Source organism: Zosterops lateralis (assembly GCF_965231275.1).
Source record: "Zosterops lateralis genome assembly, chromosome: 13".
Taxonomy (NCBI): domain Eukaryota; kingdom Metazoa; phylum Chordata; class Aves; order Passeriformes; family Zosteropidae; genus Zosterops; species Zosterops lateralis.
In genome coordinates, this window is record NC_139773.1 from 2,090,141 (window position 1) to 2,219,888 (window position 129,748).

Sequence of the window (129,748 nt, forward strand, 5' to 3'; positions counted from 1 at the left end):
GGGAAGGGTCAGGAATGGGATGAGGACTTTGGGATCAGGAGTAGGGGGAGATGAGAGCAACCTTTTCCCCCAGATCCCATGAATTCCGTGGGATTTTTTTGGAATTTGAGGGAAAACTTCCTTGGGATGGAGGAAGAAGGGTCGGGAACGGGATGGGAATTTGGGATGGGGAGAAGGGGTAGCTGAGCACGACCCTCCTTCCCAAATCCCAAAATCCCACAGAGTTTTATGGGGTTTCCTGAGAATTTGGGGGGAAAGCTTCCCTGGGATGGAGGGGGAAGGGTCGGGAATGGGGACTTTGGGATCAGGAGTAGGGGGCGATAAGAGTGATCCTTCCCCCAAATCCCATTGTTTTAGTGGGATTTTTTTTTTTGGAATTTGTGGAAAAACCTCCTTGGGATGCAGGAGAAGGTCAGGAATGGGATGGGAAATTTGGAATGGGAGTAGGGGGAGCTAAACACGATCTTTTCTCCCAAATTCCAAAATCCCACAAAGCTTTTTGGAGTTTCCTGAGAATTTGGGAAAAAACTTTCCTGGGATGGAGGGGAAAGGGTTGGGAATGGGATGGGGAATTTTGGGATGAGGAACAGGGAGAGCTAAGAGTGATCCTTTCCCCAAATCCCGTGGGTTTAGTGGGATTTCTTGGGAATTTGGGGGAAAACTTTCCTGAGATGGAGAGAGAAGGGTCGGGAGTGGGATAGGAAAATCGGGATGGGGAGTAGGGGGAGCTAAACGTGATCCTTTCTCCCAAATCCCAAAATCCCACAAAGCTTTTTGAGGCTTCCTGAGAATTTGGGAGAAAAGCTTCCCTGGGATGGAGGGGGAAGTGCAGGGGAAACTGAGCCCGATCCTTTCCCCAGATCCCCCATATTTATTGGTTTGGGTTTTTTTATTCTTGGGAATTTGGGGCCAAACGACCCTGGGATGGACAGGGAACGCAGGGATTGGGATGGGAACTGCCCTCATTCCCACCGGGATCAAATCCAGGGAAAGCTGAGCCCAATGCTTCCCCCAAATCCCGAGGTTTTATTGTTTTTTTTGGGAATTTGGGGCCAAACCTCCTTGGGATGGGGTGGGAAGAGCAGGGATGGGGATGTGGGTCCCTCATTCCTGCTGGGAGGAGATCCAGGGAATGCTGAGCTCCATCCTTGCCCCAAATCCTGCAGCTCTTTTGGGATTTTGCCTCTCCTGGCAAACCTGGGAAGGGAATTTGGGGAAAAACATCCCCTGGAAGGAGTGGGAAGAGCAGGGATTGGGATGATCCCACAGGGATTGGAGTGATCCCACAAGGATTGGGATGATCCTGAAAGGATCAGGATGATCCCACAGGGATTGGAGTGGTCCCACAAAGAATCAGGATGATCCCGCAGGGATTGGGATAATCCCATAAGGATTGGGATGCACAGAGCTGAGCCAAATCCTTTCCCTCAATCCCCAAATCCCGTGATTTTAATGGGATTTTTCAGGAATTTGGGGACACCCAAGCCCGGGATCATCCCCAGGGATCCCCCAGAGAAGGCGGGGAAGGGCCGGGGAAGATTTTGGGATGCAAGGGGGGCGGGATGAGCTCCGACCCCAGAAATCCGGGAACACCTTGGGAATGTGAGAAATCCCCACGTGAGCACAAATCCCGGCACGACTCACCCGGGCAGAAAATTCCAATTAATGTTCAGCCCGGCCCTCGTGACCTGGGGAATTGGGTGGGATTTGGTTTTCCTGCTCATCTCGGGGTTGTTTTTCCAAGCAAAATCCCTGGAGGATCCCAAAGGAGGTTTCTGGGAAATGGTTGGAATTCGGAGTCCTGGGGTGGGGGGGGGCGTTTCTTTAATCCTAAACAAAAATATTTCCTGGGAAATCCGTCCTAATTCCCACTGGGATCATTCCAGGAGTGTCAAAGTCCCCCAGTGCTCCAACAGCCTGGGAAAGGTGGAATTCCAGGAGTTTGGGCTTTTTCCTGGATTTGGAGCTGCCGGGACACAGAGGGTGGCCCTGGAAAAGCGGGAATGGGAGGAGAGGGAAAAGTGGGAAAAGCATCCTGGATTATCCAGGGACACTTCCAGGGATGGGGAATTCCTGGTTTTCCCCATTTTATCCCGTTCTGCTGGATGAGGCGCTGGGGCTGGATCCAGGGGATTCCAGCATCAGCCACCTCAGCCTCATCCCAAATTCTGTGGGATCCTCATCCCGAATTCCACCTCATCCTGACCCCAATTCCCACCTCATCCCAATTTCCATGGCATCCACATCCCAGTTTCTGCCTCATCCCAAATTCCATGGAATCCTCATCCTGATTTCTGTGGGATCCTCATCCCAAAGGACCAGAACACCCAAGGAAGCTTCCAGGGGGGTGTGGGACTTATCTGGGAATTCCATCCAAGGGGTTTTGCGGTTGGACTTTTGGGTCATGAATTTTGGGGTTGGAATTCCAGGTCTGGGATTTTGGGGCTGGAATTGTAGGACTGGAATTTTAGGGTTGGGATTTTGGGGTCAGGAATTTGGGATAGGGATTTTGGGGGCTGGAATTTCAGGGTTGGGATTTTGGAGCTGGGATTTTGAGGTTGAGATTTTAGGGAAGGATTTTGGGGCTGGGATTTGGAGGCTGGAATTTTGGGCTCAGGAATTTTGGGGCTGAGATTCTGGCTCCGTACCTTGCAGGTGCCTGGGAATCCCCCCAAAAAATCCCAAATCTTCCCCTCCCCAGGGCCTCCAGCACTGTTTGATCCCAGCCCTTTCCCCCCGGGATAATCCTGTTGTTTCAGGCCTGGAATGTGGGATTTTTATGGAATGTGAAGCTGTCTGGGACAGGAGCCACCTGCGGGCCCAGCTCATGTTTCATCCCGAAAAAAAATGTGGGAAAAAATCTGGGAAGGGGCCCTGGAGGAGGCTCCGGCATTCCCAGAATTCTCCAGAATTCCCTGGAGGCTCCACAATTCCTGGGAATGAGATGGGATTGATGGGATGGAATGGATCAGGGAGGGATCCTGAAGCCAGAAGTTGGGAATCTCTCCCTGAATTCCCAGGATTTGGAGGATCCGTAATTTGGGAATGTCTTTATAAATGCAGGCGTGGCTGATCCAGAATTTCTGGGGTCTTTCCCAGGATTTGGCTGATCCAGAAATTGGGAATCTCTCCCTGAATCCAGGCAGGGCTTGGGGGGATCCAGAATTTGGGAATTCTCGGTTCCAGCCTGGAGGAATTTTGGCCGATCCGAGGCCCTGGAGCTCCAATATCCCGGGAATTCTTCACTGCAGGTGTCACATCCATCAGTCCAACATTCCCGGCGGGAATTCTGCTCCGGCTGATGGATGGGAAAGGTCTCAGCACTGGGATAGTGATTTTTGTCCCTCATTTCTCGGGAACCTTTGGATAATGAATTCCCAGACACGGAGTGGCTGCTCCATGGATCCTGAATTATCCCATGGATTAAGGATTGTTCCCAGAGCCAGGGAGGGGAAAAGAGGGAAAAATGAAGGGGAAAAGAAGGAAAAAGAGGGAAATATGAAGGAAAAAAAAAAAAAGAGAAGAAAAGGGGGAGAAAAAAGAGGGGGAAAGGAGGGGGAAAGGAGGGGGGGGAAAGAGGGAATAAAGAGGGAAAATGAAGGGGGAAAGAGGAGGAAAAAGAGAGGGGGAAAGAAAGAAAAAAGGTGAGGAAAAAGGAGGAGAAAAAGAAGAAAAAAGAGGGGAAAAAGAAGGAAAAAGTGAGGGAAAAGGAAAAAGGAGGGGAAAAGAGTGAGAAAAGGAAGGGGGAAGGAGGGGGAAATGAGGTAAAAAGAAGGGGAAAAGACGGAAAACAGGAGGAAAATAGGGAAAAATGAAAGAAAAAAGAGGAGGGAAAAGGAGAGGAAAAGGAGGAGAAAAGGAAGAAAAAAGTAAAAAAAGGAAAAAAGGAGGAGAAAGGAGGGAAAAAAGAGGAAGAAAATGGAAAAAGGAGGGAAAAGGGAAAAAAGAAGGGAAAAGGAGGGGTAAAAGAGGGAGGAAAGAAAGGAAACGGTGAGAAAAAGGAGGGGAGAAGAGGGGAAAAAAGGCAGGAAAAGAGTAAAAAGGAGAGAAAGAAGAAGGAAAAAGGAGAAAAAAAAGACAGGAAAAAAGAGGGAAAACAGGGAAAAAGGAGAGATTCGTGGAGCTCCCACAGGTTTGAAAAACGGGATCAAAACCACACCTGGATTTTATTCCGTTGGATTCTCCATGGGAATATTCCAACCCCTGGAATTCCACAGGGTTGGAAAATAGAATCAAACCTGATCCCGATCCTTTGGATTCTCCATGGAAATATTCCAACACCTGGAATTCCATGGGTTTGGGAAATGGGATCAAACCTCTCCTGGCTCTGCTTTTCCTCTGGCTTATCCCTTTTGGACTTTCCATGGGAATGTTTTGGAGCTTCCTCACTTCTGGAAAATGGGATTTTCCCAGAACAAAAATTCCCAGGGATGATGGGGGAAAAAAAGTTCCTGTGAGCAAAAATTCCTGGGATATTTAATTGGGATAGAGAAAGGAAAACTGGGACTCCTCGGGAATTTGGGAAGGGAAGAAATTGCTGGGGGATTCAGGCTGGAATTTCCCTTGGAGGGGTCAAAATCCCAAATTTCTGGGAATTCGGGGTGAGGGATTGTGGGGCTTTTTTGTGGGATAATTCCCATTTAGAGGGTTTTGGGATCAGGGGTTTTAGGGGGAGGTTGGGTTATTTTGGGATTTTTCCAGGATAATTCCTTAGAGTTTGATTTTTTTTTTTTTTTTTTGGGGGGGGGGGGTTATTTGGGGGTGGTTTGGGGGGATTTTTTTGGGATAACTCCTGGTTTGTGTTATTGATGGTGTTTTGGGCTGGGTTGTTTGGGATTTTTGGTGTTCTGGGCCATTTTTTGGGGGGTAACTCCTGTTTTGGGGGCTTTGGGCTGGGTTTTTTGGGATAACTCCTGGTTTGGGGGTTTTAGAAGGTTTTGGGGTTATTTTGGGGGGATAATTGCTGGTCTGGGGCTGGTTTTGGGGTGGTTTGGGGGGTTTTTTTGGGGTAATTCCTGATTTGTGTTCTTGATGGGGTGTTTGGGGGGATAACTCTGGGCTTTGGGCGGATTTCTGGGATAACTCCCATTTTAGGGGGGATGGGGGTGTTTTTTGGGGTTTGGAGGTTTGGTCTGGGTTTTTTGGGATAACTCCCATTTTAGGGGGTTTGGGGCACCTTTTTGGGGTTTTGTTTTTTGGGGCTGTGTTTTGGGGTAACTGCCATTTTGGGGTGGTTTATTTTTGGCTTTTGGAAACTTTTGGGATTTTTTTTGGGCTAACTTGGGGATTTTGGGGTTCCCAGGTGTGGGAGCTTTCCCTCCCTGGGCAAGTTCCTGGGATTCCAGGAATTTCCTCCAGGATAAGAATTCCCTGGAGTCCATTCCCATCTTTCCCATGATCCAGCACCTCTCCCATGGAAACTGGGATTTGGGGAATTGGGATTTGGGGAATTGTGATTTTGGGAATTTCTCTCATCCCAGCCAAGCTGAATCCCAAATTTTGGGATCTGTGACCTCATTCCCAGAAGAATTTGTAGGATTTTGAGGAGCTGATGGGATCATCCCACCAGGAATTCCTGGAGCATCCCAGGAAATGAGGGAATCCCGGGGGCAGGAATTTGGGGTGGTTTGATTCCAGGATTTTTTTGGGGGGAAAGGCTCATTCCCAATGGGAATTCCCAGGGAAAATTCAGCACAAAATTTGGATCCATCCCAAATTCCCAGGTGTGGATCTGGGATGGGAATGAGCCGACACAGAACAGGAATCCACATTTATTTTTCTCTAAAATGGAGGGAAAAAAGGTTCTTGGATGGAAAGGATGGAAACAATGGAAAAAATAGGAAAAAAAAGGAAAAAATGGAAAAGATGAAGAAGATGGAAAAGATGAAAAAGATAGAAAAAATGGGGAAAAAAAGTAAAAAATTGAAAAAAATTGAAAAAAATTGAAAATTTTGAAAAGATAGAAAAGCTGGAAAATCTCTGGAGGTTTTCCATTGGCTGGCCTGGAAAAGCTCAAATTCCCACTTGGAATTGCCACAATTTCCGGCCATGGCAGCCCTTGAAGAGTCACGAAAATTGGGACAGGAGGGGGAGGGAATGGGAGAATCACAGAAAGAGGAGAATTCCAGGTGGGAATGGTGACACATTATGTTCCATTATGGAACAGGTGGATTGGGAATCAGCCAGAAAATGAATTTGGGGCTTTGGAATGCTGAGGAGATTCCTGGATGGATCTCTGGGGAAATTTAGGAAAGAGGAAAAATGCTGGGATCGTTAACGAGCTCTGCTCCAAGGGGAAAATTCCCACAAAATCATCATGATAAAGAAAAGAAGTGGAATTTATCCAGCTCAGCCTGGATCCAAGGAAAACTCCACCAATAAACTGATGCTGGCTTGGCTTTGGTTTTCCCGGGAATTTCCGAGGGGTTTTTCCTTGGAAGGGAAGTTTGGAGCTGCTGCTCCCGACTGGAAATTCCTGACTGGAATAAATCCGGGATTGGCTGGAATTTTCCAGCCCTGTGGATGTTTGTGTTAGGAGCATTCCCGAGGATGGGAATGAGAACACAGTTTTTGGGAAGATCAAGGCTGGTCCTGATGTTTTCCAAGGATTTTGGGGGTTTTCCAGCAGACTCAGAACATTCCAGTGTTCTCTCCCCATCCCGCACCCAGCAGCTCCGAGGAATCCAGGATGGAAAACCTTGGAAAAGCCTCCATGGCAAAAGGATGGATCCGGTTGAATTTTCCCATTTTCCACAATCCAGGCAGATCTGGGAGCTGCATTTTCCGATCCGGACACTTTTCCCAATTTTCTGTCTGCAGGGCCGGGCCAGGGCCTGTTCCTGGAATTAACGAGATTTCATTTAATGAATTAACTGGCTGCATCCCATTAGCGGGGCCGGGATCGGGAATGGGAACAGAGCCACGGGATGGGATGGGATGGGATGGGGCTGATCCATGGGGATGGTGCTATCACAGGATTTCTGGGATACCCCAAGGGATCCATGGGAATTCAGCATCCCAGGCTCTGACCATTCTTTGGGATCCCTTGGCCATGATTTGGAATTCCTGGACCTTATCCAGGATGGTCTGGCCATGCTCTGGGATATCCTGGAGCAGCCCTGGGATATCCTGACCGTTCTTTGGGATTTCTGGCCATGCTTTGGGATTCCTGCACCATGTTTTGGGATTCCTGGACCATATTCAGGATGCCCTGGCAATACTCCAGGACATTGTGGACAAATCCTGGGAAATCCTGACAGTTCTTTGGGATGTCCTGGCCATGTTTAGGGTGTTCTGGCTGTGATTTGGGACTCCTTGATCCATTCAGGATGCCCTGGCCATAGTCCAGGATGTCCTGGATAAATCCTGGAGTATCCTGACCATTTTTTGGGATGTTCTGGCCACACTTTGGGATTCCTGCACTCTGTTTAGGGTATCCTGGCTGTGTTTTGGGATGTCCTGGACAAATCCTGGGATATCCTGACTGTTCTGTGGGATGCCCTGGCCATACTCCGGGATATCCTGGCCACACTTTGGGATTCCTGGATTGTGTTTAGGGTGTCCTGGCCACACTTTGGGATTCCTGGACCATGTTCAGAATGTCCTGGCCATATCCCAGGATATCCTGACCGTTCTTTGGGATGCCCTGGCCTTGCTCTGGGATGTCGTGGCCCAACCCCTGGATGCCCCAGCCCCTCCCCTGCCCCTCCCGCCTGTTTAATTCTGTTATTCCCGGAATTCCCGCTCTGCTCCGGGCGTTTAGCGCCGTGTGAGGTTGAACGGGGCCTGGGGAGCCATCAGGCAGGAAAAGCATTCCCAGCCTCTCCATCTGCCTCGATTATTTTATGGAGTCTCGGGAGTGGGATAAAACTGCCACAGCCCCAACAGCCGCTCGTAAATCACCGCGGGCGGGAGCGGGGCTGATCCTGGATGGGCCTGGAGATATCCTGGGGAGATCCTGGAATCGTCCTGGAATCATCCTGGAATCATCCTGGAGATATCCTGGGGAGATCCTGGAATCGTCCTGGAATCATCCTGGAATCATCCTGGAGATATCCTGGGGAGATCCTGGAACCGTCCTGGAATCATCCTGGAATCATCCTGGAGATATCCTGGGGATATCCTGGAATCGTCCTGGAATTATCCTGGAATCATTCTGGGGATATCCTAGAGATATCCTGGAGTTTTTATCCTGGATTGCTCCTGGAGATATCCTGGATTTGTCCTGAATTGCTCCTGGATTTATCCCGAATCATTACTAGATTTACCTTGGATTTGTCCCAAATCATTCCTGGATTTATTCCAGATTGCTCCTGGGTTTCTCCCAAACCACTCTTGGATTTATCCCAAATCATTCCCGGATTTATCCCGGATTGTTCCTGGATCACTCCTGGATTTATCTCAAATTGCTCCCATATTCATCCCGAATCACACCTGGATTTATCCCAAATCGTTCCTGGGTTCATCCCAGATCCCTCCTGGATTTATCCCAGACTGCTCCTGGATCCGTCCTGAATCGCTCCCAGATTTTTACCCCAAATTGTTCCTGGATTTATGCTGGTTTGCTCCTGGATTTATCCTGGATCATTCCTGGATTTATCCTGAATCATTCCTGGCTTTGTCCTGAATCACTCCCAGATTTGTCCAGTGCTCCAAAGGCTCCTGGGGTGGGACAGGGCCCAGCAGCTTCTCCCAGAGCTCCTGGAGCTCCATCCCAGCTGGAATCGGAGCCAAGGGGGGAAATCTGAACCCAAAACCTCCAGGAGAACCCCGAAAGCAACGGGAAAACAGCCAGGAGTGGGCAGGGAGCAGGGGAGCCACTCCTGGATATCCCAGAGCCATTCCTAGATATCCCAGGGCCATTCCCGGATATCCCAGGGCCATTCCCAGATATCCCAGGGCCATTCCCGGATATCCCAGAGATGTAGGGCTGTCATTCCCAGATATCCCAGGAATTTCATTCTGCTATTCCCAAATGTTCCAAGGAATTCTGGGCTGCCATTCCCAGATATCTCAGGGATTTGGGATTGCCATTCTTGGATATTCAAGGAATTCTGGGCTGCCATTTCCAGCTATCCCAGGAATTCTGGGCTGCCATTCCTGGCTATCCCAGAGCCATTCCCAGTTATCCCAGGGCCATTCCCAGATACCCCAGGGATTTGGAGCTGCCCTCCCTGGATATCCCAGGGACATTCCCAGTTATCCTAGAGATTTGGGGCTGCCATTGCTGGATATCCCAGGGATCTGGGGCTGTCATTCCTGAACATCCCAGTAATTCCAGGCTGCCATTCCCGATCCAGTGGCAGCAGCTCCAGCTGGCAGCGATTCCACCCCGGAGCTCCGCTGGGGACCGGGAAGTGTTGATGGAAAAACAAATTATTCCGGCTCGAGGCGCCGTTAATCAACCCGCGCCGTGAATAATTAATGATCCTCGTTAATGAGGGCAGCCCGGAATGGGGACGGGAGGCTCTGGCAATGCTCCAAAGGATTCAGGGATGCTCCAAATGTCCCAAATCTGGGGACACTGGAAATGTCTTCTGTCCCCACCCTCGGCGGGAACAAGTGGCAAATTCCTGCTTTGGGAGTTTTCCTCCCCGGAAAACAAAGCCCGGGCTCTGCCCGCGGCCTGCCTCCCTTCCAGGAGGGAATTCCAGCTCTCCCCTTGGGTTTGGGGGGTTTTGGGGTGGTTTTTATTTTGGGGTCGTTGGTACCTGCTGGTTTTGGGGTTGTGTTCTGCTGGCGAATTTCCCCGGATGATCCCAAAAGGAAAACTGGCGCTTTTTGGGGAATACAGAAAGAATTGTGGACGGGGTGGGGCTGAGAGCTGGAAAACCCAGGAATGTGCAAGAAAACGGGGAATGAACCACAATAAAAAGCCCTAAAATTGGAGCTGGAGCCGGGAATGAGGGCTGGGGGACTTCTCCGGCTCCGAGGTGTGGGAACAATTAAAGCTGGGCTGGAATTCCCGGCTGGAATTCCTCCAGCTCGGAGCATTTGGAGCTCAGCTGAGGCTCGGAGCAGGCCGGGATAACGGGAATTGTCCCTGGGATGGGATCGTGGCTGCCTTCCCTCCCCACCCCAGTAATTCTGGGATGTTTGGGATGGCAATTCTGGGATATTTGGGATGGGAGCGCTCCCCGAAATTCCAGGGCGGGAGGTGAATGGGGCTCCAAGGGGAGCATCCCTGGCCTGATTCCCGCCTGGAATTCCGGCTCCCGAAAAGCCCCTGGGGATGGATTAGGATCATTTCCGCTCCCTCGGTGTCACTTTGTGTCACCGCGCCTGTCCCCAGCCCCGGCAGCGAGGAATAAACCGGGAAAATCGCTGATTCCCACATTCCCAGGCCGGCGCTGGGCGGATTCCCGGATTTCCAGCCCGGGGGGATGGAGGCGCTGGGATCGCTGCTCCAAAGGGTGGAGGGACACGGGAGACACCCCTGAGGTGCCGGGGGGACACGGGGACACGGGACAGTCAGGACAAGGCCACCCCTGAGAGAGACAAGGAAGGGACACGAGAGTGACACAAGAGCAGGATCAGGACAAGGCCACCCCTGCTGCGCCGGGAGGGACACAATGGTGACATGAACCTGGGTTCAGGACAAAGCCACCCCTGGGACTGACACGGGAGCGACACGGGAACATGGTAGTGGGGTCAGGACAAAGCCACCCCTGCGGTGCCGGGAGTGACACGGGCCGGGTTCAGGACAAGAGCACACCTGTGAGTGACACGGGAGCGACAGGCAGTGACAGGCAGTGACAGGCAGTGACAGTCCGGGGTGAGCGCGGGGCCAGCCGTCCCGAGTGTCGGGCGGGATCTGCGGGCGCGGCGTGAGGAGCCCGCGGGGCCGGGGCGCTGGAGCTGCGGGTTTAACCCCTGAGCTCCGGCCTTAAACCCTGATTGCCGCCATCCTAACCCCTGATATCCGGCCTTTGAGCCCCGAATTCCGCTTTTTAATCCCCGAATTCCAGTTTTTTAACCCTCGGTTTCCATCTTTTAACCCCTGATTTCACGTTTTTTAACCCCCCGGTTCCAGTTTTTTTAACCCCTGATTTTCAGATGTTTAAGACCTGAATTCCAGATTTTAAACCCCTGAAATCCACCTTTAAACCCCGGAATTCCAGCTTTTCAACCGCCAAGTCCATCTTTTTAATCCTCCAATTCCCTCTTTTTGAGCCCCAAATTCCTGCTTTTAAACCGCTGAATTCCACCTTTTTAACCCCCAGTTCCAGCTTTTTAACCCTTGATTTCCTGCTTTTTAACCCCTGAATTCCCGCTTTTTCAGCCCGGAATTCTCACTTTTTAACTCCCAAATTCCCACTTTTTAACCCCCGAATTCCAGCTTTTCAAGCCCTGGTTTCCCGCTTTTTTACCCCCCGAATTCCCGCTTTCCGAGCCCCGAATTCCCGGATTTTGATCCCGAATTCCCGATTCCCGGGCCGTGGCTGGCGCGGGGCCGAGCCCAGACGCGCCGTCTCGCACCCGGCCGGGGTGTGAGGGAGCAGCTGGAGGCGCCTCGGCGCGGCGTTAATTAACGGCAATTAATGAGCCGGGCGTTAATTAACGGGAAGCGACGGGCGGGGCCGGCTCCCCATCGCTGTCCCCGCGGGTGGCGGCCAGGGGACAGGAGGTGGCCCAGGGGCGGTGGCGGCTCCGAGGGACGCGGGATGTCCTGCCAGGGAGGTGGCACCGCGGTGACACTGTCACATCCCGCGGGGTCACAGGGGACGGGGGACGGGGACGCCCTGGGGACACTGTCCCAGCTCTTGGGAGCCTTGGGGGGCATGGAGGCGTCCCGGAGACGCTGTCCCCACCCTGTCCCCTCCCTGCAGGTTGTCACCATTAACCAGGGGACAAGGTTGGGACATGGGGGTGCATTGGGGACACTGTTCCCAAATTTCTCCCTCCAGGCCCTCACCATTAACCAGGGGACAAATCTGGGACGTGGGAATGTGTTGGGAACATTGGGGACAGCATCCCCAGTCTGTCCCATCTCTCCAGGCTGTCACCATTAACCAGGGGACATGTTTGGGACACGGGGATGTTCTGGGGACACTGTACCAGCTCTTGGGGACCTCGGGGGCCATGGAGGTGTCCCACAGACATCATCCTCACCCCGTCCCCTCCCTGCAGGCTGCCACTATTAGCCAGGGACAAGGCTGGGATGTGGGAAAGTGTTGAGGACATTGTCCCCAGTTTGTCCCACTCCCACTCCAGGGCGACAAGATTGGGATGTGTTGGGGACACTTTCCCTGACCTGTCCCATCCCTGCAGGCTGTCATTATTAACCAGGGGACAAATTTGGGATGTGGGAAAGTGTTGGGGACACTGGGAACACCACCCGTGATCTCTCTCCTCTGGGCTGTCACCATTAGCCAGGGGACAAGTTTGGGATTTGGGGCACAGGGATGTTCTGGGTCACTTTCCCTGGTTTGGTCCCCAAGCCACACTCTTGGGGACCTTGGGGGCCATGGAGGTGTCCCTGAGACATCATCTCCAGTCTGTTCCCTCCCTCCAGGCCATCACCATTAACCAGGGGACAAGTTTGGGACGTGGGATGTGTTTGGGACATTGGGGACAGCATCCCCCAATCTGTCCCCACCCCTGCTGGCTGTCACCATTAACCAGGGGACATGTTTGGGACACGGGGATGTTCTGGGGATACTGTTCCAGCTCTTGGGGACCTCGGGGGCCATGGAGGTGTCCTACAGACATTGTCCCCACCTGTCCCCTCCCTGCAGGCTGTCCCCATTAACAGGGATGTGCTGGGGACACTTTCCCTGGCTTAGTCCCCAAGCCATGCTCTTGGGGACCTCTTGGGGGCCATGGACAAATGTGGACAAGGGAAAGTGTTGGGAACACTGGGGTCATCATCCCCCAATTATGTCCCCACCCCTCCAGGCCCTCACCATTAACCAGGGGGCAAATTTGTCATGTGGGGAAGTGTTGGGGACGTTGTCCCAAATTTGTCCCACTCCTTGCAGGCTGTCGCCATTAACCAGGAGACAAATTTGGAACACAGGGATGTGCTGGGGACAGCATCCCCAATCTGTCCCCTCCCTCCAGTTCTTTGCCATTAACCAAGGGACAAGTTTGGGACATGAGGAAGTGTTGGGGACACCATCCCTGGTTTGTCCCACTCCCACCCCAGGGGGACAAGTTTGGGATGTGCTGGGGACAGTGTCCCCAATCTGTCCCCTCCCTGCAGGCCCTCACCATTAACCAGGGGACAAATTTGGGATGAGGGGAAGTGCTGGGGACATTGTCCCCCATTTGTCCCCTCCCTCTGTGAAAGAGAGAATGAGAGGAGCAGGGAGCCAGGCCCTGGGGCCAGGAATTCGGGGAAGGAATTTAGGAATTCCCAATACTGGAGGTGTCGGAAACAGGGAATTCCCAATATTGGAAGGATCAGAATTTGGGAATTCCCAATATTGGAGGTGTCAGAATCAGGGAATTCCCAATACTGGAAGTGCCAGAATTTGGGAATTCCCAACATTGGAAGGGTCAAACGGCACCCAAGGGTCCGCAGAGCTGTGAGGACCAAGAGAAATAAAAGGGGCTGTGAAATAAAAGGGACTGTGAAATAAAAGGGTTGATAAATTAAATAAAAGGGGTTCATAAGTAAAAGGGGTTAATAAAATAAATAAAAGGAGTTGTTAAATAAAAAGGGTTGATAAATTTTTAAAAAGGGAGTTATTAAATAAAAGAGGTTTTGATAAATTCAATAAAAGGGGCTGATAAACTCAATAAAAGGGGTTCGTAAATAAAAAGGGTTGATAAATTCAATGAAAGGGGTTGATAAATTAAATAAAAAGGTCGATAAATAAAAGTGGTTGATAAATAAATGAGGGCTTGATAAATGAAAGAGGAGTTGATAAATAAAAGGGCTGATATAAATTAAATAAAAGAGAGGCTGAAAACCAAAAAGGGGTCGATAAATAAAATAAAAGAGGGGCTGAAAAATAAAAGAGGAGATAAATAAAATAAAATAAAATAAAATAAAATAAAATAAAATAAAATAAAATAAAATAAAATAAAATAAAATAAAATAAAATAAATAAACCAGAACAAAACGAACTGGGGGCTGATAAATAAGGCAGAAGTTCCTGCTCGTGCATTATGCAGGAGCCGGGGGACGCAATTAGCGCCGCCGCCTTTGGTCTGCGAGTGCTCGGCCGGCCCGGCCCGGGGCTCCTGCTCCACGGAAAACCGGGGGGAGACAATTCCTGCTCCACGGAAAACCGGGGGGAGACAATTCCTGCTCCACGGAAAACCGGGGGGGAGGCAGCTCCTTGCCACGGAGAACTGAGGGAAAGCAGCTCCTTTTCCATGGATAAGCGGAGCACAAGCAGCTCTTGGGGGATTCTTCTCCCTGGAAAAACAGGGGGAAGAGGTTGTTGGGGGCTCCTTTTCCACAGAAAAGTGAAGTCAGGGTCTTCTTTTCCCTGAAAAACTGGGGGGAAAGCAGCTCCTGCTCCATGGAAAATCAGGGGAGGAAGCAGCTTCTTTTCCTTGGAAAACTGGGGGGAAAGCAGCTGTTGGAAGCTCCTTGTCCCTGGAAAAGCAGAGGCAAAGCAGCTCCTTTTCCATGGAAAACCATGGGGGAGGCAGCTCCAGCTCCATGGAAAATTGGGGGGAAGCAGCTGTTGGAAGCTCCTTTTCCATGGAAAACGGGGGGAAAGCGGCTCTTGGGGGCTTCTCCCTGGAAAAAACAGGGGGGAAGTGGTTGTTGGGGGCTGCTTTTCCATGAAAAAGCAAAGTCAAGGCCTTTTCCCTGGAAAACCAGAGGAAAGCAGCTCCTTTTCCCTGGAAAGCGGCTATTGAGGTTCCTTTCCCAGGAAAAGCAGGAGAAAGCAGCTCCAGGGCATCACAGGTTTGCTTTTCCAGGGCATCTCCCCAGCCAGGATTTTCCTTTTTCCAGGGAACAGGAGCCCTGGGAGCTCCTTTCCCCCGGCTTGTCCAGGGAAAACGTTCCTGAGAGGTTCCAGCCACGCCAGGAACAGGGATGGATGGAGGGATGGATGGATGGATGGATGGAGGGATGGATGGATGGATGGATGGATGGATGGATGGATGGATGGATGGATGGATGGATGGATGGATGGAGGGATGGAGGGAGGGATGGATGGATGGAGGGATGGATGGATGGATGGATGGATGGATGGATGGATGGATGGATGGATGGATGGAGGGATGGATGGAGGGATGGATGGAGGGATGGATGGATGGGTGGAGGGAGGGAGGGATGGAGGGATGGATGGAGGGATGGATGGATGGAGGGATGGATGGATGGATGGATGGATGGATGGATGGATGGATGGATGGATGGAGGGATGGATGGAGGGATGGATGGAGGGATATATGGAGGGATATATGGAGGGATATATGGAGGGAGGGATGGAATCCATGGATGGCTGCAGTTATGTGGGATTCCCAGTAGGAATGTGGATTTTGGCCAGGATCCATGACTCCCTCCCCTCGTGCCAGGCCCTCTCCATCCCTGGAACATCTCCATTCCCATAACCCAATTAGTGCCGGCCATCTCCGGAGATTCCCACATCAATATCCCAGCTCTGGCACCAGCACCACTCCATCACTCGTTGCCGTGGCAACCGCGGCTCTTTCGGGCTGCAGGACACGAGAGGGGCCTGTCAGTAACCATAGTGAGGGACGGGCCGAGAGCTCGGGAGCGCCTGCCAGGGAAAAACGGGATTTTATGGAAGTGGGCAGCCTCGGTTCCCCCCCCAAAACGTTTTGATCCCAAAAGGATCCTGTCCCAGAGCTCCAATCCCAGGGAATTCCAGGGATTCGGGGAGGGAGAAGCAGTGGGAGATTCCTGACAGGATGGGACATGGATGGGGATCTTCCTTTTGGGATACTCTAGGAAGCACCTCAGACCCTCTGCTTACCCCTGGGTATCCCAAAAATCCCCTATTCCCCCTTCCAGGGATTCCTGGACATTCCCAACCCCCCCATTCCCATTCCCAGGGTGTTTCCGGACATCTCCAAATCCCCCATTCCCATTTCCAGGTGTTCTGGATACCGCCCAAACCCCTATTCCAATTTCCAGTTCTTCTGGACATCCCCAAAACCCCCATTCCCGCTTCCAGCAATTCTTGGACATTTCCAAATCTCCCATTCCCAGTTCTAGGGGGTTCCTGGACATTCCCAGGTCCCCCATTCGCGTTCCCAGGTGTCCCCGGACATTCCCAGCCCCCGTTCCCGTTCCCGGGGTCTGATCCTGTCCCTCCCCTCTCCCGAGGCCGGCGGGATCCGCGCTGACCTTGGCGCGGAGCGGGGCGGGGGCCGAGGCCGCAATTAAGGCAATTACCGCAATCAGCGGCCCCGCCCCGCTCCTTTCAGCGCCAGAGGCCTCAAGGCCGCTGCTGCTCCCGCGGGGGGCTGTGCTGTCCCCTGTCCCCAGAGCCGCTGTGTCACCTTGTCCCCATGGCTGTGGTGTCCCCTGTCCCCCTGTCCCCCTGTCCCCACGGCTGTGGTGTCCCCTGGCCCCCTGTCTCCTTGTCCCCATGGCTGCCGTGTCCCCCTGTCCCCATGCCTGCGGGGTCCCCTGCCCCCCTGTCCCCCTGTCCCCATGGCTGTGGTGTCCCCTGCCCCCCTGTCCCCCTGTCCCCATGGCTGCGGTGTCCCCTGTCCCTTTGTCCCCCTGTCCCCATGGCTGCAGTGTCCCCTGTCCTCGTGTCCCCTTGGCTGTGCTGTCCCCTTCTCCCCTGTCCCCAGAGCTGCCATGTCCCTCTGTCCCCATGGCGGTGGTGTCTGCCTGTCCCCTTGTCCCCACGGCTGCAGTGTCCCCTGTCCCCCTGTCCCCATGGCTGCCCTGTCCTCTGTCTCCATGTCCCCACAGCTGCCCTGTTCCCCTGCCCCCATGGCTACGCTGTCCCATTGTCCCCAGAGCTGTGGGGGAAGAAAATAAATAAAATAAATAATTTAAAATAATAATTATATATAAATAAAATAAAATAAAATAAAATAAAATAAAATAAAATAAAACCAGGGCTCCCTGATCCCCCCAAGCCGTGCCCTGCCCCCTCGGCATCCCGGCGGGATGAGGATGGAGCAGCCCGGGGCTGGGATTTCGGGAGCAGCAGGAAAAGCGGGATGAGGGCCCCAGGAAATGGATCTCCCTGCAGGGATAATAACTCGGGATGGGAATAAATCCGGAGCTTTCATCTCTTACTATTTCTTATCAGCTTTTATCGGCTCTTACCAGCTCTTATCTCTGTCTCTTATCACAGCGGCCACTCAGCACGGTGGGAATGGGATGGACAATCCATCCTGGGAGAATGGGATGGGGAATCCATCCTGGAGCATCCCAAGGGAAATGGGATGGGGAATCCATCTTGGAGAATCCCAGGGAATAAACCCAGAACATTCCCATTTCCCTGGACCCTAAATCCAGAACATTGCCATTGCCTTGGGCCCTAAATCCAGAGCGTTCCCATTTCCCTGGACCCTAAATCCAGAGTGTTCCCATTTCCCTGGACCCTAAATCCAGAACATTGCCATTTGCTTGGACCTGAAATCCACAACTTTCCCATTTTCTTGGACTCCAAATCCAGGATGTTCCCATTGCCAGGCCTGTGTCCCCATAGGTGTCACCCCCCCTTGGTGACAGGACTTGAGGCCACCCCCAGCGCCTTTGGGGTTCCCGGGATGACCCTAAGAGGACAATGGAGACCCCATTAAACTGTGGGGGGGCTCTTTAATTAGCCGAGCTAATGATTGGGGGATTAATCGATGCAGGTGGCCGGGACAGCAGATAAAGGGTCCCCAAACACCCCATAACTAACGAGCCCCGAGCACCCCATAATTATGGCCCGGCCCTAATGAGGCCCTCGTTAACATTCCAACCCCTCTCCCTCTTCCCGGCGGCCTTTTCCTGGCCCCTCATCAATTCCGGGATAATTAACCCCCAGAGCCTGGAATGGGATAAAGGGGATGAAATAAATCCCCATCCCGGGAATAGATCTGGATTCCCCTGGAGCAGAGGTAGAGCCGGGCTGCTCTTCCCAGCGCTCCATTCCTCCTTTTTCCCCCAAAAAAACAGTGGAAGGGGTGGGGAGGGGCCGTGGGTGTCCCCAGTTGGAATTTGGGACAGGTGACAGCGGTGGGGACAGGGATGGCCGGGACGGGGATGTGGGATCCGCCTCCTGTGGGGATTATTTGGGATTTTGCTGTGCCCAGGCAGAGGGGCCATTCCGGGATGGAGCCACGATCCCACAACATCCCATGGGAATGTAGCTGGATTTAGGATCCAAGGAAAGAGTAATGTTCTGGATTTAGGGTCCGAGAAATGGGAGTGTTCGAGATTTAGGGTCCAATGAATGGGAATATTCTGGATTAAGGTCTAAGGGGTGGGAGCACTCTGGATTTGGGGTCCAAGGAAATGGAAATATTCTGGATTTATGGCCCAAGGAAATGGGAACGCTATGGATTTGGGATTCAAGGAATAGGAACACTCTGGATTTAGGGTCCAAGGAATGGGAACACTGTAGATTTGGGATTCAAGGAAATGGGATTGTTTTGGATTTATGGTCCAGTGAATGGGAACACTCTGGATTTAGGGAGCGTCCCATCCCAGGGCTTTTCCTGGAACTGGGACAAACCCCGTGGAATTGGGGCCAGGATTTGGTTACAAAAGCGGCTCCTTACAAAACCAACCTTTCCCTCGGCCCCAATCCCTGATCCCAAGAAAAATGCGGCGATTTGGGGGATTTTCTGCTCGGTGAGAGCCGCGGGCGGGGCCGGGGCCGCCTCCAGCTGTTGCAGATGTTCTCCCGGCGCAGCTGCCGCTCCCAGGTGCGCCTCGCGCCTCCCCTATGCCTGAAACCCCATTGCCACCCTGCTCATCCCCGGAAAATCCCATCACCCGCTCCTCTCACCGCCCCCGGGACAAATCTGGTTTTATTTTTTGTTTTTAATTTTATTTTCCCAGAGCGGAGGGACATTTCCATATAACTGGGGCACTTCCCGGGGCACGCCAGCCTGGTTCCCGGTTATTTTTCTTTTCCCGGCCCGGCCAGGCAGGAGTTAAGGGCCGGGCTGGGGGAAGGGAGCGCCAGCGCTGCCGGCAGCATAAAGAGAGGGCGTTTTTCCCTTCCATCAGCGCCTTTGATTTGGTGTTTTTTTCCCCTTTCCCGTCTCCGTGAAAAGCTCCCACTCCCGCCTGTCACATAAATTGCGGCTCGGCGTTAATTGCAGGGGGGTGGCAGCAGCGGCGGGGGCGGTGTCACCGCGCCGGGGACAGGGGACAGCCGGGCCGGGCTGGGCTGGGCTGGATCGCGGGGATAAACGGGAATTTTGGGGTTATCCCGGCCAGGGGCTCCGGGATGTGCTGCCCCGGGGCCTTGGGGTGAGCGCGGCTTTGAGGGCGGAGAGGGGAGGGAGAGCTGGAACTGGATCCATCCCCCATTCCCTGCCCCAAATCCCGCATCCATCCCCATTCCCTGCCCCAAATCCCGCATCCATCCCCATTCCCTGCCCCAAATCCCGCATCCATCCCCCATTCCCTGCCCCAAATCCCGGCTCCATCCCCATTCCCTGCCCCAAATCCCGCATCTATCCCCATTCCCTGCCCCAAATCCCGCATCCATCCCCATTCCCTGACCCTTCCCAATCCCCCATTCCCTGCCCCAAATCCCTCCCTGCCCCTCGGCGGTGACAAAGGCGCGGCGGTGACCTTGGGGACACTCCCGCTGCCATCCCGCCCCGCCGGCTCCGGGCGCTCCCGGTTCCCGGTTTAATCTGATTTTTCCCAGCTGTGGCCGGGGCTGCCGGGGCCTTGTGTAACGCCCTGAGCCCGGCGGGAATTGGGGCACGGCTCGGGGAAGGAGCCCAAAAGAGGTCTGGGGACAAGGGTGGCCTTGTGCTGGGATCGCTCCCGCCGGGATTTCGGGAAAAGGGCCGGGCAGGGCTGTTCCCCCTCCGCAGCCCGCGACGGGGCTCATTAAGCCGTGGGTGTTAATTAACCCCGGGGAGAGGCAGCTCCCTGGGCTCGTCCTTTTGGGATTTCTCCATCCCGAGGAGCTCCGTGCTCCTTGGATCCCAAATCCAGAACGTTCCCATTTCCTTGGGCCCTAAATCCAGAGGGGGATGCTGAGACCTGGGAAACTCACTCTGCTCCCCCAAATTCACCTGGCAGGAACGGGATCCCCCAAACTCACCGGGCAGGAACAGGGTCTCCCCAAAATCCCCCTGGCAGGAATGGGATTCCCCAAAATCATCCCACCCCACCACTGTGGGGCTGCGTGTGACCCCATTGTGGGCCCGGCTGTGACCCCACAGGGTCCGGCTGTGACCCCAAAGTGGAGCCAGGTGTGACCCCACACTGGTGTGACCCCAAAGGGGCTCGGTGTGACCCCACAGGGCCCGGGTGTGACCCCACAGGGCCCGATGTGACCCCACAGGGCCCGGGTGTGACCCCACAGGGCCCGATGTGACCCCACAGGGCCTGGGTGTGACCCCACAGGGCCCGATGTGACCCCACAGGGCCCGGGTGTGACCCCACAGGGCCCGATGTGACCCCACAGGGCCTGGGTGTGACCCCACAGGGCCCGATGTGACCCCACAGGGCCCGGGTGTGACCCCACAGGGCCCGGGTGTGACCCCAAAGCGGAGCCGGGTGTGACCCCACAAGTGGAGCCGATCCCTGGGGATTTCGGGATCCCCCATCCCACCGGGTCCCGCCCTGCAGAGGGAACATTTTGGGGGCGCTGAGCATCGCCCCCATCCCAAATCCCGCAGTTTGAGCCTTTCTCCCGCTTTGTCCTCCTCCCGCGGCTCGGGAGCTGCCCCGGGAAGAGACAGAGGGAGGGAGGGAGGGAATGAAGGAGGAGGGATGGAGGGAGGGAGGCAGCGACCTTCTCCCCCCGCGCCTCGAGTGCCGCCGCGGCCCCTTCAAACTGCCCGTTGCCGCGGCAACCGGAGCCGGGGGCGCCGCTTTTGTTCCCCAAAGCGGGAGGCGGGAGCGGGGCCCGGATGGGCCCGGGAAGCCCCGCCCGGAGCCCCCCCCTCCCCCGGGAGCGCGGCCGGGCGGGGGCGGAGGTGGCCCCGGAGCGCGGCCCGGCTGGTGCGGCACAGGTGGCTCCGTGCGCGGCATCGCCATGCGCCCCGAGCAGGATTCCCTGGACCGGCACGTCCCCGGGAGGCCAGCGATTAAACCTCACGGAAAAGAGGCCGGCAGAATTCCAGGTGGGCCGTGAGGCGCTGGACTGTCACCAAAAACCAGCGCGGTTTTCCAGGAATTCTGGATTTATCCCGGGAGGGACTCCCCCAGCTTGGGCCCGGCGTGGATTTGGGATTTGAGACTCGGGGGCAGGAAATCCCTGCCCGCTCCCCAATCCCGGCCGTTTCCCGGGGACATTTCCCTGCTTTGAAAGCCCCCCAGGCGGTTCCTGTGGGATTTCGGGGGGATGAACGCAAGCACAGCCGCCGGGAACTTGTGGGATTGGCGGATCCCGCACGGCTGGCGCTGCCGGAGCCCGGGCCGCGATTAATCCCGGCCATCTGGCCTGGCCGCCTCCTCCTCCTGTGCCTCCTCCTCATCCACATCCCCGAGGGCTCTCCGCTCACGCCCTGCCTCAGTTTCCCCACCTGTGGGCCGAGCTTTGTTCCCGGGGGGTGAATTCCTCCTGCCTGCGGGGGAAAGGCCGGGAACAGGAGGAGGAGGAGGGGGAGGAGGGAGCGCGGCTGGCAGAGGTTAATGGCTTTTCCTGGGATAATAGGATTCCAGGATCCCGCCCGTCCTCTCGCCTGTCGCTTCCCATCAGACCCGCGCTTGGCTTCACCTCCAGCAGGACATTCCCTCTCCCCGGGTTTGTTTGTCTGGTTTTCTGGGATCACGGAGGGGTTTAACCCTTCCCGGGCACCGCGGAGACCTGGAATTCCTGGCCAGGACTTGGAGACTCCGCAGGGATCCACCTGTGGGAGCGCTGGGTGTTCCCACGGTGCTAAACCCCCACTTTTCCACCAAAAATGATGGGTTTGGACACGAACCAAACCCCCGTGGCTGCAGAAAAGCCGTGTCCCACCCAGCTCCAAGCCCCGGGAATTTGGTCCTTTCTGGGATAAATTCATTTTGGATCTTTTTTCCTTGGAAAAGGAAAAGCCAAAGCCGCTCATCCCTTGGGATTCCCCGGGCTTGGCCCTGCCCGTGCCAAGGACGGATCCTGAGGGGATGAAGGCGGGTCCTCCCCCCTCCTCCTCCTCCTCCTCCTCCTGGCGGTGCCTTTGTTGCGGCGGTGCCCAAACGTCCTGTCGGATCAGCGCCCCGCCGGTGACATCGCCCACCGAGCCGCCATCTGTCCCCGGCCCGGCCCCTCCAAACCCAGGGCTAAGCGGGAATGTCACCGCTGTGACAGTGACAGGAGCCACGTGGGCAGTGATTGGGGTTAAATCCCCGAATGTGGCTTTTCCCTCCCCTGCTGGGGCCGGAGCTGGGCCATCTCCAGGGCCTGGGCCGGCTGGGTGATGCCGGGAAAAGCAACCAGAGCCAGAATTCCCTGGATTCGGGGAGCTTTTCCCACCCAAACTGGATTTCCCGAGGGCTGGAAAAGGGCAGGAGAGGGCAGGAGCGGCCAGAAGGTGCTGAGCGTTTTCGCAAGGATTCCCAACATCCAAACCTGGCCCTATCCCTGCCTAAAATCCCTCTGGCACATTCCTGGTGCTGAGCTGGCACTGCCCATCCTGAGGGTTTTCCCGGCTCTGGAGCATCCCAACCCCTCATTCCCAAGGCACAGCCATGGCTTCGTGGTCCCATCCCCATCCCAAAGCCGGGGCAGAGGGGGATCCCTGATCCCATCCCCATCCCAAAGCCAGGGGCAGAGGGGGATCACTGATCCCATCCCCATCCCAAAGCCAGGGGCGGAGGGGGATCACTGATCCCATCCCCATCCCAAAGCCGGGGCAGAGGGGGATCCCTGATCCCATCCCCATCCCAAAGCCAGGGGCGGAGGGGGATCACTGATCCCATCCCCATCCCAAAGCCGGGATCAGAGGGGGATCACTGATCCCATCCCCATCCCAAAGCCGGGATCAGAGGGGGATCACTGATCCCATCCCCATCCCAAAGCCAGGGGCAGAGGGGGATCCCTGGCCGCTTTTCCAGCCTCCCCAGGAAGCGGGAATGTGCTGCTGCAGAAAGGCTGGCCGGGATCTCATTCCCGGAGGAGCAGTGTCAGGAAGGAGCGGCTGTCGATAAATTCCCGGTGTTGGGATGGCAGTGGCAGGACTGACCTTTGGAGGCCACCACCGGGGACAGGCCGATGGCATTCCCGGTGATGGATCGGGGTCTGGGATGGACACACTCCCCACTGTTCTGTGTGACCTGGAATTCCAGCTTGGGGAGGGGTTTGAGGGTGATGGAGGAAAAGGAGTGCATTCCCAAGATCTGTGTCCCCCAAAATCCTAAAATTCCCTCTTTTCTCCTGAGAAATTAATGGAAGGAGGGATGGATGGAGGGATGGATGGATGGATGGATGGATGGATGGATGGATGGATGGATGGATGGAGGGATGGATCCATGGATGGATGGGGGTTTCTGGGATGCAGACCCCACGTCCAGGCCTGGATGAAGAGCCTGGCACAGAATTCCCAAACAATACCCCAGGACAGTGAGATCTCTGTTCCAAGCCCAGCCCTGCCCCTCTGGATGACACTGGGACAACTCTAAATCCTCCGACCCTTCCATGGAAATCCCAGTCCCGGCCTTCCCCTGCCTCCCCCGGGCACGAAGGTCTGAACCAGGACCATCCCGAGCACGGGGCTCCAGCTGCAATCCCGGGAATGCTGAATCCCGCAGCTGGGAGCGCCGGAGACAGGGACAGGGACAAGGACAAGGACGGGCCCTTTGGAGCTGGCAGCCCCTCCCCAGCCCTCTCGGCAGGGCTGGATCCCACTTCTATCCTTTGAGGAAGTCATCCCAAGGCGCTGCTCTTTTCAGCACCGCACAGCCGTGGCTTTCCCGGGAATTTCAGCACTGCCGGTATTCCCAGGAAACCGCGGCAGGAGGCCGGGGGGATTGGGATGGCGGGAGGGAAAGGCCAGGCTGCTTAACCCCGGTGACAAATGTCCACAAATGTCCATCTGTCCCCCCCCGGGACGGCCCCGCGGCCGCTCCTCAGGGAAGGGCAGCGCCGATCGATCTCATTTCCACAGCCCCAAATCCCCTCCGCCGCCTGAACCGGGGAGCGGAGCGGCTCTGGAATGAGGAGGGGAAAGGGGGACTCGCCTGATGAATTATTCAGGGCTCCGGGATTAATCCCGGCCGCTTCCAGCTGGCGCTAAATTATCGCTCAGGGTCATGCGGGAAAACGCCTTTGGAATTCATTTCCCTGATTATCGTGAGGATCTGAGACCTGCCGGGGGCTTTTGGGGGGGTCTTTTTCTTCTCCCTCCTCTTCCTCGAGCTCTCCCATTCCCCCTCCGGCTCCCTGTAATGAATGGAAGGGCTGGGAGCGGGGACGGAAAACAGGGCAGCAGATCCGGATAATTCACCCGGAGTGAGGGAAATGAGGGACACAATTCCTGCCGAGCCGGGGCCGCGGCCCTGCCCGCAGCTCGGGGCTTTCCCAGGGAGGGCACGGATTTCCAAGCCATAATCTTCCAAGGAAAGCCAGGATTTTCCAAGGAAGGCCAGGATTTCCCAAGGAAGGTCAGAATTTTCCGTGGATCTGATGAATCCCGCAATCCCTGTCCATCCCTGGATCTGAGGATGCCACAATCCCTGGGCCTGGGGAATCCCACAATCCCAGAACTGAGGAATCCCACCAACCCTGCAAATCCCTGGATCTGAGGATCCCGCCATCCCTGTGGGGTCTGTGAAAATCCCCGATCCCCCACACCGGGACGAGCAAATCCCGGGAACGTTATCCCGTTGGAAAAGGTACTGACACCCCAAAATTTTCCCTTTTCCATCCTTTTCCCCCCTTTTCCCTCATCCCACCCGCTCTCCCTCTGGAGAACAAAAGCCTTTGATCATCTGCGGGAGACAAAGAAATCAAAGACTTCAGCAAAACGCTGCTGTTTGAGCGAATTAACGTCGGGGAAACTCCGCCTGGCCCAGGCTTTTTTTTCCAGGTTTTTTTTCCCAGGAGAAACCCGCAGTGAATTCCTCCTCCCTCTCCCGGCTCCTCTTTCCTCTTTATCTTTCTTTTTTCACCCCGAATCCTGCGTTTTCTCCCCAAAAAAGCTGAGTTGGGGCGGTGATAAATCCCGGGGGATGAATCCCGGGAATGCCGAGCCTGGAAAACTCAAATCCCCGGGGATTCGTTTCCATTCCTGATTTAATCACCGGCCGCGTTTTAGGCTCGGTTTTAACCCAGCCCGACCTCGCTCAGCGCCTTTAATTTGGCACCTGCGACCTTTGCGGTGTCACCAGCCCGGCTGTGTCACCCGGACGGGCTCTGGGGACATCCAGGGCCTGGAAGAGCTGGAAAAATCAGGGAAAAGCTGCTGATGGTGCTTAAACAGCTTTAATTGATGGGATGGAGCCGAGGCTGGCGTCGGCTGTCGCTGATTGTCACCGCGCCAGGCTGGGGCTGTCACCGAGCCAGCCCGGCCATCAAACCCCCCGGGCTGGCCGGGAAAATCGGGATTGAATTTGGGATGGCAGCGGGACCGCGGCTCCCGGGGCCCGGCCTGGGCTGAGCGCCAAAACTGGGGGGGTTATCCCCAAATCACGGGGAGAGATGTTTGCTTTGGGCAATCCCAGAACTGGGGTTTTATCCCCAAGAAGGGTCTGCTTTGGGCAATCCCAGAACTGGGGTTTTATCCCCAAGAAGGGTTTGCTTTGGGCAATCCCAGAACTGGGGTTTTATCCCCAAGAAGGGTCTGCTTTGGGCAATCCCAGAACTGGGGGTTTATCCCCAAGAAGGGTCTGCTTTGGGCAATCCCAGAACTGGGGTTTTATCCCCAAGAAGGGTCTGCTTTGGGCAATCCCACAGTCCCAGCCCGGGTTGGGCGGGCAGGACCCCAAGCCCCCTGGCCGGCGCCACCTCCCGTGTCCCCGGTGTCCGTGCCGGGACATTCCCGGGATCCGGGAGCGGCCCCGTCTCCTCCAGGGCTCCCACCCCGTCCCCTCCCCACATTTTCCCCGCCCAGGCCCTGACTGACAGCTGCCAATCACCCCCTGCCCCCCGCCCTTCCCTGGCGGCATTCCCGGCCCGGGAATGTCTTTGTCAGGGAGCGGCTCCCGCGGGAGCGCTCAGGGCAGCGCTAATTCAATTAACGCCGCGGGCCCGCCCGCCGCGGCCGCAGCTGCTGCGGCACCGCCAGTGCGGCCGGCCCGGCCCGGGGGAGCGGGGGAGCGGGGAACGGGGAACGGGGAACGGGGAACGGGGGAGCGGGGAGCGGGGGCGGCCCCTGATGGGCGGGCACGGAGCGGAACGGCCGGAGCCATTCCCCATCACTCCCCATCATTCCCCATCACTCCCTATTGATGGGGGTAATGAGGCGGGCGGGGTACAGGAGCCACCGGAGCGGCTCCCGGAGCCATTCCCGGCCATTCCTGGGGCAGCTACCGGAGCCATTCCCGGCCATTCCCGGTCATTCCCGGAGCCATTCCCGGCCATTCCCGGTCGTTCCCGGAGCCATTCCCGGCCATTCCTGGGGCAGCTACCGGAGCTATTCCCGGCCATTCCCGGTCGTTCCCGGAGCCATCCCTGAGGCTGCTCTCGGAGCCATTCCCGGCCATTCCCGGTCATTCCCGGGGCATCTCCCCGAGCGGCTCCTGGCGCGATTCCCAGCCTCTCTGGGAAGGATTCCGTCATTCCCGAAGCCATTCCCGGCCATTCCTAGAGCCATTCCCAGAGTCATTCCCAACTCTTCCCAGAGCCATTCCCGACCATTCCCGGGGCCATTCCCGGAGCCATTCCTGCCACTATAACAAGGCTAAGCCAGGCCTAGCCCCGGCTCCAGGCCCGCCCAGGGCCCTGATTGCTGAGCTGGGATCGGGATTTCTCGGGATGCTGCTCCATGAATCCCAGAGCCGAGACAGTCAGGATTGGGATCTCTGGGATCTCTCTCCATGGACCCCGGTGCCGAGGTGCCCAGGAGGGATTGGGATCTCTCATGGATCCCGGTGCCGAGGCAGCCAGGATTGGGATCTCTGGGATCTCTCTCCATGGATCCCGGTGCCGAGGCAGCCAGGATTGGGATTTCTGGGATCTCTCTCCATGGATCCCGGTGCCGAGGTGCCCAGGGGAGATCAGGATCTCTGGGATCTCTCTCCATGGATCCCGGTGCCGAGGTGTCCAGGGGGGATCAGGATCTCTGGGATCTCTCTCCATGGATCCCGGTGCGGAGCTGGCCGGGCTGGGCCGGCCCTGGGGCAGGAGCTCTCCATCCGTCCCTGGTTTATCCCATTAGGATGGCACTTCCCGGCCTAACTGGATTAGGGCGAGTCCATCAAAGCCGGGCCGGAGAGGGAAATGAGGGCCGGGAAATCGAGTTAGGGCTGCGGCAGCGTCTGGCACGGCCCGGGGGGGCTGGGGCACCCTGCAGGGCACTCCTGGGGCCGGGAGCTCCTCCTCCTCACCTTGGAGCCCCAAAACCCCCAACCCCAAATCCCCCAAACCCCAAAATCCCCAATCCCCAAACCCCGAGCTTCTCCCTGTCACTCCCAGCAGCATTTTGGGGACCCGGATTTTGGGGGAAAGGAGACACCAAGTTCAGCTCCATCCTCACCTCGGACCCCCAAAACCCCCAAACCCCAAAAACCCCCAAACCTCCAGTTTCTCCCTGTTACTCCAGTAGTGTTTTGGAGACCTGGGTTTTAGGGTGAGGGGGACATCAATTCCAGCCCCATTCTCACCTCAGACCCCCAAACCCCCCAAACCCACAGCTCCTCCCTGTCACTCCAGCACTGTTTTGGGGACCTGGATTTTGAGGGAAGGGGACATCATCTCCACCTTCAGCTCAGCCCCATCCTCACCTTGAACCCCCAAAAACCCCAAGACCTCAAATCCCCCAAACCCACAGCTCCTCCCCATTACTCCCAGCAGCATTTTGGGGACCTGGACTTTTGGGTCCGTCACCCTGGACCCCCCAAATCTTCCTGCTGCTGACCCACAGCTCCTCCCTGTCATTCCAGCTGCATTTTGGGGACCCGGATTTTGGGGGGCACGGGACATCAAGCTCAGGCCCATCCTCACCCTGTACTCCCAACCCCCCCAAACCGAACACCCCCAGACCCACAGCTCCTCCCTGTCACTCCAGCAGTGTTTTGGAGACCTGGATTTTGGGGATTTGGGGGGAAGGGGACATCAGCTCCACCTTCAGCTCAGCCCCATACTCATCTCAAACCTCCAAATCCCCCCAAACCCCCAAATCCTCAAAGAACTCCTCTCTGTCACTCCCGCAGTGTTTTGGGGACCTGGATTTTGGGGAGAAGGGCACATCAAGCTCAGTCCCATCCTCACCTCAAACCCCCCAAACCCTAAAACTCCCAAAACCCCAAACCCACAGCTCCTCCCCATCACTCCAACACTGTTTTGGGAACCTGGATTTTGGCATCTCTCACCCTGGACCCCCCAAAACCTTCCTGATGCCCACCCCCACCTCCTCCCTGTCATTCCAGTGGGGCATTTGAGGGACCCGGATTTTGGGGGGAGCCTGACTCTTGCCAGAGCCTGACAGAATTCCTGACTCCAGCACCTTCACAAAAATCTCTGTCCTCATCCTGCTGAAAAAGCACCAAAAATCGCCATTTTTAGCCCATTTTTCATGGCAGGGAGCTCAGATTGTACCCACAGCGTGGCTGTGCCCACCCCTGGCACCCCTGGGGGCTTGCACAGTGGGGACAAAAAAAACCCCTAAAAAAACCCTAAAAATAATAATAAAAAATAAAATTAAAAAAAAATAGACATTAAAAAATAATTAAAAAAATAGAAATAATAGAAATAGAAGCCAACAGGCAGCTTTTCTCCTCCTCCTCCTCCTCCTCCACCCCAGCCCTTTGTGCAGATAAATGGAGCCTGGGCTTGGAGCCCTGGAATCTTTAAAATCTTTAAAACCTCTAAAACCTTTAAAAGAACAGCTCGTTACTGGACAATTCTGGTTATTAAACACTCCCCCAGCCCCGCCTTCCACCCGCGGCTTGGGGAAAATAAACCAAACAAATAAATTTTATTTCTTTTAAATGAAATGAAAGACAGAGCAGCTGGGCTGGGAGGAGGAGGAGGAGGAGGAGGAGGAAGGGCCGAGGTGCAGCAGCTGGTTTTCCTCCAGCTGTTTCCACTCCCAGATCCACGGAGCTTTTCCGTCGCTTCCCTTGGGTTTAGGCCCGGCCTAAGGGAGCGGTTTAAATGTCAGGTGAGCTCCTGTGGATGGATCAGATCATTCCTGAGCAGCTGGAGCAGCCCCAGAACCTTCCACAGATGGGATCCAGCTCTGGGATCCATCCCCAGATCCATCCCTGGATCAGTCCCTGGGATCCATCCCTGGATCAATCCCTGGATCTACCCATGGATTCATCCTTAGGATCAATCCCTGGATCCACCCCTGGGATCCGTCCCTGATCCATCCCTGGATCAATCCCTGGATCTACCCATGGATTCATCCTTAGGATCCATCCCTGGATCCATCCCTGATCCATCTCCAGATCCATCCCCGGATCCGTCCTTGGCTCCATCCCTGGGATCCATCTCTGGATCCACCCCTGGGCTCCATCCCTGCCTCTATGCCTGGGATTTTCCATGGATATTCCCCCTTTTCCAAGCCAAATGTGCCAACAGGATCCAACAAGATCCCAGGAATATTTCGCCTGGATATCTTCCCTTTCCCCACCCAAATGTGCCAAAAGGACCCAGGAATATTTCCCCTGGACCTTTCCCCTTTTCCAGCCCAAATGGAATCCCAGGAATATTTCCCTGGGATTCCATTTGGGCTGGGATCAACAGGATCCAAGAATATTTTCCCTTTTCCAGCCCAAAGGTGCCAACAGAATCCAACAGGATCCCAGGAATATTTTCCATGGATGTTTCCCTTTTTCCAGCCCAAATGTGCCAGCAGGATCCAGGAATATTTTCCATGACTGTTCCCCTTTTCCAGCCCACAGCTCTGACCGTTTCCCTCCCCTCTGTCCCCTCCACCGGCGCGTTTTCCCGGTGTTTTCCCGGTGTTTTCCCCGGTGTTTTCCTGGTGTTTTCCCGGTGTTTTCCCGTTTTTCCCTGCAGCAGGAATTATTCTCACTGGGCCGCTGCCGCCTGGCAGAGCCGTCTCCTGCCCGCGCGGGGATAATGGGCGGTGACACCCCGCTAATGGGGACAGGCCACCCCGGGGGGGACAGCTCGGGGACAGCTCGGGGATCACAGCGCTGTCACTTCTCCCCTCGCGGCTGCTCCTGATCAAACCCCGCTCCCGGCGCGGGCCCGCCACGGCTCCGTTAGAGACGGGGAGAAACCGGGGGAAAAATAAAAATAAAAATAATAGTAAATAAATAAAGAATAGAATAGAATTTAAAATAAAAACCCCAATAAAATAAAATACAAAAAAATATAGTATAGTATAGTATAGTATAGTATAGTATAGTATAGTATAGATTGAATTAAATTAAAAATAAATAAAATATTAAATAGAATAGAATAAAATAAACCAAATTAGAAATGGAAATGGCGGCTCTGTTGCACTCCTAAAAGGATTTTTCCCAAATCCATTGGGGACCCCCCCCGCTTCCAAGTTTTCCCTTTTTCTCTTTTCTCGCCATTCCTGGCCTCTCCAGGAATAAATCCCTGCGGCTCCTGCTCGGGATCTGCTCCTTAATGGCTCCATTAAAAAACAAAACCAAAAATTATATATATATAAAATAAAAAATAATGAAAAAACAATAAAATAAATGAGACACCGTGGCTCTGTCACTGTCGCGGAGCCCGTTTTTGGGGTTTATTTTTGCCCCGATCCTTTGTGCCTCCCGCGTTTCCCCCTTTTCCCTGCCCGTGTTTTCGCGGCCTCTCCAGGAATAGCTCCGCGGCTCTCGATGAATAATTTACAGCAGCACTTAACGATTAAGGGGGCGGATTTTTTCCCCCGCAGCCTCTTTTTCCCCCGCAGCCTCTTCAAACATTTGCTTCTCCTCCTCCTCCTCCTGCTGCTGCTCGCGGCCTTTCCTTCCCCCGCTCCCATCGGCGTCTCCCCCCGGCCCCGGGCTCTGCTCCCGCTGCCACCGGGAAAAAACCCAGCTTTTTATTATTTCATTTATTTATTTTGCCTTCCCTGTCGCTGGTTGAGGCTGCCAGGTGAAAAACCCGGAATTTTCATTTATTTATTTATTTATTCTTTTATTCTTTTATTATTTCCCCGCCCCCTGTTGCTGGCTGAGGCTGCCAAAAAGCCAAATTTTTAATAATTATTTTAAATTTATTTATTATTCCCCCCACCTCCCCTTCCCCCCCGTCAGTGGCTGAGGCTGCCAGGTGTAAAAGCCGACTTTTTAAAAATTTTAAGATTTTACTCATTTATTTATTTATTTCCCCCTGTTGCTGGCTGAGGCTGCCAGGAGTAAAAGCCGAATTCTTTTAAAAATGAATTATTTATTTATCTTTCCCTCCCTTTTCTCTGGCTGAGGCTGCCAGGTTGTAAAAGCCGAATATTTTCAAATAATTATTATTTTGAATTTATTTATTAGTTTTTCCCCCTGCTGCTGGCTGAGGCTGCCAAGAGTAAAAGCCGATTTAAAAAAAATTATTATGTTTAATTTATTTATTATTTTTTTCCCCTGTCGCTGGCTGAGGCTGCTAGGAGTAAAAGCAGGATTTAAAAAAAAAAAAAAAATTATTTACTATGTTTTTTTTCGCCCCTGTCTCTGGCGGTTTGTTCCAGGCATTGCACCCTCGGCAGCTCCATCAGAGAAAATAAAAATGAGAGGTCAGATGTCCAAAATACACAAAATTAACCCCAAAAACAGCCAGGGGAGGGTCTGGGGGGAAATCTGTGAGAGGGGAAGGGAGAGGGGAGAGGGAAAGGAGGAATGAGGGGAGAGGGGACAGTGAGGGGAGAGGGGACTGAGGGGAGAGGGGACAGTGAGGGGAGAGGGGACAGTGAGGGGAGAGGGGACAGTGGGGGGAGAGGGGACAGTGAGGGGAGAGGGGACAGTGAGGGGAGAGGGGAGAGGGAAAGGAGGAATGAGGGGAGAGGGGACAGTGGGGGGAGAGGGGACTGAGGGGAGAGGGGACAGTGGGGGGAGAGGGGACTGAGGGGAGAGGGGACTGAGGGGGGAGAGGGGACTGAGGGGAGAGGGGACAGTGAGGGGAGAGGGGACTGAGGGGAGAGGGGACAGTGAGGGGAGAGGGGACAGTGAGGGGAGAGGGGACTGAGGGGAGAGGGGACAGTGAGGGGAGAGGGGACAGTGAGGGGAGAGGGGACTGAGGGGAGAGGGGACAGTGAGGGGAGAGGGGACAGTGAGGGGAGAGGGGACAGTGAGGGGAGAAGGGACAGTGAGGGGAGAGGGGACAGTGAGGGGAGAGGGGACAGTGGGGGGAGAGGGGACAGTGGGGGGAGAGGGGACTGAGGGGAGAGGGGACAGTGAGGGGAGAGGGGACAGTGGGGGGAGAGGGGACTGAGGGGGGAGAGGGGACAGTGGGGGGAGAGGGGACTGAGGGGAGAGGGGACAGTGAGGGGAGAGGGGACAGTGAGGGGAGAGGGGACAGTGAGGGGAGAGGGGACTGAGGGGAGAGGGGACAGTGAGGGGAGAGGGGACAGTGAGGGGAGAAGGGACAGTGAGGGGAGAGGGGACAGTGAGGGGAGAGGGGACAGTGAGGGGAGAAGGGACAGTGAGGGGAGAGGGGACAGTGAGGGGAGAGGGGACAGTGAGGGGAGAAGGGACAGTGAGGGGAGAGGGGACAGTGAGGGGAGAGGGGACTGAGGGGAGAGGGGACTGAGGGGAGAGGCGACAGTGAGGGGAGAGGGGACAGTGAGGGGAGAAGGGACAGTGAGGGGAGAGGGGACTGAGGGGAGAGGGGACAGTGGGGGGAGAGGGGACAGTGAGGGGAGAGGATCCTGTGAGGGGAGAGGGATGTGAAGGGTGAGGAGGAAAAAGGATGGAGCAGGGGGAGAAGGTGCTGGGAGGGGAGAGGGATCTGCGAGGGGAGAGGGGAGAGAGGGAGGGGACAAATGGGGAGACTGTGAGGGGAAAGGGTGGGGCAGGAGGAGAATGAGCGGAGAGAGGGACGCGAGGATGAGGAGGAGTAAGGAGGGGGCGCGGGGAGAGGGGTCAGGGAGGGGACAGGGGAAGGCTGAGGATGAGGAGGTGGCCAGGGAAAAGGAGGGACCGCAGGGAGAGGGAGCAGTGACGGGAGAGAGGATGAGGATGAGGTGGATGAAGAGGATGAAGATGATGAAGAAGATGATGAAAATGATGATGAGGAGGATGAAGATGAGAATGAGGATGAGGAGGATGAGGATGAGGAGGATAGGAATGAGGAGGATGAGGAGGATGAGGAGGATGAGAATGAGGAGGTTGAGGAGGTTGAGGAGGATGAGGAGGATGAGGAGGATGAGGAGGATGATGAAGATGAGAATGAGGATGAGGAGGATGAGGATGGAGCAGAGCAGGACCCGAATCAGCCGCAGCCGCGGGGCTGTGTCGGGCCTCCAGCCCCATCTAGCGACCGGGAACGCCCCATCCCCACATGGCCGGCCCGGGATGGCTTTGGGGTCGGGGCGGGACATCCCGCATTGCCCCGGGGCCGGGAAACACAGCGGGGAATTCAGGAACAAGGCGGGGACAGAGGGACGCCGCTCTGCAGGGGGTGGGAACAATCCAGGGGCCGCGGCTTCATCCCAGGAGCAATTTTGGGATGATCCAGGAGCCTCAGCTTCATTCCAGCTGGAATTTTGAGGTGATCCAGGAGAGGCAATTTCATCCCGAGTGGAATTTTGGGATCACCTGGGCGACACAGTTTCATCCCAAGAGGAATTTTGAATTTTGGGATGATCCAAGAGCTGCAGTTTCATCCTAAAAGGAATCTCGAGTTTTGGGAGCCTCAATTTCATCCCAAGAGGAATTCTGGGATAACCCAGGAACTGCAGCTTCATTCCAAGTAGATTTTGGGGATAATCCAGGAGCCAGGAGGAATTTTGGGATGACCCAGGAGCTGCGGATTCATCCCAGCTGGAATTTTGGGGTGATCCGGGACTTGTGGAATTTCGGGATGCTCCAGGGCTCGGTGACCTCTCCTTCTGGTGGCCTCTCCCTCTGGGGACAGGGGTGTCCCTGTGGGGAGCCCAGCACAGGGAAAAGGTGAAACTGGCCCCAAATTCCCATTTTCCCCCCTCTGGAATGTGTGTCCAGCCCACAGGGGCTCCTGCAGCCCTCTCATGGGAATTCTCAGGTTTTTCTGATCCCAAAGAAATCTGGGGAGAGGATTCAATTGGGGTCCCAGGTGTGGATTTTGGGGGATTTTGGGATCGTCCTCTCCTGACGGGGCTGCTCCATCTCCCACCAGCACTGCGGGGGCTGGGGGAGATTTTGGGGGGGATATTTTTCCTTTTTTCCCCCTCCTTTCCTTTTTTTCTTCTTTTATTTTATTTATTTTTTTAATTTATTACTTTGTTGGGTTTTTTTCTTTCCTCTTTCTTCTTTCCTTTTTTCTGCCTTCTTTTTTTCCCCTTTTTCCTTTTTTCTTTTATCTTCTTTCCTTTTCCACTTCCTTCCTCTTTTTTCTTTCCTTTTTTTCTTCTTTCTTCTTTTTGTTCCTTTTTTCTTCTTTCCTTCATCCTTCTTCTTTCCTTTTATTTTTTCTTCTTTCCTCTTTTTTCTCTCCTTTTCTCCTTCTTTTTTCTCCTTTCCCTTTTTCTTTCCTTCTCATTTCCTTTTTTCTTATTTCCTTTATTTTTCTTTCCTACTTTCCCCTTTTTTTTTTCTCTTTTTTTTTCTTATTTCTTCCCCCCTTTTTTTTTTTTTTTTTTTTTTTTTTTTCTCTCTCTCATTCCCTTTCATTTTTTTTTCCTCCTTCCCTTTCATTTCCCGCCTCTCTTTGAGGAAAAGGCCGCAGCAGCGATGGCAGAGGCTGGGCCGCTCCCCGAGCCTTATCTGGGCGGCGCAGGCGGGACGGGGGAGCTTTTCCCGGCCAATTCCAGAGGCTTTGAGACCCCAGGAACGCGCGCTATCAGCAGCCGCCAGCCCCCGCCCCATCCCCCGGCTCGCAATTAAACCCTGATCCAATTAACTCCCGCCCGCCGCGGGGATGAGCCGGTTCAGCCCGGGCTCCATCAGATAAAACCGGGGCCGTGAGGAGAGAAACCGCCAGGAAAATTCTTTATTTCCCCCCGGGGAGTTGGGGTTCCCAGGGAAAACGCCGGGATTTCGGGGGTAGAGGGGGAAAACAGAGTTTTCCCCGTGGTTTTTCATGTTTTCCCCCTGTTTTCCAGGATTTTCCCACATTTTCCGCCCGTTTCTCCCTCAGTTCCTCCCATTTCTTCCCATTTCTCCCCGATTTCTCTGCATTTCACTCTATTTCCCCTCATTTTTCCCCTTTTCCTCCCATTCCCCCCTTTCTCACCCGTTTCCCCTCAGTTTCCCCCCCATTTCCCCATTTCTCCCCCATTTCAGCCCATTTCCCCCTCATTCCTCCCCCATTTTTTCCTCATTTCTCCACTCATTTTTCTATTTCCCCCATTTCCTCCTTTCCCCCATTTTTCTCTCCATTTCCCCCATTTTCCCCCATTTTCCTCACATTTATCCGCCCTTTCCCCTCTTTTCCCCCCATTTTCCTGCCTTTTCCCCATTTCCCCTCATTTCCCCACTCATTTCTCTCCCATTTCCCCCTCATTCCCCCATTTTCTCCCCTTTCCTCCCATTTCTCCCTCATCTCCCCTATTTCCTTCCATTTTCCCCTATTTTCCCCCATTTCCCCCCATTTCTCCCCCTTTTCCCCATTTCCCCACTCGTTTCTCGCCCCATTTTCTCCACATTTCCCCTCATTCCTCCCCCATGTTCTCCCCATCCCCTCCCATTCCCCTCCCTCATTTTCCCCATTTCTCCCACATTTCCCCCTATTCCTTCCCCATTTTCTCCGTATTTTCCCACATTTCCCCTCCATTTTCTCCCATTTTGCCATTTCCCATTTCGCCCCATTTGTTCTCCATTTCCCCCTCATTCCTCCCACATTTCCCCCATTTCTCCCCCATTTTCGACCAATTTCCCCCATATTTCCCCCCATTTCCCTTTCCATTTTTTCTGCATTTTCCCCTGATTTCCCCCCATCCCCCCCCCCCATTTTCCCTGATTTCCTCCCATTTCCCCACATTTTTCCACATTTCCTCCTATTTCTCCCCCATTTCCCCTCTCCTTTCTCTCCCATTTTTGCTCCCTCCTTTTCCCCACATTTTTTTTGCATTTCCCCCATTTTTCCTGGATTTCCCCCACATTTTTTCCCGGATTTCCCCCCTATTTTTCTCAGATTCCCCCTTTATTTTTCCCCTATAGATTTCCCCCTATCTTTTTCTCAGATATCCTTCCCTGTTTTTCCCAGATTTTCCTCCCATTTTCCTCCTATTTTCCCCACATTTCTCCCCCATTTCCCCCCAGTTTTCTCGGATTTTTCTCCTATTCTTCCCAGATTTCCCTTCCCCATTTTTTCCATTTCCCCCCACATTTCCCCTCAGTTTTTCCCAAATTTCCCCCGCATTCCCCCCCATCCCTGGCTGGGATGTGCCAGCTCATTGCAGGGCTTCCATCCCCTGGCGGCATCCCGGAATTCCCTCCCGCCCCACAAACAACCCCGGGATTTCATGGACGAGCCGGATAAACCCCGGGATGAGTGTCGAGCCTAATTCCTTAATTGTTGGGGAGATGGGATAAGCGGGGATTTACATCTCTGAGGAGAAAAGGGGGAGAAACGCGGATTAAAGGAGATCAGAGGGGGGAAATTCCATTTCTCCCTTTTTTTCTCTCTCCTACAAAAGCTGGCGAGGCCCTGGGGAATTGGGGATGTCTTCATTTGCCCGCGGAGCTGAGACATTCCCATGGGATCAGGGCTGGGAGCGGGAAAAGAGTGGGGGGAAAGGGGAGAAATGTGGGGAAATAGAGGGAAAATCCTGGAAAAACGGGGAGGAAATGTGGGGAAATTGGGGGAAATGGGGGAGGGGGGGAATGTGGGGAAAATGGGGGAAAAATGTGGGAGAAATGGGAATAAATCCGGGGAAAATGGGGGGAAATCTGGGAAAAATGGCGGGGGGGGGGGGCGGGGGAAGGGAATGCAGGAAAAATCACGGACAAATAAGGAGGAAATGCAGGAAAATGTGGGGAAGATGGGGGGAAATGTGAAAAAATAATATGGGGGGAATATGTGGGAAAAATGTGAGGAAAATGAGAAGAAATATGGGAAAAATGGGGGGAAATCTTGGGAAGGGGAGTGGGAGGGAGTGTGGGGAAAATCCTGGAAAATAGGCAGGAAATGTGGGAAAATGGGGGGGAAATGGGAAGAAATCGGTGAAAAATGGGGGGGAAATCTGGGAAACATAGGGGGAGATGTGGAAAATGTGGAGAAAATGGGGGAATAAATGTGGGGGGGAAACTGGCAAAAATGGAAAAAGTGGGGAAAATTCGGGGGAAATGGGGGAAAATGAGGGAAATCGTGTGGAAAACGTTGCTTTCCCCCTCTACCCCTAAAATATTCCCAAATCCTCCCGTTTTGGGGGCATTCGGGGGCCTCCCGGTGCAGCTTTGAGGTGGATTCCCCATCCCGCCTGGAGAAGGATGGATTCCAGCTGCCGGAATCCACCAAAACCCCACGGAGCCATTGGTTAAACAAATACTGGGGAAAAAACCCTTTGGAATGAGTCAATACGGGAAGGAAGGAGCGGATGAAAGGATCCGAAGGCAGGGGGAGCTTCAGAGGCTCGGCAAAGATCAGGGGAAAAGAGAAATAAATATTAAAAAACGGGATTTCAAAGCCCCGCGCGCCGACTCGCGGCCTTTCATCCCGGGCTCCCGCGGGGAGCGGCGGCACCGGCAGCCCCGCCCGCATTCCGGGGAGAGATGGGGCGGGAAACGCCCCCAAATGCCCCAAAACCACGGGAAAACCGAGCCCCGAGCCGGGCTGGGCTGGGGAGGGACTGAGGAGACGCTGGGATTTATCCATGAGGGCTTTGGGATCCCCTGGGTACCCCAGGGATTTATCTGTGTGCATTTTGGGATCACCTGGAATTCACCCATGTGGATTTCGGGGTCCCTGGAATTCCTTCGTGTGGATTTTGGGATTACCTGGTGTCCCCTGAGTTCCCCTATGAGGACTTTGGGGTCCCCAGGAATCCCCCCGTGTGGATTTTGGGATCGCCTGGAATTCCCCCATGTGGATTTTGGGATCCCCTGGGTGCCCCTGGAATTTGTGGATTTTGGGATCCCCAGGAATTCCCTCTTGTGGATTTTGGGATCCCCCGGGTGCCCCTGGAATTCCTTTGTGTGGATGGATTTCAGGGACCCCAGGAATTCCCTTGTGTGGATTTTGGGGACCCCGGGGATTTGTGCAGATTTTGGGTTCCGCTGTGGTTTGGCCGATTTGGGATTGGAATGGGACACGGCAGGAATGGGGACGGGACACCCTGACCCTGCCGGTCCCCAGTGTCCCCTGCCAGCTGTGAGTGACACGGGGGGACAGCGATGTCCCCAGGGCCGCTCTGGGAGGGGACAGCCCCGGGCTTGGCTGGAGTTTATGGGGGGAATGAGGCAATTCCCGGATTTCTCCAGATGTGCAGGAGGATGGGAGCCTCTGGCTGCTCCTGCCCCCCTTTCCCTGTCCCCAAGGTCCCCTGGGCTGTCACCCGAGGCCACTCCCGAGGCCACTCCCGAGGCCATTCCCGAGGCCGGGAGCGGGGCCAGCAGAGCTGCAGGCACTGGCTGCCTCCAGCCAAGGTCTTCCCCACAGGAGAGGAGATAATAATCCCTCCCCCCAGGGATCCAGGACAATTCCTCAGGAATTCTTTCCCCCCTCCCGCCATCTCCAGCCGCACACCGGCCAAAAAAATCCAGGATGATCCATTGGAAACGTTCATCCCTCTGTGGATCTCCAGCCCGTTCCTGTTTTAAGGAGCTGGAAAGGCCCAAAAGCTCCGAGTTTGGGGGCGACTCCCAGGCCCAACCCCACTTCCCCGGGAGATTCCCACACAGGGATGTAGGAAACACTAAAAAGGATTTTTAGGAGCTGAAAAAGCAGGGCTCGAAGAGAAAAAGCAGAGAACTCAGAGTCTGCTGTGACTGGAAACATCTGAAACTAGGGAAGATACAGCAGTACAGCAAACAAGGACACGGAAACAAAGGCTGAGTTATGGGCCTGGCTTGAATAAATCTTAACACCACAGAAAACAAATGCCTGACAGGAGAGCAGGAGGCCTTCAGCTCAACAAGGGTGTTGTGTGTTGTTAATTACAAACCATACAAATGAACATTGCTCAAAGCAGAGTACGTGTGCTGTAATTGATTGGTCAGAACTGTCTGTAAGCTTTGACACCTGGCTACTGGCTGAAACAGTTTTAGGATGCTTTGTGAGGGAGAAATTTGGGCTGCTGTGGCCAGAGCTGACCTGCTGCCATCCTTTAGCTGAGCAAAATCCTGTACAGAGACTGATGGGTCACTAAAGACTGAGGAGAGGGACCCCGGCAGCCCGGCCCGCTCCTGCCTGCACCGACACGGGGAGAGCTGGGAAAGGGAAAACTGGGACATGGGGAAGGAGAGGAGAAGGTTTGGAAGGACAGAGGGAATGGATGGGTGGATGGAGGGAGGGATGGAGGGAGGGATGGAGGGATGCAGTGCCAGCCCCGCTCGGGGCTCGGGGCGTTGGCAGCTCCCGCCCGGCGCTCCCGAGGCTGCCGGGCCCCGCTGTCCCCGCACCGCCGGCCTGGGGGCGAGAACGGCCCCGCCGGGGACCCGCGACAGCGACACCGGACACAGGACACCGGGCACCGGGCACCGCGGTGAGCCCGGCCGGGCTGCGGGACAGGCTGGGGGCGTGCCGGGCACGGCGGGCTGTGCAGCAGCGGGAGGGGACACCGAGGAGGGGACACGGGGCTGGCCCGGGGGACAGAGCCCGACAGCGGCTCCGGGGGGCGGCGGTGGGAAGGGGGTGACCCCAACCCGCTGATCCCGGGCCCGGGGGGTGTCCCGGGGGGGTCCCGGGGGTGTCCCGGGGGGGATCCCGGGGTGTCCCGGGGGCCTGGGCCTGGCCCCGGCCTAGGTGAGCCCGGGGGGACACGGGGTGACCCCCGGTGTCCCCATATCCACCCCCGGTGTCCCCACAGCCGGCTCAGAGCGGGGGGTGGGTTCAGCCCCCCAATAATCCCCCCCGGAGCTCTGGGGCCCCCGGGCCGGGCCCGCACAGAGGAGACGCCCCGGGCGGGCCCCGAGCGGCTTTTCCCGGACCCATCGGCCACGGGCGGGACATCCCGGGGGGGGACAGGCCGGGGGGACCCCGGGGACCGCCAGGGTGACACGGGGACCGCCAGGGTGACAGAGAGACCCTCCTTATCCCCATCTCCCCTGGTCTCCCCCGCGGCGGGAGCGCAGCCTCGAGTGCCCCCGCTGTCCCCAGTCGCCCCCCGGGCTGTCCCCAAACCCCACCCGGGCTGTCCCCAGGCCCCACCCGGGCTGTCCCCAAACCCCACCCGAGCTGTCCCCAGGCCCCACCCGAGCTGTCCCCAGGCCCCACCCGGGCTGTCCCCAAACCCCACCTGAGCTGTCCCCAGTCGCCACCCGGGCTGTCCCCAGTCGCCACCCGGGCTGTCCCCAGGCCCCACCCGGGCTGTCCCCGGCCCCACCCGGGCTGTCCCCAGTCGCCCCCCGGGCTGTCCCCAGTCGCCACCCGGGCTGTCCCCGGCCCCACCCGGGCTGTCCCCGGCCCCGGGGGCTCCTCAGGGCCCCGCGCCCTCCAGGGGCCGCAGGGTCAGCTCGATGGGCCGGTCCGGGACCAGGATCAGCTCGAACTTGGTCCCGATCTCCACCGATCGCATCGTCTCGATCTTGAAGTTCTCCAGGATCTGCGGGGACAGGACGGGCCGGGGTCACCCCGGGGCCGAACCGGGCCGGGATTGCTGGGCCAGACCCCTGAGGGGACCCGCGGGACGGGACGGGACGGGACGGGAGACGACACGACACGAGAGAACAGCCCAGCTCATCCCATCCCATCCCATCCCATCCCATCCCATCCCCATCCCCATCCCATCCCATCCCATCCCATCCCATCCCATCCCATCCCATCCCATCCCATCCCATCCCCATCCCATCCCATCCCCATCCCATCCCATCCCCATCCCATCCCATCCCATCCCATCCCGTCCCATCCCATCCCGGCCCATCCCATCCCATCCCATCCCATCCCATCCCATCCCATCCCATCCCATCCCATCCCATCCCATCCCATCCCATCCCATCCCATCCCAGCCCAGCCCGGCCCATCCCATCCCATCCCATCCCGGCCCATCCCATCCCATCCCATCCCATCCCATCCCATCCCATCCCATTCCATCCCGGCCCATCCCGGCCCATCCCATCCCATCCCATCCCATCCCATCCCATCCCATCCCATCCCATCCCATCCCATCCCATCCCATCCCATCCCATCCCATCCCGGGACACTGACGTGCATGAGGAAGAGCTGCATCTCCAGCTCGGCGATGCGGCGGCCCAGGCACTGGCGCGGCCCGAAGCCGAAGGCGAGCCCCTGGAAGGGCTTGGGGCCCGCGCCGAGCCAGCGCTGCGGCCGGAACTGCTCGGCCTGCGGGAACACGGCGGGGTCGCGGCCCATGGAGAACAGCCCCACCTGCACCAGCGTCTGCGGGAACGGAGAGACGTGGGCGGGCGGGGACGGGACGGGACACGCCGCGGCTGCCCCGGGCCCGGCTGCTGTGCCAATGTCCCCTGGCCTGGTGTCCTGCTGTCCCCGGGCCCCGGCTGGTGTGCCCTGTCTGTGTGTCCCCTGGCCTGGTGTCCCCTGGCCTGGTGTGCCGCTGTCCCCGTGTCTCCACATCCTCATGTCCCCGCATTGTCACATCCCCACATCCCCGTGTCTTCACACCCCTGTGTCCCCATGTCCCCACATCCCCATGTCCTCATGTCCCTGAGACCCCACATCCTCCCGTCCCCACACTGCCATGTCCCCACATCCCTGTGTCCCCACATCTCCGCATCCCTGTGTCTCCTTGTCCCTGTGTCCCATGTCCCCATTTCCCCTGTCCCCCCGTCCCCTGTCCCCATATTCCCTGTCCTCATATCCCCTGTCCCCCCGTCCCCTGTCCTCCCGTCCCCTCTCCCCTGTCCCCTGTCCCCATATCCCCTGTCCTCATATCCCCTGTCCCCTGTCCTCATATCCCCTGTCCCCCCGTCCCCTGTCCCCATATCCCCTGTCCTCATATCCCTTGTCCCCCCGTCCCCTGTCCCCCCGTCCCCTGTCCCCCTGTCCCCATATCCCCTGTCCTCATATCCCCTGTCCCCCCGTCCCCTGTCCCCTGTCCCCCCGTCCCCTGTCCTCATATCCCCTGTCCCCATACCCCCCGTCCCCCAGTCCCCCGTCTCCTCTCCCCTGTCCCCATATCCTCTGTCCCCCCGTCCCCTGTCCCCTGTCCCCATATCCCCTGTCCCCATATCCCCTGTCCCCATATCCCCTGTCCCCCCGTCCCCCGTCCCCTGTCCCCCCGTCCCCTGTCTCCTCTCTCCTGTCCCCATATCCCCTGTCCCCATATCCCCTGTCCCCATACCCCCCGTCCCCCCGTCCCCTGTCCCCTGTCCCCCATCCCCTGTCCGTGTCCCTCACCCTGGGGGGGATCCTGTAGTCCTGCAGGACGATCTCGTGTGCGGTGAATCTCTGCAGGGTCACGGCCACCGGGTGCAGCCTGCGGGACACGGGACCCGCGGGGGGCTTGGGGACACTCTGGGGAGGGCGGCTGCATCCCTGTCACCGGAGCGCCGCCTCCCCTTCTTCACTTGAGCGCCCCTTCCTCTTCCTCACCCGAGTGTCCCCTCCCCTTCTTCACCCGAGCGCCTCCTCCTCCTCCTCTTCCTCACCTGAGCCCCTCCTCCTCCTCTTCCTCACCCGAGCGCCTCCTTCTCCTCATCCTGCTCCTCACCTGAGTCTCTCCTCCACCTCCTGACTCGAGCGCCCCCTTCTCTTCGTCACCCGAGCACCTCCTCCTCCTCACCTGAGCCCCTCATCCTCCTCTTCTTCACCTGAGCGCCCCCTCCTCCTCATCCTCCTCTTCCTCTTCTTCACCTGAGTCTCTCTTCCTCACCCGAGCACCTCCAACTCTTCCTCTTCCTCCTCACATGAGTCCCTCATCCTCCTCTTCCTCACCCGAGCGCCTCCTCCTCCTCTTCCTCACCCAAAGACCTCTTCCTCCTCTTCCTCCTCCTCCTCACCTGGGCCACTACTCCTCCTCTTCTTCACCTGAGCGCCTCACCTGAGTCCCTCCCCCTCCCCCCTCACCTGAGTCCCTCCCCCTCCCCCTCCCCCCTCACCTGAGGGTCTCCTTGATGGCGGCCCGCAGCAGGGGGGTGTTTCTCACCATCCTCTCGCGGTCCCCGCCCGCCTCCCGTTTGGCCTCCAGGACCTCGGCCCGGAGCTGCTCCTGCACGCCCGGGGCCCGCGCCAGCTCCAGCATGGCCCACTGCAGGGTCATGGACGTCTGGGGACAGGACACAGCTGCCAGGACCTGCCAGGACCTGCTCCCAGCTCCAGCATGGCCCACTGCAGGGTCATGGACGTCTGGGGACAGGACACAGCTGCCAGGACCTGATGGGGCTGCCAGGACCTGCTCAGGGCCTGCTCAGAGCTGCCAGGAGCTGTTCTGGGCTGTCAGAACCTGCCAGGACCTTCTATGGGCTGCCAAAACCTGCTCAGTGCAGCCAGAACCTGCTCTTTTTCTGGCTCAGCGCTGCCAATACTGGCTGGTCAATGCTGCCAGGACCTGCCCCATGCCCGGCTCAGCTGCCAGGACTTGCCCAGTGCTGCCAGGACCTGCCACTGCCGGCCCCACCCAGCACCACCCCGGGCCTTGTCCCTCCCTGTCCCTCCCTGTTCCCACCAGGAGCTGTCCTTCCGTGTCCCTCCGTGTCCCCACCGTGTGGCACCAGGAACTGTCCCCGCCTGTCCCTCCCTGTCCCCCCGTGTCCCCCCGTGTCCCCCGTGTCCCCCGTGTCCCCGTGTCCCCGTGCCCGCACCGTGTCCACGCCCCCGGCCATCATCTCGGTGACACTGGCCCTGATGTCGTCCAGGCCCATCTTGTCGCGCACGATGAGGTTGCCGAGGATGCCCAGGGGCTCCTGCGCGCTCCGGCGCCGCAGCCGCAGGTCCCGGTACACGCTCTGGATGCACCTGTCGGCTGGGGGGACACGGGGACACGGGGACATCAGGGGACATCAGGGGACACGGGGGACATCAGGGGACACAGGGGACATGGGGGACACGGGGGACATCAGGGGACACGGGGGACATGGGGGACATCAGGACACGCTCTGGATTCACCTGTCGGCTGGGGGGACACGGGGACACGGGGACATCAGGGGACACAGGGGACATCAGGGGACACGGGGACATGGGGGACATCAGGGGACATCAGGGGACACAGGGGACACAGGGGACATCAGGGGACACAGGGGACATCAGGGGACACGGGGACACGGGGGACATCAGGGGACATCAGGGGACACAGGGGACATCAGGGGACATCAGGACACGCTCTGGAGGCACCTGTCGGCTGGGGGGACATGGGGACATCAGGGGACATCAGGGGACACAGGGGACATGGGGGGCATCAGGGGACATCAGGACACGCTCTGGATGCACCTGTCGGCTGGGGGGACACGGGGACACGGGGGACATCAGGGGACACAGGGGACATCGCCCTGGGGAGCGGGGGCCTGTCCCTGCAGGGGCCCTGTCCTTGTCCCTGGGGGTGACACTCTCCCAGGGAGAGGCCCCCGGTGGCAGGGGGAGGTGGCAGGGTGGCACTGACCCTGGGAGAAGATGGCACTGTCCCCCCCTGGCAGGGTCACAGGGTCCCAGGATGACAGGGTGGCAGGTAACAGGTGACAGTGACACTGACCCTGCCCGAAGATGGCACTGTCCCTGGCAGTGTGGCAGGGTCACAGGGTCACAGGGTCCCAGGGTGACAGGTGACAATGACAGTGACTGACCCTGGCCGAAGATGACGTCCCAGGCCCGCACGTGCTCCCGCCAGGTGCGCCCGGGGCAGTGTCGCAGCAGCGCGGGCGGCAGGTGCAGCAGCGGCGCCGTGGTGTGGAACATGCGCGACACGGCCTCGATGAACCGCTGCAGCTCGGGCTGCACGAAATCCTGCAACAGCCCCAGGCGCTGCCCGTACAGCACGTGGCACACGGCTGGGGACAGGGACAGGGACAGTGAGGGCCGTGTCCCCATGGGCACAGGGACCAGCCCGTACAGCACGTGGCACACGGCTGGGGACAGGGACAGTGAGGGCCGTGTCCCCATGGGCACAGGGACCAGCCCGTACAGCACGTGGCACACGGCTGGGGACGGGGACAGGGACAGTGAGGGACGTGTCCCCATGGGCACAGGGACCAGCCCCAGGCACTGCCCCTACAGCACGTGGCACACGGCTGGGGACAGGGACAGGGACAGTGAGGGCCGTGTCCCCATGGGCACAGGGACCAGCCCGTACAGCACATGGCACACGGCTGGGGACAGGACAGGGACAGTGAGGGACGTGTCACTGTCCCCACGGCCACAGGGACCAGCCCCAGGTGCTCCCAGTGACTGTGAGGGACATGTCCCTGTCCCTGTGGCCACAGAGACCTCCCTATACAGTAGGTGGCACACACCTGGGGATGGTGACACTAGGGGACCTGTCCCTGTCCCCGTGGCCCCTCCAGCCTGGCCATGGCCGTGGGGACCCGGCTGGCCCTGTTTGCCCCTGAGGAGTTGTTGGGGTTGTCACCGGCTGGTGGCCATAAGTGACAAGAGGGGACTGTCAACAATGTCGGGGTGTGCTGGGCTCGTCTGGGGAGGGGACATCCCGCCATAAAGGGGACATCCTGCCATAGAGGGGACATCCCGCCATAGAGGGGACATCCTGCCATAGAGGGGACATCCCACCCAGAGAGGGGACATCCTGCCATAGAGGGGACATCCTGCCAGGGGAGGGGACATCCCGCCATAGAGGGGACATCCTGCCATAGAGGGGACATCCCACCATAGAGGGGACATCCTGCCATAGAGGGGACATCCCACCCAGAGAGGGGACATCCCGCCATAGAGGGGACATCCTGCCATAGAGGGGACATCCCACCCAGAGAGGGGACATCCTGCCATGGGAGTGGACATCCTGCCAGGGGAGGGGACACCCCACCATAGAGGTGACACCTTCTGTGCTCCCCTTTGGGCTTTGGGATGGAGCTCTGGCCGATCCCCGAGCTCGGGCCCGGGGATTTAGGGCGGTTTTGGGATGGTTTTACAGCAGGTTTTGCGGGGATTTAGGGCAATTTCTGGGCAGTTTCTGGGGCAGTTCCTGGGCCCGTTCCAGGCAGTCCCTGGGCAGTTCCTGGGCCCATTCCAGGCAGCCCCTGGGCAGTTCCTGGGCCCGTTCCAGGCAGCCCCTGGGCAGTTCCTGGGCCCGTTCCAGGCAGCCCCTGGGCAGTTCCTGGGCCCGTTCCAGGCAGCCCCTGGGCAGTTCCTGGGCCCATTCCAGGCAGTCCCTGGGCAGTTCCTGGGCCCATTCCAGGCAGCCCCTGGGCAGTTCCTGGGCCCATTCCAGGCAGCCCCTGGGCAGTTCCTGGGCCCGTTCCAGGCAGCCCCTGCCCACTCCCCAGCCCGCACTCACACTCGAGCGCGAAGCGGAACAGCTCCTGGCTGAAGTCGCCCGTCCAGCAGCCGCGGCCGCTGTGCCGCGCCTGGGCCCGCGCCCGCCGCACGAAGTCCTGGCCCACGGCGCTGAGCAGGGGCACGAAGCCGGGCACCAGCCCCGGGGCCAGCGCCTCCTTGTTGAGCTGCAGCCGCTCCCAGCGCCACGCCTCGCCCGTCCTGGGGACACGGGGACACGGCCGTGGCCAGGGGGACACACGGGGCCACCCCGGGATGGGGCTGGGGCTGGGATGGGACTGTCGGGACGGGAGAGGGTTTGGGGTGAGGGGAGAGGGTTTGGGGTGACGGGAGAGGGTTTGGGGTGACGGGAGAGGGTTTGGGGTGATGGGAAAGGGATTGGGGTGATGGGAGAGCGGGTTTGGGGTCCCCACTCACTCGAGCAGCCCGGATTTGGAGTCCCCCCCCCGCCCTATTTGGGGTCCCGCAGCCCGGCCCGGGTCCCCAGCCCAGCCCAGGGTGTCACTCAGTCCAGTTCAGGGTCCCTAGCCCAGGCCGGGTCTCCCAGCCCTGTTCAGGGCCCCCATCCCAGTTCGGAGTCCCCATCCCAGCTCGGGGTCCCCAGCCCATCCCGGTCCCCCATCCCGGTCCCCCATCCCAGCCCGGTGTCCCCCCCCATCCCGGTCGCCCCCCATCCCAGTCCCCCCCATCCCGGTCCCCCCATCCCAGCCCGGTGTCCCCCCCGAGCCCGGTCCCCATCCCGGTCCCCCCCCATCCCGGTCCCCCATCCCAGCCCGGGTCCCGTCCCCCCCATCCCATCCCGGTCCCCCCATCCCAGCCCGGTCCCCCCATCCCAGCCCGGGTCCCGTCCCCCCATCCCAGCCCCCCCATCCCAGCCCGGGTCCCGCCCCCCATCCCAGCCCCCCGGCCCTCACTTGAGCAGCACGCCGTAGGGCCGGTGCCGCAGGTCACGATAGGCCACCCACGGGGGGACACTGAAGCGCTCGGGCAGCGCCCCCTCGGCCCGGAACAGCGCGGCCGCGTCCCCGGGGCTCAGGATGTTCACGCTCTCGTACACGCCCAGCTTCTCCCTGGGGACCCAAACCCGCCCCGTCACCTCGGGGGGCCCGGGATCGGGGGGGCCTGAACCCCCCTGGGGACAGTGGGGACAGGGACTGAACCCCCCTGGGGACAGTGGGGACAATGGGGACACCGGGGACAGGGACTGAACCCCCCTGGGGACACCGGGGACAGTGGGGACAGGGACTGAACCCCCCTGGGGACAGTGGGGACAGCGGGGACAGGGACTGAACCCCCCTGGGGACACCGGGGACAGTGGGGACACAGGGACTGAACCCCCCTGGGGACACCGGGGACAGTGGGGACACAGGGACTGAACCCCCCTGGGGACACCGGGGACAGTGGGGACAGTGGGGACAGGGAGCCAACCCCACTCCCTTCCTGCCCTGGGGATATCGGGGACAGTGGGGACAGTGGGGACAGTGGGGACAGCAGGGACAGTGGGGACACCGGGGACAGTGGGGACAGTGGGGTCAGCAGGGACAGGGACTGAACCCCGCTCCCTTCCTGCCCTGAGGACACTGAGGATATCGGGGACATTGGGGATCCTGGGCAGCGCTGGGACCCCAAAATCTGGCATCCCCCCACGGGCCTTGTCCCCGCCCGGGGCACGGGCCCTGTCCCCTCCTGACCCACAGTGCCCTGTCCCCTCCTGACCCACTGTTCCCTGTCCCCTCCCTGGGCACAGTCCCCTGTCCCCTCCTGGCCCCGGTCACTGTCCCCTCCCCTCGTGTTCCTCACGGTGTCCCCAAGCCGGGCCAGCCCCCACCCCCTGTCCCCTCCCCAGCCCGGACCGGGACACGGGACACGGGAGGGGACACGGACAGGGGACACAGGGAGGGGACACAGGGAGGGGACACGGACAGGGGACAGGGCAGGGGACACAGGGGACACAGACAGGGGACATGGGAGGTGACACTGACAAGGAGATACAGGAGGGGACACAGACAGGTGACATGGGAGGGGACACAGAAAGGGAATATGGAAAGAAGACACGGACAGGTGACAGGGGAGGGGACACAGATGACACGGGGGGACACGGCGGCCCCTCACCTGTAGATGGGCCCGAAGCGGCGGAACTTGCCCGCCATGATCAGGTGCAGGTTGCTGAGTCCCCCCTCCCGCCAGAAGCGGAGCAGGTTGAGCCAGCCCGTTCTCCACTCGCCCGGGACCTGCTCGAAGGGCCGGGGGGCCGAGGGGACAGCGGGGACAGCGGGGGGGACAGCGGGGACAGCCGGGGGGACGGCGGGGACAGCCCCGCCCAGGGGGCGACACCCCCGGGGGGCTCCGGGACACCCCCGGGACGCCCCGCGCTGGGCCAGCCGGGCGAGCATGGCGAGGGCGGCCCGGGGAACGGGCGGGGCGGGCGCGCTCTTATCCCCAGCCCCGGGAGCGGCTCCGCCCGGCCCCGGCCCCGGCCCCGGCCCCGGCCCCGGCACGGCCCCTCCGGGACAGGGACACGGCGGCCTCGGGACGGGCCGGGAGCGGCCCCAAAAACGACAACAACGCGGGCCCGGGTCACCCCGGGCGGGGACAGCGCCAGGGTCACCCCACAGCCTTGGGGACCCTCAGCCAGGGCCACCCCACCCGGGACAGCCTTGGGGACCCTCCCGGGCGGGGACAGCCTTGGGGACCCTCAGCCAGGGCCACCCCACCCGGGACAGCCTTGGGGACCTTCCCGGGCGGGGACAGCCTTGGGACCCTCAGCCAGGGCCACCCCACAGCCTTGGGGACCCTCCCGGGCGGGGACAGCCTTGGGGACCCTCAGCCAGGGCCACCCCACCCGGGACAGCCTTGGGGACTCGGGGCCCCGCCGGGGGGGCTCAGCCGGGGCGGCTCCATCCCAAATCCCAAATCCCAAATCCCGGAGCCCCCGGCAGGGAAAGGCTCTGGGGGGTCCTGAGGGGGTGGCACAGGGGGTCCCGTGTCCCCGGGCAGCGCTGGGGAACACGGGAGGGGACACGGGAGGGGACACGGGGGGGGGACACGGGGGGGGACACGGGAGGGGACACGGGGGAGGACACGGGGGGGGGACACGGGGGGGACACGGGAGGGGACACGGGGGAGGACACGGGGGGGGGACACGGGGGGGGACACGGGGGGGGACACGGGGGGGGGACACGGGGGAGGACACGGGGGGGGGACACGGGGGGGACACGGGGGGGGGACACGGGGGGGGACACGGGGGGGGGACACGGGGGAGGACACGGGGGAGGACACGGGGGGGGGACACGGGGGGGGACACGGGGGGGGACACGGGGGAGGACACGGGGGGGGGACACGGGGGGGGACACGGGGGGGGACACGGGGGAGGACACGGGGGGGGGACACGGGGGGGGACACGGGGGGGGACACGGGGGGGACACGGGGGGGGGGACACGGGGGGGGACACGGGAGGGGACACGGGGGTCCCCGGGGTCTCTCTCGGGCCCGGGACGAGCAGCGGGGCCGAGCCGGGAGCGCCGGGCGGGGACAGCGGCGGGTGCGACATCGGCCACGGGCACCGGGGGGCGCGACAGGGCCACCGCACGGGGACAGCGGAGACCTGTCCCCTCCCTCCGCGGGGCTGGAGCCTGTGCCCTCCTGTCCCCTCCTGTGCCTGTCCCCTCCTGTCCCCTCCTGTCCCCTGCTGTCCACTCCTGTCCCCTCCCTCCTGGGGCGTGGAGCCTGTCTCCTACTGCCCCCTGCCAGGGCCCAGGACCTGTCCCCTGCTGTCCCTGTCCCCTGCTGTGCCTGTCCCCTCCTGTCCCTGTCCCCTGCTGTCCCTGTCCCCTCCTGTCCCTGTCCCCGTTGCTGTCCCAGCAGCCCGGAGCAGTCTCCCGCCTTGGGGACATTGGTGACAGTGCCACCCCCCGCTTGTCCCCTGTGCTGTCACCACCCTGGGTGTGACCCGCTGCCTCCCCTCCGGCCAGGGGCACGGGGCCAGGGGACACGGAGGGGACATGGGGGGACACTGGATGGATGGATGGAGGGATGGATGGATGGAGGGATGGATGGATGGATGGATGGATGGATGGATGGATGGATGGAGGGATGGAGGGATGGGGAGGGGTCCCACAAAAGGAGGAATTCACTCCAAATCTGATTCCATCTGGAAAATCCATCCAGGTGGGCCCTGGGCTCTGTCCCCGGGCAGTGCAGGTCCCGGTGCACTCCCAGGATTTTCTCCTCCCTCTAGGAATGCTCAAAACCCTCCTTCCCGCCGGGAATGCCGACGCGGTGCCGATTTCCGAATTCCAGCCGGGATTTGGGAATTCCCCGGCCTGGCTGTCCCGAGAAATCCCGATGCCAAAATTCCCGGGTTTTCCCAGGATTGGCGCTTCCAGCGCGGGCTGCGGGCGCCCCCTGGCGGCGGTGACACCGCGGGGACAGCGGCGACAACCAGGAATGGGGCAGAGCTGGGGCGTGGGGTGGGGGGCTTGGGGTTTGGGGTGTGGGGTTTGGGGTGTGGGGTTTGAGGTCTGGGGTTGGGGATCTGGGGCCTGCGATTTGAGACTGGGGATCTGAGGTCTGGGACCCGGGATTTGGGACTTGAGATTTGGGGTTTGGGTTCCAGGACTTGGGATCAAGGATTTGTGGTTTGAGATCTGTGGTTTGGGATCTGGGATTTGAGATTTGGGATGTGGGGATTTGGGACCTGGGATTTGAGATTTGGGGTCTGGGATCAGGGTCTGGGATTTGGGATCTGGGATTTAAGATTTGGGGTTTGGAGGTTGGGATCCGGGGTCTGGGATTTGAGATTTGGGGATTGGGGGATTCGACATTAAGGATGGGACCCACCTGTCGCCCCATTCCGGGTGACAGGGGTGGCACTTTGTCCCCTCATCTCAATCTCGGTGACATCACCTGGGCCGGGAATGGGATCTGGAAATCCCCAGAATTCCCAACCCCACTGAGACCCCCTTGGTCCCTTCCCAACCTTTCCCTGGATCTCTTCCCTCCCTTAGTCCCAAAACTCCCCAAATTCCCATCCCTGCCCTCCATGGGATCCGGAGGGGACATCCCAGTGCCACCCCCTGTCCCTGTCCCTTCTCTGGCCACGGGATTTGGGAATTGGGAATTATCCCGGATTTCCATCCCACCCGGCTACACCAAGTCCAGCATTCCCAGAGGGGGAAACCCGGGAATTCCTGGGGGATCCAGAGAGTTTTGGAGTCCCACAGGATTTGGGATTTGGGGATTCCCTCCTCAGATCCCACTTTTTATTCAATACTCCCAAAAAATAAAGGAGTTTCCAGCCAAATTCTCAATTAATTTCAGGAGTCTCTCGCCATAATTCGGGATTTATTATCCAGGGGGAAAATCCCAAATGGACCCAAAGAGGCAAAATCTGGGAGAAAAATCCCATTTTTAGGCACAGTTTTCCTTTGGGAAGCTCTGGAGAGGGAACGAAGGGCCTCATCCCGGGAAAATCGGGGAATTCGGGGAAAAGGGGATCCTTCAAGGGTTAAAAAAGCGGGGAAAAGAGAAATTCCACTCTTTTTAAAATTTATTTAATCCCGACTGGATGCAATTCGCGCCTTCCCCCGGAGGCAGGACCCGCTCTGGAAGCGCTTCCCGAGACCCAATCCCGAGGAATTCCACCCAAACTTCACTCCGGGAGTCATCCCAGGGTTAAAAAACCAAAAAAAAAAAAATCGGGAAAAGTGACAATTCCAAGGTTTTGTGGGTTTTCTTTTTCACCCTGGATTCGCTTCCGGCCTTGTCCCGGAGTTCGGGATCCGCTCTGGGAGAGAATCCTTGGAGCGAATCCCGCGGAATTCCCGCCGAACTTCGGCTCCTGGGGAGGAGGGAGAGGGAGGGTTGGGAAAGGAGGAGAAGGGAAAAGAGGAGGAGGAGGAGGGAGAGGAGGAAGGCTTGGAAAAGGATCAGGAGGAGGAGGAAACAGAGGAGAAGGAGGAGGAGGAGCCGGGGTCGGAGGAGGAGGGAGAAAAGTTTGGGAAAAGGGGAAGAGGGAGGAAGGAGAGAGGACAGGAGGAGGGACAGGGGAGGAGGAGAGAGAGGAGGAGGAGGAGGAGGAAGGCTTGGAAAAGGAGGAGAAGGGAGAAGAGGAGGAAGAGGAGGAGGAGGGAGAAGAGGAGGAGGGAGAAGGAGGGAAAGAGGAGCAGGAGAAGGCAGCAGAGGAGGCGAAGGGAGGAGGAGGAGGAGGAGGAAGGCGAACGAGGCGGAGGCGCCGCCGGCCCCGCGCTCCGGGCGGGACGGGCCTTGCCCCGCTCGCTGCCGGCGGGGGAGGTGACACGGGCGGTGACACGGGCGGTGACACGGGCGCTGACAGCCACCCCGGGGCCGGGCCAGCGGCGATGCCGGCGGGGCTGTGGCGGCGCGGGGCGCTCTGGGCCGCGCTGGTGCTGCTGGCGGCGGCGCAGGAGCCCTGGCGGCAGCTCATCCAGTGGGAGAACAACGGGCGCCTCTACAGCCTCCTCAACAGCGGCGCCGAGTTCGTGCCCGCCGGGCAGGAGCGGCCCGCGGGGAGCCGCCTCTGGCTGGGGGGGACCGCGGGGACGGCGGGGACGGGCAGCGTCCGCCGCCAGGCCCCCGCCTCGGGCACCGTGCGGGGACAGGCGCGACACCCCTTCGGCTTCGGCCAGGTGCCGCCCAACTGGCGGGACGGCCCCGCGGGCCACGGCGCGGGGGGACAGCGGCGACAGGCGGCGCGCGGGCGGCAGGGGACGGCCCCGGGGGTGGCAGTGTCCTCCTTCGCCTACGCCTCCGCCTCGGCCGGACAGCCGCCCTTCGCCGCCGCGGGGGTGGCCGGACAGCCGCCCTTTGTCGCCGCGGGGGTGGCACCGCACGGGGAGGGGCTCCCCGCGTCCCGGGGCGCGGTGGGGACAGCCGTGGGGACAGCCATGGGGACAGGGATGGGGACAGCAATGGGAACAGGGATGGGGACAGGGATGGAGGCTGGATTAGGGAGAGGGGTGGGGATGGAGACTGGAATAGGGACAGGGTTCGGGACAGGGTTCGGGACAGGGACAGAGGTGGGCGCAGGGACAGCGATGGGGACAAGGACAGGGCCGGGGATGGCGTTCCCGCTGCAGCCCCGCGCGCTGCCCGAGGATCCCGGGGAGGAGCCCAGTCCCTATGGAGCGGCGGGGTTCCCGCTGGACCGCCGCTATTCCCACAGCCTGTACCACGACTCCGAGCCCCAGCCGCACCCCGGGACGGGCTCCATGGAAAACCTGGCGTTTGGGCCGCAATTCCCGCCCCACGAGCGGCAGCCGCCCTTCCGGGGCCCCGAGTCTTTTGGGGTGGCCCATCCCGAGCCCTTCATCCCCGGCCGGAGCCCCGAAATCCCGCAGGCGGTGCCCGACAGCCAAGCCCGGCTCAGCGTGGGCAGCGTCTACAGGCCCAGCCTGGGGGCCCGCGGTGAGTCCGGGCTCTCCTCGGGACGGGCGGAATTCCCGGGATTCGCCCGGGGCTGGGGGGAGCCACAGGGGTCCTGGAGACCCCGCGGGGTTTGGGGATGAGGGGGACGGGGAGGGGACGAGCAGGGTCCGGATGGGGCTGGGACTGGGATGGAGCTGGGCCGGATCCGAGGCCATCCCATAATTTTGGGATGCGGCTGTGCCATGTCCAAGGTAATCCCAAACTTGTGGGATGAGGCTGTGCTGTGTCCCAGGGTATCCCAGATTTTTGGGACGGAACTGTATCATATCCAAGGTAATTCCTGGGATCTGTCCCAGGTAGTTCTATAATTTTGGGATGGGGCTGTGCTGGGTCCCAGCTCATCCCATATCCATGGGGTATTTTTGTGCCCTGGATTGGGATCACACCGGGATAGGACAGAGCTGATCCCAGTTATCCATGGGATGTTTGGGATGGGGCTGGATCCCTGTTATCCGTGGAATGTTTAGGACGGGATTGGATCCTGGTTATCCATGGAACATTTGGGATGGGACAGGGCTGGATCCCTGATCCTGTTTCTCCATGGAATGTTTGGGATGAGATTGGATCCCCGTTATCTATGGAATGTTTGGGATAGGACAGGGCTGATCCCGGTTATCCCGGCCAGCACACTCTCCATTCCTGGCTGGATGGACAGACAGATCCTGCTCCCCCCATTCCGGCCACTCCAGGGTCACTCCGGGGTCTCTCTGGGGTCACTCTGGGGTCACTCCGGGGTCACTCCGGGGTCACTCTGGGGTCACTCCGGGGTCACTCCGGGGTCACTCCGGGGTCACTCTGGAGTCACTCCATCCCCATCCCAATGAAGTCCCAAGATCTGAGCTGAGCTTTCCAAGAGTTTTCTCTCCGAAGGGCGTGAGGAGCCCTCGGGAGCCGTTCCCAGCCCATCCCTCGGGAATCCCATCCCAGCCCGACCCTGTGGCCTGTCCAGCCCCATCCCAGATTTCTGGGAAAGGCCCATCCTGGGGGATTTGGGGCCGTGGGAAGGGCCCAGCCCAGCCCAGCCCAGCCCTGCACGGACAGGGAGGGAACACTCCGGGAAAAACTCGAGATTTTTTGGGATCTCAGGAGCAGCCTGAGAAACTCAAGTTTCTTTGGGATCTCAGGAAAAGCCTGAGAAACTTCAGATTTTTTGGGATCTCAGGAGAAGCTGAGGGTGAAGGCAATGAGGGATTCAGGGAATTCCAGAATTCCCGAGGCTCTGGAGGGACACTCGAGGACAGCTGCCCCTCCGATGACCCAGCAAAGATTCCGGCCAAATTCCTCGGGAAAAATTCCAGCCAAATTCCCCATTGGCAGCGTCCGTGTCCTTCCAGGATCCCTGGAGCCGGTGGCTCCGCCAGGGAATTCGGGACACGCAGCTCCCGGAGCTTCTTCCCGCTTTTCCAGGAGAAATTCCACGGGAATTAAAACTCACCCTGTGAAATTCCGGCCTCTCTCCCTCCCCGGGGTCACCGGCGGTGTTTTGGGAATGTTGTCACCTCCCTGTCACCTCCCGGGGATCCTAATTGGAGCCAGCGGTTCCCGGCGCCGGGTTTGGTGTTAATTGTTGGTTGTTAATTATTAGTGATGAGTTGGGCGGCCAAAGCTCCTCAGGAGCCTCCTAATCCCGGCCGGATCCGGCAGGAATGTTCGGCATTCCCGGGCCCCGCTGGGGGTTAATGAGGGAATCTGATCGGGGAAAAACAGGGGAAAATGGGGGAAAATGGAGGGAAACAGGGGAAAACCAGGGAAGATGAGGGAAATCAGGGAAAAAATGGGGGGGGAAATGGGGAAAACCGGGGAAAAACAGGGGAGAATGGGGAAAAGCAGGGAAAAATGGGGAAAGAAACAGGGAAAACCAGGGAAAAATGGAGGAAAGCAGGGAAAAAGGGGGGAACCCAGGGAAAAATAGGGAAAAACAGGGGAAAATGGGGAAAAAACAGGGAAAAATGGGGGAAACCAGAGAAAAGCGGGAAAAATGGGGAAAACCAGGAAAAACCAGGGGGAAATGGGGAAATAAATAGGGCTGGGGGTTAATGAAGGAATTCTCATGGTTTCTGTGGGAATGGGGCCGTGGGGGGTCTGCACTGGGTGGGGAAATCTGGGAAAAGGGGATGGAAAAATTCCAGGCCTGATCCAGAGGGGGGAGGGAGAGGAGCAGCTGCTGGGGGTGGGGAAGGGAAGGGAAAGGGGGTCCAGACCCCAAAAGTTTTCCCTACCCAGATCCCACCCCCGCTCCTGTTTCCAGCAATTTTCTTCATCTTGGTCCTGGCCCAGATCCCATCTCCAAGTGTTCCTTATCCCAATCCCAACCCTGACCCCAAAAACTTCCTGACCCCAATTCCAACCCCAATCCCAACACCAGGGATTCCTCACCCCAATCCCAACCCCAATCCCATCTCCAAAGGTTTCCCAGTCCCAATCCCAACCCTGATCCCGTCTTCATGAGGATTTTTCCCCCTGGCCCCATGGACTGGGTCCCCTAGGGTTGGTTTTGGAAGGAAAGTGGGATTTGGGAATTCCATGGGGCACTGGCAATTAAGGTCCCACCAAGCGGGAAAAGTGGTGTCACCCCTGGATGAGCTGTTAGAGGTCAGAATTCCCAGGAAAATCTCCCTTTGCTGGGGTTGGATTTGGGATTGGGGTGATTCCAGGGACTGGGAATCCTGGGATTCCATGGGGATGGAGGAGGGATTCCAATGGGATTGGGATGGGATTGGGTGAGATTGGGATTGGATTGGGATGAGATTGATGGGATGGGATTGGGACTGGGGTTGTTAATGGAATTGGAATTGGAATTGGGATTTGGAATGGGAATGGGATGGATAGGATGGAATGGGATTGGGATTGAGAATGCAATTGAGATTGGGAATGGGATAGGATAAGATGGGAAGGAACTGGGTTTGTGAATGGAATTGAGATTGGGAATGGGATTGGGAATTTGGATAGGATTGATGGGATGGGATTGGGATTGTGAATGGAAGTGGAATTGAGAGTGGGGTTGGGATGGGATGCCCAGAATCGCCTTGGTCACTCCGGGTGTCCCCATTCCCATTCCCCACTCTCCTGTCCTCCCCTGCTCCTGCTTTTCCCCCTCTCCCTGTGGGATTTCCCAGCTGATCCCGGCACACCTGCACAAACAGGGGCTGATTATCCCAATTTTCCCGGGAACAGACCGAGATCTCCTCTGGCAGCTCCTGGGGCAGCCGGGTGGGAAACCCCAAACCTTTTCCTGCTGGGATCCTCCCGGTCTGGGAATGATTTTTCCAGGATTTTTGGGAAGTGGGAAAATGCTGGCTCAGCAAAACCCTCCGGAATTTGGGGTGGGATGGGGACAATCCCAGATCCCGATATCCTGGGAATTCCAGAGGTTTGACCCCAAAAGGAGGCGCGAAGTCCTATAAAAACAACGGGGCCATCCCAGGGCAAAATCCAGCGGGGAAGGGGAAAACCCAAATCCCATAAAACTCCCCGTTGGTCCGGGAGTCAGATTTCTCTCCGGAGCTTCCAAGAATTCCTTATAAACAACGGCAGGGAGGGAAAAAGTTTCTGAGAGGATGGAAAACCTTCCCTTGGCTGGCCCGGGGTCCTTTTCCATGAGTGTTTTTGGTTTAGATTTTTTTTAGGAATTTTTTGAAGGGATGGGGAAGAAGTTTTTTGGAGCTCTCCCGGTTTTTTGGGGGGTTTTTTTGGGTCCCCCCGGGAATTACATCAGCGGGAATGGGGCAGGAAATGAGCTCCAAAGGAATGACGTGATCCCTCCCGGGAAGGCAGGCCCAGAAACAAGGAGGCATTGTTCTCCTGTCCAGGGAAAAACGGGGAAAAAACAGAAAACCAGGGGAAAATGGGGAAAACCCAAGAAAAAACAGGGGAAACCAGGAGAAAATGGGGAGAACAAGGGAAAAATAGGGAGAAAACCAGGGGAAACCAGGGAAAAATGGGAAATTGGGCTGGGAAACTGCACCAAGGGAAGGGGGGATCCTGGAGGGATGGGAAGGGGTGGGAATGGAATTGGGAATGGGATGGGGATTATGGGGATTGGGCTGGGAATGGGGAGAGGCACAGGGAATGAAGATTTTGGGAATGAGATGGGGATAGGGTTGGGAATAAGGTTGGAAATGGGGATAGGGATGAAGATGATGGGGATGGGATGGGAATGGGAATAGGGATGGGATAGGAATTATGGGAATGGGGAGAGGGATGGGGATGGGAATGGGGTAGGGATGGAAGTTGGGCTGGGGATTTTGGGAATGGGCCGGGGATGAGAATAGGGATTATAGGAAGGGGGATGGGGATTTTGGGGGTGGGAATGGGGTTGGGAATAGGGACAAAGATGGAGCTGAGGCTGGGAATGGGGATTTTGGGAATGGTGTGGGGGTGGGGACAGGGATGAAGATGATGAGAATGGGATGGGAAAGGGGATAGGGATGGGGATTATGGGAATGGGATGGGAATAATGGGAATGGCAATGAGGATGGGAATGGGAACGGTGATGAAGATTATAGGGATGGGAACAGGGATAGGGATGGGAATAGGGACAGGGATTGGGATAAGGATGGGGATGAAAATTATGGGGATGGGGACAGGGATAAGGATGGGTGTGATGGGAATGGGGATGGGGATAGGGAATGGGAATAGGATAAGGATGGGGATGGGATGAGGACAGGGAAAAGAGTGGGAATGGAATTGGGATGGGACAGGGATAAGGGCGGGAATGGGACGGGGATAGGATGAGCACAGAGACGGGGATGGGAATGGGACAGGGAGGCACAGCGCCCCCGGGAACACCCCCGTGCCGATCCTTCCCCAGGGGTGATCCCAGGACAATTCCAGGGGCTGGAGGAGCCTTCGGGAAGGGGAGGGGCGGAAAGGGGGCGGAATTCCACCTCCAGCTGCGGCTCCATAAATTGGGGAAACTGAGGCAGCCCCGCATGTCCCTGCATCCCTCTGTCCGTCCCAGCTCCCCCCAGCCCCGGGAAATCGTCTGGAATTTCAGGGAAGGGGGATAAAGGCGGGGATAACCCCGCTGTGGGGTGAAAAGCGGGGAATGGGGATGGTGCCATGGCAGGGATTGTCACCGCCCTGTCCCCGCGTGTCACAGGGACACATCCAGGGCCGGGGCAGGGAACGGCTTCCCGGGGAGCGCCCCGAGCCATCCCGGCCCGATCCCGATCCCGATCCCGATCCCGATCCCGATCCCGATCCCGATCCCGATGCCGATCCCGATCCCTGCGGGAAATGGAGGCTCGGGATCGGCCAGAGGAGGAGGGGAGGGGAGGGCGGATTTTCCAGCTGGAAATTGGGAAAACCTGGCGGGAGCGGGGACACGAAACTTCCCCAAAGGGCTGCTGGGAGGGGCGGCCGCGGCCCCGATCCCTGTCCCCAAGGATGTCCCTGTCCCCAGGGATGTCCCTGTCCCCAGGGATGTCTCTGTCCCCAAGGATGTCCCTGTCCCCAGGGATGCCCCCGTGGTCATTCCCAGATGAGTCCAGACCTCCCAGAGCTGTGTCTCCAATCCCTGTCCTCAGGGATGTCCCCAGTCCTTGTCCCATGGCATGGACCTGTCCCCATAGGATGGCCCTGTCCCCAGGGATGTCCCCACTCCCTGTCCCAGTCCCTGTCCCCATCCCTGTCCCAATCCCTGTCCCCATCCCTGTCCCAGTCCCTGTCCCCATCCCTGTCCCCAATCCGTATCCCCAATCCCTGTCCCCATCCCTGTCCCCATCCCTGTCCCAATCCCTGTCCCCATCCCTGTCCCAATCCCTGTCCCCATCCCTGTCCCAGTCCCTGTCCCCATCCCTGTCCCCATCCCTGTCCCAATCCCTGTCCCAGTCCCTGTCCCCATCCCTGTCCCCATCCCTGTCCCCATCCCTGTCCCCAATCCCTGTCCCCATCCCTGTCCCCACTCCCTGTCCCCAGGGATGTCCCCACTCCCTGTCCCCATTCCTGTCCCCATCCGTGTCCCATCCCTGTCCCAGTCACTGTCCCCATCCCTGTCCCAATCTCTGTCCCCTGTCCCCATCCCTGTCCCCACTCCCTGTCCCCAGGGATGTCCCCACTCCCTGTCCCCATCCCTGTCCCCACATCCCCGTCCCCAGTCCCTGTCCCAATCCCTGTCCCAATCCCTGTCCCTGGCCCGTCCCTGTCCCCAGTCCCTGTCCCCAGCACGGTCCCGTTTTCCCGCAGGTCTCCCGGACCTGGTCCCGGACCCCAATTATGTCCAGGCCTCCACGTACGTGCAGAGGGCTCACCTGTACTCGCTGCGCTGCGCCGCCGAGGAGAAGTGCCTGGCCAGGTGAGACCCGGGAACCGGGGCGGAGGATTCCCGGGAATGGAGAGAGGGGATTCCCGGGAATGGGAGAGGATTCCGGGGAATGGGAGAGAGGGGATTTCTGGGATTGGGAGAGGATTCCCGGGACTGGGAGAGAGAACTCCTGGGAATAGGAGGGGTCGGGGATGAGAAATGCCCGGCCAGGTGAGATTCCCGGGAATGGGAGAGATGGGATTCCGGGAATGGGTGAGAGAGCATTCCCAGGAACGGGACAGGGAGTATTCCCGGGAATGGGAGCGCTCTGGGATCGGGGATGTGGGGACAGGAGAGGGGCTGGGGGGAGGCGGAGATGGGCACAGAGGGGGAAGGGGATTCCCCGGAAATGGGGATATTTTGGGAAGGAGGGGAGGCCGGGATTGGGGGGAGATGGGGATGAAGTGAGGGGAGAGAGGGTCCTGGGACAAGGGGGACACAGAGGGAATTCTGGGATGAGGGAAAAGTGGGGACAGAGAGGGGCCGGGATGAGGGGACACGGGGACAAAGCGATGGGGGAGAGGGGGATGGAGGGGGGACCGGGATGAGGGGGAGATGGGGATAAAGGGAATCCTGGGACGAGGGAATGAGGGGAAAGTGGGGATAAAGGGGGAGTGGGAGGAGGGGGAGATGGTAACAAAGGGAGTCCTGGGACAAGGAGGATGTGGGAATAAAGGGGGATTGGGATGAGGAGGATGTGGGGATGTGGAAGGAGAGAGGGACAGCTCGGGGGTGGGGAGGGGAGGGGTGCTGGGGGGAGAGGCAGGAGGAGGAGAATGGAGGAGGGGGAAAGGAGAAAGGGGAGAGGGAAAGGGGGGAAATAGGAAAAAAGGGAGAGGGAAAAGGGAAAAAGGAAAAGGGGAAAGGGAAAAGGAAGGGGGAAATGAAGGGTGGAGGAAAGGGAAGAGGAAGGGAAAAGGGGAAGGGAAAAGGGAAAAAAGGGAAAATGAAAAAAGGGGAAAAGGGGGAAAGGAAAAGAAGGTGAAAAGGGGGTAAAAGGGAAGAAAAAAGGCAAAGGAAAAGGAAAAGGGGAAAAGAGGAAAAAGGAAAAGCACCAGGAGCAGCCAAGCACAGCCCGGGATGTTCCTCTCCTTTTCCCCTTCCTTTCCCACGGAGAAAATTCCATGGGGAAAAGGGCAAAGGGGATGTTCCCGGTGGGCGGGCAGGGGGTGGTGGCAGTGCCACCGTCCCCATTGTCCCCATTGTCCCCATTGTCCCCACTGTCCCCATTGTCCCCATTGTCCCCGCTGTCCCCCCATCCCCGCTGTCCCCTGTCCCCAGCACGGCGTACGGGCCCGAGGTCACCGACTACGATGTGCGGGTGCTGCTGCGCTTCCCGCAGCGCGTCAAGAACCAGGGCACGGCCGACTTCCTGCCCAGCCAGCCCCGACACAGCTGGCAGTGGCACAGCTGCCACCAGTGAGTGTCCCCAGGTGTCCCCAGCCCCGGACAAACCCCTCAGGGCTCCCCCGGGGCTTTGAGTGGCGTTTGGGTGGGGTTTGGGCGGTGTTTTCCCATTTTGGGGTCTTGATGAGGGGCAGACTTCCTTGGGTTCTTTGTTCCCAAAGCCACTATGGTGGTGGCAGTGGCACAGGTGTCACCAATGAGTGTCCCCACGTGTCCCCAGTGCCAGCACCCAGCCTGGTGACACCCCCAAGGCTTTGAGTGGCGTTTTCCCATTTGGTGGCTTCGTTTTGGGGTCCTGATAAGGGGCAGACTTCCTTGGGTTCTTTGTCCCCAGAGCCACCGTGATGGTGGCAGTGGCACAGGGGCCACCAGTGAGTGTCCCCAGATGTCCCCAGCCGCAGACAAACCCCTGCGGGCACCTCCAAGGCTTTGAGTGATGTTTGAGTGGCATTTCCCCATTTGGTGGCTTCGTTTTGGGGTCTTCCTTCAGCTCTTTGTCCCCAAAGTCACCATATTGGTGGCAGTCAGTGTCCCCAGCCCTGTCACCAGCCTGTCCCCTCCCTCTGGTGACAGATTTTCAGTGGCATTTCCCCGTTTGGTGACATCACTTCGGGGTCTCCTTGGGGTTGGTGTCACCTTCCTTGGGCTCTTTGTCCCCAAAGCCACCACACTGTCACAGCTGATGTCCCCTCGCTGCCAGGGTGAATGTCCCCAAGGCAGGAGCTGTCACCTGCTGTGCCCCAGCACTGGTGTCCCCTCCCTACATGTCCCCTCTATAGGGTGGGGACACCCCCAGTGTGATGTCCCTGAGTGTCCCCTCATTGTCCCCATGACTGTCCCCCTCTTATCCCATGGGTTTTCCCCTGATTGTCCCCTGAGTGTCCCCTTGGTGTCCTGTGACTGTCCCCATGACTGTCCCCTGATTGTCCCCTGATTATTCCTCTGAGTGTCCCCTGAGTGTCCCCAATTGTCCCCTGAGTGTCCCCAGAGTGTCCCTGCAATCCCAAGAGTGTCCCCTGATTATCGCCTGATTGTCCCCTGCTGTCCCCTGATTGTCCTCACTGTCCTCCTGATTATCTCATTGCCTGTCCCCTTGGTGTCCCCATGTCCCCAGGCAGTACCACAGCATGGCGGAGTTCACTCACTATGACCTGCTGGATGCCACCAGAATGTCCCCTGAATGTCCCCTGAATGTCCCCTGACTGTTCCTGTGTCCCCTGACTGTCCCCTTGGTGTCCCCAGAGTGTCCCCAGTGTCCCCATGTCCCCAGGCAGTACCACAGCACGGTGGAGTTCACTCACTACGACTTGCTGGATGTCTCCTGAGTGTCCCCAGAGTGTCCCCACTGTCCCCAGAGTGTCCCCAGTGTCCCCTCGGTGTCCCCAGTGTCCCCGCGGTGTCCCCATGTCCCCCCATGTCCCCGTGTCCGCAGGCACTACCACAGCATGGCGGAGTTCAGTCACTATGACCTGCTGGACGTCACCTCTGGTCGCCGCGTGGCCGAGGGACACAAGGCCAGCTTCTGCCTGGAGGACACCACCTGTGACTTCGGCCACCTCAAGCGCTACGCCTGCACCGCCCACACCCAGGTGACCCCCGGGGACAGGGGCCTTGTCACTTTGGTCACTTCTGGTCCCTTTTGGTCCCTTTTTCCAGCACTTTTTGACCCTTTTGTCCCCATTTGTGGCACTACACCTGCCCTGCCCATACACAGGTGACACCCGGGGACAGCAGCCTTGTCACTTTGGTCCCCTTTTGGTCCCATTTTGTCCCTTTCTGTCCCCTCAGGACCTCAGCCCAATGTGCCTGAGCCACCTGAGTGCCACTCTTGTCCCTTTTGGTCCCTTTTTGTCCCACTTCCTCTCCCTTTTCCCCCTTTTTCTCCCCTTTTTTGTCCCTTTTGTCCCCATTTATGGCACTACACCTGCAGCGCCCACACCCAGGTGACATCCAGGGACAGTGGCCATTATCACTTTGGTCACTTTTTTGTCACTTTTGGTCACTTGTGGTCCATTTTGGTCCCATTTTTTGCACTTCTCAATCCATTTTTTAACTTTTCCCCTTTTTCCCCATCTTTCCCCATTTCCCCTTTTCCCCCCTCTTTTTCCCCTCTTTCCTCATGTTTGTCCCCAGGTTTTTTTGGTTTTTTTCCCATTTTCTGTCCCTTTTTTTTAATCCTCTTTGGTCCATTTTCTCCCTTTTCCCCTCATTTTCCCATTTTTTCCCCTATTTTCCCCCATTTCCTCATTATTTCCATTAATTCCCATTAATTCCCATGTTTCCCCATGTTTCCCCATGTTTAGGGTCTCAGCCCGGGCTGTTACGACACCTACAACGCCGACATCGACTGCCAGTGGATCGACATCACCGACGTGCCCCCCGGGAACTACATCCTCAAGGTGCCCCGGGGACATTTGGGGACATTTGGGGACATTTTGGGGTGGAAAATCCCAATTTTGGCTCCCATTGGGATTTTCCCATCCTTGGGGTATTTTTTCCCGGGGTGGTTTTCCTGCTTTTTTCCCTTTTTCTGGTTTATTTTGGATTTTTTTTCTGTGATTTCCCCATTTCCATCTTGATTTTTTGGTTTTTTTCCCCTTCTCTGTTCCCTGTTTATTTTGGGGATTCTTTTCCTTGAATTTTTCTTTTTCCCTGCTCATTTTGGGCATTTCTCCCCAGATTTTCCCTTTTTCCTGTTAATTTGGAGGGTCTTTTTTCTGTGATTTCCCCATTTCCATCTTGAGTTTTTCCTTCTCTTTTTCCTATTAATTTTGGGGTTTGTTTTTCCCCAATTTCCCCATTTCCCTTTTGATTTTGGGGGTTTTTTTCCTGATTTTCCCTTTTCTCTGTTTATTTTTGGGATTTTTTTCCCCACAATATTCCCTTTTCCCTGTCGATTTTGGGGACTTTTTCCCCCTTCTCTTTTCCCTGTTTATTTTTGGGGTTTTTTTCCCTGGTTTTCCCTTTTACCTGTTATTTTGGGGATTTTTTTCCCCCTGATTTTCCCTTTCCCCTGTTCGTTTTTGGGAATTTCCCCCCAATTTTCTCATTTCCCTGTTGATTTTTCAGATTTTTTCCTTTCTCTTTTCCCTGTTTTTGGGGTTTCCCCCAGATTTTCCTTTCTCCCTGTTCATTTTTGGGATTTTTTTTTCCCAGAACATCTCGATTTTGGGGATATTTTTTCCCCTTCTCTTTTCCCTGTTCATTTAGGGATTCTTTTTTTATTTTCCCTTTCCCCTGTGTTTTTTTTTTTTTTTTTTTTTTTTGGGGGGGGGGGGGTTTGTGGGGTTTTTTTGGGTTTTTTTCTTTGTTTTTTTGTTTTTTTTTTCCTTTGTTTTTTTCCCTTCTTTTTGCCCTGTAAATTTTGGAATTTTTTTTCCTGTGATTTTCCTTTTTCCCTGCTCATTTTTGGGATTTTTTTCCATTCTCTGTTCCCTGTTGATTTTTGGGATTCTTTCTCAGCAATTGTTCCTTTTCCCTGTTTATTTTTGGGATTTTTCCCTGATTTTCCTCATTTCCCTGTTATTTTTTCCCCCTTTTCCCTATTTTGGGTTTTCCCCCTGATTTCCCCATTTCCCTGTTCATTTTAGGATTTTATTCCTTTCCCATTTCCCTGCTTTGGGCAATTTTTATCCCCTTTCCCTTTTTGGGATTTCCCTTTTCCCAGAGATTTTTTTTCCTCATTCCCCCCCAATTTTCCCCAGGATTTTTTTATTTCCCCCTCTGATTTCCCGGATTCCTTTTCCCTCCTCCCCAGGTCCAGGTCAATCCCAAATATTTGGTGCTGGAATCGGATTTCACCAACAACGTGGTTCGGTGCCACATCCACTACACCGGGCGCTTCGTGTCCGCCTCCAACTGCCGCATCGCCCAGTACGGAACTCCTGCCTCCCAAAAAATACCCGCGATTTGGGGCCTTTGCTGCTTTTTCCTGATTTTTCCCACTTTTTTCTCAATTTTTTCCTGATTTTTTCCCACTTTTTTTTCCTTTTTTCTGAATTTTTCCTGCTTTTTTACTGATTTTTTTCCTGCTTTTTTTCCCCATTTTTAAATGAATTTTCCCTGCTTTTTTCCCCACTTTTTTCTGAATTTTTCCTGCTTCTTTCCCAAATTTTTCTGCTTTTTTCACACTTTTAAAATAATTTTTCCTCTCTTTTCCTGGTTTTTTCTCCGCTTTTTTCTCACTTTTTTCCTGATTTTTCCCACTTTTTCAGCTTCTTTTCTGAATTTTTCCTGCTTTTTTCTGCCTTTTTCCAGCTTTTATCCATCTTTTTTTCTGAATTTTTCCTGCTTTTTCCCCAGTTTTTAAATGAATTTTTCCTGATTTTTTCCCACTTTTTCCTGCTGCTTTCCAGATTTTTCCTGCTTTTTTCCTGCATTTTTCTGTTTTCTTCTCCACTTTTTAATGAATTTTCCTTCTTTTTTCACTTTTTCCCAATTTTTTCTGAATTTTCCAGCTTTTTACTGAATTTTTCCTGCTTTTTTGCTTTTCCCCCACTTTTCTCCAATTCTTTCCTTCTTTTTTTTTTACTTTTTCCTCTTTTTTGTGTATTTTTCCTGCTTTTTTCACTTTTCCCCTGCTATTTCCCCCCATATTTTTCCCTTTTTTTGTTTTTCCCCACTTTTTGCTGCTCTTTTTCCTGCTTTGTTTTCCACTTTTCTCCCACTTTTATTCTATTCTTTTCCCTGCTTTTCTACTGGTTTTTTCTGCCTTTTTTTTTTTTTTTTTTTTTTCTGTTTATCTCTTTTTTTCCCACTTTTCCCTCCTTTTTTCCCCTTTTTTTCCCCCACTTTTTTCCCCACTTTTTTTTCTGGTTTTTATCCCCCCCATTTTTTCTCTCTGCTTTTTTGGCTTTTTTTCCTGGTTTTATTTTCCCATTTTTATCCCACTTTTTCTGCTTTTTTTCCACTTTTCTCCCGCTTTTCCAGCGCATTTTTAGTGGTGAAGGTCAGGGGAAAAAAACAGGATTTGGGGTTTTCTGAATTTTCCATAGGATTTTCTGGGATTTGCCCACTTGGGGTTGGGATTTTGCTCCTTTCCTATGAAATTTTCTGGGATTTGGGATTTTCCTCCTTTTTCCATGGAATTTTCCAGAATTTGGGCCATTTGGGGTTGGGTTTTTTTCCTCCTTTCCCATGGTATTTTCTGGGATTTGGGGTGGGAGTTGAGATTTTGCTCCTTTTCCATGGAATTTCCTGGGATTTTCCCTGCAGATCCTGATGGCAGCCGATTCCCAGGACCGTCGCCCATCCCCTTTCCCGGGAAATTCCCGAGGTGGCTCCGACGTGTCCCCAAAATTCCCCCTTTTCCCAATAAAAAGCGGGGAAGCCACGAGGACTCTTTGGAATCTATTTTATCCCAAATTTTTCCCATTATTCCCATTCCCCCCCACCCCCCACCCCCCCATTTCCCAAGGGATTCCAACACTGGAATAGAAGCAGGGACTCCCCCATAATGTTCCATAAAATCCTCATGATCCCTCAAATCCTTGGGAATTTTTGGGAATGTTCCCAAGGGGAGACAAGAAACAGCTCTGGGAATTTGAAGGGGGAAAATCCCAGGGCTTTTAGGGAATTTTTGTGTTTTCCCAACTTTTCTAAACCCAGAGAGATTTGGGAAGTTTGGGGATTTGGAAATTATGGGGGCTGGAAATGGGGATAGGGGGAATGGGGACATTGGGATGGAATAGGGACACCAGGACTGGAGACATTGGGACTGGGGACACTGGTATTTGGGACATTGGAATAGGATTTGGTACACTGGGGCGGGAATGGGAACACTGGGATGGGACTGGGGATTCTTGGATTGGGGATTGGAATAGGGACATCAAGACTGGGGACATTGGAATAGGACTGGGGATACTGGGGTGTGACTGGGGACACTGGAAATGGGGACTGGGGATGGGACATTGGAATAGGATTGGCAAAACCGGGATTGGGGACACTGGAATGGGAATGGGGACACTGGGAATGGAGACACTGGGATTGGGGACACTGGGAATGGGACTGGGAACACTGAGAATGGGGACACCAGGATGGGAATGGGGACATTGGGAATGGGAATGAGGACACTGGGATGGGAATGGGGACACTGGGATGGAACTGGGGACATTGGGACAGGCCTGGTCACCCTCCCCCCCCATTCCTGGGGTTGCCCCCTGGAGTGACCCCTTGGACACCATTTGTCCCCCCGGGATTTATTGGGAATTCTGTTGGTCCTTGTGGGATTTATTGGGAAATCCCTTTGTCCTACGATTTATTGGGAATTCTGTTTGTCCTTGTGGGATTTGTTGGGAATTCCTCCAGGATTTATTGGTAATTCCTTTTGTCCCCCTGGGATTTATTGGGAATTCAGTTTGTCCTCTGGTTTATTGGGAATTCCGGCGCCTGAGGGCGATGGCCAGCATGGCTCCGGCCACCGCCACGCCGGCCACCGCACAGGCCAGCGCTGTCCCCACGGCCGGCGCTGTCACCGCGCCTGCAAAGGGACACCAGTGACCACAAGGGATTGTCACCCATTGACACCCATTGTCATCGATGGTCACCTATTTCGCCCATTGTCACCCAGTGTCACCCATTGTCATTGATGGCCACCATTGTCACCCATTGTCATCAATTGTCATTGATGGTCACCCATTGTCACTCAGTGTCACCATGGTCACCAACTGTCACTCATTGTCACCCATTGACATCAATGGTCACCATTGTCACCCATTGTCATCAATGGTCACCATTGTCATCCATTGTCACCCATGGCCACCCAGTGTCATTGATGGTCACCCATTGTCACCCATTGTCATCAATGGTCACCCACTGTCACCAATTATCCCCGACTGTCACCCATGGTCACTCATTGTCACCGATTATCATTGATGGCCACCCATTGTCACCCACTGTCACCCATTGTCATCTGCGGGGACTCACCCTGGTGGCTCTGTGGGCGCTGTCCCTGTTGGTCACTGGAGAGCAGCACTGGACCGATGACAATGTCAGCTTCAGAGGTGGCAGCTGGGGACAGCAGGGGACAGTGAGGGACAGCAGGGGACAGTGAGGGGACAGTGAGGCAACAATGAGGGACAGCAGGGGACAGTGAGGGGACAGCGAGGCAACAATGAGGGACAGCAGGGGACAGTGAGGGGACAATGAGGGTACAGTGAAGGACAGTGAGGAGACAGTGAGGGGACAGCAGGGGACAATGTGGAGACAGTGAGGGACAAGGGACAGTGAGGGATGGTGAGGGGACAGCAGGGGACGGTGAGGGGACATTGGGGGACAGTGAGGGACCATGAGGAACAAGGGATGGTAACAAGGGACAGTGAGTGGACAGTGAGATGGGATCACCCCATTCCCGCTGTCCCCAGTGTTTCTGCTGTCCCTGCTGTCCCCACTGCCCCCATGTCCCCGCTGTCCCTGCCGTCCCCAATGTCCCTGCTGTCCCCCCTGTCCCCCCTGTCCCCCCTGTCCCATGTCCCCGTGTCCCCTGACCCTGTCTCCGGTAGCGGTGGCTGTCCCATGGCTCTGGTGGCCGCAGGCTCCGGGCCATGGCCGCGCTGCCACAGTTGCCCAGCTCACAGCAGCTGCAGATGTCCCTCGTCCCCTCCACGGGTGCCCACCTGTGCCGGGGAGGGGACAGTAGTCACACAGTGTCACCCAGGCTGGGGAGGGGACAGCAGTCACACAGTGTCACCAAGGGCTGGGGAGAGGATAGCGGTCACACGATGCCACCCAGGATGGGGAGGGGACAGTGGTCACCCAGTGCCACTGGGGCCGGGGAGGGGACAGCGGTCACACAATGCCACCAAGGGCCAGGGAGAGGACAGCAGTCACACGGTGCCACCTGGGCCGGGGAGGGGACAGTGGTCCCATGATACCACCAGGGCCAGGGAGAGGACAGCAGTGTCCCCTCAGTGTCACCCATCCAGGGACGTGACAGCAGTGTCCCGGCAGTGTCACCTGGCCGGGGAGGTGGCAGCGGTGTCCCCGCAGTGTCACCGGGCCAGGGAGGTGACAGCACTGTCCCCACAGTGTCACTCACGTGTTCCGAGCCTTGCTGAAGGAGCAGGCCTTGTTCAGCGCGTCCGGGCTCTGCTCAGCCGGTGTCACCTTCAGGTGACATGTGATGTAGATCTATGGGGACAGGACATTGGCACCAGTGTCACCATTGGCACATACTGACACCCATTGTCACCCATTGACACCCATTGACACCCATTGTCACCCATGGTCACCCATGTTCTACCACTATCAATGATTGTCACCCATTGTCACCCATTATCACTGCTGGGGCCACCGCAGGGCCACTGCAGGGTTTAGGGACATTGTGGTGTCTCCAGGTGTCCCCAGGTGTCCCCAGGGCGGTACCAGGCTGTGAGTGTCCCCAGGTATCCCCAGTGTCCCCAGGTCCCCTCAGAGTGTCCCCAGGTGTCCCTGGGTATACCCAGGTGTCCCCAGTGTCCCCAGGTGTCCCAAGGTGTCCTCCGTGTCCCCAGTGTCCCTGTTACCAGGCTGCAGGTATCCCCATGTGTGCCCAGGTCTCCCCAGGGTGTCCTCATTACCAGGCTGCGGGTGTCCCCAGTGTCCCTGGTGTCCTCATGTGTCCCCATGTGTCCCCAGGTGTCCCCATGTGTCCCCAGGTGTCCCCAGGTGTCCCCGGTGTCCCAGGGTGTCCCCAGGTCTCCCCAGGTCTCCCCAGATCTCCCCAGTGTCCCCGGTGTCCCCGTTACCAGGCTGCGGGTGTCCCCAGTGTTCCCAGTGTCCCCGGTGTCCCCGTGTCCTCGTTACCAGGCTGCGGGTGTCCCCGGTGTCTCCAGTGTCCCCAGTGTCCCCGTGTCCCCGTTACCAGGCTGCGGGTGTCCCCAGTGTCCCCGTGTCCCCGTTACCAGGCTGCGGGTGTCCCTGGTGTCCCCAGTGTCCCCAGGTATCCCCAGTGTCCCCATTACCAGGCTGCGGGTGTCCCCGGTGTCCCCAGTGTCCCCGGTGTCCCTGTGTCCCCGTTACCAGGCTGCGGGTGTCCCTGGTGTCCCCAGTGTCCCCAGTGTCCCCGTGTCCCCGTTACCAGGCTGCGGGTGTCCCTGGTGTCCCCAGTGTCCCCAGTGTCCCCGTGTCCCCGTTACCAGGCTGCGGGTGTCCCCGGCGAAGCGGAAGGCGTCGATCTGGAAGCGCAGCACGTCCTGCCGGGGCCGGGGGGTGACAAAGGCCGAGCTGGTGCCATCAGAGCGCCCGTCCACCAGGCACCTGTGGGGACACCGGGGTCACACCAGCGCTGGCATCGCCCTGTCCCCAGGGGTCCCCACCTGGGTGTGCCCTCGGATCCCCAAATGTCCCCAAAACGTCCCCAAAATGTCCCCAGCTCACCCGTGGAGGCTGATGATGGAGCAGTGAGGAGGGATGAGGTATCACCACCATGTTCCTCACCCCCACGTGTCCCCAGATGTCCCCAAAATGTCCCCAGCTCACCCATGGAAGTCAATGATGGCACACTGAGGTGTCGCCACCAAGTCCCACACCCCACCATGACCCCAAAGTGTCCCCACATGTCCCCAAACCCACCTGTTGAAGTCGATGATGGAGCAGTGGGGTGGGATGAGCTGTCTTCACCTCCTGACTGTGTCCCTCACCCTGAATTGTCCCCAAATGTCTCCAGCTGTCCCCAAACCTCCCCAGACCTACCCATTGGAGTTGTTGATAGTGCAGTGGTGTCACCACCCCCGGCCTTGTCCCAGACCCCAAGTGTCCCCAAATATCCCCAGCTGTCCCCAACACCCACCCATTGATGGAGCAGTGGGGTGGGATGAGATGTCACCACCTCCTGTGTCCCTCACTCCAAATTGTCCCCAAATGTACCCAAACCTCCCCAAACCTCCCCAGACCCACCCATTGAAGTCAATGATGGTGCAGTGAGGTTGTCACCACCACACCCCTCATCCCAAAGTGTCCCCAAATGTCCCCAAACCTCCCCAAACTTACCTGTTGAAGTCAAAGATGGTGCAGTGAGATGGGATGAGATGTCACCACCTCCTGATCATGTCCTTCACCCCAATTATCCCCAAATGTCCCCAAAGGCAGGTCCCAAATGTCCCCAAACCTCCTCAAACTCACGTGTTGAAATTGATGTTGGAGCAATGAGATGGGATGAGCTTTCACCAACTCCTGACCTTGTCCCTCATCCCAAGTTGTCCCCAAATGTCCCCAACCCCCCTCAGATGTCCCGAGCACACCCATTGAAGTCAATGACATAGCAGTGGGATGGGATGAGGTGTCACCACCTCCTGACCTCGTCTCTCACCCCAAATTGTCCCCAGATGTCCCCAAGCCACCCCCGTGTGTCCCTGCTGTCCCCAGCGCACCCGTTGAAGTCGATGATGGCACAGTGAGGTGTCACCCCCTCCCAGATCCAAGATGTCCCCAAATGTCCCCAGACCCCCCCGCTGTCCCCGGCGCACCCGTTGAAGTCGATGATGGCGTAGTGGGGCTCGGTGCCGGCGCCAGGCCCCAGCGAGGCCACGCAGGAGTCCACGAAGAGCCGCAGGGGGACGTGGCTGTGCGCGCCCACCTCGGCCTGCAGGTTCAGCACGTCCCCCAGCCGGAACGCCGAGAGATCCCGCTCCGAGCTCCAGTCCTCTGCAAAACCCCATGGGATCAACCCCAAACCCATCCCAAAAGAGAAAAGGGATGGGAAAATGGAATCCCAAAAAATCCTGCCCGGAGCTCCAGTCTTCTGCAAAACCCCACAAGGGAAAAGGGATGGGAAAGAATCAAAAAAAATCCCACTCTGAGCTCCAGTCCTCTGGAAAATCCCAGAAGAGGAAAAGGGATGGGAAAGGAGGAATCCAAAAAAATCCCGCTCTGAGCTCCAGTCCTCTGCAAAACCCCACAAAATCAACCCCAAACCCATCCCAAAAGAGAAAAAGGGACGGGAAAGAGGATGGAGAAATGGAGGGAATTCGGAAAAATCCCCCTTGGAGCTCCAGTCCTCTGGAAAATCCAACAGGATCAACAAAGGAGATGGAAAAGAGGATGGAAATGGGGGAATGCCAAGAAGGCTGTTTTGGAGCTCCAGTCCTCTGGAAAACCAATGGGATTGTTCCCAAGGCCATCCCAAAAGGGTAAAAGGGGCAGAAAAGGGGATGGAAAAGTAATGGAAAGGGGGAAAAGGGGATGGAAAAGTAATGGAAAGGGGGAAAAGGGGATGGAAAAGGGGTGGAAAGGGTGGGAAAGAGCAAAAAGGGGAAGAAGGGATGGGAAAAGGGAGAAAAGGGGGAAAAACAGGGGGAGAGGGGAAAAAAGGGGAAAGGGGGGAAAGGAATGGGGGATGGATGAGGGGGAAAAGGGCAAAAAAGGATGAAAAGGGGATGGAAAAGTAATGAAAAGGGATGGAAAAGGGATGGGAAAAGGGGTGGAAAAGGGGACGGAAAAGGGAAAATGCCGATCCCACACCGTTCATGAGGCGCAGGGAGAACAGGAGCCTCTCCTCCGAGGCCAGCACAGAGTTGAAGGGAGACCAGGTGGGACGGATGGAGCCACTGGAGACGTTATCCCGCCTGGAACAGGACACTGGGATTGGGACAGTGGGATGGGAATAGGGACACTGGGAATGGGATATAAAGACACTGGGATTGGGAATGGAGACACTGGGAATGGGGACCCACTGGATACGTTATTCCACCTGGAACAGGGGCACCAGGAATGGGACACTGGGATGGGAATAGGGACACTGGCAATGGGAATGGGGACACTGGGAATGGGGACCCACTGGAGACTTTATCCTGCCTGGAACAGGGACACTGGGAATGGGACACTGGGAATGGAATATGGGATGAGAATGGGAACTCTGGGACTGGGATACTGGGATGGGAATGGGGACATTGGGAATGGGGACTCTGGGGACTCTGGGATTGGGGAGCCCCTGGTGATGTTATCCCACCTGTTCCAAATCCTGGAAAAGGGAATTGGGATCGGGAATGGGAACGGGGACAATGAACATGGGAACACTAGGAATGGGACACTGGGAATGGGGACACTGGGAATGGGAATGGGGACACTGGGACTGGGAATGAGGACACTGGGATTGGAATGGAAATCCCAGGAATGTGGGATGGGATTCAGGATGGGAATGCTGAGAATCCAGGATGGGATCTGGGAATCCCAGGACTGTGAGATGGGATCCAGAGGACACTGGGAATGGAATTGGGACCCCAGGATGGGAATGGGGACACTGGGAATGGGGAGCCCCTGGTGATGTTATCCCACCTGGACAAGGGAATCGGGATCAGGAATGGGAATGGGGACACTGGGAATGGGACACTGGCATGGGATTGGGGACACTGGGATGAGATTGGAGACACTGGGATGGGACTGGGGACACTGGGACCAGAATGGGATGCTGGGATGGGAATGGGGAAACTGGGTATGAGGACACTGGGATGGGAATAGGGACACTGGGAATGAGGACACTGGGACAAGACTGGGGACACTGGGATGGGAATGGGGACCCTGGGAATGAGGAGCCGCTGGTGGCGTTATCCCTGCTGGAAAAGGGAACTGGGATCGGGAATGAGGACTCTGGGCATGGGATGGGGACACTGGGGTGGGAATGGAAACCCCAGGACTGTGGGGTGGGATCCTGAGGAACTGGGAATGGAATTGGGACCCCAGGATGGGAATGGGGACACCAGGAATGGAGACCCCAGAATGGGAATGCGAATGCCGGGACTGCGGGCTGGGGTCCCGGGATGGGAATGGGAACCCGGGAATGCTGGGACTGTGAGATGGGATCCCGGGATGGGAATGGGAACCCTGGGAATGCCGGGAATGCAGGCTGGGGTCCCGGGATGGGAATGAGAACCCTGGGAATGCCGGGACTGCGGGCTGGGGTCCCGGGATGGGAATGGGAACCCTGGGAATGCCGGGAATGCAGGCTGGGGTCCCGGGATGGGAATGAGAACCCTGGGAATGCCGGGATGCGGGCTGGGCCCGGGGTGACCTGGGGTAGTGGCACTCGATGGGGATGACGGCCGGGTTGCTGCGCACGATGGCCGGGTTACTGCCCGGGCTGGGGTCATAGCTCAGCAGCGTCCGGTAAATCAGGGAATCCGGGGTGATCTGGGAATGAAAACACGGAATTACAAGGGAAAAGGGCCTCCTCAGTGTGGGGGCATCACTGGAGAGAGCAGAGATTGAAAGAAATGAGTAAATCTGGGAATAAAATCCGGGAATTCAGTGGGAAAGGAGGTTCCCCAGCCCAGGGATATCAGCGGGGTGAGCGGGAATTGAAAGGAATCAGGGAATCCGGGGTGATCTGGGAGTTCCATGGGGGATAGGCCACCCCTCATCCCAGCAGCACCACTGGGCTGTCTGGGAATGCTGGGGGAATCCAGGGAAATCAGGGGGAAAGGATGGAAAAGGGGGGAAATGGGATGGAAAAGGGGGAAATGGGATGGAAAAGAGGGAAATGGGATGGAAAAGGGAAAAATGGGGTGGAAAAGGGGGAAATGGAGTGGGAAAATGATGGGAAAAGGAGGAAAGAGATGGAAATCTCTGTTTTCAAGGAGTTGAATTGAAGCCGAGGGAAAAGGAGCTTTTCCCAGAGAAGTAGGAAAAGCTGCGGGAAAACCGCTCCGATTCCCGGGAAATCCCGGCTCCTCCTTGCCCTGGGATAATCCTGGATCCAGCCCCTGGATCTCCTGTAAAACCGGGAGCCGCTCCAGGGATCGGGACAGGACTCACCTGGAATCTCCCTTAAATCTGGGATGCGCACGGCCCCGGGAGCCGCTCCAGGCGGGAATCCCCATGGGAATTCCGGGATCGGGACAGGACTCACCTGGATCTCCCCTGACTCCCGGGGATGTCCTGGAGCCTCTCCCGGGAGAAATCCCGGGACAGGACAGGGACTCACCTGGATCTCCCTTAAATTTGGAGAGAGCCCGGGAGCCGCTCCGGGCGGGAATTCCCGGATGGGAACAAGGACTCACCTGAATCTTTCCCGACATCGCGGGAGCCGCTCCCGGCGGGAATTCCGATGGGAATCCCGGGATGGGAACAAGGACTCACCTGGATTTCCCCCGATGGGGATCTCCTGGAGCCTCTCCAGGGCTGGATCCCGGGATCGGGACGGGGCTCTCCTTAAAACCGAGAATCCGCGGGACCCCGGGAGCCGCTCCAGGCGGGAATCCCCATGGGAATTCCGGGATGGGGGCGGGACTCACCTGGATCTCCCTCAACCCCTGGGATTTGCAGGAGCCCGGGCGCCGCTCCCGTTGGGAACCCCTGTGTGGCCCCCGGCCCGGGAGCTGCACTCACCTGGACGGTGCTGCCGCACTCGTGCAGGCCGGCGCTGAAGGTGACGGTGTTGAGGGCCGGGTCCAGGCGGGAGGGCCGGCAGGCGGCGGGGCCCAGGCTCAGCTCGGCCGCGCTCACCAGCCGCCCGGTGCCGAACAGGTCCCGGTGCACGGTCACCACCAGCTGCGCCTCCTGGCACTGCACCTGCACCGGGGAGCGCGGCTGGGGGCGGGGATCGTCCCCCCAGAGCCGGGGGCCGGGGGCGGCCCGGGCCGGCTCCCAGGGGGAGGGAGCGGGGGCGGCGGGGGCGGCGCAGAGCAGCGCCAGGAGGAGGCGGATCGGGGAGCCCATCCCGGGAAATCCCTGCGCTTCCCGGCGGGAGCTTCGGCCCGGGTTTATATCCCGTCCGGAGCGAGCCCCCCCGCCCCGGGCTCCCCTCCCAGCCTCTGGAATGCCAAGGGCGCCCCCGAGCGCGCCCCCGTCGTTTCCGGGGTGCGGGGCCGGCCCGAGCGGTCCCGAGGGGTTTGGGGACTGTTTATCCCGGCGGGGCCGCGGGCGGGGGATTGTTTGGGCTCCGGGCTGATAAAGGCCCGGCCAAGGCTCCGCTTTGCCCAGCGCGGGATAACCCCGAGGCCCCGGCTCAGGAGTTTGGGATGGAGGGGGAAGTCACGTTTTATCCCCCCCCCCCCAAAAAAAAAAAAAAAAAAATTGCGCGTCCTGATGGGGTCGGATCATCGGGAATGACGGAGATCCCAAAATGCCGACCCCGGCAGCGAGGTCGGAGCCAAAATGACTTTTTTTTTTTTTTTTTTTTTTTGATAGAACGTGCGATCCCCTTCTTTCCCCAAAAAAATTCCTCTCGAAGTGGAAAACAGCGTTCCAGGGGTGTCGGGATTATCCCTGGGATTGGGGAAATGAGGAATTTGGGCTGGAATTTTGGGATCTCCGTCATTCCCGATGATCCAAACCCCAAATCTCCCTTTTTTTTTTTTTTTTTTTTTTTTTTTTTTTTTTTTTTTTTTTTTTTTTAATTTTCTTTTTTTCTTTTTTTTATTCCTCTGGGCAAGAGAACATGGGCAAGACAGCGCTCCAGGATTTGGAATTCGGGATCCTGGGAAAAGAGGAGCCTTGAACGACGATTTTTGGGAGGGGAAGGGGAAGCTGCTTTCTATCCCCCCCAAAAAATGGGATTTGGGTTTGGAGGCCCCAAAATTCCAGCCCAAATTCCTTCATTCTCCCCAATCCCAGGGATAATCCCGGCACCCCCCGGAGCGCTGTTTTCCCCTTGGATGAGGAATTTGGGGAGGGAAGGAAAGAAGGGGATCCCACGTTCAATCCCAAAAAACCTGAAGGAATTTTGGCTCCAGGGTTGGAATTTTGGGGTTTCCGTCATTCCCGGTGATCCAAACCCCTCTGGATGCAAAAATCCCGAATTTTTCGGGACACAATCTGGGTTCCCCCTCCCCCTCCATCCCAAAAGTCCTCTTTTCCCCGGGATCCCGAATTCCAGGGAAAATCCCGGAGCTTGCTTTCCCCAGGTTCTATCTCCCTCAAAAAGTGGGATTTGGGTTTGGCTCATGGGAAATGACTGAGACCCCCCCAAATTCCAGCACTTGGAGCCAAATTCCAGCTTTTTTTCCCCTCCCGGCTCTTCCTATTCCATGGAATCCAAGGAAGAGGGGCCGGGGAAAGCAGGGAAAACTCCTCTGGAATGAATCCCACGGACTTTTCAGGCTCATTCCCAATTTTCCTCATTTTCTCTGGGGCTGTTTCGTGACCTTTGTTATCCCAGTCCTGGGTTTTTATGGAATTTTTGTCCCTCCGTCCCTCCTCCCTCCAGGTTTTCATCCCCAAATCCCAAAATTTTCTCTCCTCCTTTTTGGGAAAACCTGGAAAAATCCCCCCCAGGATTTGGGGTTTGTTTTTCAGCTGGAAAACTCTGGGAAAACAAAAGGAACAGGAAAATTTGGAGGCGTCGATCCCAAAGGAATTCCCGGGGTGGGGTTGGATCTGGCACTGACCCAGCATTCCCAAAAAATTTTATGGATCAGCATCAACCCCTCCGCTGCTTCCAGGAGTTTTCCGCTCATCCCAAAATCCCCCAATCCCGGTTTTTGTGTTGCTTTTTTTTTTTTTTTTTTTTTTTCCTCCCCTCTGTGTTTAAAATACTTTGGAAGCAGCGAGGGCCAAGTGGAAATTCCCGGAATTCCAGAGGTTCAGCTCCTGCGTCAGGGAGATATCGGGAATTCAGGGAATTCCGCGGCCCAGGGGGAGAATCCTTGGATTCAAGGCCTCTCCTCATCTCAGGAAACTCCGGGATTCCTTCGGGATTTCGGGGGGAAAAAATAATCCCTGCAGGATGGATCCCACGGGGAGAGCGAATTCCAGAGGGAAAAACTCTGGGAATGTGGGTGGGGGGTTTTTGCAGGGAAAAGGGGATTTTCTGCTCTCCCGGGAAAAAAGAGGAAGCAGAATTTTTTGGGATTTCCCAGGGAGCTGGAAAAGGACCAAACCCAGGCTTTTTTTTCCATCCCATTTTCCCTAAAAACCGAGTTTTAATCCCAGAGAACTCTGGGAGCTGCTGGAACGGGCTGGGAGCTCTGAGAATTCCAAGGGTTTTCCTTCATCCCAGATTTCTTTGGGATTTTCCTGAGGTTTTCCCAGCTCCAGGGTTGGTATTTGGGCTCTTCCCAAGTTTTGAAGTTCAAAATCTCTCTGGATCCCGGGAAAACCAAGGGATGATCCCAAAACCAATCCTGAATCCAGGAGGATTTGGGGCCTGAGAAGGGATTCAGGAATTCTTTCCCCAATCCAAGGATTCGGATCACTCCAAATCCCCTTTGGAGTCTCATCCTGAGGAATTCCAGCTGAGTTATCCCAGCCCAGCCCGTGGAATTCCCAGTTTTCCATGGCCAGGAATTCCAAATCCAAGGGGAGCAAAGCCCAACTCCTCCCATGAAAAACCAGGGATCAGGCTGGAAGAGATTCCCAATTTTTCCTGGCTCTGGAGCTCCCTGATCCTGGGAATTCCACACCCACAGGAATCCCAGGAAACCTCTGGATTCAGGATCCCCCTCCAGGAATTTTCCCCTGGAAAACCTCTGAGAAGAGGAGAACAGCTCTTCCCAAGCTCCAATTTTCCCCATGGATTTAGGAATGGGATCAAACCCAGGGCCGTTTTTCTGGGAAAAAAAAAAAAATCCAGCTTGGAACAAGAGAGAGGCCGGAATTCCACCCCCAGGAATTGCAATTCCCAACAGGGAATTCTGTTCCTGGCTCCAAGGATTGTTTGGAATTGTTGGAACCCACCAGGATAAACAATCCTTGGGATTGCTGTGCTTGGAATTCCTTTCCCAAAAGCGGCTCTGAAATTCCCTTTTCCTGCTTTTTTTTTTTTTTTTTTTTTAATACATTGTTATTTTATGGAATTTGGGGGTTTCCCACTCCCATCCCCAAATCCTGGGATTCTGTGGGGGTGGAAAAGGTTTTTGGGGAATTCTGGGGGAAATTCCAGGGTTTTTTATGGATTCAGGGATTGGGGACACCTGGGCTGAGCATTAATAAAATGTTTTAGGGTGTTTTTTTGTTTTGGTTTTTTTTTTTTTTTTAATTCCTCTTTTTTCTGTTTTCCATTGGAATTTTCCGGGAAGCACCACCGGGATTCTCCCAGGAGCAAACAAATAAATAAAGTCATTCATTCACCAATTAATTGATAATTATTTATTTGCTAATTTAATTCATTAATTTCCACTGGGAGCAGCTGCTCCAGCCCCAAATCCCAATTTCCCCTTGGATGTGGCAGAAGCAACAAGGAAAATCCCGGAATTTTTACAGTGAAAATCTGATTTTCCCACTTTTTGCAGAGGGGTGGGAGCAGCAATTCCTGGGAAATCTGACCCAGGAGAGGCAGGATAATCCCAAATCCCATCCTCAAATCCCAAATCCTGGCCCCAAATCCCAAATCCTGGCCCCAAATCCCATTGTAAATCCCATTGTGTCCCTAGGTTTTATCCCACTCCTGAACTTCATCTTGTCCCCAAATCCCATCCCTGTCCCCAAGCCTCGTCCTGCCCCAGATCTCTGTCCCCAAATCTGCTCCTGTCCCCAGACCTCATCCCTGGCCCCAAATCTCGTCCCGTCCCAAACCCGATCCTGGCCCCAAATCTCATCCCGTCCCCAGATCCCATCGTGTCCCCAGATCTCGTCCTGTTCCCAGATCTCCCGGCCCCAAATCCTGTCCCCAAATCTCTTCCTGCTCCCAATCCTTGTCCCACTCTCTGGTTTCAACTGTCCCCAGATCTTGTCGTGTCCCCAAACCTCCTCCTGGCCCCAAATCCCCTGTCCCAAATCTCCTCTCTCCAGATCTCATCCCTGTCCCCAAACCTCCTCCTGTCCCCAGATCTCGTCCTGTCCCAAGCCCAATCCTGGCCCCACATCTTATCCCGTCCCCAGATCCCATCGTGTCCCCAAGCCTTGTCCTGTCCACAGATCTCCTGTCCCCTAATCCCTGTCCCCAAACCTCCTCCTGTCCCCGAATCCCCTCCTGTCCCCAAATGTCCTGTCCCCAGATCCCGCCCGCTGCTCCCGCTCCCCACCGCGGCCACCACTGTCCCTGTCACCCCCGGGGGACACCGGCGGGGCGGGGACATCCCTGCTGCCCCCCAGGTGACAATCCCCGGGGTGCCACCCCCGCTGCCCCCCAGGTGACAATCCCCGGGTGCCATCCCCCCCAGGTGACAATCCCCGGGGTGCCATCCCCCCAGGTGACAATCCGCGGGGTGCCATCCCCCCAGGTGACAATCCCGGGGACAATTCCCGGCGGGCCGGGAGCCCGGGATCCCCGCGGCCCTCGGGGAGCGGTGTCGCTGTGGCCGGAGCGGGGCCGGGGACAGGAAGGAGCGGCGGCGGCGCTTCCTGGTCGTGCCTGTGTCATGTGACGGAGGCTCCGGAGCCATCCCCATCCCCATCCCCATCCCGGCCCGGCCCGGCCCCGGTGAGCGGGTCCCCATCCCGGGCACCCCGGGAATGCGGCCCTGGGATCCGGGGGACGGCAGCCCCACCACGGATTGGGAAAAGGGGTTTGTCCCCACAGTCCCCGCCCCGCGCGGCCTCCGCGGCCCCGGGCGGGCGGGAGGGAATAGGGTCGGGATTGGGGTGGGAATGGGGCCGGGAATGTCCCCCCGGGGTGGGCGGGGACAATGGGGACAGCCCGGCCCGGCAGGGCGGGAGGGCTCGGCCTGCGGAACCGCCCCGCGGCACCGGCAGCGCCTTCCCGGGGCCAGAACCCCACCCCGGTACCGGGACTGCCCCATCCCTGTCCCCACCCCGGTACCGGGACTGCCCCATCCCTGTCCCCACCCCGGTACCGGGACTGCCCCATCCCTGTCCCCATCCCGGTACCGGGACTGCCCATCCCCATCCCCACCCCGGTACCGGGACTGCCCATCCCTGTCCCCACCCCGGTACCGGGATTGCCCATCCCCGTCCCCACCCGGTACCGGGACTGCCCATCCCCATCCCCACCCCGGTACCGGGACTGCCCCATCCCTGTCCCCACCCCGGTACCGGGACTGCCCCATCCCTGTCCCCACCCCGGTACCGGGACTGCCCATCCCCATCCCCACCCCGGTACCGGGACTGCCCCATCCCTGTCCCCACCCCGGTACCGGCATTCCCCCATCCCCGTCCCCACCCCGGTACCGGGACTGCCCCATCCCTGTCCCCACCCCGGTACCGGGACTGCCCATCCCCGTCCCCACCCCGGTACCGGGACTGCCCATCCCCATCCCCACCCCGGTACCGGGATTGCCCATCCCCGTCCCCACCCCGGTACCGGGACTGCCCATCCCCGTCCCCACCCCGGTACCGGGACTGCCCATCCCCGTCCCCACCCCGGTACCGGGACTGCCCATCCCCATCCCCACCCCGGTACCGGCATTCCCCCATCCCTGTCCCCATCCCGGTACCGGGACTGCCCCATCCCCATCCCCACCCCGGTACCGGGACTGCCCCATCCCTGTCCCCACCCCGGTACCGGGACTGCCCCATCCCCATCCCCACCCCGGTACCGGGACTGCCCATCCCTGTCCCCACCCCGGTACCCGAATCTCCATTCCGGGGCCAGAACCCTCATCCTGGTACCAGGATTCCCATCCCTGTCCCTCCTCCCCATCCCTGTCTCACATCCCCGGTCCCCCATCCCTGTCTCACATCCCCGGTCCCCGCACCCCCGGATTGCCCCGGCGCCCCCCCACAGCTCCCGGTCTGACCTCCGTCCCTCCCTTCCCTCTGTCCGTCCCTCTGTCCGTCCCTGTGTCCGTCCCCCGTCGCTCCCGGTCCCGCCCCGCTCCTCCCCCGTGTGCGGTTCCGCTGCCGTTCCCGTTCCAGGCCGCCCGCTCCGCTCCCGCCGCCCCCATGCCCGGGCCCCCCGCGCAGCCCCCGCCAGGTACCGGGGGGGACACGGGGACACGGCCCGAGCCCCCGGGGACCCGCCCGCCGCTCCGGCTCGGGGACAGGGGGCGGGGCAGCTTTTGGGGTGCGGGGTCACTGTGGGGCGGGGAGGGGGGCCCGGCTTTCTTTGACTCCCCCAAATAGTTATTGTGGGGCGGTGGGGGATCTGTCCGCGCTGCCGAGCGGGGGGTGAGGAGTGGCCAGGGGACACCTTTGGGGGCACTTTGGGGACACCTTTGGGGGCACTTTGGGGACACCTTTGGGGACACTTTGGGGACACTTTTGGGAACACCTTTGGGGGCACTTTGGGGACACTTTGGGGACACCTTTGGGGACACCTTTGGGGACAGGGCTGGTGCTGGGGACAGCGCTGTCGGGGCGGTTTTGGGGCCGGTGCCGGGGCGGTTTTGGGGCCGGTGCCGGGGCGGTTTTGGGGCCGGGGCCGGGGCGGTTTTGGGGCCGGGGCCGGGGCGGTTTTGGGGCCGGGGCCGGGGCGGTTTTGGGGTGGCTGCCCGGGTGTCCGAGGGGCGGTGGCGGCTCCGAGAACAGTTTCGCTTTCGTTTCCCCGTGGGCGCGGGCGGTTTGGGAATCCCGAACTGCGGGGAGAGCTCGGGAGGGCGGGGAGGAGGAACCCGCCGGGGTCCCTCGGGAGGAGAACAGAACCCTGAGCGGGATTTATGGGGCCCGAGGCACAGCTCCCACCCCACGGGAGAATTTCCCTGCGCATCTCCACAGATGGAGACGGGACCGGGGACAGAACCGTGGACAGAACGGGGGACGGGCCCGGGGAGGGAAGCGAGGCCCCCCCCGAGCCGGGCCCCTCCGCGGACACCCCCCCGGCGCAGGGCCAGCCCGCGGAGGAAGGGGAGGACGAGGAGGCCGATGAGGATTTCCAGTTCCTGCTGTGCGAGGGCTGCGGGCAGGACTGCGCGCACCCGCGGCTGCTGAGCTGCCTGCACACGCTGTGCCCCGCCTGCCTCAGCGACACCAAGCAGTGCCCGCTGTGCCGGGCGGCCGCGGGCTCCCCGGCCGTGGACAACCTGCTCTTCTCCAACCTGCGCGGCCGCCTGCAGGTGTGGCGGGAGATCCGCAGCTCCCGCGGGCCCGCCTGCAGCCGCTGCCGCGCCGGGGCCGCGCTGGTGTGGTGCTCGGACTGCGAGGAGTTCTTCTGCGCCCGCTGCTTCGAGGAGCACCAGTGGTGGCACAAGAAGAAGGAGCACCGGTTCCGCAGGGTGGAGGAGCTCCGGGCCGGCTCCGTGCAGCAGTTCCTGGAGGACACCAAAACCTCCTGCAGCCTCTTCTGCTCCAGCGCCAGCCACCCCGGGGAGAGCCGCGTCTGCAGGTGGGAGCGCCGGGGGGGGACCCACTGTCACAGTGTCCCCAAACCTCGTCCTGTCCCCAGACCTCGTCCTGTTCCTGAACCTCACATTGTCCCCAAATCTCATCCCATCCCTAAGCTTTGTCCTGTCCCCAAATCTCACACTGTCCCCAAATCTCACAATGTCCCCAAATCTCACACTGTCCTCAAACCTCATTGTGTTCCCAAATCTCCTCCTGTTCCCAAATCTCACACTGTCCTCAAACCTCGTCCTGTTCCCAGATCTCACACTGTCCCCAAATCAAACACTGTCCTCAAAACTTGTCCTGTCCCCAAACTTTGTCCTGTGCCCAAATCTCATTGTCCCCAAATCTCACACTGTCCCCAAATCTCATTCCATCCCTAAATCTCATCCTGTCCCCAAAGCTCATCCTGTCCCCAAATCCCACCAGGCTCCAGGGTGTAGGGGAGTGATGCTCCAGCCTGGAATGGGCAGGAGCAGGAGGAGCCCAAACCTCATCCTATACCCAAATCTCACCCCGCTCCCAAATCTCCCCCCTGTCCCCAGATCTCATCCCATCTCTAAATCTTGTCCTGTCCCCAAGCCAAATCCTGTCCTCTGTCCATGGTGACTCCTGTCCATCCCTGACCCCTGTCCATGGTGACCCCTGTCCATGGTGACCCCTGTCCCTCAGTGACCCCTGTCCATGGTGACCCCTGTCCATGGTGACCCCTGTCCGTCCCTGACCCCTGTCCATGGTGACCCCTGTCCATGGTGACCCCTGTCCGTCCCTGACCCCTGTCCATCCCTGACCCCTGTCCCTCAGTGACCCCTGTCCCTCAGTGACCCCTGTCCATGGTGACCCCTGTCCCTCAGTGACCCCTGTCCATGGTGACCCCTGTCCATGGTGACCCCTGTCCGTCCCTGACCCCTGTCCATGGTGACCCCTGTCCCTCAGTGACCCCTGTCCACGGTGACCCCTGTCCATCCCTGACCCCTGTCCATGGTGACCCCTGTCCCTCAGTGATCCCTGTCCATGGTGACCCCTGTCCCTCAGTGATCCCTGTCCATCCCTGTCCCTCCCTGACCCCTGTCCATGGCTGACCCTGTCCATCCCACCCCTCCTGGGGCCCAATCCCGTTTCCCCTGTAGCCGCTCCCAGGGTGTCCCACCCCGCCGCGTCCCCGTCCCCGCCCGTGTCTGATGTCCCCGCGTGTCCCCTCCGTGCAGCATTTACTGCCCGCGCTGCGAGCGCGCCCTGTGCTGTCCGTGCGCGCTGCTGGACACGGCCCACGCCCCGTCCTTCCGCGACCTGCGCGCCGAGAGCCAGCGGCGGCAGGACGAGCTGCGCGCCCTGCGCCGGGACCTGCGGCGGCTCCGCGGCGCCTTCGAGGCGGCCCTGGCGCGGCTGCGGGGCGAGGCGGCGCGGCGGGAGGAGCGGCGGGAGCGGCTGCGGGAGCGCGTCCAGGCCAGCTGCGAGCGGCTGCAGGAGCTGCTGCGCCGGGAGGCAGAGGAGCTGCAGGCGCTGCTGGAGGCGCGGCCCGAGCCCGGGCGGAGCGGGCTGGCCGAGGAGCTGCGCGGCGCCGAGGGCTCGCTGCTGCGCCTGGAGGCGGCCGAGAGGCTGGTGGAGCGGCTGGGCCGGTACGGCGGCGAGCAGGAGCTGATGGACATGCAGCCCTTCGTCAGGGCGGCGCTGCTGCAGCTGCAGCGCCTGCGGCCGCCTCAGCCCCCCGAGCTGCGGGAGCCGCCGCACTTCGCCCTGTGCCGGGCGCGCCTCAGGGCCCTGGTGGAGAGGGTCACCGGCAGGGCGGGTGAGCAGGGGTGGGGGAGCCGCGATCCATGGGATCCATGGGGGGTGGGATCCCTGCGGTGAGATGGGAGACGCCATATGGGAGATGGGATCCGTGGGATATGGGATGAGGTGGGATGGGATCCATGGGATGGGATGTGGGAGATGGGATGGGATCAGATGGGATCCGTGGGATGGGATCCATGGGATAGGATGTGGGATATGGGAGATGGGGTCCATGGGATGGAATCCAGGGGATCCATGGGATGGGTTGGGATATGAGATATGGGATGGCATGGGATGTGGGAGATGGGATGGGATGGGATCCATGGGATAGGATGTGGGATGTGGGAGATGGGATCCATGGGATCCATGGGATGGGACCTTGGGGCTCATCCAGCTGCAACAGGGGCAGTGCTGGAGCAGCAGGGGCTGGGCAGTATTCCCGGCTGGGCCTGGGCACTTTGGATGGTGGGACATCCAGAACTTCTACTGTCCTCCTTCTCCTCCTTCTCCTCCTTCTCCTCCTTCTCCTCCTTCTCCTCCTTCTCCTCCTTCTCCTCCTTCTCCTCCTTCTCCTCCTTCTCCTCCTTCTCCTCCTTCTCCTCCTTCTCCTCCTTCTCCTCCTCCTCCTTCTCCTTCTCCTTCTCCTTCTCCTTCTCCTTTTCCTCCTTCTCTTCCTCATCCTCCTTCCCTTTTCCCCTTCTCCTCCCCTTCCTCCCGCTCATTATCCCCCTGGAGCTGGGCTTTGCTCCATGTTTTTTGTGGAGCCTCTTCTGGGTGTCCCCCCAGTCCCACAGTCTCTGGGAATGCTCATTCCTAGTTTCCTGGAAACTCCCAATCCCCAGGGAAGGGGATCAGAGCTGCCGGGTGGGATTTTCCCAGCTCCGGAGGCTCCAGCTCAGGATCTCATCCTGGTTTTCTCTGTCCCAGATGTCGAGGTGGCCCTGGAGAACAACCTGGTGAGACATCGGGGTGCTCCTGCCCCATCCTAAACCCGGCCCTCTCCTTTCCCTCCCCATCCCGGCATTCCTGTTTTTTCCTCCCCCATGACTTCCCACATCCCACCGGGCGCAGTCCTGCCCCATCCCACTGCTCCATCCCTGCTTTCCCACGGGGAATTCCATGACGGTGGCACCAACCGAGGGAGCAGCCCTCAGCCCTACCCCAAATCCTCCCTGCCTCAGTTTCCCCATTCCCGAGGGTGCTCCTGCTGGGATCCAAGTCCCTCCTAACTCCGCACTCTTCCTGCAGGAAGAGGATCCATTCCATCCCAAAATCCAGAGTGTCTCCCATGGCCTCAAGGAGATCCACATGGACCAAGTGAGGCCCATCCCCTCCATGCAGGATCCAGTGGGATCCGGGGTGTTCCCAATCCCGATCCCGATTCCGATCCCGATCCTGATCCCAATCCCACTTTTCCAGCCTGTCCCGCTGTCCCAGTCCAAGCGGCCCTTTCCCTGCATGGAGAAGGGCAGCCAGATGTCTGCCAAGATGCTGAAGCTGGAATGTGACCAGGAGGCAGGTCCCAGCCACCCCAAATCCCACTGGGAATTCCAGAGGGAGCCCGGCCCCTCCACGTCACGGCACAACTGCGCCAGGGACACAGGTGGGCACCGGGAATGTCACCGGCCCTGGGGTCCCCTTTGTCCCCACCCCGTGGGATCTTCCCTGCCCTGCCTGGGATGTGGATGGTCCAGATCTGTGGGATGAGGGATCCATGGGTGAGGGATCCATAGAGTGAAGGATCCATGGAACTCAGGATCCATGGGATGAAGGATCCATGTGAAGGATCCATGGGGTAAGGGATCCATGGGATGAAGAATCCATGGGATGAGGGATCCCATGGAGTTCAGGATTCATGGGGTGAGAGGTCCAAGGGATTCAGGATCCACAGAGTCCCCACCATTCCAGGGGTTTCCCCCCAGCTCTGGTTGGTTCCTGGTGCAGACCTCGGGAATGTTGATCCCGTGGGATCTGGAATTCTGGGATTTCCCTTGCAGAGGGCGGCAGCATCGTCATCAGCTCGGACGACAGTGACGAGGACACCGACACCGTGGTGGTGACAGTGACACCGGAGCCACCCCCCTGCTGATGCCCCATGGGATCATCCGGCCTCATCCCGAAATTCCCAGACTTCCCCTTGGGGTTTGCCCTTCTTGGCCAATCCCAAATTTTTTCCTGGACTGAGATCCCGGTGTTCTGGAGTGGCCCCAAATCCTGCTGGATCTGCTGGGATCTCCCCTGTGGGGTTTCCTGGGAATGGAATTCCTCCTCTTAAATCCCGGCCAGGTTGATCCTGAAAGAAAATTTGGGATGGGATTTGGGATCTGTGCTGGCAGGTCCCATCCTGAGCCCACCCAAAGGTGGGGAGATGATCCCAAGGGTGGGATCCCCTCTGGGATCAGCACCTGGAGCAGGGAATTCCTTAGGATTGGGATTAGGATTAGGATTAGGATTGGGATTAGGATTGGGATTGGGGTTGTTTTTATGCTGTAACAAGGGATTAAAATCCTGGTTTTTTTTAATGCCTCCCTCCAATAAATCTATTCTGGGATAAAATTCCAGCCCTGCCGCCGCTCCCTTGGTTCTTCCCATCATCCCGCTTTTCCCAATCCATCCCAAACAGAGGGAAAACTGGGAATTATGGGGTAAAACCTGTCCAGTCCCCTGGGCTTTAGGGATGGGAGAAATCCCTGATGGCAAGGAGAGACCCCAGGGGTCAAATTCCCACGTTCCATGAGTGGAGGAGCCTCTTCCAGCCACATTCCCACAAATCCGGGGCTGCCAGGAAAGAGGGAAATGGAATTTCCTGAGGGAGAACAGGGAATGAATTCAGGGCTCTGCTTTTATCCCAGATCCCGTTTTTTAGGGGGACACCCCCAGCTCCAGGCATGTTTTCCATGGATTAAATTCCCAGGATTTGAGTGTTCCCGGCCAGATTCAGAGCTCTGCTTTTATCCCAGATCCCATTCTTGGGATACTGCCAGCTCCAGGAATGTTTTCCATGAATTAAATTCCTGGGATTTGAATGTCCCTGCCCAGATTGAGAGCTCTGCTTTTATCCCAGATCCCTTTTTTTTTTTTTTTTTTTTTTTTTTTTTTTTGAACACCCCCAGCTCCAGGAATGTTTTCATGGATTAAATTCCCATTCCTTGCTCCTAAGGTTGTTCCCATCCAGCCCCAAGCCGCCAGCCAGGATTGGGATCCCTTGTCCCGCCTTTTACAGGATTTTGGGGACATGAGGACACCGGTATGGGGGTGTCACCTGGCCTTGTCCCCATCCTGGCCAGGATTCCCAGTTGGAACTGGGAACTCCAGAATTCCTCGGCCTCAGCGATGTCCCCAAAAGGGACATTGAATGTGGGGACATGGAGGGACCCCAAAATCCCCATCCCAACCCCTTTTCCCAGGATATCCTGGAGGTGGTGGCACTGGGTGTCCCATTGCGGTGGCCTCCGGTGACAGTGGCGGTGTCGCCGAGCGGGGCTGGCTGTGACAAGGCAGTGCCACCACCAGGTGTCCCCTTCGCACAACGGCTCGCGGGCTGGCGCTGCTCTGGTGACAGTGGGACACGGACAGTGCGACACTGACACTGGTGACACTGGGGACACGGACACTGGGGACACTGACAGGGTGGCACTGACACTTGTGACACTCACACAGTGACACTGACCCTGTGACATTGACACTGGTGGCACAGTGGTGACACTGGCACTGGTGACCCCAAGAGTGGGGGCACTGACACTGTGACACTGACACGGTGACACTGGGGACAGGGCCTGTGACACTGACATGGTGATACTGACACGGTGACACACTGGGGGCACTGACATGGTGACATTGTGACACACTGTGACACTGGGGACACTGACATGATGACACTCACTGTGACAATGTCAGGTGTGACACCAACACTGGTGACACACTGGGGACACTGACACTGTGACACTGACATTGGTGGCACTGGGGACACTGACACTGTGACATTGACTGATCCCAAAGGATCCAGGACGTTATTCCCAGACTCACTGGGCTGTGGGATCGGGATCAGCTTTTCCCTGCCCCAAAGCTCATCCATCCCATAAAACGGGGCTGGCACTTCCAGGACGCAGAACAGCTCCCAAAACCCCCAAATCCTGGGAAAAGGGGACTAAAAATTCCACAAAAATCCCACTGACCCGAATTTCCCCTCCATGCCAGGAAAATCCTGTTTCTGTGAGGAGCAGGAGCCTCTCCGGGTGTTTTTAGGGCTCTGCTGGAATGATATTGATGATCCTGATGGGATGTGATCAATAATTCACAGCCCCATCAATCAATTCCTAAACAAACACTGGGAAAAGGGATGGGAGTGGGAGACGGGGGAAATGGGCTGGGAAAATAATGGGATAAATCTGGTGCGGGGATGGAAGTGAATCTGTGCCCTCTGTGGATGCATGAATACATCCCTCCATCCATCCATCCCTCCATCCATCCATCCATCCCCCATCCCTCCATCCATCCATCCCTCCATCCATCCATCCCTCCATCCATCCATCCATCCATCCCTCCATCCATCCCTCCATCCATCCATCCATCCATCCATCCCTCCATCCATCCATCCATCCATCCCTCCATCCATCCATCCATCCCCCATCCCTCCATCCATCCATCCCTCCATCCATCCATCCATCCATCCATCCCTCCATCCATCCATCCATCCATCCATCCCTCCATCCATCCCTCCATCCATCCATCCCTCCATCCATCCATCCCTCCATCCATCCATCCCTCCATCCATCCATCCATCCATCCATCCATCCATCCATCCATCCATCCCTCCATCCATCCATCCCTCCATCCATCCATCCCTCCATCCATGGATACATCCATCCATCCATCCATCCATCCCTCCATCCATCCATCCATCCATCCATCCATCCATCCATCCCTCCATCCATGGATACATCCATCCATCCATCCATCCATCCATCCATCCATCCATCCATCCATCCATCCCTCCATCCATCCATCCCTCCATCCATCCATCCATCCATCCCTCCATCCATCCATCCATCCCTCCATCCATCCCTCCCTCCATCCATCCATCCATCCATCCCTCCATCCATCCATCCATCCCTCCATCCATCCCTCCATCCATCCATCCATCCATCCATCCATCCATCCATCCATCCATCCATCCATCCATCCCTCCATCCATCCATCCATCCCTCCATCCATCCATCATCTTTGGAGGAAGGTGAAAAAGCAGGAAAAAGAAGATTCTCCAGACCGAATGCCCGCAGCGCTGCCTCAGTTTCCCGAGATCCTGTTGTGACTCCCTTCCCGCTCCATTCCCGGCTCCCGGTGCCTTTAATTCCCGTTTCCCGGCGCAGGCCCGGCCCCTCCGGTGACACAGCAGCGCCGGCGCGGGGCCGGGCGGCAGCGCGGGGAGGCTGCGGCCGGAGCGGGGCCGGGCCGGGCCCTCCGCCGCTCATGGCCCTGCCCGGGGCCCGCTCCGCCCGCCCGGAGCCCGCGGAGAGCCCGGCCCTGAGCCCGCAGCGCCGCCGGTGCGTCCCGGGGCACCGGGGAGGGAAAGGGGCACGGGGGGTCCGGGCTGCGGGACCGGGGGCGGGGGAGCGGCGATGGGAGAGGCTCCGCCCGCCCGGAGCGCCGGGACAGCCCGGCCCTGCCCAGACCGCAGCGCCGCCCGGCCGGCCCGGGGGCACCGGGGAGCGACACCGGAGTGAGGGAACGGGGATGGAGGAGGCAGGGAGCGGGAATCGGGGATTGAGGATTCAGGAATAGGGGATGCAGGAACCGGGATTGGAGGATTCGGGAATAGGGAATGGAGGAATCAGGAATAGGGGATGGAGGAATCGGGGATGGAGGATGACAGTGGTGGGGACAGGGGATGCAGAAACCGGGGATGGAGGATTCGGGAACCGGGGATGGAGGATTCAGGAATAGGGGATGCAGGAGCCGGGATTGGAGGATGCAGAGAGCGGGAATGGGGAATGGAGACTCCGGGCTGCGGAGATGGAGCACGAGGGGACAGGGAGTGGAGAATCCGGGGATGGAGGGTGACAGCGGCGGGGACAGACGGAGGGGGACGCCGGGAGCGGAGGATGCGGGAACCGGGGCTGGAGGATGCGGGGAGCGGGAATGGAGAATCCGGGGAGAGGGGAGGGGGAATCCGGGGAGAGGGGAGGGGGAAGGAGAGCGGCGGGGCTGGAGGATTCGGGAATAGGGGATTGAGGATTCGGGAATGGAGAATGCAGGAGCAGGGCTGGAGGATTCGGGAACCGGGAAGCGGGAATTGGGAATTCGGGAAGCGGGGATGGAGGATGAGCGCGGCGGGGATGGAGGAGGATTCGGAGAGCGGGATTGGAAGCTGCGGATACCGACACCCTCCATCCCCGGAGAACGCGGGGACCGGGCCGGGAGATGCCGGTACCGGGGATGGAGAATGCTGGTGCTGGGGATGGGAGATGCCGGCACCGGGGCTTGGGGATGCCGGTACCGGGCCGGGGAGATGTCGGTACCGGGGATAGAGGATGCCGGTACCGGGCCTTAGGGATGCCGGTACCGCAGCTGAGGGATGCCGGTACCGGGGATGGAGGATGCCGGTACCGCAGCTGAGGGATGCCGGTACCGCAGCTGAGGGATGCCGGTACCGGGGATAGAGGATGCCGGTACCGGGGATGGAGGATGCCGGTACCGGGGATGGGGGATGCCGGTACCCGCGAGCGAACCGCGGCCCTAGCGATCCCCCCGCCCCGCCCCGCCGCGCTCCCCCCGCGCCGTTCCCGGTTCCCGGGGGGCACTCGGGGCCACGGCGCGTTCTCCCCCCGCCGGGCCGGGGCGGAGCCGGGACCCGGAGCTCCGGGGGGAGGTGACGGCGGGAGGGGCCCCGGGGCTGTCACCGCCGGTAACGTGTCCCCGTGTCCCCGTGTCCCCCCCGCACAGCGAGCGGAGCCGAGCGGCCCCGGCCCCCGCGGAAAAGCCCTGAGGGAGGCGGGAGCCGCCGGCCGAGAGGAGGAGGAGGAGGAGGAGGAGGAAGAGAGGGAAGGAGCCGGGGAAAAACAGGACAGGGAAGAGCTGGGAGCAGAGCCCCGGAGCGCGCCGGTGAGTGCAGAGCTGTCCCCGTGTCCCCCGGGTGTCCCTGTTGTGTCCCCCTGGGTGTCCTCGTGTCCCCGTGTGTGTCTGTTGTGTCCCCCTGGGTGTCCTCCTGTCCCTGTTGTGTCCCTCTGGCAGTCCTGTCCCCGCGTGTGTCCCCGTGTCCCTCTGTCTGTCCCCCCGGGAGGCCCCGCCGTGCCCAGGCTCAGACCGGGGGACACTGGGGGCGGCCACAGGGGGGGTGACAGCGACATTCCCATGTCCCCATCCTGCCCCCTCCCCTCAATGTGGGGCGGACCCCGCGGCACGGGGGGAGCCCCCAGAGCCCTTCCCAAGGGGATTTTCCCGGCCCTTTCCCATCCCCTTGTCCCCGTGTCCCCGCAGGAGGTGACACCCGGCCCGTTCCCCATTGCCCTGTCCCCGTGTCCCCGCAGGAGGTGACACCCGGCCCTTTCCCCATTGCCCTGTCCCCGTGTCCCCGCAGGAGGTGACACCCGGCCCTTTCCCCATTGCCCTGTCCCCGTGTCCCCGCAGGAGGTGACACCCGCGCTGAGCCACGGCCGGACCCGCCAGCACGGCCGTCCTCGGGGCCAGGGCGCCGCGCTGTGTCCCGTTTCCCGCTGGAGCTGCTCTGCCCGGCCAACCCCCACCTCTCCTCCTCCTCCTCCTCCTCCTCGTCCCGCTGCCGGCGGTGTGACCCCCGCGCCACCCGCCCGTCCCCTCCCCGCGGGCGGCGTTAAGATGGTGAGAGCTGCCCGGGCCGGGCCGGGCGGGGAGCAGCGGGACGGACAGCGGCCCCCGGGGAACGATGGCCAGCGGCCCGTAGGGCAGGATGGACTCGCCGAGCCGGCGGCAGGCGGAGCGGGAGCGGGAGCGGGAGCGGGAGCGGCCCGGCAGCGGCACCGGCAGCACCGGCACCACCGGCAGCAGCACCGGCAGCGCCCGTAGCGAGGGCGAGGGCGAGCGGGAGCGCATCCGCGGCCGCATGAGGATGGTCATCGGGCAGCTCGAGGGCATCCTGCGGGAGCTCAAGGAGGTGGCCAAGGAGCTCCGCGAGGTACGGAAACAACGGGGGTTGTGTGGGTCCCAAAGAAGGGAAGGGTCTGTGGGATGGTTTTCCCAGCTCCCGCCTCGGTGGAATCCCTGAGCTGGATTTTCCCAAAGAGAGGAGGGAATTTGGGCATCATTTGTGAAATCCCGAGGCTGGAAAACCCCCGGGATAATGTTGGGAGGGTCCTGTCCCAATTTTCCCCATTCCCAGCTCGGGATGGGGCAGCAGTGGCAGCACCAGAGGGATCTGGATAAGCTGGATTTTCCCAAAAAAAGGAGGAAATTTTGGCTAATTTTCCCCTTTTATTGATCCCAATTTCCCCCTTTTATTGACCTCAATTTCTCCCTTTTATTGACCTCAATTTCCCCCTTTTTCTACCCCAATTTTCCCCTTTTTTTGGCCAATTTTCTCCCTTTTTCAAGCCAAATTTCCCCCCTTTTATTGATTTCCAAAATCCCCAGGTAGGAAAACTCCTGGGATGCTGCTGGTCCCAAAAGGAGCTGGAGTTTCCCCCAAAAAAGGAGGAAATTTGCAATGGTTTGCAAAATCCACCTCAGGCTCCCGCAGTGCCCAGCCCCAGCAGGGACCTGGCTGAGCTGGATTTTCCCTCCAAAAAGGAGGAAAACAGGCAATCCCAATTTCCCCCTTTTTTTGAAGCCAATTTTCTGCTTTATTGATCCGAATTTCTCCTTTTTTTTCTATCCCAGTTTCCCCTTTTATTAATCTCAATTTTCCCCTTTTATGATCCTAATCTTCCCCTTTTATTGACTCCAATTTTCCTTCTTTTTCTATCCTAACTTTCCCCCTTCTCGGGACAATTTTTCTGCTTTTTCAAGTCCATTTCCCCTCCTTTTATTGATCCAAATTTTCCCTTTTTTGAGTCAATTTTCCCCTTTATTGATCCCAATTTTTCTCTTTATTGTTCCCAATTTCACCCCATATTTGGTCCCAATTTCCCTATTTTATTGATTGTTATTTTCCCCTTTTTTTTAGCCAAATTTCCCCCCATTTCTGATCCAAATTCTCCCCTTATTGATCCCAATTTCCCCCTTTCACAGATCCAATTTTTCCTCTTTTTCAAGCTGAAATTTCTCCTTTTTTGGCCAAATTTTCCTTTTCTTGACCCCAATTTCCCCCTTTTTTATCCAATTTTTCCCCTTTTATTGATCCAAATTTCCCCCTCTTCTGAGCCAAATTTTCCCCATTTTTAAGCCAAATTCTCCTCTTTATTGATCCAAATTTCCCCTTTTTTGATCCCAAAATTTATCCAAAACACTCCAAAATTCAGGTTCCTCACCTAAATCTCACTGGTCCCACCAGGATAACCCAGAACTCCAAAATCCAGAGCTCCATTTCCCCCCCCCCCCCCCCCCCCCCCGCCAAAACCACACAAAATTTGGGAATTTGTGGGATGGGTTTGGGTTGGGGTCCCCTCAGGGTCACCAAAGTGTCCTGGCTCTGGTGACATTGGGGTGTCCTCATGGAGGACTCAGGATGTCCCTGGCTGGTGGCCCCAAGCTGAGGTGACATCATGGATTGAGGTCCCCTCAGGGCCACCAAAGTGTCCTGGATTTGTGACACTGGGGTGTCCCCATGGATCCTTTGGAATGTCCATCCCAGTGTCCATCTCTGCTTAGGGTCACCACAACGTCCTGGAGTTGTGACATTAAGATGTCCCCATGGAGCCACCATGGAATCTCTGGATTGTCCCTGGCTGGTGGCCCCGAGCTGAGGTGGGATGATGGATTGAGGTCCCCTCAGGGCCACCAAAGTGTCCTGGACTTGTGACACTGAGGCGTCCCCATGGAGGCTCTGGAATGTCCATGCCAGTGCCCATCTCCTCTCAGGGCCACCACAGTCCTGGCTCTGGTGACATTGCAGTGTGCCCATGGAGGACTCAGGGTGCCCCTGGCTGGTGGCCCCGAGCTGAGGTGGGATCATGGATTGAGGTCCCCTCGGGGCCACCAAAGTGTCCTGGACTTGTGACATCCCTCTTTTCCCAGTGTCCCTCCTTCCTTCCCGTCTGTTTGTGTCCAGAATTATTCTGGGTGTTCTGAGCTGGAGAAAATGGTGATTTAAAATCTTTGGATGGAGAAATCCCTGAATCTCCCCCAGAATTCCCATGGGATGGACCCATCAAGTCTGGAATTGCTGGAATGGGATCAACGGGATCCCAGCACCCCAAGGGGTTCCCTCCCAGCCTTTTCCCTGGAAAAATCCTCCTCCATGAGAATAAATCCCTTAATAATGCTGGGATCAATAGGGGATTAACTGGGAATGCTCGGGAAGGTGCGGGGATTGTTATCCCCAAAACATCAGCTTTGGGAGAGGGGTGGGAATTATTCAGGAGCTGGGATTTGGGGGATTTTGGGAGCTGAGTTTGGGAATTTTAGGAGCTGGGATTTGGGGGGTTTTGGGAGCTGGGTTTTTGGGATTTTTTCCAGGGATGGATGCCAGGAAGGGCCTTTGGGATGAATGATTTGGAATAGGGCCAGGGAATTTTAGCTCCTGGACAGATCCAGGTCATCTCTAGCCTGGAAAACCAGCTGGAAAAAACATCCCTGGCAGTGTCCCAGGCCAGGCTGGACTTTGGGGCTTGGAGCAACCTGGGACAGTGGGAAGTGTCCTGCCCCTGGAAATAGGGTGCGATCTAAGAACTCCAGCCCAACCCAGTCCAGAATTCCATGGAAAAGCTTTGGATCCCAAAAATGCCTGGCCAGAGGTGCTCGGGATGGGACCAGCAGGGGGGGATTGTGGGACATACCCCAAAATCTCTGGGAGGACGAGGTGTTGGGCTTGGGATTGGGAAAACCCTTCCAGCCCTCTGGAATGCAGGGAGGGGAACCCCCTCAGGCAGTGCTGGGCCTGGAGCTCCCCATCCCAGCCCTGGATCCACTTCCCAACCCTCTTCCCAAATCCCTGTGGGGATGGAGGGGGTCAGATCCCATCCTTGGATCCTGTCAGATCCCATCCCTTGGATCCCATTGGATCTCAAACCCTTGATCCCATCAGATCCCATCCCTTGGCCTGCCAGATCCCATCCTTGGATGGATCCCATCAGATCCTACTGCTGGATCCTGTCAGGTCCCATCCTTTGATCCCATTGGATCCCACCCTTGGATTCCATTAAAACCCACCTCTTGGATCCTGTCAAATCCCATCCCTTCAATCCCAAAATCTCACCCCTCTGATCCCATCAGATCCTACCCTTGATCCCATTGGATCCCACCCCTCCAATCCCAGCCCAAAATCCAGGATCTGGAGCCACCGATCCCAACCCTCTGCAAGGACCTCAGGCTTGGTCTGCAGCCAAAATCCCCAAAATCCAAAAAAAACCCCAATGGTGGGGCTCCAGCTGTCCCACATCTGCCTGAGATCCCCAGGGATTCTTCCCAAACCTCTTCCCCTGCTTGGAGGGGGAAAAATCCCCCTCAATTCCTGGGGAATATCCCCACGGATTCATCCTGAACATCCTCCCCTGCTTGGAGGGGGAAAAATCCCCCTCAGTCCCAGGGAATATCCCCATGGATTCATCCCGAACATCCTCATGTGCTCAGAGGGAACAATTCCTCCCCAATTCCCTGATCCCAAACCTCCTCCCCTGCTTGTGGGGGATCAATCCTTCCCAATTTCCTGGGAATTTGTCCCCTACAAGCCGGAAAGAGGGTTTGGGATAAATCCCTGGGGATGTTCCCAGGGAACTGGAGGGATTTTCCCCCTATAAACACATGATGAGGTTTGGGATGAGTCCCTGGGGATATTCTTGGGGAATTGGGGGGACTTTCCCCCGATAAAGAGGGGAGAACATTCGGGATGAGTCCCTGGGGATGTTCCCAGGGAATTGGGGAGATTTTCTCCCCCCCCCCAAGCTGGAAAAGCTCTGCCAGCCTCAGTGAGGGAGGAAAGGGGAGGGAACAAATCCCAAATCCTTCTTTCCGTGTAAATCCCCCGCGGGAGCTGAGTGTCAATGAGGGATTTAACCCCCAGCTTAAAATAGGGAATGATCCTAAAAATAGCCTGGAGTGACACTAATCCTGGGATGGGGCCAGCCATGAATGACACCAGTCCTGGGATGGGGCTGGGATTGGGATGGGGACAGGATTGGGATTGGGATAGGGACAAGAATGGGATGGGGACAGTCATGAATGACACCAGTCCTGGGATGGGGCTGGATTGGGATTGGGGTGGGGCCAGGTTTGGGATGAGGACAGCTGTGAGTGACACCAGTCCCAGGATTGGGATAGGGACAGTATTGGGATGGGGACAGGCATGAGTGACACCATTCCTGGGATGGGGCCAGGATTGGGATGGACATAGGATTGGGGACAGGAATGGGACGGGGACAGCCATGAGTGACACCAATCCGGGATGGCCACAGGATTGGGATGGGGCTGGGATTAGGATGGGGACAGCCGTGAGTGGCATCAGTCCCAGGATGGAGCCTGGATTAGGATTGGGGTTGGGATGCATTTCCCGCTGTCCCTGCTCCATCCCATTCCTTCAGTGAGGCTGGGAAGGGACTGCAGGTGATGGGGACACGGTGACCCTGTCCCAGCACTGAAACTCCCGGTGGGAGTAGAGGAGATCCCATTCCAGCAGAACCATTTGGTAATGGGCTATTCCCAAAGATTCCCAGCCTCCTCCCAAGTTTTCCTTGTCCCAAAAACGAAGAGGTCAGAAAATCCCTTTTTTCACTCTCTTTCTCAACTTTAGCCCTTTCTTTTCCCAAAAAAAGAGAGGAAAATAAAAGGAAAAGGGACCTGGAAGGGGAAAAGGGTGTTTTCCTGATTTCCAGGCTTCCCTGGGGGTATTCCCAACAAACTTCAAAGCTAAAGCTTGAGGGATGGAGGGATTCCCTGGAAGTTTTGGGGTGGTAAAAAAAAGTGGAAATCCAAGGGGAGGAGCTGGGTCTGTCCATCCATCCCTCCCTCCCTCCCTCCGTCCGTCCATCCATCCATCCATCCATCCATCCATCCATCCATCCATCCCTCCATCCATCCATCCATCCATCCATCCATCCATCCATCCATCCATCTCTCCATCCATCCATCCATCCATCCATCCATCCATCCATCCATCCATCCATCCATCCCTCCATCCATCCATCCATCCATCTCTCCATCCATCCATCCATCCATCCATCCATCCATCCATCCATCCATCCATCCCTCCATCCATCCATCCATCCATCCCTCCATCCATCCATCCATCCCTCCATCCATCCCATGTCCATTCCCGTCTCCACAGGTCGTGTCCCAGATTGACCGCCTGACGTCAGACTTTGCTCTGGACCTGGAGCCGGACGCTTGGACTCCGGCCACGGCCAGCAGCACGTCCAGCAGTGACCGTGGCGGCGCCAGCCTCGAGCTGGGCCCGCTGGACTTCGCCTCCTCCGACATCCTCTCGGACAGTTGGGAATTCTGCTCCTTCCTGGACGCCTCCACGCCCTCGGACCCCGGCGATTGTCCGGAGCCTCCGCGGCCGCCGCCAGCCCGGCTGATGAACGGGGGGGTCCCCTTGGCCAACGGCCCCCGCGGGGGCGGGGGGACCCCGGATTCCTCCAGCGAGGAATGTTTTGGGAGCGCCGCCATTCCCAAAATCCCGGCGCCGCGGCCAGCGGGGACGCGGGAGCGCGTCCGCTTCAGTGACAAGGTGCTCTACCACGCCCTGTGCTGCGACGACGACGGCGACGCCGATGACGGCACCGAAATTCCCGACGATCCCGCCAGGAAAGGGCCTCGGGAGCAGCTCCCGAGGAATCCCGGCACGATCCCGATCCGCAGGGCCACCAGGAACAGCAGCACCCAGACCGTGGCCGATAAGAGCACGCAGACGTTGCTGCCGTACGTCCCGGCCAGGCAGAGAATTCCCAACAAAAACTGAGCCCGGATCCGGGTGTGGGAAGGGTTTGGGGAAGGGGGGAAAATCCCTGGAAAAGGGGCTGGAAAAGATCTATATATAAATATAAATATATATTTCAATAAATCCGTACTCCTCATAAACGCCGAGTGAGCAGGTGGCACCAAATACCCCGATATCCCAATATCCCAACATCCTGATGGTTTTCCAGGCTCAGGGAATTTTCAATGCTTTTTGTTTAATTTATGGAAAGGAGGAGCTCAATAAATCATCCGTCACAGAGAAATCCTGACCAGGACAGGGATGTGCCAGGAGCTCTTCCAGAGGTTGGGAAGGGGGCATGAATTGGGATGTGGGAAGGCTGGAGGGGCTGGCAGGATCGGGGAGGGGGAATTTCCCTTCTCTGAGATGTGTTATCCCTGTTTGGTTTAAGAAAAATCAGTGGGATTGGACTTTTCTGGCTAAGGGGAGTGAGGATGGCACCAGGATGGCTCCAGGGTATCCTTGGGATGTCACCAGAATGTCACTGGAATGTCACTGGAATGTCACTGGAATGTCATTCCAAACTCCAAGAGAGACAATGAGGGGATCAGCAAAACCCCCCAGGAATGAGGAACTGGCCTTGGGAACTCCTTCCCCCTGAATTTCCAACTTTTCTGCTGGAAACATCCCTGACCTTGAGTCATTCATCCATCTGAAAATGCCAGAAAAATTAGGGAGCATTTCCTGAGCTCCCTAACTCCACTTTTCCACATCCAAACGCTGATTTTTCAGGGAAAGAAATCAGGTCTGGCTCTGGAAAAGGAAGGAATCTGGAGCTCCAAATCCACCCTGGGCGTTTTTCTCAGTTTTTCCAAGGTGTCCAAAGGGGTCAGAGCAGCAGCTGCTCTCGGGACAATGTCCCGGTGTCCTTCCCTCCGGTGCCTTTTCCCACAGGGACAAGATCCAGGACATTCACATCCCGGAGCATTCCTGGCACGAGGCTTTCCCAAGGTTTTTCTGAGCCAAAAACCTCCACCTTGGCTCCTGACTGTCAATCCAGGTGGGAGAAGCTGCATTCCTGGAGCTTTTCCAGGTGTCATCCCAGAGCCGGGACTGTGGGATGTGCAGAATTCCACTCGATCCGACCCCAATCCAAGCAGGGAAAAGGACCTTTCCCCAGAAAAATTGTGCTGGATCCCAGTGATTTGTTATTTTTTGGGAATACTGGGGGGGACCAGCCTGGGTTCCCACGGGAATATCCCACGCTTTGTCCCAATGCCTTTAACCCTTTGGGCACTGGGAGGGGCTTCCAGGGCTGTGGCTTTGAGGGTGTGGCTTTGAGGGTGTGGCTGTGAGGGTGTAGATCAGGACATTTTTGTCTCCCACATCCCAATCCCAGCCAGCAGTGACCATGGATGCCATCCCATTGGGGACCAGGGATGTGGGATGAGGTCCCTGAGGTGACCAATCAAGGATATCCCAGTACTGACCCTGGATGGTGTCCCCAAGGCGTGTCCCAGTGTCCCCAGTGGTGGGAGATCACCAGCCATCACCCAGAAGAGTGGGATTGATCCCATGATCCATAAATCTCCCTATCCTGGGGTTGGGATTGGGATCATAAACCAGCGCCACCAGGAGCAGAGGCCTCTGGAAAAGTGGATTTAGGGGAGCTGGAGGCAGCGGCTGAGGGATGTCTGGGATGAGAAAACTGATCCCATTCTCACCAGGAAGGAGACCCCGGCTCCATCTCAGCACCTCAGGAAGGACAGAGCTGCTCTTCATTCCGGCCGGAGATCAAATCCCGGGATGGTTCCACCATCTATCCCTCTTGATCCACCATGCATCCCTCCTGATCCCACTATCTGTCCCTCTGGATCCACCATCCATCCCTCTGGATCCCACCATCCATCCCCGTGGATCCACCATCCATCTCCCTGGATCCACCATCCACCCCTCCGGATCCACCATCCGTCCCTCTTGACCCCAGCCTGAGGCCAGCACACCTCTCCCCAGCAGGATTTCGGGAATGTTCTCCCATTGGGATGCAGAGCTCAGAGAAGGACAACCAAAAATCATCATCCCCCACAGGGGATTCAGGAAGGGCCCCGGAAAGGATCCCCTGGGAATTCCCACCCCATTTGGGCAGCTGGATTCAATTTGGGAACCAGCTGGGGCGTCCCTGTGGGATTTTCCTCCGGGGTGGAACCCACCCATGCCCCACAGGCACAGGAAAACTTTTCCTCTGGGAATCCTGACCCTTCCCGGCCAAACCCCAAAGAGCACACGGAGCTGGGAAGGATCAACCAACACGGTCCCAAATTTATTTGTCAAGGCACGAGGAACCCTCCAGATCCCGGATTTTCAAGGACTCGACCCAAGGAGCTCTCGGGGACTTCCCTCATTCCGGAGCGAGATTGGGACGCTCCAGCAGCACTCGGGGTGGGGACAGAGCCCCCAGTCCCACGGGAATAACGAGCTGGGGATGTCCCCAGAGCTGTCCCCACGGCAGGACCTCACCCGGCCAGCGGGTGTCTCTTGCCCCGCCCTTCCCAAAAATGCCCCGGGATCGTTCCCGGGGGGACAAACCCCGCCGGGATCCAGCGGTTAAGGCCAGAAGGAGTCCGGAGGAACACACGTGTGGGGACAGGAGTGTCCCCACTCAGCCCGGAGATCCCGCGGGAGATCCCGGCCCCGCTCCCGCTGCCCCCAGCACTCTGGCCGAATTCTCGAGGCTCCGGGCTCGGGAAGGGTGACACTCGGAGCAGGGCACGGGGGGATGTCCCCCCGGGATGGGCACAGAGGGACACGGAGACACAGGGACAGATCCTCACTCCACCTGTCCCCGGGAAAGGCCTGGAAGGGGGGAGGGGAACGGGAATGGGATGAGGAGGAGCAGCAGCTCGGGGTCCTCCCTGCCGGGGCGCCCCGGGGCTGTCCCGGGTCGGGGACACCCGGGAGGGGCCGGGGCTGTCCCGATTCAGGGACACCCGGGAGGGGCCAGGATTGTCCCCATTCAGGGACATCCGGGGGGAACCGGGGCGGTCCCGATTTAGGGACATCCGGGGGGGACCGGGGCTGTCCCCACTCAGGGACATCCGGGAGGGGCCGGGGCTCCAGGGGGACCCCGCTGCCGTCAATCGATCTCCTGCTCCCGACCTGGGGAAAAGGAATTGAGAGGAAAGACATGGAGCACCAGGAAGAGAGAACTCCCGGGCTGGGGTTAATTAACCACTAGATTAATAAATTAAAGAATTAATGAACTATTGGGGTGCAGCAGCTCTCGGGAATACAGGGCTCCCCCCTCCCCAGGCTGCTCCAGACCCTGGGAATCGCACCTGGGCGTGGTTTTATCCCTTCATCCCCACTCCCGGCTGGAAATTCCGGGAGATGTTGTTCCAGCCTCGTTTCTGCTGGAAAAGTGGGATCTGCACCAGGAATGGGAGGCCATGGGATTGGGAAATGAGGACAGAGGGATAATTCCCGAGGATATGAGATAATTGGGAAGGGTTAATTCCCACCGATAAAACTAGGAAGGGGTAATTCCCCATACTAGAATCAGCAGGGATTCACCAGCAGCAGAGGCCAAGCTCTGATCTGATGGAGAGGGAGGGAATAAGAGGAAAGATCAGTATTTCGGGATGGGATTGAGCAGGCTTGGAAAACTCTGTGTCCTTTTCCAGGCTGGGATGAGGGCAGGAGGTTGGGAGAACAGAGAGAGGCACCAACAGGAGCTGAGGTGCCAATTCCCATGTAATTCCAGCTGGAATTCAGCAACAGGATGCTGCTGGGAGTTCCATGGGCTCCCTGGAATGGCAGGACCAACCCCACCAATTCCCATCATCCCAGCAAATCCAGGGAAACCCACCCAGAAAACCCCCAATTCCTCCCAGGGCTGGGTGTCAGGAGGCTTTTCCCCATCCCAGAGTGGCTGGGAAAAGGAGACGAGGGATACAGGAGCTGCTGGATGCCAGGAAAAACCAGCACAGCCCAAACCGGGCTGGAAACGGGAGCTGAGAAACCAAAACCTGGGAAAAACTGATGGAAAACCCAGGGGAAAAGGAGAATAGGGAGGGGAAAATCCCCCCTGAAACCTGAGGAATGATTCCCACATGGATTTTAGGGAGAAAACATCACCAGAGACCCAGGAATTATCCCAGATTTGCAGGAAACATCCACTCACCCTCTCTGCTCTCCGTGTTTTCCAGCAGCTGCAGAGCTGGGAAAAGGGAAAAACATCCCATGGTCAACCCCATCCCCTTCCCAAAGGAAATGGCTCCAAGATCCCATGTTTTGGGGAATAAACCCCAAGAGTGACACCCATTTCCAATTTCCCTGCAGAATTCCAAGGGTTTGTTCCTGTGCTGGTGGATAAAGGGAATCCCTAGGAACATCATGGACCTGCTGGATGCTGGGAAATTCAGGAATTGGGAGGTTTCATGATGGAATTCTGGCATTTTATTGAGGATTTGGGAGGTTTTATTTGGGAATTGGGAAATTTTATTTGGGAATTGGGAGGTTTTATTTGGGAATTGGGAGATTTTATTTGGGAATGGGAAAGTTTTATTTAGGAATGGGGAAGTTTATTAAGGAATTGGGAGATTTTATTAAGGAATGGGGAGGTTTATCTGGGATCTGCCAGGTCAGGGGTATTGGAAAAATTGGGAATACAGAAAGGGCCAAGCACCCAGAGGTGCCACCCCACACCAGGATCGGGCACCCACCTGTCTTGGGCTCCTCCCCCTCCTCATCCCGCTCCTCTGGCCCTGGAAAACAATGATCCAGAGGTGGGAAAATCCCTCCAAACCCCATTCCTGGGATTCTGTGGGTGCCCCTTGGAGCATCCCCATGATCCTGGGCTTTCCACAGGGGTGTGCCCCCAGCCAGGGCAGCACATTCCCGAAAATCCCCGCGGGAAAAGCTTCAGCTCTGAGGGATATCTGTGTTTTTAGCACAGCTGCCACATGGAGACAGATCCCTGGATCCCCCACACCTTGGGATACCCCCTCAGCCCTTCCCTCCCTCCAGCACCCACCACGACCCGGGGAGCTTCCCAACCCTCTGCTGCTGTTTCCAGTGGGAAAAATTCCTGTCCCTGCTTCCCAGGCTGGCAGGAAGGGGCCCTCCCCAGCTTCTGGCCGAGCAAAATCCATGGAAAAAAGGTCATTCCTGAGGGTGTGCAGCCAGCAGTGGGAAACTGGGAGTAAAACCCATGGAAAAAGGTCATTCCTGAGGGTGGCAGAGCCGCTCCCACAGCTGTTCTGGAGCTGTTTAGGGAAAAATCCCCCTCTGGTGCCAACACTGCCCCATAAAAATGTGAAATACAGCCCAGAATGGGAGAGGGACATGGGAAAGGAGCCCAGAGCCACCTCCAGAGATGTCCCGGGAGTGGGAAAAGGGGGAGATGTGCTGGGAAGAGCTGGGTGGGAAGTGCTCCCTGTGGCCAGCATGGCTCTCTGGGACAGGTGTCACAGTGCCACTCCCCCAGTGTCCCCCAGCAGGTGCCACCACCCCCATCCATCCTGGTTTCCCTGGATTTACCTGTGCGCTCCTCATCCTCCCGGCAGCTCTCGCGGATTTTCTGGTGGCACACGAAGGCCAGGACACCGAGCAGGGCCACCACACACACGGCCAGGGCCACTGTCACCCACAGGGCCACCGCCGGGAATGCCAGGGGCTGGCCTTGCGGGGAGGGACGGGAAAGCGCCTGGATCAATGCCCGGAGCCAGGGTGACCTCGCACCAGGGTGACCCCACAGCTGGGTGATCCCACATCCAGAGTGACCCAGGGGGACCCAGCATCCAGGGTGACCAATCCCACATCCAGGATGATCCCAACATCCAGGATGATCCATTATCAAATCTATACCTTCCCTCCATCCCTCCCTCCATCTATCCATCCATCCATCCATCCATCCATCCATCCATCCATCCATCCCTCCATCCATCCATCCATCCATCCATCCCTCCATCCATCCATCCCTCCATCCATCCATCCATCCCTCCATCCATCCCTCCATCCATCCATCCATCCATCCATCCCTCCATCCATCCATCCATCCATCCATCCATCCATCCATCCATCCATCCATCCCTCCATCCATCCATCCATCCATCCATCCATCCCTCCCTCCCTCCCATCCATCTCTCCATCCATCTCTCCATCCCTCCATCCCTCCAACCATCCATCCCTCCCTCCATCCATCCATCCCTCCATCCATTCAGCCTCAGGTCACCCCTGTGGGTCCATGGGGCACAGACGTAGAATGAGGATATTGGACAGCAACCCCCAGGCCAGCTCTGTGTGCTGGTGTCACCACAGTCACCTCCTCCAGCCCTCCAGGCCGGCTCTGGGTGCCGGTGTCACCACAGTCACCTCCTCCAGCCTTCCAGGCCGGCTCTGTGTGCCCGTGTCACCTCCCCCAGCCCTCCAGGCCGGCTCTGTGTGCCCGTGTCACCTCCCCCAGCCCTCCAGGCTGGCTCTGTGTGTCCCCCTGTCCCCGGGCACTCACCCGTGATGGTGACGGAGGCGTGCCCGTGCTGCCGCAGCACGGCGTTGAGCACCAGGCAGGAGTAGGTGACGCCGGGCTCCACCAGCACAGTGAGGACACTGCGCACCTCGAACAGCCCCTCCTCGTTGGCCACCTGTGACGTGGTGACGTTGTCGGTCAGGTTGGTGCCCCGGCTGTCCTGCCACAGCACACTGGCCTCGGGGTAGCCGCGGGACGCGTGGCACGTCACCATGGCCACGTCACCCGGCTTCAGGTCCTTGCTGGGCTCCAGGTGCACACTGGGCTTGGAGTAGGGAGCTGAGGGGACAAGGGGGAATTGGTGTGAGGATTGGGAGACTGGGATGGGCTCTCCCAGCTGAGAAATCCATCCTCAGCTGAGGGTCACTGCTGGTTGAGGCAGGCCCTCAGGTGACACCCTCTCCATCTCCCCCAGGAATATTTTGAGAAAGGTCTCTCCCAGCTGATAAACCCATCAGTGGGGGAGATGGAGAGGGTCCCAGCTGAGGGGCTGCCTGGACCAGCAGTGACCCTCAGCTGAAGATGGATTTACCATGTGGGAGAGCCCATCCCCAAAATATTCCCGGGGGAGCAGGATCCATGCCCTGCTGCCATGGAGAGGCTCCTGGCTGAGGACCTGCCTGGACCAGGAGTGACTCTCTCAGCTGATAAACCCATCCTCAGCTGGGAGGGTCACTGCTGGCCCAGGCAGCCCCTCAGCTGACACCCTCTACATCTCCCCCAGGAAGATTTTGGTGAGGCACAGCCATTGGTCCCCAATCTCCTGGGGGAGCCCACAGCCAGGCTGGCAAAGCTGGGGAACCCCTCCTCTTCCTCTCCCTCCTCCTCCTCCTCCTCCTCCATGGGCCTGATATTTCTGGGTCTGAGAGATTTTAGCCTGCTAGCAGCTGCTAACTTTTTCCAAGGAAAAATTTCTCAAGAAAGCTTTTTCTCAAAACAATCTCGGCAAACAACTCTTCTTTCCAAAAACAATCCTTCAGGTGGTGTTTGCTGTTTCTCTAGTTTAACCAGTGGCATTCGAGAGGTGTTGTTCCTATTCACCAACCATGTTAAGTCTGTATCAGAATACCTTATAAAAGGTAGTAAGAATTATAAAATAAAACCTTCTTTTTCTATGCTCTTTGCCTTCTGAAATATTTGGAGTCTTTCCTTTGTGTCCTATAGCAGCACTCCTCCTCCTCCTCTTCCTCCTCCTTCACCTCCACTTTCTCCCCCACCTCCTCCTCCACCTCATCCTCCTCCTCCTCCACCTCTGTGTCACCCTGATCTTTTTCAGCCTTCTGATGTTTGCATTTTTGTACTGGAGTTTCTCACAGATTTTTATATTACAAAAGTAATGTTTCATAAACTTCTTCCTGTTTACATTCCTCTCTGGAGGAGGGACAATTGATGGACTTCTAGTTTGACCAGTGTGGTTGGAGAGGTGTCAAGCTCATTTGTCCAATCCCTGGTCACTGTCCAGAATATACATTGAGGTCAAGAAATAAATGCCCCTCTTTTTACCCAGAAAACTGACTGCATGCGTGTCCTTCATTACCTGTCCTCTAGCAACACCTCCACCTCCACCTCCTCTTCTTCCATCTTCTCCTCTTCCACCTCCTCCTCTTCCTCCCTCACCTCTTTCTCCTTGTCCTTCTCCTCCTCTACCTCCACTTCCTCCCCTACCTCCTCCTCCTCCACCACCACCACCTCCTCCACCTCATCCTCCACCTCCTCCTCCTCATCTTCCTCCTCTTTTCTCTTCCTCCTCTTCCTCACCCACCTCCTCCTTCTCCTCCACCACCTCCTCCACCTCCACTTCCTCCCTCACCTCTTCCTCCTCCTCTTTCTCTTCCTCCTCTTTCTCTTCCTCCTCTTTCTCTTCCTCCTCCTCCACCTGGTCCTCCACCTCCTCCTCGTTCTCCACCTCCTCCTCCTTCTCTTCCTCTTCCTCCTCCAACTCCTCCACCTCCTCCTCCTCCACCACCTCCACCTCATCCTCCATCTCCTCCTCTTCCTCCTCCTCTTTCTCTTCCTCTTCCTCCTCCTCTTCCTCCTCCACCACCACCACCTCCTCTATCTCCTCCTCTTCTTCCTCCTCTAATCCCTCCACTTCCACTTCCACTTCCTCCCTCACTTCCACCTCCTCCTCCACCTCCTCCACCTTTACTTCCTCCCCCACCTTCACCTCCTCTTCCTCCCCCACCTCCTCATCCCCCGTCCCGGTCCCTCACCTGCCACCTGCAGAGTGACGGCGGCGCTGTCGTAGTCGCGCACACGCACGAAGCAGGTGAAGCTGCCCTCGTCGTCGATCTGCACACGCCGCAGCAGCAGGGACACGTTTCCCAGGGCCAGCTGGTCGTAGAAGAGCGAGGTGCGGTTGGCGTAGCCCCGGCCCTGGTCCTGCAGGCGGTCCTGGCCCCCGGAGAAGCCGTGCACCAGGCGCTTGGTGTCCGTCAGCTGCCAGATGAGGCTCAGCTCGGCCAGGCTGAAGTTGGCCTCGGGAGAGAAGGAGCAGAGCAAGGTGGCGTCGTGGCCAAACAGGGCCACCACGGGCTCCTCCGGCACCTGGATCTCCATGGCACCTGTGGGAGGGCATGAGGATGAGCTGGGACACCTCCAGGAGCGACCCCGGAATTTTCCACCTGGATAACGTCCAGGAAAATAGAGGGATGCTCGTGGGAAGGATGTGTGGGCTGGTGGCACCTCAGGACTGTTCCAGCCATGCCACACCAATGGAAGTGAATAATCCCACATCCAGCACCAAACCAGGGGTTCAGCTGGAGCCAGGAGCAGCCAGGAGCTGCCAGGAGCACCCAAATCTGGATAACATCCAAGCAATGACCATGGGAGGGACACGCTGGCATGTGGCATCTCAGGACTGTCCCCAGCCATGCCACCCTGATGGAAGGGGGACAATCCCAAATCCAGCACCAAACTGGAGCACCTTGGGCTGCCAGGAGCAGCCATGGGCACCAAACCTGCTCAGGGACACGGAGCCTGGGCTGTCCCCACGGAGACACAACAGCGGGTGGCAGCGGTGGGGACACTGTCCCCAGGAGGAGCCAGCCCTGGTCAGGCTGGCAGGCACTAGGTGGCACCAGAGCTCCAGCACGGTGCCAACAGGAGTGGCACAGCAGGATCCCAGCCCCATCCCAGTGCCATGGAATGATTCCAGCCCCATCCCAGTGCCATGGAATGATTTCAGCTCATCCCAGTGCCATGGAATGATTCCAGCCCCATCCCAGTGCCATGGAATGATTCCAGCCCCATCCCAGTGCCATGGAATGATTTCAGCTCACCCCAGTGCCATGGAATGATTCCAGCCCCATCCCAGTGCCATGGAATGATTCCAGCTCATCCAGTGCTATGGAATGATTCCAGCCCCATCCCAGTGCCATGGAATCATTCCAATCCCATCCCAGTGCCACGGAACGATTCCAGCACACCCCAGAGCCACGGAACGATTCCAGCACACCCCAGTGCTATGGCACAATTCCAATTCCATCCCAGTGCCATGGAATGACTCCAACTCATCCAGTGCCATGGAATGATTCCAGCCCGTTCCCATGGCAAACACCACCCACATGGGGACGAGGGCAGGGACGGGACAGGGAATTTCTGGGAGGATACCATGCTGGGAGGATGAGGAGCACAGGAAGGAGCCGTGCCAGGGGCTGCAGACAGACAGACAGGCACGGAAAGGGCACGGGGCAGCCGGCCTGGCTCCAGGCACATCCCAGGCACGTCCCCAGGATCCCAGCTCTGGATGGATAAAAATAAACCCCCGGAGCCAGCCTGGCCGGGTCTGCAGCGGGCACTGCCAAGAGCTCTCCTGGGAAGAGGAATCTGGCAGGCTTGAGTCCTCCCCTGGCTCTGCCACTCAGCGGGAGCCCCGGGAAGGAAGGAGGTGTCCCCTGACAGGAGGTGACACCTGAGGCTGGAGCACAAGACCCAGCTGGGAGCTGCCACCATCCCGGGGCACGCAGGTGGCACTGAGGACATCTCCTGTGGGGTGGTGACACCCGGCCCCCCAGCCCCACTCACCTGCCAGCGCCAGCACGAGCAGTGGGAAGAGCATCCTTGGCACCAGGAAAGTTGGAATGAGGCAGCAGGAGCAGGCACAGCCCCGGGAATCCTGGCGGGGAGGATCCTCTCTGGGAACCCTGAGCTGAGGGAAAACACAAGGAAACGCTGAGATGATGCTGGGAAGGAGGGAAATGGAGCAAAGGAAGGGAACCAGGCCAGGGATCCCACGGAAGCCATTCCCAGGGATCCCACAGAAGCCCTTCCCTGGGATCCCTCACCTGCCATTCCCGGGATCCCTCAGCAGCCATTCCCTGGGATCCCTCAGCAGCCATTCCCTGGGGATCCCTCACTGGCCATTCCCTGGGGATCCCTCACTGGCCATTCCCTGGGATCCCTCACTGGCCATTCCCTGGGATCCCTCACCGGCCATTCCCTGGGGATCCCTCATCAGCCATTCCCTGGGGATCCCTCACCGGCCATTCCCTGGGGATCCCTCATCAGCCATTCCCTGGGGATCCCTCACCGGCCATTTCCTGGGATCCCTCGCCAGCCATTCCTGGGGATCCCTCACCTGCCATTCCCGGAATCTCTCACTGGCCATTCCCGGGGATCCCACAGAAGCCATTCCCGGGGATCCCACAGAAGCCATTCCCGGGATCTCTCACCGGCCTTTCCCGGGGATCCCCCACCCCCTCAGTAAACCACGGGCAGGAGTTCAGCTCCAGCCTGGCTGGGCCAAGGGATGGCGGCATTCCCGGCACCGGGGGCAGCTCCGGAGGCGGCCGTGCCCTGGGGAAGCCACGTGAGCCTCTTCCCTTCCCCGCTGCCGCTTCTCCTCCTCCTCCTCCCCTTTTGTTCCTGTCTTTCCCAGCTTTTCCCTGCAGCGCCGGGCCGTTCCATCCCGTGCTCCCAGAGGAGGCAGCTCGCTCCCGGGGGCGGAATTTCGCTCCAAACACAACGGGAGGAGCTCAAAGGGAGAGAGAGCTTGGGGATTCCCGGCTCCAGGGCAGCGAGGCTCATCCCTGCCCGCGGCAGGAAAACCTCCGGGATGGGACAGCCCCGGAAAAGGGGAAATTCAACCGGAGCTGGATGTGGGGAAGGTGAGGGCAAAGCGCCCGAGGATCCCGCGTGACTCGTCTCGCGGCAGGAATGAGCTCCGGACAGCGGCGCCTCTGCCTGTCCCCTCCCTGGCCCTGCACATGCCAAGGTCCCACTGTGTCCCATCACTGTCCTATCCCAGGGTACCACTGTGTCCTCTGCCTGTCCCCTCCCTGTACCTTCCCTGTCCCTGTGCTCCTGTTCCAGCACATTACAGGGTCCCACTCTGTCCTGTCCCTGTCCCCTTTCTGTCCCTGTCCCATCCCATCCCAGGATCCTGCTATGTCCTGTCTCTGTCCCATCCCATCCCAGGGTCTCGCTGTGTCCTGTCCCTGTCCCCTCCCTGTCCCAGGGTCCCGCTGCCCCGCCCGCAGCCCCTGGCACATCTGTGGGGTCACGGCACTGGCATCTGTGGGGTGCAGCGGGAACAACTTCAGCCTCATCCCCTAAATCCCCTTTAACTGGGAAAAACGCCAAAGGGCGGCTCGGCTCAGCTGCCACGGGGGAAACTGAGGCACGAGGGAGAAACAAAGGGGGAAACGGGTACAGGGAATGGGGAAAATTGAGGCACGGGGAAGGGGGAAACTGAGGAACGAGGGGAACTGAGGTACAGCGAATGAGGGAAACTGAGGCATCGGGAATGGGGGAGACAAAAGCACCAGGAATGGGGGAATCTGAGGCACAAGGAGGAAACTGAGGCACCTGGAATGGGAGAAACAGAGGCACAAGGGGAAAAGTGGGGCACTGAGAATGGGGGAAACTGAAGCACCAAGAATGAGGGAAACTGGGGCACAAGGAGGAAACTGAGGTACAGGGAATGGGGAACACTGAGGCCCGTTCCTACCCCAAGTGCACTAAGAGACCTTCCCCTCTCCTTCCCTCCCAAGAATGAGACAAAGCAAATAATCCAGTTTTTTTCTCAAGCCCTATCCCTAACTTTTCCCGACTGGACACATCCCAGGCAGCCGGGAAGGAGGGAGCTGTGGTGGGAAGGGGCGATGGGGCATCACTCCCTGTCCATGAGAGGGAAACCCTGACTCATCCCCCTCAGAATCCTTCCCTTTTCCTGGGGATGGTAAACAAATCCTCTTTTCCAGGTTTGCTGACCTGCAGTTCCTGCCAGGCTGGCTCAGGACACACTCGTGTCCCCAGCCCTCCCGCTGCAGTCGTGCCGTGACTCAGTTTCCCCAGACCTGGGGACAAAACACCTCAGCTCAAGTTGGGATAAAAGGAATCCCACAAAAACTTCCCTTGGAAGGGGGATGCCCTCGTGCCAGGGGTGGCTGAACCCTCTGGAAACCCAAGGAATAATTAAATCCCCTGGGAATCATACGTCACCCCTTCCCAATTTTTTTTATAATCCCCAAATTATCACCTTGAGGTGTCAAGGAAACACCTACGGATCCAAGAAGTCCTTGCCTCCCAGTCCAGCTCAATCCCAGTTTTTGGGGTGCCTGGGTCAGCCCCCCCTCTGCCCCTCCGCTCGAGCCAAGAGCTTGGCTCTGCTCGGGACTATTTTTAGTTCCTGCTCAACTTCTGGGCATGCAGCAGCAATCCCTCACTTGGGACTCTGTGGGGATGGGGGCGTGGAAAAATGGGATACAGCCCCCAAATCTCATCAGGGATTCGGGGTGTGGTGTTTGGGGTTAGGAAGGGACGAGGATTTGGGGTGACAGCTGGAAGGAGGAAGGGACGAGGATTTGGGATGCAATACTGGGAAAAATAAAGGGATGAGGATTTGGGGTGCAATACTGGGAAAAAGAAAGGGATGAGGATTTGGGGTGATATTTGGAAGGAGGAAGGGATAAGGATTTGGGGTGATACCTGGGAAGAAGAATAGATGAGGATATGGGGAACAATACTAGAAAGGAGGAAGGGATGAGGATTTGGGATGCAATACTGGGAAGGAGGAAGGGATGAGGATTTGGGGTGCAATACTTGACAGAAGGAAGGGACAAGGATTCGAGGTGATCCTTGCCGGGAGGAAGGGATTGGGATTCAGGATGCAGCAGCGGCCCGGAGGAAGGGAGGGTGGGTGGGTTACCCCTTGTCTCGGCGCGGGAAAAAGGAGAAGCAGCACTTCCTTCGGGACCGTGCCCCAGGCGCGGGGCGCGTTCAGCCCCGGATACCCCAAAGAGCGGCTCCAATGGGATTTCCAAGCATCCCGGGCTGCCACCGGCCCTGCACCCACCCCCGCCGCGGAGCCCCCGCCTGCGCCCCGGGACTGCCCCGCCCCGGCCCGGCCCGGGGGGACCCCCACGGCCTCCCGACCCCCGCGGGGCCCCCCGAGCCCCCCAGTCCCACCTGCCCCGGCCTAGGGGAGCCCCATTCATTCCTCCCTCCCTCCCTTTCTCCCTCCCTCCGTCCGTCTCGGAACCCCGCCCGGCGCCGAGCCACGGCCCGCGGGAGGGGCGGCGGCAGCGGGGCGGCTCCAGCCCCGGCACAGCCCCGCTCCTGGCCGGACCCCGAGCCCCCCGAGCCCCCCGGGCCGCGCCCCGAGCCCCGGCACTCACCGGGCCGGCGGCGGAGGCAGCGCGGGCAGCGGGCGGCGGCCCCCGCACGATTGGCTGCGGCCGCTTCCTGCCGGGAACCGCGCGGGAGGAGCCTGGAGCCGGCACTGGGGAACCCGGGGACCGGGGAGCCGGGAATGGGGAGCCCGGGGAATGGGGAGCCCGGGGACCGGGGAGCCGGGAATGGGGAGCCGGGGGACTGGGGAGACCGGGAATGGGGATTGGGGAGCCAGGGGACTGGGGAGCCGGGAATGGGGAACGGGGAGCCGGGAATGGGGACTGGGGACCAGGGGACTGGGGAGCCGGGGGACTGGGGAGCCGGGAATGGGGATTGGGGAGCCGGGAATGGGGAGCCGGGGGACTGGGGAGCCGGGAATGGGGAACGGGGAGCCAGGGGACTGGGGAGCCGAGAATGGGGAACGGGGAGATTGGAGCTGGGCATTGGGGAGCCTGGAGATGAGGACTGGGGAGCAGCGAGCCAGGGATTGGGGTGCCTAGGGGATTGGGGAGCAGCGAGCCAAGGGGTTGAGGAGCCTGGGGGATTGGGGTGCACAGGGGATTGGGGAGCAGCGAGCCAGGGGGTTGAGGAGCCTGGGGGATTGGGGTGCACAGGGGATTGGGGAGCAGCGAGCCAAGGGGTTGAGGAGCCTGGGGGATTGGGGTGCACAGGGGATTGGGGAGCAGCGAGCCAAGGGGTTGAGGAGCCTGGGGGATTGGGGTGCACAGGGGATTGGGGAGCAGCGAGCCAAGGGGTTGAGGAGCCTGGGGGATTGGGGTGCACAGGGGATTGGGGAGCAGCGAGCCAAGGGGTTGAGGAGCCTGGGGGATTGGGGTGCACAGGGGATTGGGGAGCAGCGAGCCAGGGGCTTGAGGACCTGGGGTTAGGGGACTGAGGTTGACAAAGTGAGTGTTGGGGAGCAGCAGGCCAAAGGGATTTGGGGTGTCTGGAACCTGAGGGTTGGGATCCAGGCTGGGTCAAGGCTCTGGGGGGCACAGAGCTGGGGGATTGGGGTGCACTGAGGGCATTGGGGATTTGGGGTGCAGGAGCCAGGGGAGCAGAGCACAGCAGGCTGGGAGATGTTGGGGTAACGGGGCCTGGGACCAGGACACAGCAATCCAAAGAGTTGGGGTACACAGAGGCAGGGAATGTTGGGGGGCACAGGGCTGGGGAAACGGGGTGCATGGAGCCAGGTGAAGCCCTCAGAGCTGGGACATGCAGCCCCAGGGGATTGGGGTGTACAGAAACAGGGATTTTGGAGATCTCAGATTTGGGATGAGGTGTATGGAACCAGGGATTTTCGAGACCTCAGATTTGGGATGAGGTGTGTGGAACCAGGGATTTTCGAGACCTCAGATTTGGGATGAGGTGTGTGGAACCAGGGATTTTCGAGATCTCAGATTTGGGATGAGGTGCAGGGAACCAAGGATTTTGGAGATCTCGGATTTGGGACGAGGTGCACAGAACCAGGGATTTTCGAGACCTCAGATTTGGGATGAAGTGCACAGAACCAGAGATTTTGGAGATCTCAAACTCAGGACAAGGTGCAGGGAACCAGGGATTTTTGGAGACCTAAAATTTGGGATGACGCACACAGAACCAGGCAGGAAGGCTGAGCCATGTCCTCTGGGGAGGACAAAAGGCAGCTGGAATTTGCCAGGTGGAGCCCAGGCTGCTTCCTGGGAAAATCCTGGTTAATAATTTCCCCAAACCAGCTGTCCCACACCGTGCTGGGCAGAAAGTGCTGCTGGGGACAATGGGGGAAAACCCAAAAGTTTGGGAGCTGTGGCATTGGAAGGGAACATCCACGAGGGTGGTTTGGGCCTTTTTTTTTTTTTTTTTTTTTTTTTTTTTTTTTTTTTTTTTTTCTGCAGAGCAAAGGAAGCTCCTCACCCTTTTGATTACAGGGGAAAGCTGCAACACCCAAAACTGGAGAGCTGAAAATTAAAAGGCAAGTTAAAATAACTCCAGACGTGCTATATTTAAACCATTCCATGTTTTGGGGCTTTTTTTCCCTGGCAGGCAAGGGAGGATTCTGCAGTGAGGGAGCTGCTGAAAGGCTGAGTGCTGTGACCTGGGCACCCAGGGTGACAGCACCAAGGACAGGACAGGACAGGACAGGACAGGACAGGGTGAGGCAAACCCACCTCAAAAGGGACTAAATGGAGAGCCCTGTGCTCCACTCCCAGGTGTGCCGTGAAAATCAAGAGGGTTTCTTGGAAAAGACCTTCAGGATTGTCTGATCCCGGCTCCTGCCATGGGCAGTGACACCTTCCACTGTCCCAGGCTGTTCCAAGCCCTGTCCAGCCTGGCCTGGGACACTGCCAGGGATCCAGGGGCAGCCACAGCTGCTCTGGGAATTCCATCCCACGGCCTCCCCACCCTCACAGCCAGGAATTCTTTCCCAATCCCCCATCCAGCCCTGCCCTCTGGCAGTGGAAAGCCATTCCCTGTGTGCTGGCGCTCTATCCCTTGTCCCCAGTCCCTCTCCAGCTCTCCTGGAGCCCCTTCAGGCTCTGAGCTCTCCCTGGAGCCTTCTCTTTTGCAGGTGAGCACCCCCAGCTCTCCCAGCCTGGCTCCACCCTCAGAGCATCTCTGTGGCCTCCTCAGGATTCTTTCCAGCAGCTCCACATCCTGCTGCTGTTGGAGGCAGCTCTGAGGTGGGGTCTGAGCTGAGCAGGGCAGAATTCCCACCCTCAGCCCCTGCCCACACTGCTGGGGATGAGCCTGGCGCACAGCTGGCACAACTCCACGGGCCTCTCCAGCATCCAACCTCAGCACTCCAAAACACAGGGGAGATCCAAGAAAAAGACATAAATCCCCCAGAAAACACATCAATTGCCAGCACTGCCCAGGGCAGGGCTTCCCACTGTCCCAGTGTCCTGGCTTGGTCCCTTCTCCCACCAGTCCAGCTTTGATTTCTCAGCCACAAGTGCTGCTCTGCTGCTGGAGGTGTTTGAAGGCACAGAGGGAGCTCTGAGCACCTGGAGCTTTCTGAGTGTTAAATAGAAACGCCAAAAATAATAATAAAAACAAACCAAACCAAAAAACCCAAAACAACAACAACAAAAAACACAAACAAAAACCCAACCAACCAAAACAACCTGAAGAAAACCCCAGGACAAATGAAGAAGCTTGGGAAAAAAAGGCAGGTTTTTACCACCAAAACATGCTCAGGATTAAAATCTGTGCTGCTTGTGGGTCTGCTCATAATTAACAATGAAAAGGCTTCTGGGGGGGGATTTCATTTGGGAATGTTTCCATGCCAAATTATTCATTTGGCTTATTTTCCTCCCTCAATCCCTGCATTAGCCCAGGTGTACAAGGAGAAGAAATGTGCATAATAATGACCCAAAAAGCCACAGAAAGGTGAAGCAAGGGACTGAAATTTGCAAGGTTAATTCTGTGCTCAGCCAGGATTCAACCAGGGGGAGGAGGGAGGTGCTGGGACACATCCAGACCCTCCCCAGGAGGGGTCCAGGGTCACCCCTGGGAATGTTTCTCCTGGCCATGGAAATACTACACAGCTCCTCAGATGTGGGGATCAAAGGTGTGCTGCCCAGGGGCCTCATTCCCAAATTTCCTACCAGCACCCAGGATTGATCCAGTATGAGGCAGGGGTTGGAGAGTAAATCCCACCTTCCATCCCCCAAACCTGCTGAGATCATGGAATTCCAGGATGGTTTGGGTTGGGAAGAACCTTAAAGCACATCCCAGGATGGTTTGGGTTGGGAAGGACCTCGAAGCCCATCCAGTGCCACCCCCTGCCATGGGCAGGGACACCTTCCACTAGCCCAGGGTGCTCCAAGCCCCATCCAGCCAGGCCTGGGGCACTTACAGGGATAGGGAAAGGCATCTGTTCCATCCTGATCATCCCTCTGCAGCCCTTTGGAAGCTGGATTCACACAGTTTTCCACTGCAGGAGCCTTGGACACATGGAAAACTCAATAAACGAGCTCTGGCTCCTTCAAGGAGCACCGGGAAGATCCCAGTGCCAAACCCAAAGGATGTGGAGCAGCAGGAAGGGGCTTTGGAGGGTTTTGAACCATGGGGCAGAGCAGGGAGCCAGTGCCAGGAGAAAACAACCCCACAAACCTGTCCTAGGCCTATTTTTGCTGAGGCTGCCTCTGGATAAGCCAAATGGCTCAGGAGGGACAGAGCTGGTATTCCTTGGATGTGGCCATGCTGCAGTGCAGGGGCAGGGCTGGATGGAGTTACTCAGGGAGGCTCCAGGGCTGTGTTGTGGCAGAGGCTGCTCTGGGCACAGCTCAGTGTTTTCCCAAGCTCCAGAGGCAGAACCATCTTGATGGAAATGGGATGAGCTCCCAGGTGTGGCTGAGCCCTGCTCCTGCAGCTCCATCCCAATCTCCTCCCCAAAGCCACACCCAGCACGTCCCCATTGCCAGGAGATGCCCGGAGTGAAGGCTCAGAGCCTTCAGCTGACCCTCGGGTCACACTAGCTCCAGAAAACTGTTTTCCCTGAATCCATGGGGGATTTATCCATCCCCAAATCTGGATAGGACCCAGGATGGCAAGAGCCAGAAGTGACAGAGGTCTGGAATGCTCACACAATGCAGAAGAACTAATCCCACTGAATTAAATTAAATATTAACAGTTTATTGGGGTCAGCTCCCCAGATTCCAACTGGGGAGCTCTGGTACGAGGGAAGAACTGGGAACACGCACTGGGAAGTGAAGAAGGGACAGTGCAACCACCTGTAATTAACTTTATCCACAAATTGCCCAGAGGGGCCTGCAAGGGGCAATGAGGGAGGGTGAGCTCAGGCTCACCCCCAACTCAGGCCCAGAAAATCCTGCAAAATTTTCTGCATTCCCAGAAAATGCCTGGGAGAGCCTTCCCAAGCCGTGTGCGTGCCAAGGGCAGCTCCTGCTCAGCTCCTGCCAGCTGTGCCTGGCCCTCAGCCAGCCCCAGAGCTGGTGATTTTTTAAAATGCCATCAAATTTTCAGCAGTGCTGGGAGCAGCCCTTGCCCTGGGTGCCTCCCTCAGCTCCAGTGAGCTCCTGGGTGGGATCAGCCATTCCCACAAGGTATTTATCCCAGTCTGGGCTCTGCACCTCAAACCACCCTCCTCATTCCCTCCTCCTCATTCCCCTGCAGGGGCAGGGAGGGGCCCTGTTCACAGAGGTTTTTCCACAGCCTGCAGGATGAAAAGCTCCTCTATTCCAGCTGCCTGTGAGGCATGAAGGGTTGAGGAGGCAGCTGTGCTCTAGGCCCTTGGAGAGCCCTTCCCTCCCCCTTCTTCCTTCTCCTTTCCTCCTGCTTTGTCCCTGCATCCTCCCTCCCAGCTTTGCTGCCACCAGCACCAACATCTCTGGGCTGGGATTCACCAGCACCCCACATCCAGCAAGAAAAGACAAAAAAAGTGGATTTTTTTCCCCTCAAATTTAAGAAACACGAGATTTTCTCCCTCAAAGGCATCACCTCTCTGTGCTCTGTCTCCACAGTGAGACCCCTCACCCCCTGCAGCCGGCCTGGAAGGCAGCAGGAGCATTGCAGCTGGCAAACCTGAGGCCAGAGAAATCCCCCACAACAGCAGGCAGGAGCCAGAGGTGCCTGCTCTTGAATCCCAAAGGCATGTGCAGCATTTTGATCTCCCAGGAAATTAATTCAGTTCCGAGCAGCCCAGCTATCTGTAAATATCAGCCAGGTATTTTCTTATCAGGGAAAAGTCACCAGGCTTTTCTTCAGCCCAGCAACACCTCTGCAAGATCGCTTCCAGCTGTGGCTTTCATCCCTTCAGGGTTCAGGGAAAAAAAATAAAAAAAATAAAGAGTTATCTCTAAAAGCTTTCCTTGAGGTTTTTTCTTCAATAAACTGCAAACCCCACGTTGCTACAACAAACAAACTCATTCGGGGGCAGCAGAGCAGCAGCAGCACAGCCGAGCCCGGCGGCAGCCAGGCAGGGCAAACACCCGAGGGGGGCACCACGTCCTCAGGGAAGCGGTGACACCGTGTGGAACTTGGAAAAAGCTGTCACCAGGGAGGGACAAGGCACGCCCAGAGCATCAGGTGGCACCTGGTACAAGGGGAGGAGTGAAGGGTCCGGGCTGCTCCCTGTCTGTGGGCACAGGGACACCAAAAGGCTGTACAGACTTCACCCACACCTGAAGGCTTCATTTTTATTGACCAGAAGTTGGGCAAATCTCACAGCAGGAGAGCCCAGAGCAGCTGTGGCTTCCCCGGCAGTGCCCTGGGACAGTGGGACATGTCCATTCCTGTGGCAGGATGGGTTTGAGGTCTCTTCCCGCACCCAGCTGGGGGATCCTGCTGATGCCTTAAGTTTCAGCTCTCATGTATTTCATATCCTGTGCTGTCCAGGGGTGCAGTTCTGAGCTCACAGTCAGTGTCACTCAGCTCTGCACAGAGCAGAGACACAAAACAAATCCTTTTCCTGCTGCACACCAAGGACAACTTTCAGCCCAAGAGACAAACAAGGGTGGCTGGAGGGAGGAACGATGAAAGATGAGACCTCATAACCTGGAGCTGGAATTGGAAAATTAAACCCCAAAATGGAAATGGACCAAAACTTATAAAAGTGTGAGACCTCCTGACCAGTTGGGCATTTTGTGACCGTTTTGGGTCCATTTTGTGTCCACCTTGGGTGTAACCCTGCTCTGGCTCTTCTCCTGAACAAGGTGTATCCTAAAGGCCTTTCAAAAAACATCTACTTTATTCTCCAGGTCTGTCCAGTCTCTGTTCCAGAGCAGCCTTCCCCAAGCACCACTGTGATCCCGGGGCTGAGGCTGTGGTACATCCCAGGATCCTCTAGAGCTCAGCTCCTGCCCAGGAGGTGCCACCAGCATCACACAGGGCCTGGCAGAGCTCACCATGTGCCATGAGAGATTCCAGAGGCACATCCTGCTGCACACGGACACACAGACACAGGGACACACAGCCCTGTCCTGTCCTGCTACCCAGTGCTCCAGAGGCACATCCTGTTGTGAGACTGCACATGGACACAAGGACACACAGACACAGAGACACGTGGACATAGAGCCCTGTCCTGTTCTGCTTCCCAGTGCCCCAGAAGCACATCCTGCCACCAGGCTGCACACAGACACATGGACACACAGACACACTGCCCTGTCCCACACTGCATCCCAGTGCTCCAGAGGCACATCCTGTGGCCAGGCCACACACGGACACATCCCCAAAGAACAGGCACCAGGATCCTGTGAGTGTCCCCACACTACCGAACCCTTGAAGTGTGAAACAAGCTGGAAGCTGAAGGTTCCCAGCAGCCTGACTGGGAATTCAGCAGGAGCCGGGCAGCCAGGCCTGCTCCATCCCAGCCACCACATGTGCAACGGCTCTCCCAGCTCCTGCAGCGGTGGGGAAGGGCTGATCCAATGGGAATGGAGCCTGGAGCTGGAATAACCCCCGCGCTGCTGCTGCTGCTGCTGCTCACAGAGCAGCTGACTGTGTGAGCACACCACATCTCCAGGCTCACATATTTTTGGAGCCCACCCTGTGGCGCACAGCACGGAGCTTTTTTCCAAGAAAAGCCCTTCCCGAAACTCCTCCACCTCAGCACCATCCTCCTCCTCATTCCCCCTTCCTCCGAGGCAGCTGCCAGCAGGGGAGGGGGGTTGTGGCGACTGCAGGAGCTCGTCTGTGGCTGCTGCTCGCGGCTCCTCAGCGCAGCTGTCCCGTGGCAGGGTGAAAACAAGGTGCCACCTTGGCGTGTTCCCTGCCGGCCCTGCCCCTCCCAGGTGGCCGGGGGGATGCTCAGAAGGGCCGGCAGCTCCGGACAGGATCAGGAGCTTCTCCCAGCTCTCAGGAAATTCCCAGCTGGCTGCTCCCACCGGCAGCTGGGGGAGCTCTGGGTCGCCTGGGAATGGGCGACAGGTCCACTCAGCAATTTGGGGACATGCAGGACAATTATCCATGGACACACAGAGCCTTCTCTAACCTTTACACTGGGCTCGTTTGCTCAAACAGAGCCCAGAGAAGGGCACACGTGTAGCAAGGCCTGAAATAACCTCTGCACCCACCTGCTTTCCCTGAACACCAGCGGGGTTTTCCCGAAGTTTGGAAGCCATTCCCTTGATCTCAGGAAGTAGCACTGAATGCTGGAGCCGCCGGGATGGGGACAGAGGGTGAGGGCTGCTCGTGGTGCAGCTGCACAGCCCCAGCCCTGCTCCTGCTGGAGCTCAGCCCTGCTGCACACCCTCCCCCGGTTCTGGAGAGGCACAGCTGCTGCAGGGACCCGCGGGGATGAGATTCCCAGCCCTGCTCCAGCCTTTCCCAGCCCTGCCTCTCGCTCTTGGCGAGCCCAGAGCTGCTTCTCTTGCCCTGCACACAGCCCGAGGCTCAGCATCTCCCTCCAGGGTCCCTCACACAGACAATCCTTTGCTCTTCTTCAGGGTTGCCCTGACGAATTTATAATTTTTTTCCCCAAAGTTTGTGATTTTTTTCTCTTCTAGTTCTGCTTTCTAGAGGCACATGGGAAGGAGGTTTCAGCCTTTCCACTGAGGCTGTTTCATTCCTGTGCTCGTGCTTCCCTAAAAGTGTAATTCAAACAACTTTAATTGTGTATTATTTTCTCTCTAAATTGCCCCCAAGGATAATTTATCTTCTCTTAGTGTAGCTGGAGGGAGTACAATCTTATCTTTCAGCTCCAGCAAGGCTGACAATTTCCTATCTTCTGATGCCTTCTGCTCTTCACTATGTTGGAGCTTTGTTAGAGAGTTGATTAAAGCAAAATTGCTTTTTTTTTACTGCAATTTTGGTGCAATCTAACCCCGAAATGCCCAAAGAATCACAATCATCTTTCACAATGCTCCTGTGTTCCCTGCTATAAAAGTCTCTCCTGCCCAGGCTGGAGAATTCAGCACCAGCTTTAATGCTTGCCATCAATTAAACCTCCCCTCCTGTCACTCCTCTGAGCTGTAGGAGGTGAAATAATCGGGATATTCAGCCCAGTCTGGTCACTCACTCTTGTTCATTTTCTCCTGTTGAGATAAAAAAATCTTCTCTTCATAAATTGCTTTTCCTTTACCGTGTGCATCCAGCTCTTCCCAATCCTCTCCACTGCAATTTCCTCAGCGTGTTTCTCAGGAGGCTGAAGGCCAAACATTGTCCCCAACACACCCAGAGCCTAAAATCCCCAATTCTCTCAATTTAGCCCATTCCCAGGCCTTGGTGGGGCACAAAACCGTGGAATATCCCGAGCTGGGAGGATCAGCAAAGCCCAGCTGCTGGCCATGCACAGGACACCCCAGAGTGTGGCACTGAGCAGCACAGCCCCAGCCCTGACTCCACTTTTGGGGGGTTAAACAATGATTTTTGGCTGGCTCAGATGACTCTGGGGTTTTGGTAACCCCCAGCCAGCAGGAGAAGGTTTTTTGATCCGAGTTGTGCATTACACCCCAATCTTGGGACAGTTTGCAGCCCATCCTTGTCCTTCCAGGTGATGAAAATGGGCTGGAAGCCCAAACCAGGCCAAATTCAGCACCTTGCAGCTCAAAACAGGAACAGCTCCCTGGGCTGGGCTGACACGAAGCAACAGCCAAGGGTGGCTGGGTGGGGGTCCCAGGGAAAGCTGCTCAAGGCCATTAAAATCCATCAGTGACCCCCTGGCTGGGCCCAGTTCTATCTCATCACTGCGGTTTATTTTAGGTGCCACACTCCCGAGGGAGTCTCAAGTTTCATTAAATCTCTTTTATTGCATCACTGGCTGAAGTGACTGTGCCCCGGGGCAGCAGAGAACGCTGATCAGAGTGAGCCATTAGGGTCAGAACCACCCCTGCCTAATGCAACTCGCAGCATGCAGGACTAGGAAAATTATATTTATAATTTACAAGGCCAACTGATAGCTTTCATCTGGATTTAGCTGCTGAAGGATGAGCTGCAGGGACTGGGGAAAATCAACATCCCCCACAAGAGATGCGAGAAGCAGCACAGCGCTGTCCCCGCGCTGCTGCTGCCAGCTCGGCAGTGACCTCCTGGCTGTCCCCTGTGTCACTGCCACGCTGATCGCAGCTCATTGTCTTCATTTCATGTTAATCACTGCTCTTTAGGCAGATGGATTATCGGCCTTTCTGCCTGGCTGCCTGCGCCCTGGGGCGCCGCTGCCCGCTCGATGATGGCCGAGATAGCAGCGCTCCCATCGATGGCTGGGGCTGGGAGCTGTCCCCAGACCCCAAACCAGCCCTGGGCACCCCACAGTGACCCCACATCGTGTGGGACCAGAGCCAGGAGCCAGGAGTCAATCCTGGTGCTCAGTGATGGCCGTGACAGCACAGCTCCCCATCGATGGCTGGAGCTGGGAGATGTTCTCAGACCCCAGTCCAGCCCTGAGCACTCCACAGTGACCCCTTGGGGACAGACACCCTGTGACCCAGGAGCCAGGAGTCAATCAGGTGCTCAGTGGTGGCCATGACAGCACAGCTCCCTATCGATGGCTGGGGCAGGGACCTGTCCCCAATCCCCCAAACCAGCCCTGAGCACCCCACAGTGACCCCACATAGTGTGGGACTAGAGCCAGGAGGGAATCATGAATAGGCTGATGGGACCCATTGGGATCATCAGTCCAATCCCAGCCCTGCACAGACACCCCAACAAATCCCGCCCTGTCCTTGGCAGCTTCGGGGCCTGCCCATGCCCTGGGGAGCCTGGGCAGTGCCCAAGCACCCTCTGGGGAAGAGCCTTTCCCTGATTTCCCTCCTGACCCTCCCTGGCACAGCTCCAGCCGTGCCCTGGGGCCTGTCCCTGGCCCGGAGAGCGGGACCTGCCCCTCCAGTGCCCCTCAGGAGGGTGTGGAAGGGCACAGGGAAGTGTCCCCTTCTCCAGGCTGAGCAAACCAAGCGCCCAGACACTCAGGGTGGCACAGCCAGATATATCCCGGAGGGAAAACTGAGGGAAAACAGCTCCTTGAGGATGTAACCACCAGGGATGCCCCAGCTCTTTTGCCTCCTGAGCAAGTTGGTGACAAGTGACAAGTCCTGGGCCACTGAAGCCCTGGGCAGCCCCACCTGGGGTGGCATTCCCACCACGGGCTTGGGAAACCCTTTTAAGCTCAACCCAGGGCTGGTCATGGTTTATTCTGAGCCCCAGCTGTCCCTGCACCTTTGGGGCCCAGGGATCTGAATCCTGGCCTGGATCGATTTCCCAGCTTGGGCTCAGGTCTGGTTTGTGCCCCTGGCTCTGCCCAGGGATCTCCTGGCTCTGTCCAGCTCTAGGTGCCCTCGCTGGGATGGATCCTGAGCTATGGACTGGTATCTCCAGCCTATCTTGTGCAGGATGTGGGGACTCCTGGCTGCTCTCCTTCCCTGTCCCTGAGGGAGAAAAGCCCTCCCAGCTGCCCCACAAGGGCACCCCGTGTCCAAAGCCACAGCCCAGGCTACTAAAATGCCACGGGAACAGCCCGAGTGTCCCGTGGGGAACACCCCAGGACACGGGGCTGTCCCTGCAGCCACCACAAGAGCCCAAATCCCTGCTTTTTTCCTCAGGGAGAAGTCTGCAGGAAGAGAGGCAGTGCCCAGCCTGGCTGGAGTCAGCCCTGTCTAATCCAGGGGTGCCACCTGCCGTCTGCTCCTGCCGCATCAGCCGCAGCCTGAAAATTCCTCCAGATGTTCCAAGTTTTCCCCCCTTGTGCCTTCCCGAAGACCCTCATGGCACCCAGGAGCAAGCTGGGGTGCAGCAAAGCTGTCCCTGCCCGTGGCTGGATGGAGCTGCTCCCAACAAAAGTTATCCCTTCCCTCGGGGTAATGAGGTCAGGGAATGGCTGAGTTATTGGACCTCATTCCCTAAAAAAAAAAAAAAAAAAAAAAAATAAAAAAAATAAAAAAAATGGGTGGAGAAAAACATTATAACGTGGCTTAGCTGGATGAAAGATTTGCAGTGAAGACAAATAATTTTGGGCTGGGTCAGAGAGGAGTGAGGAGGGAAAGCAGTTTGATTTGTGTCCCTCTTGCTTCTTCCCTGCAGAAAATAAGGTCAGGCTAACTTCAGCTTTCTGTCATAACAGAGCTGATCTCAGCCCTGCCGAGATTCCTGCCCGGACTCTGTGTTTGCATTCCAAACCACCCTGGCCCAAATCTCCCTTTGTGTCACGCGTTTGTTTTGTATGAAAAGCCGTTCCTGCTCCGAGAGGAAACCGCGGAGTGACTCCGGGCTGACCACTGCCCACAGGAGCAGCGAGCACGGGGAGGCGACTGGGAATAACCCATTCCCCACGGGACTGGGAAGTGTCAACTCAGCTTTTTGCTGAGGAAAAAAGGACATCTAGGGTTGGGTTTTTAAAATTACTACCCTGAGATCTTGAATGGTTTTTTTTGTTTGTTTGGTTGTGGGTTTTTTTGGGTGTGGGGTTTTTTTGAGCAGCTTTGAGTTTGACTCTTTTCCCTCAGAGCATGTCACGGTGTGATTTTACAAGCTCTCCCTTCCCTCATTTCTCAGAGCATGGGGGTTTTAATCAGTTTAACTTTCTTCCTGGCAGTTTAGGATGAAAACTGAAGGGGGTCACCAGTGCAGCGGGGTGTGAATGAGGCGCGGAGCCTCCGCGGTGCCTCACCCCGATGTTATCTGATGGGGTTAATGTCGTTCTGCTGCTGCCATTGTGCCTTTGGGGAGATGAATACCCATTAATCAGGTCGGAGTTACCTTTTGGGATCGCTGTTTTCCTGGCAAGCCGCCCTGGGAGCATTAACTGATGTTATCCAGGGTTTCTCAGCCCTGAGAGCAGCTGAAAAAGAGGAGGTTTGTGCTGGACCCTGTTTCGTGCCCTGCCCTGGCCCAGAATACATTCAAAAGAAAGTGAGTCCAAGTGAGGCAAAGCAAAGAAATTGTTCCCTGTGAGGGTGGGGAGGCCCTGGGATCCCTGGAAGTGTCCCAGGCCAGGCTGGACATTGAGGCTTGGAGCAGCGTGGGACAGTCCCTGCCCGTGGGGATGATCCTTGAAATCCTTTCCACCCCAACCCACTCTGTGAAAGCTTTTCAAGTGCCAAAGCATATCACTGAACACATCAAAATAACAGGGATTTCTCAAACACTCACAGCTGCAAGAAGACAAGCCCAACATTCCCCCACAAAACAGGGATGATGCCTCTTTGCTGCTCTCTGGGAACTGAAACTCTCCTGAATTTCCTGCTGATTACGTGGTGGTTTTTTTTGTTTGTTTGTTTGGTTGGTTGGTTGGTTTTTTGCTTCCTCTTTTGCTTGTCTGGCTTCCAAGATTTTCTATCTTCCTCGTTCTGAAGGAATAAGCAGAGAATAATCAAAATTGAGATTTCCCCCTTGCCCAGGTGAAAATATGGGTTTTGATTGAAGGGAAAATGCAGGGATTCGATGTACCTGATTTTCCCCTGGCATTGCTGAAGCCAGGAATCACCATCCTCACACCAGCCAAACTCTGCTGGAATACCAGGGTTTTCCTCACTATCAAGCCACCGTGGTGGATCTGGGACTGGCAAATCCCCTTTTCCTGCAGGACTCCAGTTGCAAGAGGATTCCCCTCATCCATGGAACAGGAGGTTTTTGGTTTTTTTTTTTTTGGCCACAGTTTATATGGTTGGATACCTGAGTACTTTGTCATAAATTTTAGGGATTTGTAGGAACTCTGAGACTCGGGATCAGACCCATGAGGACACCTCCTGGCCATGGTGACTTTCTGTTCTGGTTTCTTGTACTGTATGATCACAAATCCATGGATCAGCTCTGTGCAGAGCCAGGGGAACGATCTCTAATGGAGACTTTCCATGGAAGCTCCAGGTGAGAGGAGAGCAGGGCAGTGTCCCGGGCTTGTCAGAGGCAGAGCCAGAGGAATAACACGAGTGACAGCTGAGTTATGCAATTGTGGAGAGAAACTCCGGCAAAACCCAGCTGGTGACAGAGGGGGGAAAAAATTCCTCCTGCTAAGTTGGGCGCGGGCCTCTGGCAGCGTGAGTCACCCTGAGCTGCCATGGTTACGGAGCAAGGATTCCTGAGCAGATCCAGAGCCTGCTCCCAGCGCTCACTCCTTCCAAACTTGGAAAACAGGCACTGGAGGTAAGGCCTAATAGCGAGTGGGTGTCTGCGACGAGCAGAGTTACAGCAAAATCCTGGGAAAACGGCGTGCAAAGGGTAGCCCCGCGTAAAACTGGGATTTCTGGGTCTCCGCTCTCCTTTCTGTCCGGTCTGCAAGGACTGCTGCCAGGATTGTTCCACACAGAGGAGGGGAAAAAAGAGGATGTTTCCTCACCGCGGTGAGAACAAGCAGAGTAGTGTCACGCAGATGAATCAGCTGGCACCGACAGTGAGTCATGGAAATGCACCATGGAAATTCTCCAGCGCAGTGGAACCTCTGAGGCACATCAAGCCCGGCATCCCTGGGGCGCCAGGGGCAGGCAGCGTGACGTGGAGCACCACCACACGTGGCCAAAAACTGCTGCTGCTCATGCGTGACCTCGCCCCTGCCATCCCCATCCAGGCCCTGAAGTGCTCAGGCAGGGATTTCGGCAGGGTTTGCATGGAAAAGGTGTGCCTGGTCCTGGCTTTCAGTGAGTCACGGCAGCAACAAAAGGACGTGGTGGAGTCTGTTTGCTGCTGATCAGCTGAGACCGACCTGGCCAGGGTGGAGGAGGAGGGAGACAAAATCAAGAAACCAGGACAGTTTGGGATGTCACCACCCATCTTTGGGCACGCTGGTGACACAGGGCTCTGCAGAAAGCAGAGGGACTTTCTGCTCTTTTCTCCCCCAGTCTCCTTCTCTGCTGGTCTGTCCCATGATCTCTTACAAGCCTCATATCTCCTCACCATCAGCTGGGCTCATGGGCACAGGACAAAGCAAAAGCAAGCAGCAAATCAGACCTGGTGTCCCTGATTTATGACAGGAAAATAGAGAAAAGCCACCCAAAGCTCACCAACAGCCCATTTCCAGCATGCCTGGCTTGTCCGGTCACCCAGGAGCGAGTTTTTGTGCTCTTTGCCCACAATTCCACTGCTGACATGCGAACTTTGCTTCATGTGGCCTTGGTTTTCTACTTGTGCAAAAATGACACGGCCCTTGAAAACCTTTTGTATGGAAGCATAGAAGTGATGGGTAGAATGGTGTTTAAAATGGTATCAGTCTTTTGTGGGCGCATGGAGCTTAAGCTGAACAATCTGGGATGGAATTGGGTTCCTCTGACACACTGTGGCCCCTGCAGAATGGCACAGAAACTCCTAAGGTGAGTATGAACAGAGCCAAATACCTTGTATTTGCCTTGTACTTGCCAGTGGTTTAAGCCCATGAAGGACAGGAGTGAGGAGTGAGGAGTGTGGTGCTCCCCACCAGAGGAGCTCTGCCCTGGTGTCTGTGAGGGGACGGATCCCTGAGCCAGCTCTGCCCTGGTGTCTGTGAGGGGACGGATCCCTCAGGGAGCCCTGCCCTGGTGTCTGTGAGGGGACGGATCCCTGAGGCAGCTCTGCCCTGGTGTCTGTGAGGGGACGGATCCCTCAGGGAGCCCTGCCCTGGTGTCTGTGAGGGGACGGATCCCTCAGGGAGCCCTGCCCTGGTGTCTGTGAGGGGACAGATCCCTCAGGGAGCCCTGCCCTGGTGTCTGTGAGGGGACGGACCCCTGAGGCAGCTCTGCCCTGGTGTCTGTGAGGGGATGGATCCCTCAGGGAGCCCTGCCCTGGTGTCTGTGAGGGGACGGATCCCTGAGCCAGCTCTGCCCTGGTGTCTGTGAGGGGACGGATCCCTCAGGGAGCCCTGCCCTGGTGTCTGTGAGGGGACGGATCCCTGAGGCAGCTCTGCCCTGGTGTCTGTGAGGGGACGGATCCCTCAGGGAGCCCTGCCCTGGTGTCTGTGAGGGGACGGATCCCTCAGGGAGCCCTGCCCTGGTGTCTGTGAG

General features: G+C 57.6%; 6 protein-coding genes across 6 annotated transcripts; 3 read left to right on the plus strand and 3 right to left on the minus strand.

The window, feature by feature from the left end:
• Positions 1-35,945: 35,945 nt before the first annotated feature.
• On the minus strand, positions 35,946-49,183 carry CYP11A1 (cytochrome P450 family 11 subfamily A member 1; the record flags this gene model as incomplete). The annotated part of the gene is made up of 10 exons (XM_083870645.1): positions 35,946-36,824; positions 40,824-40,977; positions 41,580-41,771; positions 42,750-42,828; positions 43,451-43,617; positions 44,153-44,313; positions 45,128-45,331; positions 46,792-46,991; positions 47,705-47,860; positions 48,903-49,183. 9 exons carry the CDS (start codon positions 49,181-49,183, stop codon positions 40,852-40,854), a joined length of 1,566 nt encoding a protein of 521 aa, XP_083726771.1. The 3' UTR covers positions 35,946-36,824; positions 40,824-40,851.
• Positions 49,184-53,615: 4,432 nt separating this feature from the next.
• LOXL1 (lysyl oxidase like 1) lies at positions 53,616-67,279 on the plus strand. Its single transcript, XM_083871278.1, has 7 exons — positions 53,616-54,215; positions 60,423-60,531; positions 61,822-61,959; positions 63,380-63,536; positions 64,251-64,346; positions 65,705-65,820; positions 67,162-67,279. Exons 1-7 carry the CDS (start codon positions 53,696-53,698, stop codon positions 67,166-67,168), a joined length of 1,143 nt encoding a protein of 380 aa, XP_083727404.1. The 5' UTR covers positions 53,616-53,695; the 3' UTR covers positions 67,169-67,279.
• An 88-nt stretch (positions 67,280-67,367) lies between these two features.
• On the minus strand, positions 67,368-76,575 carry ZP3 (zona pellucida glycoprotein 3; the record flags this gene model as incomplete). Its single annotated transcript, XM_083870646.1, has 9 exons — positions 67,368-68,425; positions 68,872-68,955; positions 69,433-69,560; positions 69,983-70,074; positions 71,061-71,181; positions 72,390-72,567; positions 73,384-73,487; positions 74,930-75,048; positions 76,246-76,575. 9 exons carry the CDS (start codon positions 76,573-76,575, stop codon positions 68,316-68,318), a joined length of 1,266 nt encoding a protein of 421 aa, XP_083726772.1. The 3' UTR covers positions 67,368-68,315.
• Positions 76,576-82,596: 6,021 nt separating this feature from the next.
• Positions 82,597-88,310, plus strand: PML (PML nuclear body scaffold). The gene is made up of 6 exons (XM_083871384.1): positions 82,597-82,669; positions 83,410-84,016; positions 85,224-85,804; positions 86,716-86,744; positions 87,037-87,391; positions 87,786-88,310. The coding sequence occupies exons 1-6, from the start codon at positions 82,639-82,641 to the stop codon at positions 87,875-87,877; spliced, it is 1,695 nt and encodes a 564-aa protein (XP_083727510.1). The 5' UTR covers positions 82,597-82,638; the 3' UTR covers positions 87,878-88,310.
• Positions 88,311-93,833: 5,523 nt separating this feature from the next.
• On the plus strand, positions 93,834-99,846 carry INSYN1 (inhibitory synaptic factor 1). The gene is made up of 2 exons (XM_083870629.1): positions 93,834-93,937; positions 99,179-99,846. The coding sequence occupies exons 1-2, from the start codon at positions 93,866-93,868 to the stop codon at positions 99,812-99,814; spliced, it is 708 nt and encodes a 235-aa protein (XP_083726755.1). The 5' UTR covers positions 93,834-93,865; the 3' UTR covers positions 99,815-99,846.
• A 2,977-nt stretch (positions 99,847-102,823) lies between these two features.
• Positions 102,824-113,947, minus strand: CD276 (CD276 molecule). Its single transcript, XM_083871063.1, has 8 exons — positions 113,918-113,947; positions 110,325-110,448; positions 108,512-108,862; positions 106,281-106,577; positions 105,311-105,451; positions 104,494-104,535; positions 103,953-103,988; positions 102,824-102,928 (listed from the first exon to the last, which is right to left on the minus strand). Exons 2-8 carry the CDS (start codon positions 110,356-110,358, stop codon positions 102,906-102,908), a joined length of 924 nt encoding a protein of 307 aa, XP_083727189.1. The 5' UTR covers positions 110,359-110,448; positions 113,918-113,947; the 3' UTR covers positions 102,824-102,905.
• Positions 113,948-129,748: the final 15,801 nt, after the last annotated feature.

Coding starts and splice junctions, on each gene's coding strand:
- LOXL1 (XM_083871278.1), top strand. CDS start 53,696: ATGGGGACAGGGATGGGGACAGCAATGGGAACAGGGATGGGGACAGGG. Junction 60,532..61,821: donor GAGGAGAAGTGCCTGGCCAG/GTGAGACCCGGG, acceptor CCCTGTCCCCAG/CACGGCGTACGGGCCCGAGG. Junction 64,347..65,704: donor CCGGGAACTACATCCTCAAG/GTGCCCCGGGGA, acceptor CCTCCTCCCCAG/GTCCAGGTCAATCCCAAATA.
- PML (XM_083871384.1), top strand. CDS start 82,639: ATGCCCGGGCCCCCCGCGCAGCCCCCGCCAG. Junction 85,805..86,715: donor GAGGGTCACCGGCAGGGCGG/GTGAGCAGGGGT, acceptor TCTCTGTCCCAG/ATGTCGAGGTGGCCCTGGAG. Junction 87,392..87,785: donor CAACTGCGCCAGGGACACAG/GTGGGCACCGGG, acceptor TTTCCCTTGCAG/AGGGCGGCAGCATCGTCATC.
- INSYN1 (XM_083870629.1), top strand. CDS start 93,866: ATGAGGATGGTCATCGGGCAGCTCGAGGGCATCCTGCGGGAGCTCAAG. Junction 93,938..99,178: donor TGGCCAAGGAGCTCCGCGAG/GTACGGAAACAA, acceptor CCGTCTCCACAG/GTCGTGTCCCAGATTGACCG.
- CD276 (XM_083871063.1), bottom strand. CDS start 110,358: ATGCTCTTCCCACTGCTCGTGCTGGCGCTGGCAG. Junction 105,452..106,280: donor CGCCTCCGTCACCATCACGG/GTGAGTGCCCGG, acceptor CCTCCCCGCAAG/GCCAGCCCCTGGCATTCCCG. Junction 104,536..105,310: donor GGAGGATGAGGAGCGCACAG/GTAAATCCAGGG, acceptor ATTGTTTTCCAG/GGCCAGAGGAGCGGGATGAG.